This window comes from Wyeomyia smithii, chromosome 3 (assembly GCF_029784165.1).
Source record: "Wyeomyia smithii strain HCP4-BCI-WySm-NY-G18 chromosome 3, ASM2978416v1, whole genome shotgun sequence".
Lineage (NCBI taxonomy): Eukaryota > Metazoa > Arthropoda > Insecta > Diptera > Culicidae > Wyeomyia > Wyeomyia smithii.
In genome coordinates, this window is record NC_073696.1 from 192,906,969 (window position 1) to 193,051,147 (window position 144,179).

General features: G+C 37.5%; 3 protein-coding genes and 1 long non-coding RNA gene across 9 annotated transcripts in view; all 4 read left to right on the top strand.

Moving 5' to 3' along the window:
* The first annotated feature begins 3,041 nt into the window (after nucleotides 1-3,041).
* Nucleotides 3,042-113,353, top strand: LOC129727749 (organic cation transporter protein). 6 transcript variants are annotated; one of them, XM_055685880.1, is made up of 11 exons: nucleotides 3,042-3,678; nucleotides 42,402-43,434; nucleotides 107,254-107,657; nucleotides 107,948-108,091; nucleotides 108,199-108,451; nucleotides 108,521-108,788; nucleotides 109,380-109,680; nucleotides 109,825-110,005; nucleotides 110,109-110,254; nucleotides 111,214-111,338; nucleotides 111,411-113,353. In XM_055685880.1, the coding sequence occupies exons 2-11, from the start codon at nucleotides 43,053-43,055 to the stop codon at nucleotides 111,436-111,438; spliced, it is 2,232 nt and encodes a 743-aa protein (XP_055541855.1). In that variant the 5' UTR covers nucleotides 3,042-3,678; nucleotides 42,402-43,052; the 3' UTR covers nucleotides 111,439-113,353. The 6 variants fall into 6 exon arrangements, with proteins under 6 accessions (XP_055541855.1, XP_055541854.1, XP_055541856.1 ...); XM_055685879.1 differs by lacking the exon at nucleotides 3,042-3,678 and adding an exon at nucleotides 35,122-35,819; XM_055685881.1 differs by lacking the exon at nucleotides 3,042-3,678 and adding an exon at nucleotides 35,122-35,649.
* A 3,064-nt stretch (nucleotides 113,354-116,417) lies between these two features.
* LOC129727750 (uncharacterized) lies at nucleotides 116,418-118,624 on the top strand. Its single transcript, XR_008728588.1, has 2 exons — nucleotides 116,418-116,576; nucleotides 116,649-118,624. It is a non-coding gene; the product is annotated as an uncharacterized LOC129727750 (long non-coding RNA).
* Nucleotides 118,625-136,342: 17,718 nt separating this feature from the next.
* LOC129728957 (uncharacterized) lies at nucleotides 136,343-138,744 on the top strand. The gene is made up of 4 exons (XM_055687434.1): nucleotides 136,343-137,099; nucleotides 137,221-137,775; nucleotides 137,833-138,140; nucleotides 138,253-138,744. The coding sequence occupies exons 1-4, from the start codon at nucleotides 136,499-136,501 to the stop codon at nucleotides 138,742-138,744; spliced, it is 1,956 nt and encodes a 651-aa protein (XP_055543409.1). The 5' UTR covers nucleotides 136,343-136,498.
* Nucleotides 138,745-144,166: 5,422 nt separating this feature from the next.
* The window catches only part of LOC129728091 (organic cation transporter protein-like), a 16,887-nt gene continuing 16,874 nt past the window's right edge, over nucleotides 144,167-144,179 (top strand). Inside the window, exon 1 of the mRNA XM_055686476.1 lies at nucleotides 144,167-144,179. This exon is cut by the window's right edge and continues 889 nt beyond it. The gene's annotated coding sequence lies outside the window, so the exon portion shown is untranslated.

Below are 144,179 nucleotides of genomic sequence, written 5' to 3' on the forward strand. Positions count from 1 at the left end.
TGATCTAACGTCGAGAAATAGGTTATTTTGGTATTGTAGGGGAATCGGGGCAAAATTGATAGGATGCTTACATTTTACGTAGATCAGACACCAACCAATCGATTCCTGAGACTTTTTTTACTCAATATAAGACATAATTTGACTACCACTTTTAGATATAAGCGCATTACCATTTATGCTCAGACATACTCGATATTATTTTGCTTTGTGAAATATACTAAAACCATGTCAAAACCGGTTTCGTAGAATCACCGTTTTGAGATCAGTTTTTGTCCGATTTAGGATCTGTTTTTTTTTTCAAAGATGGGTAAGAAGATGCTAGTATGTGGACGAACTCTTAGAATTTCGATATTCGGTCTTAAAATGAAATTGCGTCGAAAAAAATGTCGAAAATTTCCGATTTCTAAAAAAATCAAAATGGCGCCATTGTTGCCCCTTAAGTTGCAATATGTTCAAACTCTGGGAAATCTGGTTTTGCATCAAAATACAGAAAAAAATTATATATTGAAACCAAGGCAGAAAAAAAAGTCAATTTTTGTTGCACTGTGTTACACACGATTTTGGTGATTGATTAACAACAACAAATGTTATAAACAATAAAAGTTGATTTTTTTGGCTAAAAAGAATTTTTTTTTCAAACCATTGCCATTTTGCGAAGAAAAATTCTAAAATATAATCATGTGTACTTTACAAGCGACACTTATGTAGATAATGAAAAAAATTGTTTCGGTTATAGGTGGCGTTGGGCACGACTTCTACTGCTCGCCGCGGAGAAATTCTGCAAAAAAAAAAAAACACTGACGAAAATGTTGGATACCCTATAATATATTTTTAATTTTTCTTTTAACATTAAAAAAAATTTTTTAAAGTGTATATTTTTTTTCAGAAAGAAAAAATATTATCGACAGTTTCGCCGAAGATGTAGGCCCGGATTTAAGGGGGGGGGGACAAAGGGGGCGAATGCCCCGGGCCTTTTGACACGAGGGGCCCCCTAGTCCTGGGTCAGACGTGAAGACAGATTGGAGACCTTATTTTTTGCTTGTCACCTTCCAGAGCGGAACGTTAAGTCTTTACAAAATAGAAAATTTTCTTACCTCCAAATATTTTAGGAAATGAAGGCCCCACGAAAATATCTGCCCCGGGCGCCCCAGCCCCTGAATCCGGCCCTGCGAAGACGTCACACCGATCAAATAAACCGTTTTGGCTCTGAAAGTATTTGTAATCATCAATACCGAAAAAAATTGACCGAATATCGAATATCGCTCAGAAGTAGTGCTCAAAACTTTCGTCTTCTCAGAAGAAGCCTCCATGAAAATTTCAGTTCAATCGGATTATGAGAACATTTAAACATTGTTTGTAATTAAGTGCATTTAAAACATTTCAATAATAGTAATAATTTTGTTTAAATCAAAATAAAACAAACACTAGTAAGTCAACTATATACCAAAATGTTTATTTATTTTCTAGATTCATGCTAAGTTCTAGAGTATAAGAAAATACATGGTTCATCTAGGTCTTAGATCTTAGATACTTTTCAAAATACGTAGGAAAATCATTCTAGAATTGATTTAGTATTTTATTATATTGAAAACAATCCTTCGCCGGAATATTATTGAGTTTGTTCTATTAGTTTATTTGTTTCTAAAAAAGGTATTTTCAACAAGAAATTATTTAAATTTCATACATGGTTTTTTCTTGAATAGTCTTGAGAAAATATAACACGAATAACTTAATGATGATATGTAGATATCATAACTTATAGAAAGGTTATGGAAAGTTGCAGAGTAGAAAGTTTGCAAAATAGCCAACAGTGTTGCTTCTGGAATATGTATGATTGCATTAAACGCCTGAAGTTAGTGGCGATATTTTTTATGTTAGATGTAAAGTTGCGCAGCATTACTGTGTTGCACTGCTATAGGAAACATGGAAATGAATGAGTGTGCTACGGCTATCTGTACGTGACAAACTTTCCAATGTACCACAGGGTAAAATTGTTGATAATGTGCCCTCCTGGAAACATTTGTTAAGTATAATGTTATAATTGTTTGATAAAAAATTCCTTTAAATTGCTGAATCGTGAAACCATGAAATCAGATTAGGTGGAGGCTGGTGGCCGGGCGACATCGGTATCGATGGTTGTGGGGTGACGTGATCCAATCACAACTAACTCAACTGGCCTATATTCAATGATAGCTGATACTGGGAGATTTTCTGAAGCGAAAAATCTCTGGGATCACGCCATTAATCACATGAGAAAGTAAAACCGTTTTGGCGTCATCGGGTCCGTTAATCAACAGGTTACCGGAAAGTTTCACTTCACGCACTTCCGACGAAGCAATAGTTAGTCCATTCGAAGCAATAGTTAAAAAGCCCTAATCTGACATTTTTCCAGTTTATGCTCTACTAGAACTCTAGATTTTTTTTTTTACTTTTGTCGACCAGTTGTCAACACAGGTTAGACCTAGAACTCGAACTGAAAAAAAAGGATTATAGCTTTTTAACTTGTGGTGCCCTTAGCCAGCTCGGAAATGCGTAAAATTTTCAGAGACTTTAATGAAGTTTCCATACCGAGAGGTTTGAGCTCCAGTGAGCGGAGCCAGTTGAATACAAAAATATTTTCATTTTTCAAATTATTATGCATCGTTAAAATAAATATTTTCACTGTGAATTCTTCACTACATTGTATGAATTTATCAGAAAAGCAAACGAGCAATTGTTTTGTTTTCAGCTGAATTTCCAGCCGCTAGTTTGTCTGTTTTAGTTCTCGCGTAACTGGTGTCATATGTGTGCACCGTAACCGGAAGAATAATTCACATATGTAAATCAAACAACTGATGTCCCAATCAGATTCGTAAGCCCCATCCGTTCGACCTTTCCCCGAAGTTTGTATCGTATATGCATAGAAGTCGTTTACTGCTAACTTTGCATCCCCCTTTTCGATGGGACATGCTGGCACGGCGGTATACCACTAACTAGTTATATTTATAAGCGCGCCTTTACTGCACTAGCAAGCTAGGCCCAAATCCATTCCGACTAGTTTAAGCGCAGTTTGATTCTATACCTCATCGCGATGTGACTCGGGTATTGGAAGCAGCAATTGTGTTCGATCCGTTTCGCCGAATCTCGATTGATTCTGATTGTTAGGGTACCATTTATCAGGGCCAAATATATTCGGAAATACCTATATTCAAATTGTAAAATTTGCACTTAATGTGCATGACTTCAGACTTTATGAGATGCCAAAGCTAGCAGATTGATGTGAGCTGACCATCAAACTATAAATGAATTTTAATTACCGTGAACAATTAACTCGACGGCGTAGTCTGCGGTAACGACAACGACGCCTTCGCAAATTGGCAGGCATATCGTCTTCTTTACTCGACCTGTTGTGGATGTTTGTGGTCAGCGAAGAACGGGTTAACGATGAATGGCAGCCAGCAGCATAAACGGTGTCAGAGTGCTCTCGTGTGTGCTATATTGGCGCAGTGTAATCGTTACGTCCTGTGGCGAGACATTTCAGTGGCTATCAGCGAATAGATCAAGTGTTAAATTAGTTTAATTACTGGTAATTAATAATTTCACTAAGTAAACTTAGTGACGAGCAAGTAGTGACAATTCAGTGTTCGCAGTTACAGTGTATCGAACCTGTTTGAGAGGTCTTCTTTGCTGTAAGACAAGGTAGTAAAAACGTATGTTCAATTTACTCAATAAGCTAAGATTGCGTTTTCCTAGACATTGGCTCTTGTCTAGAAGCGTTTAAAAGCTACTCCGGAAGTCGCCCCTTTTGGTCTATCAGTGCGAGTCATTGTATTGTTTGTACGAAGTGTTCAAGTCCCGCGCTACTTAGTCGAGCTGAGCAGCCGCCACTGGTTCACACCTCACCACGCAGTATTCAGGTTGTGTTTTCACTGCTCAGTGGGAATCAAGGCGATATCTAAGTGGTAATCCAATCACTCTAAACTGGCTGATAAGCCCCACCATTTCGTCTCGGTTGCGGCACCCAACGCGTAGCGGTCGATGAGGGCGGTATCGCACAACGGGTAAACCAAAGTAAATAATAGTCAAGCTGCTACAAATTTTCGATATATACATACTTTGGAATACCATAAAATAATGACGCAAAGGATAACATTTATTGATTGTCGCATTGATAACATATATAATTCTGTTGGGTGTCAGTATTTAATTTTGAAACAAGAAAATTTTTTTGTATCCTGAAGGTGTTGATTGAGTACCATGGGTGAAATCGATCAATTTCAATAATATTTTCCGATTAATTCGCTTCATGTATATTTTTCCCGAAATAGTATATGTTCGAAACAAGTGCTGGTATATGCTCACTATGCCACTATGGCTATTGATGAAATTTCTATCGTTTACTTATGAAATAAATTCGAGAATTCGATAAGGTACTAAATAGGGGTGAAATTGATCACCTTTTAAATTCCATACATTCTATTGGAAATGTACTATTATTCGATATATTCAAGATAAGTGATGACTTCTGAACTGAAAAATATCAATCACAGCTAGTTTGAAAACAAAAGCAACAATAATTCAGGGTAAACTCTATTCATTTTGATTCACTAGATAAAGTTTACTAAATTTGCTCTCATTTAATCATCGTTAGACCAATTCCAATTCGGTTTGTTGCAAAAGGTCAAAAACAAGCTCTGGAATTAAAATTTTTGTAATTTCCTGCAAAATTATCAGTATTACATTAAGGGTATGAAATAATCAAGGGTTAAATTAATTGTGAGAGAGTTTTTCTGTGATGGTTACTGAATCCAGCATCAGTTTAAATAAAGCAGCATTTAAACTGTTTTGTTTCGAGCTTACAATTTGTTAAAATTTTGGACTGAAAAATTCCCTTGACAGCAGTAAAATTTGAAATTACGTAATCAATCTATCTCAAATTTAGGAAAATAAAGTTTTTTTCATATACTTTATCTTTTAACAACAGTAACATCAGTGAAGTTTAAATTTCAATTATTTCTAGCAATCTCTTGAAAACTAATTAATTTTATAACTGCCACGCAACAGGAAACAACCTGAAGATTTTTTTCATGATCTGGTAAGACCAATTTGTTTGTTTTTATCTCAACCATGCCATGGAGTTCTTAATTTGGCCGTGTTACGTGTATGAAGATAAAAAACTGAAAGGAATAAAAATTTTTTTGAAAATAATATATCAATCTAACAAATCTTTTAAAACATTTTCAAATATCAATCGAAGCTTGAGTGAATAAATAATTTGGATAAAATTGGAACATATATAAAAAACTGGAAAATTTTGGGATTAAACTGTTTGACTGGATCATTTGAAAACGACCAGAAGAATCCACTTTGAACTGAAACATTGGCAACTTTTATTTTAGGACACGTTACCATTACGTAGTGTTGTAAGATCAATATCTTTCGATTTGTATTTTTATCACGAATTTTCAGGTGATCAATTTCACTCCATATCACGGTATGTGAGATTTTTTATGCTAGATTATGGTATTAATTCCAGCTATGTGTATGATTTACTACAATGGCAATGCTTTATTTTATGGCTATGAAACTATTTGATTTGTTTTCTTAAACTTAATTCAAACCGTTCGGCGATTTTCATCTACAGGAATAGAAATATTTTTTTTCTACGACAATCGCATACTGTATAAGACTGTGTAGTCTCGTTGTAATAGTTGAGTTGTTTACTTCAAAGATGTCTTCATCTATCAATAATTGTTATTGTTGCTTCATGTTCAAGTTTTAACACACAGAAATTAGAACCGTTTCCGATTGAATGTTTGCGAAAAAACATTCTGTTACTGTTTCGGTATGAATCAATCCAATATTTTTTCATTGCCTCAAAAGCAGTTTTACCCCTATGATGTTACACAGCTATGTAAACACTCAACACATGGGCATAAGGGCATAAGCTCTGAAATAGATTTCGGGCATAAGCACTAAGATACATTTCGGATACTGTAGTAGTAAATCGCAGTTGTAAAGCTGTGAGCAGTGCAATCAACAATAATTCTAGATAAACATTTCAAAAGGTCGTACCGTAAAACGGGGTAACAATGATCATTTTTTTCACTTTTTCGTGAGTCTTTATATATATTTCAACAACTGAAATTACAGGTTTCATATTTTTAAAACCAGTACTGGCATCCTTAGAACTTGAGAAGTGAGTTTTCAAAGCCCTTCGAAAATCCTGATCATTAAAAACATTTATTTTTCGTCGTTGTTTCAAATTTTCTTATTTGGGGTAACTTTGATCAGTTTCAATTTTAAATAGTTTTGAAACCTTTTTGAACTAGAAATGTTAGATAATGCTTTGATAACATGTTTAGAGACGCTTCCCGTTCTCCTTGACTGCTTTTACTGCGGAGGATAGTCCTGTCCTTGCATTTAGCCGCGGTATGTACTGCGAGGCATTTTTATGCCATATGTAATTTTACCTTTCGATGATGAAAAACGTAAACGTTGGTCGCGAAAGTTGCTAGAAGTATTTTGTAAGTCAACAATCGTTGTAAAATTTTTGTGTTCAGAAAACGTATGTTGATCTTATATGCAAGGCCTTTTCAACAACGGAAGTATCAATAGGCCAGCTCTAGTCTCTTACGTTCTATGCTCTAGCCAAGACAACATCCTGGCGTAGGACAGGATGTTGTCTTGGCTAGAGCATAAAACTGGACTTTCTTAACAAATATAAACTAATTAACATTGAATGTAATAAATTTAACTAAATTTTTTTCGGGTTGATTGATAAAATTTGATAACGAATTCGGAAAACATGTCAATGAATACGAAATGTTAAATATTCGACTAGTATAAAGTGCTTTTCTGGCACTTACTGAGAGTAAGAAATACAACGAACGAATTAATTTTAAAGTTTGGTCATCAAAACAATAAAAAATTTCAACCAATACAATATTGTTCAGACCTCGAATGACACAAGACTAAGATGTTATACTCAATTTTAGCAAAAGTTATCACGGAGCAGTTTTATTTCAACTATTCATGAGAAGGGTAAAACTGATCAATGTTACCCCGCTGATCAATGATACCCCGTTTTACGGTATCTGTTTTTCTCGTTTTTCCAGAGCGTCGTTTCATTTCGGTAATGATTCACCTTTAGTAATTCTTCCAAGCGTGGTTTACGTTCAGAAAGCTAGAGTGATCCCTCCGCTATCAACTTGTGTAGCTAACTTGTCATAAAAGGTGTTTAAAAAAGTTCGATCGATCGATCGATCGATCAAAGCAGATAGGACCTTTCGAAATGTTTCTCTAGTAAATATGAGTATTTTTGGCGATTTAGTATATTTAATTTAGATTAATATTTGTTATTTTTCAAATATTCCATTCTGTAGTTTTTTTGTGGATTCCTAATCCTCCCAGCTGATCTCGAGATTCGATGCTGGTCTATAACAAGCCAGCAATCGGATATTGTCGAGTTCCGATACGAAATGTAGCACCAAGGCTTTGCTTTTAGGGTTAAGCATACCAACTCCCAAATAAAAAAATCTGGATCACTTTTATTGAACTCGTCTTAATTGGATAGTTATCTATTATCTATTATCTATTTATATAAAAGACAATCTATCTATCTATCTATCTATCTATTTATATAAAAGACAAGTTTTGTATGTATGTATGTATGTATGTTCCAGCATAACTCTTGAATGCCTGAACCAGTTTCTACCAAACTTGGCACACGAATTCTTTGTATAAAGGAAGTGGTCATAGAAATATTGGATAGGGGGAGGGGTCACCCTTAAAGCAGGAGGGGGACAAAAGTAATAAATTTTCATATATGATGGAAACCTTTCAATAAAATTTGATGATTTTCGGGTTCTTGGTCATATTTGGAGGCCGGAAGTTAATGTACAGAGACTGAAACATAATGTTCGATGCCATTTTCAATCCAAGATGGCGACTTCCGGCTTCTGGGAAGCCATTTAGAACTGTGGAAAACGCTCACAAACCCCCAATGTTGTTATTTTCGGAGCAAAAATGACTCTTAAGAACCGGTTATCGGTATCTGACGATACTTTGAAACTTGCGAAAATTAATAACTGAATTATATACTTGGCAATATGGGTAATTTCGGAATTGGAATGACGAAAATCGATCATATATTTCCAAATATTGGCCTTTCTTGAAACGTAGTGAAGTCTGTTGGTAGCCGAAAATCGGCTTTTGTGCAAATGTTTCCAGAGAAGTGTTTCAAAACATCCAACCTGCTTTGATCCGTTTTAGGAACGATTTCTTGACATATCTAGATGAACATTTCAAAAGGTCCTATCTGCTTTCATCGTTTTTCCGGAGCGTCTTATTATTTTGGTAATGGTTTAGCTTTAGTAACTTTCGCAACCGTGGTTTTCGTTCAAAAGGCTAGAGTGATTTCTCCACTATCAACTCGTGCACAAGACGTGGCAGAAGAGGTGTTTAATAAATTGTGGTGATTGAATGAAAGTGATCGATCAAAAAATCGATCAAAGCAGATAGGACCTTTTGAAAAGTTTCTCTAGATATTTCTTGCATAATTTGATAACGAAGAGTCCAGTCTAGCGTTTTGGATAAAAAATATGTTTGGAAAAGTTGCAGAAGCTCAACTATTACTGAATAAAAATTTGGTTAAGAGCATCGATCAAACAAAATAAGAGCTTCCAAAATCCAGCTATTTATTTAAAAAAAACAGTTTTTCATGTATGTATGTATGTTCCAGCATAACTCTCAAATGACTATACCGATTTCAACCAAACTTGGCATACGTGTTCTTTTTACAGAGGAAGTGATCATAGAAATATTGGGAAGAGGAAGGAGCAACCCCCAAAGGAGGAGGGGATCTTAACGAATCAGAAAATCAAGTTTTTTCATGCATTATGGGAACTTTCTGAATGAAACCGTTAGTTTTTAGGCCTTTGGTCATGTCTGGAGGCCGGGAATTAATTTCCAGAGAACGGAACATGATTTTGAAAAGAAATAGGGGCAGCTATCAAAGAGGGAAGGGGTCTTAATTTATAAGAAAGTCAGGTCTTTTAATGCATTATGGGACCTTTTTGGCAGAGTACGATAACTTTCATGCCCTCGGTCGGTCATGGCCAGAAGTTGATTTCTAGGGACCGGAATATGATGTCCGATGTTTTTCTAAAACAAAGATGGCGACTTTTGGTTTCTGGGAAACCGTATACAACTGTAAAAAACGTTTACAAACCTCCAAACATTGGTATTTCCGGAACCAGGATGACCTTTAGAAACCAGAAATGAAAGTCCTACGACATTTTTTAAATTCAATCACCATGACTTCCGGTTTCAGAATTTTGTGAAAAACGAATATATGCTCTGCAATATGTATATTTTCGATATCAAGATGTCGTCCAGAATCCGAATATTCATGTCCGGCGCACATTATTAAATCGTACATGACGGATTACATTTTCTGGAAAGGTTACTAGAATATAGATTAAGGCGAGTACGTAACATTGAAACGTTGTTTTGAAATCAATTTCGCGATTTCTGCCTTCTGTCAAGCTGTGTAAAACTGGGTAAAATGGTTAAAAAATGTCAATATTTCTAGATAAAGAACTATGTTCAGAAAATGACGACACCCGTTGTCAAAGCTATTTTCAAATTCAAGAAGAAAAATATTCAAATACTCCCTGATATTAGGTTCTTAGGTCGGAGCTGACTCCCCAAGACCGAAAATTGGTGTCCGAACGTTTGGTATAGTGAGGGTTGTTTTTCTGCATTGGAAGTTATTCAAAACTTAACGAAATTTGGAGATAGTCCCCGTATCTCCAAATTGTTAATTAATTCATGAAGACTGATGTTCAACTATAAGGATGATATTGATATTGTTTACACAAAACAGTAAAACGAGAAGATATAGCAAGCAATAATTTTAACTGTCAGAGGTGAGCTTAGGCTATTGATTAGGTATTTTCAGTCTAATTTGAGTTTATTGTAAGTTAATCGATACCGTCGAAGATGCTGATGAGGCAATCCATTTTCCAACGGAATTTTTGAACTAACTCGACCCAGCTGGAATGCCTCCGCATCGATTGTTAACCAACGAAAAAGGTGGTATATAAGCAAGTTTATAACTAAAATAGAAATATTATTTGAAATGATGGGTTAGAAAAAATATATGGAAATATAGAAAATTATAGAAGAGCTGAAATTTTTACACGAGCAAGGCCGGGTACATTCAGCTAGTAGTTAATAAAACCCGGACTTATGTCAAACATTTCATATTTTCTTCAAAGCTTGATGAAAAAAAAAAATTAAAAAAAATGAACACGATTCTAGATTACAATAGACTTTTTATCTGCTTGCTAGAAAGTATACTTTTCTTGAGATGTACTTTTCTTTAATAAATTCGCGTGTGTTTTCAAAAACTTATAAAACTCTGAGTTGATAGTTAATTCTAGCATGTTTTCCGGACAGTGTGGAAAATGCGGACAGATTCAATCCGGACATCACTCCTGAAAAATCCGTTCGGTTGGTATGCTTATATATACTAATAGTTGGCTGGGTCAATGTTCTGTGTCAATAAACAGCAACGACAAATTCCGACAGCGGCAACTTAGTAACAAGTTGGTAGGTTGTTCGTCCAAATTGTTTTGAAATTTTTGCACAACAATAACAGGTCTAGTGATACCCATCCTTGGATCGAGCACTTAGTAAAAGTATCAGTACATCTTTTTAGAGAAAGGTAACTGTCCACTCCCCACTTGCCGATGTTCCACTGTGCACGGCAAAGACAGAAGCGAAAGCAGAAAATGCAAATATTTAGGTTTGAAACAATCATCCCTGATTAAGTTGTAGACATCCTGGGAACATGGTGGCATTACCTACTGAGCGAAACACTGAATTCCAACCAGTTATCCGGTGTTGACCGCAACTGGTTCATGATACTTGGCATCGCCGAACGTAGGAACTCTGTGATAACGATGTGATGTGGATGATAAAGTGTAATTCCAGTTGGGGTAATATTAGAGGAAAGCGAATTGTGGCTGGTTGCAAAACAGTAATAGGCGGCTCGAGATCAGTCACCACTCAACATATGGCAAGTTTGTATCTGTTGGATGCTGTGAATTCACTTGGTTAACAACTATGTTTTTCAGAATCCACAAGGGCATTTTTGATTCGACAGATGAATTAAATTGCAGCTTCTTTAATAGCGCTGGTTGACCATTTTCAGTTGCATATTTAATTCGATGCTTCCAGTTGCCGGCTGTATCACTAGCTGTAATGTTATTCATTGGGTAGTATCTTATCCGCCATTAGGTATCACTAAATTTACATTCTGCCACTTATGTTGATCGACTGCGCGGTTTGCTCCACCAGTGTACGTTTTTCCTTAGGTATTTTACTACGATGAAACCAAGCGCATTCGGAAAGTTGTGCACTGAACTTTTGCGAACATCACATGCAGTTTAGTTGCACGATTTCTGTCGTCGGTTCAGATGTCGTGATTAGCATGTGACGTCTATGATTAAGTAATGATCACAGTTTGTGCTCGTTCTCAATCCTGCTTCTCAATACCATCCTGCATGCAGCTTCTTACTGTTTTTCTCACCCGCCCTACTGTTGATTCGCCCCACCGCGACAGCACTAATTTTGTAGATATAATTAAATTTGATCATGTGCGCCGACACCGCCGATTTGATCGTGCTATGATTAGTTACGATGTTATGCCAAATTTGAAAACCCTAAATCACGCGACGCTTCCGAACGAGTTGAAAACAGATTTTTCGACGCTTGTTTGTAAACCGAGAAACGATCGGTTGAATCATGACCTAACCTAACTTCGTCCCGAAAGGGATATGTAGCCGGGTATATTCAGTTGTGTTGAGAATTAACGTTTAAATTTGTGCAAATATTGTCGTGAGCTGCTAGTCATTTAATAAATCGTAACTATGCTACCAAACAAGGTTTCATTTTTAAAAATTGGTGATTTTGCTCCTGAAGAATTTTGAAAAGCTAAAAGAATAACTCAGTATGAAACATGTTATGAAAATCTAATTATAAGAATGATATGCGTACTGAACCCTGCCCCATGAAAATGTTATGCCAAATTTTAGATCTTAATTAGAGGTTTCAATTGAAAATATGAGGTCGTCCGAAAAAGAGCGATTGGTTATAGTTTTTACAAAGCTGAGAATTAATCGAATTAACAGAACAACCTGGATGTTCGGCTGCACACCCCCCTGGGCAATGCCCAGCCAACAATTTGGTCCGTATATTTCAGTTGTTGTTGAGATATAAGCACCCTTGTACAATCTGATAAAGTTGTATATAACGTTCTATATGAGCTTATAAGTACCAAAGTGGAGGCAATATACGTACCAAAATAGTTCGCGCAGTTAAAGATATAGGACTTTTTATTCCATTTTTTACAATTCTATAACAATAACCTTTCATCATTCTGTGCCGAACACGCATCAGTATAGGACGTGTTTGGTGATCGCTCCGATAGAATATAAAACAAAAGACGCGCGAGCAAGTGTTGGCATTGTTTGCCTGGTCGAGTGAAGGTTCAAGGTTGCCCGCCTTTGTGCAACTGTTTCGCATCGTGGCTGTTTGCTGGTGCGTAAGCCGATTTGGCTGCTAAGTGATTTGTGCTACAGCAGTGGACGAAAATCTCAACACAAAGGAGGAAAAAGAAGAAGCCAACAGTTGACAGCGAGTTGTGTCGCTGTGCTGAGTGATCACACACCCGGCTCGCTGCTGGTGGCTGTTTGAAGCTGCTGTATTGATGCTGCTGGCTGTAACGGCTGCAGCTTCGACCGTTCGGACAACCAACCCTGCTGAAAGGAGAAGTAAAGAGGTACGTGTTCTGTCGGCGCTAGTGCGCTAGATTTAGCGCGATGGATGTAGATCCCTCGCCTCCCGTGCCACCATCCCCGAACCCCTCCGACCCTGTCCCTTCTGCCAACCCTTCCTCTGTTAATTCTCCAGTCCCCCCTCGCCCCAGGCTTTACCCGGACGGATCTCAGGGCAGCTTTACTGTTTTCTTTCGGCCAAAAGCAGGACCGAAATCGAAACCGTTAAACATCCTGCAGATTTCGAAAGACCTGACGGAGGGGTACAAGGCCGTGACCGAAATCTCCAAGGTCAGACCCGTGGTCGTGGTCAGCGACCTGGAACAGGCCAACGCTATTGCTCGCTCCGAGCTTTTCAGACGCGAGTATCGCGTTTATATACCCGCACGAGACATGGAGATCGACGGTGTCATAACCGATTCGAGTCTGTCGGTCGAGTGTATCTTGGCAAGCGGTTTTGGCTGCTTCAAAAATGCTTTGTGTCACGACGTAAAAGTAAAGATCATAGATTGCAAGCAATTGCGGTCTGTGTCTCTTGTCAACGGCACAAAAGTGTACACTCCGTCAGACTCGTTTCGTGTTACGTTTGCCGGATCTGCTCTCCCTAGCCACGTCTCGATCGATCGGGTTCGTCTGCCTGTGCGATTGTATGTACCCCGTGTTATGAATTGCACCAATTGCAAGCAGCTAGGCCACACAGCCGCCTACTGCTGCAATAAGGCACGATGTAGCAAGTGTGGAGGAACTCATGCGGACAATTCTTGCAGTGTAAATGCTGAAAAATGTATTCACTGCGGGGAAAATCAGCATGAGCTCTCCACATGCCCGGTGTACATGCAGCGCAGAGATAAAATCAAGCGGTCACTTAGGGAGCGTTCAAAGCGTTTTTATGCTGAGATGCTGAAGAAGACCGTGACCACTTCTACCATAACATCGAACCCCTTTGATCTGTTGTCCTCTGATGAAACCGATTCTGACGATTCACCAGCGGGAACATCTTATGCCAATCTTGGGGCGTCTAGAAAGAGGAAAAATATTTCCTCTCCTAAACTTCCCCGAAAAGGTCCTAAGATTTCCCAAAGTGAAATGAAAGTTACAAACAAACCAAACAGTGCTGCGGAAAACCGAAGCAAACTCCTCCTGGGCTTGCAAATTTAAAGTCCCAGAAGGAGTTCCCAGCACTGCCAGGAACATCTAAAACCCCAGTTGTTCCTTTTGCACTCCCAGTTGATGAAACAAACTCTGGATTAGTGAAATTTTCTGACATTGTGGACTGGATTTATGAAACTTTCAATGTACCCGATCCAATTAAAATTTTTCTTACAGCATTCCTTCCAACAGTTAGATCATTTTGGAAGCAGTTGACTGCCCAATGGCCCCTCCTTGCAGCGATTGTATCCTTCGATGCCTAGTTCATCTGCGTATACGAAGGATTCTATCTCTGTCTTACAGTGGAATTGTAGAAGTATTTTACCAAAAATGGATTCATTTAAAGTTTTAATAAATAGAAACAAATGCGATGCATTTTCCCTTTGTGGAACTTGGCTTACTTCAAATATTGATCTCAACTTCCATGATTTTAATATTATTCGCCTTGATCGAGACACCCCATATGGAGGAGTACTTTTAGGGATTAAAAAGTGCTATTCTTTCTATCGTATTAACCTCCCCTCGATTCCAGGCATCGAAGTTGTCGCATGTCAAATGACAATACAAGGTAAAGAGCTTTGTATTGCCTCAATATATATTCCTCCCAGAGCACAGGTTGGGCAACGGTTGCTCTTTGATTTAATAGAACTTCTTCCCTCGCCACGTTTGATTTTGAGAGACTTCAACTCTCATGGTGTGGCTTGGGGTTCCCCCTACAATGATAACCGCTCCTCTTTAATCTATAACCTTTGCGATGACTTCGACATGACTATTTTGAACAACGGTGAAATGACACGTATCCCGAAACCTCCAGCGCGCCCAAGCGCTTTGGATCTATCCTTATGTTCGACGTCGCTACGGTTGGATTGCACATGGAAGGTAATACTCGATCCTCACGGTAGCGACCATCTGCCTATTCTTATTTCAATTACTAACGGTTCAACTCGCATGCGACCAATTGACATTCCGTATGACCTCACACGGAATGTCGATTGGAAGTTATACGAGGAAATGATTTCAAAAGCGGTCGAGTCGATTCAACATCACCCACCACTTGAAGAATACAACATCCTCGCGGGCTTAATCCTCGACGCCGCGTTGCAAGCCCAAACGAAGAAATATCCCGGCTTAACGATTAAAGAGCGGCCTCCAACTCCGTGGTGGGACGAAGAGTGCTCCGATGTCTACACGCAAAGATCCGACGCGTTTTTGGCCTTCCAGAAGGGAGGTATACCCGACGACTATATACGGTATTCGGAGCTTAATACCAAGCTTAAAAGCTTTAGCCAGGCAAAGAAACGCGGATATTGGCGTCGGTTCGTGAACGAGACGTCGAGGGAGACATCGATGAGCACTCTTTGGAACACAGCCCGAAGAATGCGGAATCGCGTAACGGTCAACGAAAGCGAGGAGTCTTCAAGTCGGTGGATATTTGATTTTGCCAGGAAAGTATGTCCGGACTCTGTTCCTGAGCAAAACATTGTTCGCGATGCGTCTCCGGGCCACGACGCGATAGAATCACCTTTTACGATGGCAGAATTTTCAGTTGCCCTCCTGTCCTGTAACAATAACGCGCCTGGGTTAGATAGAATCAAATTCAACTTGTTGAAGAATCTACCCGGCAATGCCAAGAGGCGCTTGTTGAACTTGTTCAATAAGTTCCTGGAGCAAAACATTGTACCGCAGGATTGGAGGCAAGTGAAGGTGATCGCCATCCAAAAACCAGGGAAACCAGCTTCTGATCACAACTCTTATAGGCCGATTGCAATGCTATCCTGTATCCGGAAATTGATGGAAAAAATGATACTCCGTCGTTTAGACCATTGGATCGAATCAAATGGTCTACTATCAGATACTCAATTTGGCTTCCGCCGTGCCAAAGGGACGAATGATTGTCTTGCGTTGCTTTCAACAGATATTCAGCTGGCGTATGCTCGCAAAGAACAAATGGCGTCTGCGTTCTTGGACATTAAGGGGGCTTTTGATTCCGTTTCTATTGACATTCTTTCGGGTAAACTTCACCGACAAGGATTTTCTCCAATTTTGAACGATTTTTTGCACAATTTGCTGTCCGAAAAGCACATGCATTTTACGCACGGCGATTTGGCAACTTTTCGCATTAGCTACATGGGTCTTCCCCAGGGCTCATGTTTAAGCCCCCTTCTTTAAAACTTTTATGTAAATGACATCGACGAATGTCTGGCAAATTCATGCACGATAAGACAACTTGCAGACGACAGTGTAATCTCTGTTACAGGAGCCAAAGCTGCCGATTTGCAAGGACCATTGCAAGATACCTTGGACAATTTGTCTGCTTGGGCTAGGTATCGAATTCTCTCCGGAGAAGACTGAGATAGTAGTTTTTTCTAGGAAGCATGAACCTGCTCAGCTTCAAACACAATTAATGGGTAAAACGATTTCTCAGGTTTTGGTACACAAATATCTTGGTGTCTGGTTCGACACTAAAGGCACCTGGGGTTGTCACGTTAGGTATCTGATGAAAAAATGTCAACAAAGAGTGAATTTTCTTCGTACAATAACCGGACAACGGTGGGGAGCCCACCCAGGAGACCTTATAAGGCTTTACCAAACAACGATATTGTCTGTCATTGAGTACGGGTGTTTCTGCTTCCGCTCCGCAGCAAACACACATTTGATCAAACTGGAGCGAATACAATATCGTTGTTTGCGTATCGCCTTGGGTTGCATGCAGTCGACCCATACGATGAGTTTGGAGGTCTTAGCTGGAGTACTACCATTGAAAACCCGCTTCTGGAGCCTGTCTTCTCGCATTCTTATCAAATGTGAGGTCTTGAACCGTCCTGTGATTGAAAATTTTGAAAGGTTAATCGAACTTAATTCTCAAACCCGTTTTATGACTTATCAAATACTTCTGATTCTACTGTGTTTTTTGATACATCCATGATAGAAGAAACTCGTGGAATCCCGGATCATTTACGCGTGCAGCAGATCCCCAAAATTTCTTCCAATAAATATCGAAACATCAACTGCGACAATATGTTCTACACTGACGGATCACTTCTTGATGGGTCCACTGGCTTCGGTATTTTCAATAACAATTTAACCGTCTCCCATAAGCTTGATAATCCTGCTTCTGTTTACGTCGCAGAATCGGCTGCAATTCAGTACACCCTAGGGATTATCGAAAAAATGCCCACGGACCATTATTTCATCTTAACGGACAGTCTCAGTTCCATTGAGGCTCTCCGATCGATGAAAGATGTTAAGCACTCTCCGTACTTCCTGGGGAAAATACGGGGAAATCTGAGTGCTTTATCCGAAAAATCGTATCAGATTACCTTAGCGTGGGTCCCTTCTCACTGCTCGATACCGGGCAGCGAGAAAGCGGACTCTTTGGCTAAGGTGGGCGCAACAAACGGTGGAATTTATGAAAGACCAATTGCCTTTAATGAATTTTTCTCATTTGTACGTCAGAATACGATCATCAGTTGGCAAAATGCTTGGACCAGAGGGGAACTGGGAAGGTGGTTACATTCCATAATCCCCAAGGTGTCGACGAACCCGTGGTTCAAGGGGTTGGATGTAGGTCGGGATTTCATTTGCGTGATGTCCCGGCTTATGTCCAATCACTATAGATTTGACGCGCATCTCCGTCGTGTTGGGCTCGGGGAAAGTGGTATTTGTGCCTGTGGTGAAGGTTATCACGACATAGAGCACGTTGTTTGGTCATGCCCTGTACAACTCTGTTTGCTACTTAGTACAATTTTCTATTTCCATAATTCAAGCATACATACAATTCCGTTTCACTCGTATTATGTTTCTACCACGATACTCTACGAACTTAAACGCAGCAGTGTGTAACCTGAAATGCGAACAAATTTTGCATTATATACAACCTAAATTTTCCAAATAAAAAAAAAGCATAAAATTGAGTAGCAACAGTTTCAATTATTTTTTTTAATGAAAACTACGCGTACCATTAACTTATAAGTACATTCTTTGATATGTATTAATTATTGAGGTAGGATGCGGCATTTTTCTTTATTATATTTTACAAGGCTGTGTTCAGCCTCGAACCCCCAACGTTCTGATCACTGCTCTTATTCCCTATCCTCAGAGTCATTTTACGATGCTACATGTCAACGAGTTTCATCTAGTACTGTTGAACGCCTCAAATCGTATGAACCTGCAAATCGTATATAATGTCACTTATTGTCTTCAATGTTGACTCAAATCTATTTATAGACTCTGATGTCAATGTGTAACTCATTATTGCCTCATATACGAAGGAATAATAACATGCGATCTGCATCGACCTTCTTTTTAACTGTTAGGCGATTCAAGCAATTGCAATCAACAAACATTAAAAATCCTTCAAGGCGTTCCCCATGTTTATGTGAAACCCGACTGTATGTGCCATTTTTTTGGGTGATTTTTCTTTTAGTCAAAACTGGGTTCATGATTTATACCCAATTCTTTAAATCTTTCAGGAACTAGATTTTAAAAACCAGAGTTGCTGAAAGGGACATTTTAATTTTAATTAAATTTGACATAAAAATGATATCATTCTATACTATTCAACGATTTCGTGTTTCATAATACACGATTTTAACTGTCACGAAAAAGTAAATTGTAGAAAATTTATTATGCTATCCTCTTACAACTGTTATAGGAGTTTTCAAGGAATATGAATATCAACGTGGATCACATAAATTCGAAATCCTACAATTTTGCACTGCAATTAAGTTTAGCACTGTAGACGACTCTACTGCGATGAAACCTGATTTTTTGTGTGCATTTATACGAGGAACAATATGTAGTCATATATCACGGACTGTACGACCCATATATGATGAAAGATAACTTGAACTGGTTATAACATGAACTTTATACAATTTCGATTGAAACTGGATGTTTATACGATTTTGTATTGCCATTTTTATACGATTTCTGGTTATCTGGGTGTTGACGCCGGATAATAGCTTGTTCAATTTTTCGTAATTTCGTAATGTTCAGACTGCCGTACGCTTACTGTCGCTAGAAGAGCTAGCCATCACACTGGGTCCGAAGCTAAAGCAGTGTTGAATTTTCTTACCCAACACAGTATTTGAAATTGAATCGAGCTAGTTTGAATTATTATTTTATTTTGGGTGGTGAGGAAATCTGCTTACAGACACCTGAGAAGATAGCTCAAAGAGTGAGGTGGAGTTCAACCGAACGCACTAACCATCCCCCCCCTAGTCTCCAGCACTCATCTTCCTAGAACGACAGCTTGTTGTGCTCCATGCACAACTCTAAATTAGAATCTGTGATTAGGTTATTTAGTTATATGCAATACAGATTAAACTACCAATTTCATGCAATGGCATAGCCTAAGAAATTTTTTGATAGTTAAGCTTAAAGGATATCTGCCAGAAATAACACTAAAATGAGAATCATTCCGCGTCATATGCAAATGGTAATTTCCAATGACCAGAAAATCAGCGACTTGTCGGTTGCCCATTGTCACAACACCGATGGCACTTCTTATCTCTTCGAAATCATTTTTTTGTAGTAGTGGGTGGACCTGAATGGAATTGGTTAGTTTGTATATGTGCATTTTCATGTTCTTACGATTTTGAATGCGTAGAACGCGATATGGCTTTACATGTAGTATAATTACAAATGCTGTTCGCAATCTCATCCATAGATTATTGGCGTAATAAGAAAAAAATTCCAGTATAAGGTTTTCTACTAACCGGTTTTATTTTTTCGGTTTGTCTAGCTTTTGATCGATTATTGATTATGACCAATTCTTGTTTCAGGGTGACACGAGCTCACGACAATTATATCCTGATTGTGGCTAGTCTGGCACTCTGTGCATAAATTTAAGGCAATTTGGTGAAAATATATATGTTTTTTACGGCTTTGTATGCATGAAGATTCGCCAGTTTTTCTGAAATCTTATGATTTAATTTTTTCGATTTTTTTAGCTTTTGAGCAGAGGTTTTTGTATACTATGTCCCAATTATGACTAGTTTGGCATTTTGTCGACAAACTTAAGATATATATTTTGGTCAATTTGCATATCTGCATTTTTTAAACTATTGGGGCTTTGGATGCATGAAACTTTGCCAATTTTTCTATTTGATAGGCAACACTCGCATCAACAGCTAATAGAGAATCGGCGTGAAATATCGTACTCCCGAGCGTCTTCGTCGGTAGGCGTGGATTGAGCGGTCGTGCATAATGCTTCGGTGTAAACGCGTCTCCGGCCCGGGAGAGTTCTGCTCATATATATGTTTTCGAAATGTAGTGTAATATACCACACACACACACACACACACACCTGTGCGTGGCTCTAATAATACTCTATTGTTTATTTCTGCTTTAAATCGGTCTCAAAGCAAGAAATCGCTTTTCAAGAACAGACGAACAATTTACAAGAAACGTCGTTAGTCGACCTGTTAAGCTCAAAGCCAGATGTCCGGGTCACCGAATATCTAGAGACTCCGCGTCGATACCTTTCATGAGGTTGTATTTTCTACAGACTGGTTATAACCGTGTTATAGTTTTCGGTATACAGAGGGTCACTTCACGAAGAAGTGATAGGAGTAGCGAGGCGTTAACGTAGGCTCAACTCTCGTAGCTTTCGTAACATTGTGTAGTCAGCTGAGATAAGTCAATGAGAGATACGTTTCGGTAGTTGCATAATGACTTCATAAGCAGATGTTCGAATATTTGAATCTGTCTTGATTGAGTCATAGGTTCGGTATCCTCGCGTGCGCTTTATTTTTGCGGTGTTACATCATCAACCGGAATGAGTTCGGATCGCGTTATGATTTCCGTAAAAGATATAATGAACTCGTACGCGCGATATTTGATATTATGAACCCGGTTCTAGAACTCAGCGCATCGTTTACCAAAACGAAACCTGCTGCAAATCTTACCCTTTTCTCCAACATCCCAGTGATTTCTCGTGGAAGTGCAGAGGTGTTCTCGGCTTCCAATAAAGCGAGTATCACGTCAACATATTTCTATACACACTCCTTCTTTGACCTGCATTCGGATGCGGCCGGCGCTGGTATTGTCTAATATAAAGATTAAGGTCACCAGTTGTTACACATTGAGGATGACTGTTAATCCCAAGCATAATCCATTGGTTCTCTGTGTAATTACAGCTGATCTGGCAATAACGGAGTAGCAACCGCGGGCGGTCAATCATGCTCATGCTCATGCTCATGCTCAGTAGTGGGTGGACCTGAATGGAAATTGTTTCAAAAATAAATTTTTTTATCACTTTTAGCATCGTTTTGGCGAGAGGGACAAAAATAATCAAAATAATAATAATATTTCAATTGAATAATTTTAAGGCGCTGAAAAGAGGCATTGGTGTGCCATAGCAGTGACGCCGGCTAGTTTTTCAAATTTATCGTCATTGTGGATTGTCATTTGCTGATGATATGAGATGATTCTAGTTCTCTAATTAGTTTTTCACACACTTGCTAACAGTGCAAACAATACATACTACACATGAGCACACGCTACCAGTATACGTACAACTAACTACTAGCAGAATCAAAACGGCTGGAAGCGAATACTCCAGATCCGGACAGTATCACCAACATGCCCGGAAACCATCAGCAGTGGTACAGAAATGCCTGTAGGACGGTGCTTCCCACACAGACGGGAATTCCAAAAGCTAGCGCTGTGGAAGGTGATCTTCAAGCATCAGTGTGGTCCGCCGGTTTCCTTTGCTGATTCATCCACTATAGAAGGCTGTAATCAACCGAGCGGGTGTTGCGATCATACAAACTTTACAAACATATCATATTTGAAATGGCCGCAGGCTGCGATGCGAACTGCTGCAGCTCTGCTTGTTAGTGGTCGATCCAGGTTCCAGTATCTAAATAATTCGCTGGTTACAGTGATCGGATAGACAATGAAGATTTTATTTGTGCATGTTAGATTCCATACGTGACTACCGATAATTATACTTCCGGTGGGCATGTCGTTGTACATTCCAGCGAGCGAAACAATAACAAAAACAAAACGTTTGAAAAGTCAAATCGTTTGTATACTTTAGTGTCGGCTGTGCTGGAGAAAAACGGTAGTGATTGGTTGTTCAGTTTGAGAAGACTAAAACTAAGATCCTGATATTTGGTTTTGCTGGAACTTTGCACAGATGTTCTAATGGACTTAAAATGTCATTTTGTGCCATTGGTATTTTTTTTTGAACACCGACTAATTTGTGAGAAGGGTTTACGTAACAAGCGAATCGATGATTACAAAAATTTTTAGAGTCAAAACGATTTGTTTGATCGGTGTGACGTCCTATTTTGTATGATAAAAAAAAAATTTTCAGGGTGTAAATTTGCCAAACTTTGTGCCGTGTCAAACAAATACCAACAAACCGTTCTGGCTCTGAAAATATTTATAATTCATATTTATAATTTTTATATCAGAAATGATCGTTTAAAGTGATTGCCCGTTTTTTTGTGGAATTGCACAACTATACTCTACCAGACAACATAACACGTGTTATTGGTGAAAATTTGAAAAGTAAGTGGTAAGAACCAATTTGTCGATTCCCATACAGATTTTGTAGGGTATTTCTCCATAATTTTCTCATTAAGCCGACGTTCACGAAGATTGCACGGATTAAATACCAGATTTACACGAAATCGTTGAACAAATAAACAAAATATGATTACATGCTTCCATGGAATCGCTCAGCAATGAAAATTTAGTAAACTAAGCTAGATTTATCCTGAGTTTTGTAATACAAACTATTTTTCACAACGCGCCCATATTCATCCGGGATGAATCATCCCACAACTTAAATCACCGTTCTATATTCATCTCGCGACGCCCCCATACCCGATCAAACGATTATAACAAACGGGTAACAAAAATATAACTGAACTTGATAAAAATAACAAAGCCTGTAATATTCTTCATATACCAGAATGATACAGAATTATATCAAATTCTGTTATCATACACTTGAATTCTTAAAAGTGTGTTTTTTAAGCATGCGGCGTGCGACCAGACCGAGCCATGCGCCAAAAACATTATTTCGAGTAATCGGCATTCAAAGCTTATTCACCCCGTATGTTTTCCGTAAGGTGCTACAGAGAATTTTCGTTATAATATCATTATGAACTGTTCAGATGATTTCGTTTTTTTATGAAAAAAAAAAATTATTCCACCTAGCGGTCAGACTCAGCCTTTCTCATTCAAACTTATTATTTGTATAAATAGATTTACATGAATGCTTATAGGGCTATTCCCACTGCTTCCGTTCCGGGGCCGGGCCGGATCCGGGCCGTGTCCGCGTCCCGTCCGGGACTATAATGCATTCACACTGCGCCGTGTACGAACCGTGCCTGCGCTGCGCTCTGGCTGAGAAAACACAACACTTTTTTAACACAACACTTTTCCCGAACTATAATTCAACGTTTGACTGTGACGGCAATATGCATGAATGCAAATGCAAAGCAAAAGCGAAAATATGTTACTACTACATGCACGCATCTACCCGAATGCCTTCCGTGCACTCTCCCGGCAACACAAAGTATCGTCGGCAACGATAGTTTTTTTCTCGCACGGCGGCAGCACGACGGCAACTCAGCGCTGCTCCGGTCTGGGCACGTCGCGTCGGTGTGAATGCGTTCGTAAGAACGCATGCAATCAATCTCAAACGAGCCCGGATGACACACGGATCAGCCACGGCCCGGTCCCTGATCGGAAGCAGTGGGAATAGCCCTTATATCCAGGTTCATTAAGCAGACAGTATGTGAAGTAAAGAGAGCGAAAAATAAGCGAACTGGAAATATGATACAGATTTGGAAAAATATACCGCATCCCGAAGGGACTTGAACCCGCAATATCCCTGTCTCCGGCATGGTGTTTTGACCAATTAAACTACGGGGGACGGTGGTACTGTTCCACAATAATATAAGAAATTTGACGTAATGTTAGTGCTTAAGAAAAAGCGAAATAAAAGAAATGACTCTTAATTTCGAACAATTCAATCACGAGCGATACCGGGAACGTTCAAATGGTACCACATTTAAATCATGTTAAGGCCATATATATATTGATCAAAGCTGGTATAGTTTTGAATAGTCTTTGAATTTCTTTTCGTTCCAAAACTTTTGAAACACATATCAAATTGTTATGAAGTTTGTTATTGTAAGTTTTCATAACTGGATTTCACATTTTTAAACATAACAGGCAAATTAATAGTCCGATTACAAAAAAAATCAATAGGGTCTTATGGGGCAGCAAGACCTTCCATATGACACTGATTTTATGAAAATCGGTCCAGCCATCTCTGAGAAACATGAGTGAGATTAAATAGTCTCCAGAACACGTTTATTTCCATAAATTCTGAACCACAGGTTCAATCTTCATAAAATTCAAAAGTTGAGGGTTTTTTAGGTAGCCCGTTTTTTGAAATTAATTTTGTTCAAATCGGTTGTGCAGTTTCTGAGATATTGATGTTTCTTGATTTTCACATTGATACATACCCTCGAAACTAAAAATCCGATTACAATAAAATTCAATAGGGTCTTATGGGGCAACTAGACCTTTCATTTGCAATTAATTCCATTGAAATCGGTTCGGCCATCTCTGAGAAAATCGAGTGAGATTGGGAGAGCGTTACATACACACACATACACACAAACACACACATACACACACACATACAGAAAATGCTCAGCTCGTCGAACTGAGTCGAGTGATATACGACATCTGGCCCTTTTGAGCACTTTTATACCTTTAGTTTTTGCAGTGATTGCTATACCTTTCTAGGAGAAAGGCACCTTTCTAGGAGAAAGGCAAAAAGATTATTCATTTTCACATCCACTGGTGTTAAAAACTCAATTCAAAACAAAATAGCGCTTGGTTCGGTTTGGTCGCACACCGACCATTTATAACAAAATTTGTAACATTATATTTGTAACAAACATTCTAACTAATTTTGATCTTTTTCTGCCAAAAATCTTACAAAACTTGCTATAATTCGTAATAATCAGTAAGTTATTTTGATAGGAACATTGATATTTTAACTATTAACGAGACTAATTTTAGAACACAAGTTGATACAAAAAGTTCGTAACATAGTATCAAGATTTGTTATAATCCTTCATCACTTTTTTAATCACTTTCACGAATGAACGTAGCCACATACAGTCGTAGTTAGTACTGTTATAGGTTGTTTACGCACAAAACCGGCAGCCTAGGTAACCACTGCAGTGCTGTCGATTTATTTCATTCATGTCTTAATAATTCAACATTTTCAGTATGATTTTTTATATTAACCTAAACCCATTTGGCAACTTTTGATTATTTGTCTCAACGCAGTGAAAACAATACATACACATACATTTGAAATATAGGATTTGTAAAAACTCATCTTATATATTTCTGCTGATTAAAGCTTGTTTTTTTTAAAGAAGAGGTGAACATTTTTTAGATTAAAGTATTCATAGTGTAGTGAGTGATTTTGTTTAATAATTAAAATTTTTATCTCATTAAGCCGACGTTCACGGAGAATGCACGGAATAAATACCAGATTTACACGAAATCATTGAACAAATAAACAAAATATGATTACACGCTCCCATGGAATCGCTCAGCAATGAAAATTTAGTAAACTAAGCTAGATTTATCCTGAGTTTTGTAATACAAACTATTTTTCACAATGCTCCCATATTCATCCCAAAACTTAAATCACCGCTCTAAGTGGTCCGGTAATGATAGAAAAAATACTTTGGTTGCCAGCTGAACGAGTCCCGTTTTAGCCGAATAGAGTAATGCGAGGATTTTGTTTTCTTGGGTAGATGATTGAAATAAATGAGTTTTTGAGTGTAGATGTCCGACTATAAAAACAAGTTTAGAGATTTTAGGTAAGTTTTTTAAGATTCTACTTCATGTGAAAGCTAAAGTGAACTAAGAAAATCAATTCCATGGTTTAGTAGATTGGTTTAGTTAGAAAATATGCGATTTTGGGCTGAGATAAATAATGGAACAATTCCCCTACGTGTAATGAATTTGTTGCATTTGAAATTACAAGCAGATCTACAATAACGGAAGCATTACTATTTAAAACAGTCCACCATTCTCTGAATGTCGATACAAGGCGCTTGATTATCATGTAGTTTTTGACATTATCCGCATATGGCATTCGGCAACCAGATGAAAGCATTAGGTCGATTTAATGGTACGAACAGCAATGATTCAAGATTACTTCCTTGGGTTACTTCAGAAGGATTGGAACATGTCTGATATCGAGCAGAACCGATTACTACTTATAATGCTTGATCAGATGAGTAGGATCTTAAGAAGTTGACAAAAGGGAAGGATACGCCAATAAAACAGGGCATTTTGGAAGGTTTCTGTTTGCCGGTGGCTGCTTCAACTTGGTTCGTTGATATTTTAAAGATACTATAAAAATGAACTGGATCCCTCGGAGTACCTTCGAGTGCACCTACTATTTGCAAGTTAGATGCCACTGAGTCAACTAAAGTAGCTTCAAAGTGTTAAAAAAGATCAAATATGGCTAGAAGCGTGCCGGTTGGTATTGGTGTTAGTTATGCGCATCTTTGCCGCATCGCACAAGGGGCTAGGAAATATGTGCTAGGTATCCTATAAAGTTTTTTGGTACTCATAGATAAAGCTTCAATTTGGAGTCGTAGCTATGTTCACAATTTAACCACAAAGATGACGCTGTGAAATTAAGGAATTTGCAGAAGACTGGCAACCGATTGAAAGTGCTATGATGGGAAACAATTCTCACTTGATTTGTGTTTTTTGGACATCCCTGCTCTTCTCTATCTCAAAATAAATTAAATTTGACTCTCATCAGAGTGCTCTAATAATTGAATTAACTATACAACGACACTAATCTTATAACTTCTAAAAGTCTCTCAGATATTTCTGTATGGTATGCATCATTCGCTTGGAAAAAGTTTTCTGACGTAGAGTTACGTCTTACGGCAAAACATGTAGAGGAGCAAGATCGCGCGAAATGACCTATGGTCGAATATCGACCAGTTTTGATTTGAATGAATCTTTTCACACGTATTTGGCTAAGCAAACTGAGCATTTTTCACAGGTGGAGAGATTTTGCATACCCATGAGTTACATTCTAAAAGGGCGTATGCCTTTTGGCATAGGTTTTATTCGAAGCATTGTAGCCCAGAAGCCGTTGGTTGTATAGAAAAACTGTCTGAGAATGAGTTTATTTGTTCATTTCTTTATTTGTTTATTTGTTTATTTACATTCATCGGACATTATTGTCTACATGAACACTTAATTGCTAAGAACGATTAAAAATTATAATAAGTCACACGGTCGTAAAATATTCTAATACTAATATTGAAATCAAACAAATGGTAACACAGATTAAACAGTAAACACATACATCTTATCGGTTCATGGTGTGCATAGTCTGTCCGATGGCGTTGAAGCCGGAGGAAGCTTCGCTGTCGTAGTGGTCGTGGGATGATGTTTAAATCGACCTGAGCGAGAATCCAGGGCGCCTTCATGTCCCCTACAAGCACCTTAGCCAGAAACACAGTTCTTATTACCTTTCGTCTCTTCTGAAGAGTGTCCATACCCAACAAGCGACATCGGCTCTCGTAGGATGGAAGTTCGTCGGGGTTTTGCCAGGGAAGAAATCTTAAGGCAAACCTTACAAACTTCGCTTGAATTTTTTCTATTCTGTTAACCCAGACGTTGTGAGAGGGACTCCATACAACGGCTGCTGATTCCAGTATAGACCGCACTAAGCTAAAATACAGTGAACGTAGACAATAGGGGTCACGGAATTCACTGGATAGTCGAAACAAAAATCCCAAATTTCTGTTGGCTTTGCTGATGGTATAGGCGAGATGATCGCGAAAATTTAACTCGGAGTCCAACAGGACACCAAGGTCCTTCACAACGCTAACTCTTTCCAGTATCTCCGTTCCAATGTGATCGTTCCAGTGAATCATTGTTTTCCTTCTAGTAAACGAGATAACCATGCACTTATTCACGCTTATGGTCAGCCGGTTCCTCTCACACCAGTTTGCGAAAATGTCAATAGTTTGCTGTAGTATTATGCAGTCATCCGGTGTCTTCACTAGCCAATACATTTTAAAATCGTCTGCGTACACCAACCTGCACCCCTCTGGTACAGCGAAGCAAACATCGTTGAAAAATATGGAGAATAATAATGGCCCCAAGTTACTGCCTTGGGGAACACCAGAATAGTTACTGAACGGGTCAGATTCGGTAATTCCAAGCTTGACGTTTAGTTGTCGGTTGGTCAAATATGACTCCATCCATCGAACCACATTTGCTGCCACGCCTATACGATCCATTTTTGCCAAAAGAATTCGGTGATTCACTTTGTCGAATGCTGATTTCAGGTCAGTGTAAATTGTGTCGATCTGAGCTCCCTGTTCCATGGATTTGAGACAAAAAGAGGTAAATTGCACCAAGTTCGTTGCTGTTGATCTTCCCGGGAAAAAGCCGTGTTGATCTTGCGATATGTACGATTTTGCTGCGCGAAACAGTTCATTGCTTACCAGGATCTCAAACAGTTTGGATCCTGCACTTAGCGAAGTCACACCGCGGTAATTCGATACATTCCGCTTGTCACCCTTCTTGAACGCTGGGAACAAGACAGATTTCTTCCACATTTCCGGGAATACCGCTAACGAAAGCGACTTGCGAGTTGTACCGAATCGAAAATGCACCATAAAAAATTATCCACTGTACAAAAAAATTTTTTTTGACAAAAAAGATTTAAAATAAACATTAAATTTCAATTTAAAAAAAAGAGTTGAATTTTTTTTTTATTTTTTTTTAAAGAAACTTGACGTTAATACGCATCTTTTTAAAAAAAGTCCAGGATGGAGAAATGAAAAATAATTGTTTTATGGTAGATTATTTTTTTATAAAAATTCTAATTTAAACATTTTTCAAAATATTTGTTTTCTGATGATTTTAAATGATGCAGAGAGTCATTTTGAATCAAAAAGCTCTTGGTATTTTCAATTTAAGCTCGAAAAATTATTAATATTTCGGAAAATACACGTTTTTCTTAATTTGTCCATGGTTCTCCAGCAAAAACCATACGTTCATTGGAAGGCTTGATCAAAAACATACCATTCATTCTTTGACAACAAAACAATTGGATAAATAACTCAGGCGCTAAACCTTAGCCTACCTATACGTTCCCCCTTGCCGAATGTTTTATAAAAAAATATGTTTGCCGTGCAACACTACCTACTTGTTTACTAATAATAACTGTTTGTAAAGTACGCAACCAATAACAACTGGGTTACCTATAATATCTGTTTTCGTATATAAATACGATTGCACTACTCCAGATGTGTTAGTAACAGTTTGCATTTTGTGAAGATGAATAAAGTGAACATGGAATACACAAGCCCAAATGCTGTAAACCCTTTCCTGATCATCGGTGCTCATCAAGCTTACGCAAATTAAACGAAAACGTTATTGCAAAATTAAAAATATTGAACAGTCAAGCTCATTTTAATACGTCTTTATCAATTTGTGATTCGTGTAGTTATTGGAATGATAGTCAAGTCACCATTCATCCCTTCGTTGTTTACTATTCAGAATCTGGAACACTTAAGAATATCAGCTTCATCATAATATCGGAAGTATTCCATCATGATACTGTTGCGGTTCAGGTGTTCATTGCCAAATTAATGAGAATTTTGAAAACAACAATAGAGTTAAAAAAGCGATATTTATGTCTGATGAAGCTGCCTCACAATATAAAAATAGAAAAAACTTTGCAAGTCTTTGCATGTTCAAAACAAAATATAACGTCGATGCAGAGTGGCATTTTTTTGCGACTTCTCATGGTAAAGGCCCATGCGATGCAATGGGTGGCATATTAAAACGAATGGCAGGAAATGCAAGTTTAGCTAAAGAACATGAACATCCCATTACAAGCGCAAAAGAATTGTATGATTGGTCTAATCAGAAAAGTAATTCAAATTCATCAAAAATGTCATTTAGTTGGGTATCATATGAAGAATATGAACAAGGAGTAACAGAATGGGGCAATATTTTCAAAAAATCTATAATAATAGCTGCCACACAAAAGTATTACTCTTTTGTTCCGATTTCAGAAAATAAGATACAAACGAAGCTGTTTTCGAAAGATGACGAATCATTTACTTATGATGTATATAAAATATAAGGTGAAACTAGTTCTGTAAAGTATCTATGTCATAAAAAAATATGTTCCTGAGATAATAAAACTCGAAAATAAATATTTGATTCTTATATTTATATCACTTAGAACACTTAACTCTTTTTTTGAGAACCTTTCGCCCAATCGTTTTGTTGTCAAAGAATGAATTGTATATTTTCGATCAAGCATTCCAATGAACGTAAGGTTTTTGCTGGAGAACTATGGACAAATTGAGAAAAACGTGTATTTTCCTAAATAATTATAATTTTTCGAGCTTAAATTAAAAATAACTCGAAAACCAATGCCTTTAGAATGTTCGCTACCAAGAGCTTTTTGATTCAAAATGACTCTCTGCATCTTTTGAAATCATCAGAATACAAATATTTTGAAATATGTTTGAATTAGAATTTTCATAAAAAAATTAATCTACCATAAAAAAATTATTTTTCATTTCTCCATCCTGGACTTTTTTTTTAAAAGTTGCGTATCAACGTCAAGTTTCTTGAAAAAAAAAATAAAAAAAAATTCAACTCTTTTTTTTTAAATTGAAATTTAATGTTTATTTTAAACTTTTTTTTGTCAAAAAATTTTTTTGTACAGTGGATAATTTTTTTATGGTGCATTTTCGATTCGGTACAACTCATTCTCAGACAGTTTTTCTATACAACCAACGGTTTCTGGGCTACAATGCTTCGAATAAAACCTATGCCAAAAGGCATACGCCCTTTTAGAATGTAACTCATGGGTGTAAAAAATCTCTCCACCTGTGAAAAATGCTTAGTTTGCTAAGCCAAATACGCGTGCAAAGTTTCATTTAAATCAAAAATGGTCGATTAAATTTTCGCGTATTTTCAGGCGATTTGAAATGATTTTCTCAGAGGTATAAATTGAAAACTGGAAACATTGAGAGCTCCACGAAAATTGTCCACTCTCGAATGCTTGAAACTCAGTCAGTTTCAGTCTATAGGATCTATTAGATAATTAGCTATGCGTCCACCAAAATGCGGTAAATTGTGATTTTGTAATGCTAACTATTGTACTTTTGAAAATTGTAGAACCTTGTTGAGCCGGGAGAGCAGCAGCTGATTTTAGCGCAGCAAGGCTGAGCAGGCGACTCATTCGATCGCAGCGTTCCACACGGATCAACAGACGGACCGCTGCACTGCAAAGCAGTGCTGAACATGTCCGGATCGTTATGTCTTGTTTGCTTGCTGTCTGTGTGGAGCGGAGAATAACAAGAAAATAAGAACCATTCCATGTCATTGGTAAATGGCAATCCAAAATCAACGCTTCTCTTCTAGGTTACCAATCAATTAGAAAAAAGAGAGTTAAAAGAGAATTATCACTGACATTTACCGCTTCACACCATTAAACTGATTAACCCCAATCAAGTGTATTCACAAACCTATTGCAAAAAATGCATTGAACTAAGACAAGCTGTCGTAACTTTACGTTAACCTTGCGGTAGTGTTTTATAGTCAACCTCTTTAACTACTTATCCTCTATTTTATAAAATTTCCATTTTTTTTGTTCACACATCATTTTTTTGGTAGGTTGTTTCTAATTTTATTAAAAATGTTGATAAAATTTAGTTACGTTCGACTATAATTAACTTACAATCATGATCTACACCAATGAAAATTATTTTTTGCAACTCACTATGTAAATTAGAACTGCTCTAAGTACAAGAAACTAAATAGATTCTAGTTGCATACATTTATAGGCGAACGTAATTAAAATTAGTAATTTGACAAAGTCGTCTCCACTCACCCTACTTGACTTCATTCAATTTACATGAGTGTACATATAATGAATTTATTTCCGTTTTCCAAAGATAATTGCCAAATTTAACACGAAGTATGCGTTATTTCAAGATAATATGAGAGATCAAAGCTATATGGAAGTACTGTAAATATCAAATACGTTTATTGTAAAGCTAGTTATCAATTACATTATCAACAAAATTTTTCAACTTAACCCTCTAGTGCCCAAGTTATTTTTCAGACGGACTTCGAAAAAATCACTATGAATCTTTATACATTTTTTTATGTATTGATTGGAGCTTTTTGGAGGTTTCACTGAATACCGTTTAAAGGCGGCACTGGGCACTAGAGGGTTAAAGATACATGAAATCCTCAAGACAGATTTTTTGGCTATAGGTTATCTTTTTGACGCATTCAAAGATTATTAAATTTTTATATTTGATAATCGTTGTTACCGACCGCAGAAGTTTGAGGTTATTTATATTTATTTCGTTTTAAATGAAGCACTCGTGTATAAAATATATTTAGATAATCACCCTCATTGTATCCGTTTATAGTACAAATGTGCGCGATACGTCATGAATAAACACCGACATAATTTGATAGTGTAACAAAGATTCTTTTCACCATGCAGTAGATTGATTTGTTTGTTTTCGTTTCAGTACTTTTCCGCAAATTCCGTAAACTTCATTAACACCCATTAACGATTGTGTAAACACACTTGCTCCTGTCGACATGTTTTGATAGTAAATAATGATTTATTGTGATGATCGCTTGTATGATGGGGAAAGGATCAAGAAAGCGTATGGTGAAATGAAGCAATAAATAATTTGTAAGAGTTATTTTGTGTTCGCGGATTGCATCTTACTGCAAACTGCCGTCCATCGATCGCGGCTGATTAGCTTAGGGGTCGAGAATGATTAAAGTGGTGTCGGCAATTATTATTAATATTATAGTTCCAAGTGCCTTCTGGGGCTCGTTTGGAAATGAATGTTGTGTACAAATTGACTTGAGCGAAAACAAATCGCGAATGACGTGACTGTGCATTCGGGCCGATTCATTAATCAATACCGTGTTTGATCAAAGCGCGCGGTGCGCATATAAAGTCGCTCCTTGTACAGTGTACTTTAGTGACGAATTAGGTAAATATTGTTGGCAAAGTGTTGTTGAGCAGCTGGTTGGCGCTTCCGAGAGTGACGAGTGTGGAATGCACGGTGTCTTGTTCGACGTTTGTTGACACGGGATGTGCATTTAGCATTTGAATTTATTTGCGTTCGTAGAAGCTACGAAAAAATGCTGGTGAACCTTTGGATTTTGATTTGTGTGAATTTGAGTTTCACATATGTAAAAATATGTATGTTAAAAGGGAAGTTTAAAACTGTTATCCTTTGAAACTAATGCGACTTATCCTAATTATCGTTTTGTTTCATATTGAGCCGCGTTTGAAGTTCATAATATTTTACCAACTTGGGTCTCAATATTTTACAATCTAGGGTGCTACCACAGAACAGATATGCAACTTCGAACAAAACTCTGCAGCAAATCGGTGCCCAAGCTTTCGCATTCATTTTTTGCTGTTCCATCCTACATTGATTTTACAGTGCATCGTTCGAACAGTTCGCTCCAATAGTTTGAACATGCACCAAAAAATTACTTTTTTTTGCTTTAATGACCAGGCTAAAAGGTGATCTTGACTAGTTGAATCTATCAAAATCAAGTTAAGACAGGACCGCATTCAAGAGATTTTTAAAGCGGAGATTTAGTAACAATTCACAATCAACGTCAATAGAACAAATTAAACTAAAAACTTTTCAACCATTGAAACATTGTTTAACAAATTTTCTTGGATCATACACCTCGCGACTGATGAAACTATTTTAACCTGTTAGTTGATTTACTTGAATATTTTCGTTGGACTTGGAAAGTAAATTTCTCGACCAACGACAATATTTTTTTCTCGTACCGTTTATTTTAACATTGCAAGTAATGCATATCAGACGCGCTATACACAGCACTGCTTACGACATTAGGTACAATGTAAAAAAATGATTGTCGTTAGCCAAGATATTTAGTTTTCAACTCGGGCAACAATGAAATCCATCAGAAATATATTTACATAAAAACCGTTGCACGTATGCGGGTGGTACTGTACGATTATCATGAAAAGGCACCCTCGCAGTACCGGGGAGAACAAAGGATTCTCTCGGCGAAAAAGCGGCGAGAGCTCATACAGTCCTTTTGTGAATGAATGGAATATAAGCGTAATAAAATTTCGAGTGTAAAATGCGTTCTCTCCACCGCTAGATGTCGATACTTAAAATAAAGAGATTTTGTCTCATTTTTGGTTCTTCAGTTGAACAGATGTGGTGCTACTCTTGTCCTGTTTTGTTGGATTAATTTCAAATTGTGAAATATTTTTTAGACTAGTCAGCTTGTTGTAATAGCATACAAATGTAAATTCAACACCGAACTAGATCATCTGATAATTTGAATATTGACAATCAGTTGCGATTGTAATGAGATATTCCCTCCATTACCATTCCAATACTAAACTCACCCTCAACTAGTTATGTTTCGCCGGAAGAACACAACACAATTGAATTATTATGCTGATAACTTTAATTAGAGGCATTTTGCGAAGCGGTTGGATTTGAAATCATCTCGGTGAATGGCCTGATCCCGGTAACATCACGCGATAACGAGTGCCAAGCGTAACTAGATTCAGATAACCGGATCTACGAAAAGTAAGTCAGCGCATACCTTTAGGTTAGTATTATTCTGTAGTTCGTTAGTAGCAAATGAAAGTTCAATTGTTGACCATTTTATAACAACCTGCCAGTTGGTTACAGTATTGCCAGTGCAGATAATATATTATTCTGCTGTCGCGATCGCACATTCTTCTTCATCAATGGCGGGCTGCATTCGGCATCAAACGCCGTTACTTCGCTAGAACAGTGTTGCAATTTTTGTTTGGTGTATTTACGCGCACTCGGTCTATGCACCGTTTGGCTATGGCTCGACATGTGAAGCGATGCTCAATACCCCGCGCACCATCAATCCGATTAGTCAATATCTGGGGGGATGATGGGCGGGAATCGGCAGCGATCGCCACATCACACTTGCAAAATAAACCGCGCATCCCGTGTGTCGTCGCGAGACTATCACCACACCATGCCGGTAAGCATTCAGTTTCGTTGTGGTTTGCCGTCGTGATGGACGGAGTAGAAAATTTCGCGTGACGGATTCTACAGAAAAAAAAATTGAAAACCGATTTGGAAGTTCGATTGAAGAAATAAAATTCCTTAGCTTCGCTTGAGATACAACGCAAGTCGCAACTAAGCCGCGTGCCAGTGTCTGCGTGTGGGTGTGTTTACCAGCCGTGATTTGCTTCGCAGATTCTTCTACACGGTCCGCTAGATACTAATAAAGACATTATTGTTTAATGATCGTCATGTCTGGTGAGATTAATTGAAATCGGAATCTTGATAAAACCGGGGCTAGCGGTGATTGCGAATAAGCGCGGTTCGCGCATGAGCATGATTCAAACGAGGTTGCGACGACGGAGGGAGGAATTCGTCGTACACAAAGAAGATTCAGATCGATTCGATAAGATAAATCGAACTGCATTGAGAGGTGTCTGTTTTGAATAAGTGAAATATTTGTGTTGACCCCCTTGTCGCTGAGACAAACAAGTGCGCAAATGATGCTATCTAGAATATAGGTAGGTACTACTAGTCGATGATCGCTTAGCTCGGTACAATCGATCGGGAAACAGTGCAGTGGAGCCAAATTTAATGGACTTGCGCTTGAATTGCTCGTTTGAATAAATCACTGATTATTTGCGCTGGATGAAAAATTAACCAAAATTGTCATTTGGTGTGGAATAAAAAGGTACGTTATATAAGGATAATGAATTCGAGGGATTATGTCTGGTATGGAGGTATACGTTTGGCGCTTTTATTTGAGTGGCTGGCGCTAGGATAGGATTAATTCAAGGTCGAAGCATTAACACTGTAATTGTACACAAAAATGCAAGCTCTTAAGGGTTAATTGAGTATTTTGAGTATTTTAGTAAGATGAAAAATCAAGCGTGTGTAGGGTAACGGGGGTATTTTGGCCCACAGGCATATTTTGGCCCACCCGGTAGCACTTTACGCATTTTATCTGATAAATTCAATGAATATTAGAAAACTATGCATGCAACGTTGAATAACACACCTAAGAATCATACTACACTATAATTTTCGGCGAAAAACTGGCTCTAGGTAGTGTTAATTTGGAATTAGTTCAGACATATTCAAAGTCATGGCTGAGTCAACCCAAAGTCAAGAGGAAGTGGTAATATACAAGTCAACGTCCGGAAGCTATTGTAACAAATATGTATGCTTATGAAACAATTCGTTGTTGTAGTAACATTAATAAAATGTCATAGAAACAGTTTGTATACTCTAACATGTTGGAAAAAGTTGAAAAAGTGGTTAAACGCATGGCCGAAATATGTTTGCCTCTTTCTGAAGCAAACATATTTTGGTCATGCCAAGTTTCGACATCTCTTTGATTACCGTTCGGCCGTTGAACGTGCACAAAGAAGCAGCTTGTGACAATTTTCAGGTAATTACTTCTTAATTTATCACATTTAACGATATGAAATTAGATGAGAATGCCTGTCAAACCGCTATAAGCCAAATCATTTCATTTTTAGATGCCCAAAATTTACTAGAATTAACAGCAGAAGGATGTTCTCCTCAAACCCACTATTTTTGCTCTAAAAATACCGATGATGATCTTAAAAAGAATTAGTCCGAACTATTTCCATACAAGTCTGTAGATATAAAGGTAGGCCAAAGTAAAAACTTGGTGGGCCAAAATATGTTTTTGGTACTTCGTTTAAATTTTGATATTTCTAGGATATTTTTCAATATATTGCATTGTTGAACGGTGTATATGGAAATAGACACTTAGCTTTTAACAATGGTATAGTAGAGTAGGTATTTATGTTGAAAAATTGTGTTTGGTTTTAATGAACTGTGCAAACACTTCCCAAAGCTGGCCTTAATAGCCCCGTTACCCTATAGCTGCCATTTAAAAATAAATACCATACTCATTATTAATACCATATTTGAGGCAATAAATAATTAAATAATTACATAAACAAGAAAGGGATTGTTAAATAACACCAAAGCTTATAAAAGATGAGAAAGAGATTGTCTTTGGTTAACAAAAATTTTTACTAAATGCTAGTACCCTTCCAGCCGGTTTCGAGGTACGATGCTGGCCTAACAAGCCAGTCGCCGTAGGTTCGAGTCTCAACTCAGGAGAGACTGTTAGTGTCAGTAGGATCGTTGCGCTAGCCCCACAATTGTCCTGTACACTTAACAGTTGGCTGCGAAGTCTGTGTATAATATACAGAAGGTCGAGTTCCGAATCGGAATGTAGGTAGCACCAAGGCTTTGCTTTGCTTTGCTAGTAGAACTTGTAGTTCAATAATGGTCATTAGACTGGGACTCTGTTAGATGGGAAAAAAGCAATGTAATCATATTTTTCGCTCCCATGCACTTTTCGTGTTCCTTATGGGTCCTACACCAACTGTGTAAATTTTCAGATCGATCGGTGAAACTATATTTTTGCGCCCGAATTTTGAAGTTTGCATACGATTTTATATGGGATAATCCACTTTTTCAAAACTTATTCTCTAGATGTCCAGTTGGCTCCTAAAAATATATCGATACATGATATTTGTAGGAAATTTTCCTGGGAAAAAATTCTCCTGAAAACCGTAATGCGCTACGATCTTTGTTGATCAAGTTATTTCCCTCAAACTGATTGAATATCTGACGAACGACTCACCATTCAATTTTTCTAGCAATACTGCTGCAGCATGCAGCTGTTGAAAAATCCAACCATGTGATAAGAAATGATATCGCGTAAAACTTATCTTGGAGGTTTCTCCGAAGATACTGCGAGAATATTTCTCATCCTTCAGCAAGTTTGCAAATCAAATTTTATTTCTTCGAGCGGTTGTATTTCATTGAATTTTTTTTTTGGTTTAGCCATTTCATGGTTTCACGATTTTTTTAAAATCATGTTTTGACTATTTTCTGCTTGGCTTCCAATTATGTTTTGCTAGAAGTAAATTTTAGAGTAGTTTTTAGAATCTGTTGTGTTATTCTTCACGCGTTTAGAAGTGTTGTCTATCATTCAAAGCATGAATTGTGATTATATTGGTTTGTTTTATCGACGACTTTTCTGTCCATGTGGAATGTGGACGGCTCCTTACGTATAAACGACTGATAGCGATAGCTGTTCTTAGCATGAACATTCGAATCGGCTGATGGTAGCGAGTGTTTCTTAAGTGTATTTAAACTAACCACTAACTAACCACAACCATTAACTATACCTTGTCGTGCTTTCCGTAATTTCACTTCGGTTTTCAGGCTACTGAGTGTTCAGCTCCTGAATTCCAACCTTATGATTATGACTTTTCTTTTTATTACAAGTTTTGAATGACGTCTTTCTTCGGAACAAGAAAATCGCGCATTTTCCAAAAAGGCGCAAAAAAAACCTGCATAAACACGATTTTAGCAAATGCAAGTGTAACACCAACACAAAAAGAAAGAAATTTAAAAAATAATTCTCGAAAATGTCGGTGAAGCGAAATTTAGTAAACTGAATAATTGTATAATTCCCGTCTTCGAAATATATCATGCAAACAAGCGTCTTTCAGACCTTAAGGCGTTATATACCTTTTTGGTCGAGAAAAATGAGGGAAGTTTGAATTTATTTTTAACTGCATAGCACCATTTTCATTGCAACAAAGTGGTGTTTTTCTGAAAGTACAGTTTATCAACAACAACAAAATACGTTTGATTTTAAGATATATATCAATTATTACCGGAGTAATGGCCGTTTCCCCGAAACGCTATTTTTTTGCAGAGGCTTGCGGTGATCCTGATAGATACTCAGCGGATCAACCAAAATCAAAAATCTCATATTATTCCATTAGTTTAGAAGTGTGCCGGGTCCTTGAACGATCACTTTTATGAGAATTTTGTTTTCAGTGCAAACGGGAACGTTTTTCCCAAAAAATACACGTTTTGAGCGCTAAAAATTTTTTTGCGGCAAAATGTAACTGTATGTTTCAAAAAGCGATCGTTCAAGGAACGGCGAATTTTATATGACACTGATTTTGTGGAAATCGGTCCATCCATCTCTGAGAAACATGAGTGAAATTAAACAGTCTTCAGAAGACGTTTCTTTTCATAACTTTTGAACCACATGTTCAATCTATATAAAATTCAAAAGTTAAGGGTTTTTAAAATAGCCCGTTCGTTTGATACCAATTTTATTGAAATCGGTTGTGTGGTTTCTGAGATATTGATGTTTCGTGATTTTTACATTTTTAAACAAAACCTCTAAAATAAAAATCCAATTACAATGGCAACTAGAACTTTCATTTGCATTTAATTTCATTAAAATCGGTCCAGCCATCTCTGAGAAAAGTGTGTGAAAATAAAAATCTGCACATACACACACACACACACACATACAGAAAATGCTCAGCTCGTCGAAGTGAGTCGAGTGATATATGCCCTTTGGAGTACTTTCATATCTTCGGTTTTGCAAGTGATTGCTATACCTTTCTAGGAGAAAGGCAAAAAGTTAAAAAAATTATCAATTAGGAGTAAAATATTCGTACTGAAGAAATAGCGAAATGAAAGAAACGACTTTGAATTTCGTACACTTCAATCACGAGCAGTACCGGGAACGTACGAATAGCACAATACCAAATTTAAATTTTGTTGAGGCCATATGTGTTGATCAAAGCAGTTACAGTTTTAAATACACGCAAAACTTTTCCTTATTACCTTAGAAGCAATAACGCAAAATTGCTTTTTAGGTAACAAACCTATTACTAAAAAGGCAATAAAATTCTTCCCCAGTCAAGTAACAACACATACTGTCATATATTTAGCACGTGTTACGGGAGTACGACTATCTAATAATGGTCGTTTCAACCACATGCAAGATTTTTTCTGTCGAAAACTGCTCCCTTTCCATCTCAAGCAAAAAAAATCACACATCGTCGCATATGTTGCACATGTTACAAGTTTCTTCAATCTCCAATTCATCCGGTGTGCGTGTATTAGTTCGCTCGTTGTATGCATACGGAGTAGAGAAAGAATATGACAAGAGCAATATGAGAGCAATATGACGAGAGCTGCCAAGCAGCATTTTCCCCGTCATAGAGTATACAAACGTTGATGATTTCAAAGACTTGAAATGCGTCTTTAAATGACATCACGATCTGTAAACTGCGTTAGAGAAAAACAAAAACATTCGTTTTCTTGCAAGCTATCCAAAACACATACTCGTTGGTTCATGGAAACTCATTTGCACCTGTTTGAAAATACAAAACTCGTGCCCATCCAGAACAATATTCGCAACTTCGGCAACTCTGTTCAGACAGTATAACATATATTCATTTCATGTAAACACTGGGGGACAAAACGAAAGTGTTTCTAATTAGACATTTGAGGTTGACGGGTGAGATTCTCATTATGTGTGGATGAATGGAGCAAAAATGAATCTGATCGTTGCATCAATACAAATGCAGCGAGTGAAGTCTTGCTAACACATGCACTGCGGTGCTTGGCTGTATGTTCTCCTGCAGAAACACATACAAGCGTGTGCCCGTCATATTTTTTGTTACTTTTCGGTTATTACTTTTTGTGTATAATGCGCAGTCATAAGATACAATAAGTAATAAAAAATTGCCCTAAAGTAATAAAATGTTCCCCGTTTGCGTTGGGTGTAGTCTTTGAATTTCGTTTCTTTTCATAACTTTTGAACCACATATCAAATAGCTATGAAATTTCTTACTTGTGAGTTTGAGAGACAACCTGTTCAAATGACACTAGATATGTTCAAATAAGTCGTGTGATCTTTGAAATAATAGACTTTCGTTGTTTTTATAATTTAATACATAACGGTTGGAATAAAAATACGATTATAGTTAAATAAAATGGGAACCTATAGGAAGGCCAAACTTTTCATTTGACACTCAGACTGTTGAATTAAGTCCAGCCATTTTCGGGAGAACGAGTGAGTTTGAAAAGTCACCGGAACATGTTTCTTTTCACAATTTTTGAACCACGTGTTATATCAATACAAAATTCATCAATTAACCGTGAATGTGGTTCATTTGATACCAATATTATTCAAATCGGTTGTGTACTTTCTGAGATAATGAAGTTTCGTGATTTTCACATTCTGGTACTTTACAGACGAAGTTACAGTCCGATTACATTGAAATTCAATAGGGTGTTATGAGGCAGCTAGACCTTTCATTTGACACTAATTTCGTGGAAATCGGTTCAGCCATCTCTGAGAAAAGTGAGTGAGTTTGAGTAGTCTTCGGAATATGTTCCTTTTCATAGCTGGATTTCACATTTTTAAACATAACAGGCAGAGTAATAGTTCGATTGCAAAACAAATCAATAAGGTCTTATGGGGCAACAAGACCTTCCATTTGACACTGATTTTATGGAAATCGGTTCAGCCATCTCTGAGAAACATGAGTGAGATTGAACACTCTCCAGAACACGTTTCTTTGAATAACTTCTGAACCGCTCGTTCAATCTTCATGAAACTCAAAAGTTAAGGGTTTATTAAGTAGCTCGTTCATTTAAAACTAATTTTGTTCAAATCGGTTGAGTAGTTTCTGAGATAATGATGTTTCGTGATTTTCACATTTTTGAACATAACCTCTAAACTAAAAATCCGATTGCAATGAAATTCAATAGGGTTTTATGGGGCAACTAGACCTCTCATTTGCAATTAATTTCATGAAGATCGGTCCAGCCATCTCTGAGAAAATCGAGTGAGATTGGGAGAGCGTTACACACACACACACACACACACACACATACGCACACACACACATACAGAAAATGCTCAGCTCGTCAAACTAAGTCGATTGATTTAAGACATTCGACACTGTGGAGCACTTTTACACCTTTGGTTTTTCCAGTGATTGCCATACCTTTCTAGGAGAAAGGCAAAAAGTGAGCCAAGAGATTATTATCCTTAAGAAATCTTCTGGCACCGGCTAGAAATTGAACCTGTTGAATTGTGAGAGGATCCTGCTAGTCCCACAACAATCGACCTGGATCTTGGCTAAAAAATTCGAACCCAAGTCACCAGCGCGGTTCAATATAACATTATCTGGAAATATCTTATCATAAACCAAAAAGGCATGTAAGTAATGATAAGATTGCTTTGATGGTTATTCCGTTGTCATATAAACGGTTTTTATGTTCTGATCTCTTGTTTCCGTATTCATAATTCAAAATTTTGCATTAAGCTTGGCATGTACTTTTTATATGAGAGGACAATCAGTTTTTTTCATAAAATTTTCAAATCTAAATTAAATTATTTTATTATAATGCATCTTTTTCTTATCTCCCTGTTTAGGTCATCATCCGAATCGGTACTGTCTGGGCAACAATCCTGCTCAATCCGAACTATTTGAACGGAATGCCACCGATGACTGTAGCGCAAGGCAAAGCCGGGAACCAGTGTTTGTCCCAGAACCGTACCAGCTGCTATGCCTGGCTCTGTTTAATATATTCACGGCTTATCCCGACCGCATTGTAAACAATTTTGCATACAACTAGACCCGCAATTAGCTCTAATTAACCGATGTTTGATGACGGATCAGTCAGTGACTTGACTAAGACGCCACGACGATTAGTTCAAACGTGGTTGGCTCCAGAGAGACATTGTTGGCGGCGACCCGACCTCGTGTACCTGCAAAGTGGTAATTTTCAGCGCACGGCTATTATCAGCTGATTCCCGTTTACGTTCCCAGTGTATGTTACGTGATTTGCGTGCGAGCTAACGAAATACCCTTTCTGCAATACGTTAGGTCATTCGGGATTAGCGTATTGAATGAGCAGCAAGAGTGTAATAAATTGCAGCAGTGCATGTAGTGTATCGAAAAAAGCGATTTAAGTGTTTGGATTTACATGAAAACTAGAATTTTGTGATAATTGTAATGAAACTGGTGTTTATCACTCACGTGTCACTTTAAAAGCTTGCGAAGTGTCAAAAATTTAGGACACGATGTCCAACAGGTGGTCACTAACAGGTACTGGCGGCGGAAGTTCCGCTAGCAAAGAATGTGGTGATGAGTTTGAAATAACGGTTCTGCTGGATAAATCGGAAACTGCATCCTCGTCGTTGCCCGTACGAGTAGTTGCTGTGCGCCGTGATGGTGGTGATAGTGTCGGTGATTTAAAGGCCAAGATGGCCGGCGTTGATTACGATGACGTTTCGGACGGCGACGATGTTGGCACTAACTGCCGTGGCAGTGGATTCCATCGGCATCGTTCGGCTGATGATCGAGCTTCCGGTGATGACAGTGGCCGTGACAGCGACGATGTAGACCGGATTATGATACTTGACAAGTGGCCAGAGCGGTGTAAGCGAAATGGAAATGCAAAAGGTGAGCCAAGACAGGTTTATAATTTGTTTTCTTATGTTGACATTTAGATGTTACGAGCAAGTGATCCACAGCTACAATATTGTGTTTTTAATGTGAAAGTGCAGATAGTAAATAGATTATCTGCATTTGCGCGCCCCATTATTTATTTGTATATTATTTTTGGACATGTGACAGAAATTTAAAATGTCGGTAGTTAGCAGAGACAAGAATGGTATCATCGATTTACAAGCACTTAACTGTACGTATTAATAATTCCGGAATGTACGTATTGATAATTCCGAAATCTGTCTGAAATAAAACCTTGTAAATGTATGCTAAATACTTTTAGAAAATACTGAAAAGCAGAGTTAATTCCACTTGTGAATTAAACTCAAAATCAGGACAAATAATAAGGTAGGGATTTCCTCGGAACTCTGAATAAATGATTTGGAAAGGAAAAATCAATATAAACATACAAACACACCGTGTGAAATCCAATTTTTTTCGAAGATTCTGAAAAAAAAAACTGGTTTATCATTTGGACGTTTGTTGTTATAAAGTATGCTAGCTATTTTACAGAAGAACTTGCCATAATAATGGTGTAAAACAAACATGTCAAACGAGTACTTGCCACCATGATGTGTTTTTTTCTAAATGTTACCTTACCTTACCAAACAGTCCCAAGCCGTGGTGTGGCCTTTGCTGTACGTAAGAGTCGTCTCCATTCCACTCGGTCCATGGCTGCAGTTCGCCAGCTCTGCAGTCTGCGTAGGGTCCGCAGGTCGTCTTCCACCTGATCGATCCACCTTGCCCGCTGTGCACCTCTCCGTCTCGTCCCTGACGGATTGGTTTCAAGAACCATCTTTACCGGGCTGTCGTCTGACATCCTTACAACATGCCCAGCCCACCGCAACCGGCCTATCTTAGCGGTGTGGATGATAGATGGCTCCCCAAGCAGCTCCTGCAGTTCGTGGTTCATTCGCCTTCTCCACACTCCGTTTTCCATCTGCAGTCCACCGAAGATGGTACGCAACACCTTCCGCTCTAAGACCGCAAGGGCGCGTTGGTCCTCCACAAGCATAGTCCATGTCTCATGCCCGTAGAGGACTACCGGTCTGATCAGCGTCTTTTTTTTTTTTTTTTATTCTCGCTTATTTTCCGTCGGTCTATTTCCGCCACTGTTGTGGCCAATTACCGACGCCCAGGGAGGCGACTCCATACCCAGGTCCCTAACTCACGACCCGTTTATTAACGGACCGGCGCCAACGGCTTTACTTCCTCATGCGATGGAAGGCGTGATCCCAGAGATTTTTCGCCTCAGAAAATCTCCCGGTGTCGGCTAGGATTGAATCTAGACCAGTTGGGTTGGTTGTGAGTGGATCACGCCACCCCACAACCATCGACACCTATGTCGGCGGTGGGATTCGAACCCAGGCGTCGAGCGTGGTTGGCGGAGACGTTACCAACCACACTAGGCCCCCGCTCCTGATCAGCGTCTTGTAGATGGTTAACTTGGTGCGGCGACGAATTCTACTCGATCGGAGCGTCCTCCGGAGACCAAAGTATGCACGATTTCCTGCCATAATGCGCCGTTGAATTTCTCTGCTGGTATCGTTGTCGGCAGTTACCAGTGAGCCCAGATACACGAACTCATCAACCACCTCGATTTCATCACCACCAATTTGAACACGAGGTGAGAGGTTAGCACTGTCCTCTCGTGAACCCCTTCCTTTCATGTACTTCGTCTTCGATGCATTGATGACCAGTCCAATCCGTTTGGCTTCAGCCTTTAGTCCGATATACGTATCCGCCATCTTCACAAAGGTCCGAGCCACAATGTCAATATCGTCGGCGAAACCAAACAGTTGAGCCGACTTTTGGAATATCGTGCCACTCGTGTTAATCCCCGCTCTTCTAATGACACCTTCCAGGGCAATGTTAAACAGTAGGCACGAGAGACCATCACTTTGCCTTAGACCTTTTCGGGTTTCGAAGGGGCTCGAGAGTGCCCCCAAAACTCGAACTACACACATCACTCGATCCATCGTCGCTTTGACCAACCGCGTCAGTTTGTCCGGAAATCCGAAGTCGTTTTCTAAATGTATTCTTACATTTTTCATAGAAATGAGAGTCACGCACGTTGTGTGCGAAGATTTTCAATAATATTTATCAACAGAAATAGAATTAAGTGGACAGAAATAAAACAAAATAGCAGCACCAAACGAATGACAGTGTGCATCTTCTCGTTGCGCGAATGTTACTTGACCATTTGTTTTGTGTGCGAGAGCCGACGGTCGTTCTACATTTACGAGCGAAAGTCTACTGCGACGAATACTACCGAAGCGAATCGAATGAAAGTGTCGACCGTTTACAAGCCTTGTTTTAAATCTCGCCGTTTTTATAGATACATTTCATTATTGACCAGGGATTTGGTTGACCTGTTTTATTCACAACCTTCTATGTGATTAATATTAATAGTGTAATTTATTAAATTTTGTTGCACTCCTGTTCATAAATGACCTCTATTATTATATGCAGCTGGATATTCTTTTCCTATTTAACAGTGCAATGTTATCGACTGTTACTATTCGACAACGTCAGTTACCATTAGAAAAGATTTATTTCAATTAATTATTCAATTGCATGCTGCGATTGGTTAAGTAATATTGCCATACGAATCGACTAGATGGTGCTTGACGTTTTTATTATGAACAGATCCAATTAGCCTGCTTTCACTATTGTTGAGAGTTTTACCGCTGCGACTGTTTCTATCACACCATAGAAATTGTGACAGAAGTGAAAGCGAAACTAGGAAGCGTAACTATCCTTCGGATTATTTCGAGCACTTCAATCAAAAAAACGGATAGGTAAATCATGTTTATATCATTTGCAATGTTAACGGTTACTCACAGATTCACTGTTGACATTATAACTTAGAGACGAATCATAAGAATTTAATAAATTTGAATTGAATTTATTTAAAATTCCATGTGAGCTTATTTTTTACTGTCCCCAATTTACGACTCTTTTTGTACCGTCAGAACTACTTGAATGTTTGTTCAAAACTGCTTATTTGAAAATTGTTTAAAGGAAATTCCCAGGCAATATTCTATTGAATATTGTAAAACGCAAATTCACTTGAAAATGAGTAGGTATTTATGAGTAGGTATTTATTTGATTAACTCAAGTATCTACCTTAACTTTTGAAGATAAGTGTAGCATAAACTTTTAGTGACAAACTAAAACACAAATAAATGTTAAATCTTTTGTTTCTAACAAGTCAAGTCAAGTGCTTTTACGCCAAAACTATTGGCTGAAAAAACTCACATTGATTAAATCTTGTGGTGCAAACTATCAAACATAACAATAGTTGTTTTCTATACGAAGTTACATCTTTTATCGTTCACCTTCGCTCTTTGAAAAATCACATATATCGAAACGTTATCGAGCTGGACTGGAAGGCAAACAACATTGAATTGAGTTGGGGCTGCGAAAAAATATGTACATATTGAATCACTTTTATGTGGAGATTATGCTAACTCGTTGTGCATTATTCGCATATCATCAAGAAGACGAAATCAACGCTAGAGGGTGGTTTGTCTCAGTGCAGTTTTTATGTAGCAGGTACCAGTCAACCGGTCTCAGTTCCCTCTTTGCCTCTACCTAGAAGGAAACTGAAAAATCTATCAGGGGTAAAAATGTTTAACTGAAGAATAAATTTGAACACGCTGTCTGATGGAAATTCGCCTGCCGTGCCATGCTCTGATATGCCCGAGATTACATTCAATTCGTTATGTTACAATTCCAGGAAAAATCACCTCGGAATTCAACAGAAGCGCGACACCAGCCGCGATTAGATAACCTTTACTGGTACCAGGATGGTAGGGCGATCGGCGCTTCCCGCGTCGCAATTCTTAAGCACTTTTGCAACGCTGATTTACCGCACACCCATTCGCCGAATGATACGGTGACATGTACAAGCGTACATATATACTAGTGGATCACAACCACCAGTGATCAGCTGATTATTTTCTGTAATAGAATAAACACCCTTAACGTAGTTCTATTAGAAGATTGGACTCCGCCCCGCTAGTATTTCCGTACACCCATCACATTCATTATTCGTCATAACATACAGCAAATTATGCGTAATATGACACTTACGAGTTGAGCTAACAACAAGGCTAACGTCAGTGTGGAAACAAGCCGACAGTAAATTAGGGATTATTTTTGCTTTACATAAAACTTAGCTTTACATTTAAATTTCTATCCATATGGTAGTGGAAAGTAGTTATCTTTGTCTTAACTAGCTTGTTGTTTTGATTAATTTACTGTTGATCGATTGGTATGATAGCACACGAACGATTCAAAACCTGTTTGGAATATGTTAATTGATAGTTAAGTATCAGGAATGCTACTTGCAACTTTTACTACTAAACGAGCGCGTTGCACAACACAGCGCTGAATGTATCGTATTCTCGCATCGCTTAAGCTTTTTGCAACGCGACAAAACAATGAATGGTGTGTTGCAATACCCCTAGACAATTCAAACCACCCCGTTTCCTTCCCCTCTCAGATTGGTAGCTTCGATGGGTGGTAAACGAGTATCACTGACCTTCCGTCCAACTCAGTCCATTTTTTTTTCGTTACGTCCATAAATCAACTGATATTGTTTTGGTTCCGTCTCCCTCTCTCTCTCTCTCTCTCCTGTACCGCGTGTTGGCGAAAACTACATGCAAGCGAAATCGGTTCAATTTGTTCGTTATATTCGTTACAATGTTATTTCTCTCACCTCTCGTGTTACCGCTTGCTCGTGAAAACTCGTGGAGCTCTCGCGAAAGTTTTGCGCTGCATACCGAACAGTGCTGCGAGATTTATGGACGACAACGCCAACGGTACAAGGCAAGCAGATATATGTATGTTCAGATGCCCAACTTGGTAAAAAAGTAACCAACAAAGCTACTTTTAAGAACCTGTATAACATTTTTGATCTGTTTTACAATGCGTGTATGTCAGAATTTTATCGCTAAAATAGAGAAGAACCAGAATTTTTAATGCATTATTTTTAAAAGTATAAATTTCTGTATTTGTACGTATATTTAATTGATAAGACGAAACTTGTTAAAGCGATGTCTTTCAATGCCAATGGTAAATAGCCCTAGAAATGGTATGAATTAGTGACGTGGGATTAAGCACGGTTACAAAGTCTACAGACAGAATCAATTCGTTTGCTCAGTGACTTATGTGTTTTTATTTTCAGCCTTCCCTTAAGGGTTTTTTTTCCCTGTCGGGGACATATTACCACTGCGACCAGTAATTAGATCTATTGTGGTGTGTCCTCTTTTGCTGTATACCTTTTTGAAAGATATTGACCACTACATTTTTTAGTGGACAACATCTTAAATTAAGGCATTATCCCAACCTGGTATTATTTGCTTATAAACTCTAAAACTGTTTGAGGAGAACTAGACCATATTTCTGAAGGCTCTATGAGCCCTTTCCCAAGAAACTGGTGCCTCCTGTGAAATATTGCCACGCACTCACACAGCAGATGTTGAGAGCTTTCACTCTCTATACTACAAAACCTACAGCTATCATCGTCTAGTTTCCCTATTTTTTTTGAGATGATACTTTTTTTTTTTTTTTTAAGGGGGGATTTGTTAGTAGCTTAAGTATTTATGATAAATATTAGTAAATAATGAGTATGTGTGTCCAATCACAAATGGTGACTTCTCAACACTGTTAGAAATTTGTAATTTTAATTGTTAGGATTTGTTTGCTTTCGCAATTAGGACTTATCATTCGTAGGGATTTAAACCTACTTGTCAGAAAAGGGGAAGTAAACTTACAACTAACTTATTTGCTAACTTATTGGCTATAAAGAGAGCTTATCGTAGCAATTGAGGATTGCAACGATTTTTGTCGAAAATTGTTAATAATTTTATTTGACATAGCTTCTAATGGTTCAACACCAGTAAGTCTATGTAATTCGAGTGTAGGAGGACGCTTCAAAATCATTTTCAGAATTTTATTCTGAATCCTTTGAAGCGTTTTCTTCCTTGTTGAACAGCAACTTGACCAGATCGGTACAGCATAAAGCATTGCTGGTCTAAAAATTTGTTTGTAAATCAAAAGTTTGTTCTTTAAACCAAGTTTAGAATTCCTGTTAATGAGAGGATATAAACATCTCGTATATTTGATGCACTTGGCTTGTATACTCTCAATGTGCTCTTTGAAAATAAGTTTTTTATCATAAATTAGTCCCAAGTACTTAACCTTGTCGGACCAACTTAAAATAACCCCATTCATCTTGACAACGTGATTATTGTTTGGCTTGAGGAAAGAAGCCCTAGGCTTATGCGGAAAAATTATCATTTGAGTTTTAGAAGCATTGGGAGAGATTTTCCACTTTTGCAAGTAGGAAGAAAAAATATCTAAACTTTTCTGCAATCGACTGCATATGACACGAAGACTTTTTCCTTTTACGGAAATGCTTGTGTCATCGCAGAACAATGACTTTGTGCATCCTGGAGGCAAATCAGGAAGATCTGAAGTGAATATGTTGTACAGGACTGGACCCAAGACTGAACCTTGAGGTACACCTGCTCTGACAGGAAATCTATCAGATTTTGAATTCTGATAGACAACCTGCAGAGTTCGATCAGTAAGATAATTTTTTAAAATTTTGATTAGGAAAATTGGAAAATTAAAAGTTTGCAATTTCGCAATCAAACCTTTATGCCAAACACTGTCGAATGCTTTTTCTATGTCTAAAAGAGCAGCTCCAGTGGAATAACCTTCAGATTTGTTAGCTCGTATCATATTAGTAACTCTGAGCAATTGATGAGTTGTGGAATGCCCATGGCGAAATCCAAACTGTTCATTTGCAAAAATTGAATTTTCGTTGATGTGTGACATCATTCTGTTAAGAATAATTCTCTCAAACAGTTTACTTATTGAAGAAAGCAAACTGATTGGTCGATAACTTGAAACTTCAGCTGTCCGGTTTTAAAATTGGAGTAATTTTTGCATTTTTCCATAATTTGGGAAAATATGCAATTTTGAAGCAGCAATTGAAAATTTTCACTAAAAATTCCATTGTGCTCTCAGGGAGATGTTTGATTAGTATATTAAAGATTCCATCGTCACCAGGTGCTTTCATATTTTTGAAACTTTTAATAATTGATTTAATCTCATTCAAGTTAGTTTCAATTATTTCTGCAGGTAAAAAATTCTGGGAAGAAATTAAATCAAATTGACGTGTGACTTCATTTTCAATTGGACTCACAAAATTCAAGTTTGAGTTATGAACACTCTCAAACTGCTGAGCAAGTCTTTGAGCCTTTTGTTCATTGGATACAAGAAAACGTTCACCATCTTTTAAAACTGGAATAGGCTTTGAAGGTTTCTTAAGAATCTTCGACAGCTTCCAAAAAGGTTTTGAATATGGTTTCAATTTTTCAACTTTAGTCTCAAAATTTTGATTTCTCAGAAGAGTAAATCTATGTTTAATCTATTTCTGTAAATCTTTATAAATAGTTTTAAAAACAGGGTCACGAGAACGTTGATATTGACGTCTGCGGACATTTTTCAAACGAATTAGAAGTTGAAGATTTTCGTCAATTATTGGAGAATCAAATTTCATTTGAGCCTTTGGAACAGAATAATTCCTGGCATCAACAATCGCACATTTTAATGCTTCCAAAGCGGAATCAATATTCACTTCGTTTTGCAAATCAAGCTCATTATTGAAATTTCTCTCAATATGAGGTTTGTATCTTTCCCAATTAGCCTTGTTATAATTAAAAACAGAGCTCATAGGGTTTAGCACTGATTCATGTGATAAAGAAAAAGTTATTGGAAGATGGTCAGAATCAAAGTCAGCATGTGTGAATAAATCACTACATACATAACTTTGATCTGTAGGCACCAAATCAATTGTTGAAGGGTTTCTTACAGAAGAAAAGCATGTAGGACTATTCGGAGACAAAATAGAATAGTATCCTGAAGAACAATCATTGAATAAAATTTTGCTATTGGAATTACTTTGAGAATTATTCCATGAACGATGTTTAGCGTTAAAATCGCCGATTATAAAAAATTTCGAACGATTTCTGGTGAGTTTTTGTAAATCACCTTTAAAATAATTTTTGTGCTCGCGTGTGCATTGAAATGGTAAATATGCTGCGGCAATAAATAAAATCCCAAGTTCAGTTTGAACTTCAATTCCCAAAGTTTCAATAACTTTCGTCTCAAGATGGGGAAGAGCACGATGTTTGATTCGGCGATGAATAACAATTGCAACTCCACCGCCGGAACCACGTAATTGGGATCATATTTTAATTTTATGTTAGGTTTCAAAAATGTTTCAGTAATAATTGCAATATGCACATTATTTACTGTTAAAAAATTAAAAAGCTCATTCTCATTGGCCTTCAATGAGCGAGCATTCCAATTTAATATTTTTTTTTCTTCATCTATAGTTTATTTGACACGGCACAAATACAATTCAATGTTTAACGGCGCCAATTATATCTGGTAGCTTACTTTCTAAAGTATCTTAATAACTAAAAGCAAATTTTTTATCCTCGCTGCCGACTACGAGCTGAAACTAAATCTAACTTAAAGCTAGAATATTTTGCATTAAAAGCACAGGTTTGCTGTTTGATGGTTTTCATTGCCATAGGTAAGCAGCATATTTTTAATATTTTAATTGTTTTATTTAAAATCATTGCTAAATTTTAAATAAGAAACAATTTTAATAGTAAAATGTGTGCCTATTTGAATGGCTTCAAACATTGATTTTGCCTGCAACATGGCGTTCATAAGATCTAACATTGCCTGTTGCAAAAAAGAAAGTTTACCTGCCGTAATAGGCCCCAGGCAGTTGACATTAGAAAAAATATTTTCGGCAGTAATATTAGCTGGAGTAATAGGTGTACAATTATTTTCTAACGTGTTTTGCTTATCCATATTGACGGTCATTTTCGAACTACCAACATTAGGCGGTAGAATGTTCTAACTACCTGTAGCCTGTGCATATGTTAAACGGGTATGCAAAGGAGTAGGTAAACTATGCGTCACTGGTACGCTTGGAGAATTTTGTTTTGAAGTTTGTTTTGAATTTTGTTCACCTTGCCTTGCCTTAACAATTGCTAAACGGGCTGGGCATTGATAAAAATTCGACATATGGTTGCCGTTCACAGGACATGTGTCCATTTTGTGAGAAGAGTCTCCACAAATGAGGCATTTTTGGTCCATGTTACAAAACTTTGAACCATGGCCATAACGTTGGCAAACACGGCATTGGGTGATATGCTTTTCACCTCCGCCAAACTTTCGATATAATTCCCACTTTACACGCACGTTATATAAAGCATGTGCTTTTTCAAAAAAAAATAAATTATTAACCTCACTGCGGTTAAAATGAATTAAATAATTCACAAGGGAAATTCCAGTTCGCTGACTGTTTTCGCCTCGTGATTTTTGTTTCATCAGAATTACTTGGGTAGGGGCTATACCAAGTAATCTGTCAAAGTAATTTTGATCTCATCAACGGTTTGATCGTTGGTGAGACCTTTCAATACGACCTTGAACGGCTTGGCGCTCTTTGTATCATATGTAGAAAAATTATACATCTTTTCAGTTAAATACTGAATAAGACGATTCCAATCTTTCAATGTTTGGGCCAGTAAACGGCATTCGCCTCTTCGGCCAATTTGATAAGTAACTTTGACGTCGGAGAGAAACGTAGAAAGTTCTCTTTTAAAAATATTAAATTCAGAAGCAATAGTTACCACAATAGGTGGAACTTTCTCCTTTTTTACAGAAATTTCACTTTGAATAGTTTTACTTTCGTAATAGATAGATTTGATTTGATGAACCGCTTGGCTTGCCGAGCTGTCGAGGTGCCATTTTAGTTCAGCAGCACTTGCTCTCTTTCCCATTCCTTCAGTGCCATATTGAGAGAACTGTTGGAAACACCACATAACGGTTCAGGGCCAATAAATTAAATCGCTGACCCGAGTCTGGCTAACTCGTCTGCTTTTTCATTTCCTTCAACACTGCTATACCCCGAAACCCAGTAGAGATTTACCTTATTGCATTTAGCAATAAGGGTATATAACCCCTTACCCCTTTTTTACTGCATTAACTTAAAGTATAACATCCTAAGAACATTTTGACATATTTACATAAAGATCTGAACGATAGGGAGAACGTAAGAGCGCCTCACCACGACTGCATAATCTAAACTTGAAACTTTATACGTGTTTGTCTCGGAATGGTGTTTCTCAAAAAAAGACTTTGCCGTGTTTACAATTGCGGTAAAACTACTGAACCGATTTTCTTCATCTTTTTTTTAAATGTTCGTTATTAAATTTCCCGGTTTTTGAACAATCGATTTTTGATACACGTGGCTTAACTTTGCCGAAAAAAACATTTTTATAGCAATTTTCAGCGCTCAAAACAGGTTTTTTTCGGGAAAAACGTTCCAGTTTGCACTAAAAATACTTATAAAAACGATCGGCACACTTCTAAACTAATGATTCAATATGAGTTTTTCGATTTCAGTTAATCTGCTGCGTCGCTATCGTAAACACCGCAAACCTCTACTAGAAAAAAAGCGTTTCGTGGAAACGGCCATTACTTCCCAAATAATTAGTATTTCTTATAAAAAACGTGTTTTGTTAACGTTGAATAACTGAACTCTCAGAAAATTACTACTTCTGTGCGATAAAAAAGGTGCTACACGCTTAAAAGAATTCCAAACTTCGCTCATTTTTTTCGTGCAAAAAGGTATATAACCCAGGGTTGATATTTGTTGACACCCTTGAGTGAAAGTGAAAAAAGCATCCATAAACGTTATTTTTTTACAATCCTTTCAGAGTTCTCCCTTCCCGCTTTTTGCATGGAAGTGAACTGTCAAAACACCTCATTATATTGCGATGGAAGCAAGATAAAAAAATCAGTTTATCAGAAGATTGACAAGGCATCGGTCAGTGTTAGTGAAAACGTGTTTCAGTGAGGTTCATTTTGGTTGAGTGGACTGTTTGTTTTTCTTTTTCGCTTTGAAGTGAAGATCATTTGGTTGGATTTGTCGCCAAATTTTATTCCGTAACCGTGAACGATGCGCGCGATCTATTTCATCTGAGTATAACAGCACGTTACTAGGACGAAAATCTAGTGTATCTGAAAGAGTGCAGCGATCATTGGAAGTGAAAATTAAAAACGATTGGCTGTAGTTTTCGAAGAATTTTGCTGGGGAAAATGACTTTTATCAGCACTGATATAACCCCTTAAACACTTTGAGATATTGTCCCTGTAGTGTTTTTTTGTTCAAACAACATTTATTTGACACGGCTTAGGCGTATTGCTGTTGTTGAATAAGCCTAAGAATTTCTCCTAATGCGTTGTTAAAATTTTGGCTTTCGAAACGCTAACCCGCTAATTCGATTATTTTGTAGAGAAGCGACAAAAAACTTTTTACAAAAACTGTGAGTTGTTGATGGCCATGGTGTACATAAATTGCTTCGAAAGATAAACATATTTTACGGCGAAAGTTACTTTTGGAACGTATGTTTCATTAAAACAACGTTAAATTGATCTAATTGTCTAGACCTCCTCTCCTTCCGACACATGAGCGAGTCAGTCTTTTCTCTTAGGAATGGGACGTACAAGCCACAGCAGCATTCTTAACAAGCTTAAGGCGGTTTAGATTAAATTTTTTAACACAGTAAAAACTTCTGTAAACTGCAGTGCGCTTGAAATTGTGGTAACTTCGGTACTATTCTTTCAATTCAGATAATAATTGAGTATTTATAGAAACATTCCTAATGTACAATTAAGTCTTTTTCATGTGCTTTTTCGTACACGGGTTTTACGCGAATTTCGGAATTAAGGTGAAACCTCATTGAATTCAAAAATGACCGACTTCGAGTCACCACTTCGAATTTTTAAAAGCACAAGACTCGGAAATACTCATTGCGTTCCCTAGGAAAATTCTATTTTATGTTTGCCTCACCACAGCAACAATAAAATAGCATTTTCACAGGGAACGCATTAACTATTTCCGTATCTAGTGCTTTCGAAAATTCGAAGTGGCGACATTTTTCAATTTTTGGATTCAATGAGAATTCACCTTAACGCGGTTTTTTATGAGCGGATTTTTCTGAAAAGCCGTTTTTTACGTGATCTGTTTATATTGGTTTTACCTTTGTTATACTAAACAAAGGTTATAAAATCGGTCGAAAAACGCAAAATAGATTCGAAGACCAGAGGGCCGAGTGCTTTATACCATTCGACTCAGTTCGACGAACTGAGCAATGTCTGTTCGCGCGCGCGTGTGTGTGTGTGTGTGTGTGTGTGTGTGTGTGTGTGTGTGTGTATGTATGTTGTCTGTATGTATGTGACGCAAAATACTACCGCACCTTTCTTATAGAGCGCAATATCCGATTTCGATGATTTTATATGCAAATGAAAGCTACTGTGCTCCCCCAGAAAGCTACCGAGTGGATTTTTGATTATTGGCTTAGATTTTGAGATATTGATCAAAGAGTATTTTTTTACATAAGAGTATTTTTTTACAACATAAAATAAATCTGTTGAGGGCCAAGTGCCGTATATCAATCGACTCAGTTCGTCTGAATGAACATTACCTGTATACATGTGTATGTGTGTATGTACGTTAGTATTTGTAAATATGCTGTTTACATGTGTAGTATATCAAAATCAAACAAAAAAATTAAAACATATCATACCTTTCACAGAATGCATTATTCGATTCAAGTGTTAACAAGTGCACAAGGAAGCTCCAAACCATTTTGAAAGTCATACTGAGCGAGTTTTTATTGGTTGCTTGAATTTCAGAATATTTACGAAAGAATTTTTAAACATAGAGTATTTTACTTTTTGGATCATTTCTCTCTCTATCCTTTTTTTATATCACTATCTCTCTTTCTCTCGCTCTCTTTTTGCCTTTCTCCTAGAAAGGTATAGCAATCACTGAAAAAACTAAAGGTGTAAAAGTGCTCCAAAGGGCCGAATGTCGTATATCACTCGACTCAGTTCGACGAGCTAAGCATTTTCTGTATGTGTGTGTGTAACGCTCTCCCAATCTCACTCGATTTTCTCAGAGATGGCTGGACCGATTTCAATGAAATAATTGCAAATGAAAGGTCTATTTGCCCCATAAGACCCTATTCAATTTTATTGTAATCGGATTTCTAGTTTAGAGGTTATTGACCCTATTGATTTGTTTTGCAATCGGACTATTACTTTGACTATTATGTTAAAAAATGTGAAATCCAGCTATGAAAAGAAAAATATTCACAAGACTACCTAAACTCACTCACTTTTCTCAAAGATGGCTGAACCGATTTTCACTTAATTAGTGTCAAATGAGAGGCCCAGCTGCCTCATAACACCCTATTGAATTTAACTGTAATCGGACTGTTACTTCGTCTGCAATGTATCGAAATGTGAAAATCACGAAACTTCATTATCTCAGAGAGTACACAACCGATTTGAACAATATTGATATCAGATGAACGGGCTAGTTAAGGGTTAACTGATGAGTTATGTTTCAACAAGTGGTTTCATTAATCGGCTGCTCTATACGTTCCCATTTCATTTGATTATAATCGAACTTAAGCAATCGTTATGTATTCAATTGTTAAAACAACGAGAGTCTATTATCTCAAAGATTACACGACTTATTTAACATAACTAGTGTCATACGAACGAGTTATCTCTTAAACTTACGAATAACTAACTTCATAACAACTTGATGTGGTTCAAAAGTTATGGAACGAAAAGAAATTCAAACACTATTTAAAACTATACCTGCTTCGATCAATATATGTGGCCTCAACATTATTTAAATGTGGTTTCGTACTATTTGAACGTTCCCGGTATCGCTCGTGATGCAATTGTTCGAAATTAAAAGTCATTTCTTTTATTTCGCTATTTCTTAAGCACTAACATTACGTCAGATTTCATATTTTATTCTTTAATTACAACATCAATATTTTAGAACCCAAAGAGTGAATATACTTTTATTCGATTGAAGCGTCCATGTAAATCTTATTTTACAAATAATAAGTTTGAATGAGAAAGGCTGGGTCTGACCACTAGGTGGATTACTTTAGGTTTTTTTTCAACTACTATTTATCTCTCAGAACAAACTAAGAGTAAAGACTTTTGTGCATAATTTTCATACTATGGTTGTTCGTTCTAACTGGTGTAAAAAAATGAACCTTTCATTTTTAATAGTTTTTTTACTAACAATATTCAATGGATTTCAGAGGAAACTGCAATGCTCCGGTTCTCGTTTACTTGATACACTTCACTTTTGTATAATATAAATATTGTTTTCTAAATTTATTTTAAATTTATTTTAAGGTCAGTGTAAACAGAGTATCCATGTTATCCCGATTCTCGTTTTGACAGCAAGTTTTATAAAGTTCTGAAAGTGTTTCAGATGTTACCATACAGCCTAGGTCTCCAACAAGAGTTACGTTCCCGAGTACACTTTAAACAGTCAAAATCCTTAAGTCTTGCGAAAAACTTTAATTTTGAAAAAGTGCATTTGAAATAGAATTAATTTAAGAATTCTTAACAGCATCTGATGTGTACTGGGAATTGACATTTCAACAGCAGTTATAAATATTTCAATAAAATCTTTTAGCACTTGATCCTCATAGATTTTATCAAAATTTTTGTTGATTTCTTGAAATAAACACACGTATGATTCAAGCATTTTTTCTATGGTAACAAAGCATTCAATGCGCTGTAAAATTCTAAACTATAATTTCTTGAGAGCAAGTTTGTAGGACTTTGCTGCAATTCGTAGGAAATCTTCGATGCTAATCCATAATCTATAATCATTGTGTTCTTTTCTGGGTTTTGCGATTTTTGAAAACGAAGCCGTTGTGGTATTGAAAATGTATGTGAGAACCTCATCGAGGTTTGATTCAGTGATGTTATTTGGTTCACCCTCTGTAAAACTATCTCTTGAATATAATTTTAAACGATTTATGGTTTACTGGCATTACAAATTTATATGTAGTAAAAGTTAGTATAAATTTATATGTAGTCATAGTTAGTATAACGAAGGTTTCTGCACTGCTAGATGGATTAATTTAGGTTTTGTGTTCAAATCGCCTATTTAGAATGTCCGATAAGGGTTCTTAATCCAATTACTGAATATTCACTTACGTGGCCCAACTTTTTTATATAATTTTCCTTGATATTCAGCTGATTCTCCCAGATGGTATCGAGGTACGATGCTGGTCCAACAAGCCAGTCTTCGTAGGTTCGAGTCTCGGCTCGGGAAAGACTGTTAGTGTCAACAGGATCGTAGCGCTAGCCCCGCAATTGACCTGTACACTAAACAGTCGGCTGCGAAGGCTGTGTATAAATAAACAGAAGGTCAGGCTCCGAATCGAAATGTAGCACCAAGGCTTTGCTTTTTTATTCAGCTCGATTCGCAGGTGGAAATAACACTACTAATGATTCTTTTCCGAAGGAATTTAGCAGAAGTGATTAAATACCTTTAGCAAATAAAGTATTTTTTACGCGGTTTTATGATGAATGAACACCGTTTTGTGAATTTTGAACCTTTTATTGTAAATAGCACTCAAAAGTAATTATTTTCGTTTGTTTTTATGAGCAACAAATATAGCTATATGCCAATCTGCGTATTAATAAGTTAGCAATTAGCGATTGGCGAAAGTTCCGCTAATATGGGTTTAGCGCTCAGAGCAAGCGCACCGGTGGGTTGCCATTTGAGTTGCTATTCTCACAACGCTGGCCGTTGCTATTTTAGATAGTAACCGATTTTCGCACCGGTCGTTGCTATTGCGGATTACCAATTCCACTAATTTTTTTCACGCCAGCAGTTGCCAATTGTTGAAGACCGTCACTAGCTGGCGTTGGCAAAATGTTTGTGTCGTATTACCCAGATATTCTGCGGAACTAATAATAACTAACTTAATTGTCCGTCAATCGTTTCCGAAATTATCTGTGTTTTATCTGCTTCATAAAATGTTCCTTTCATTTCACGCAACTTTGTTTTGAGTTTGTTTCCGTTTTCCCAAATTATCGATAGCAGAATTCTGTTGCAGGTTTCTTCGTTTGTGCGTGCGTTTTTCATCCTTATATGTTTAATAAAAATAATTCCGTAAGACCGAGGCAAGTCCAGCAACGTTGCCTCCAATGACTATTCTACTCAAATCTGGCGAACTGTTATAATATGTATTTTGTACTGTCTCGGTTCTTACAGTTTGCTATTAATATTTGCAAATGTGAAAATTCGGAATGAAAACTTGAAAATTATTCTTTAGTAGTTATTTGGTTGATTCAAGTGATGAAGGAAATGGTTTCGGGGAGCAAATGATTTTATACGCGAATATGGAAAGGTTTTTTTGGAAAGATTTGGGGTTGCTCTCAGCCTGAAAAAACGGCCAAATAATGACCGACATGCCTAGGAAGCTGCCATCCAGTGTTTTAACAATGTTTTTTTTTCCTGAAACACCGGTTTATACCGACCATTTCCGACGCCGCTTTCGATTGCGTCGTCGGTTGTTTTTGGAGACTGAAACAGTGGTAGAGGAGATCAATGAACGCAACGGAGAACTTGGGACTAACATGCCTTCAAAAATGTAAGCAGCAATAGTCGGTAATACTTTCGAGCAGTTTCACTCAAACCTTCCAGGTTTATTAAAATAATGATATGGTTGGCCAATCATGTAAGGACTTCGGCTTTCTTCGTGTAGGTTAGAGTGCCAACCAAAATGGTCATCTCGAAATTAAAAAAAAAAAACTATACAAAATATCATTTTCATGTCTTTGCAAACAAATGCACCGACAAAAAACCTGTGCAAAATTGCAGCTTAATCATAATTAAAATGGAGTGGCTAATTGGTTCACGCTGACACTTGTGTCCTACGATGTGTTTAACCAAGGGAGGCAAAGCGCTTTGTCTTCCGGGGCCGACCAACTATGGCCGCATTCGAAACACTCATTATTTTCGTAATATAATTACAAACATTCACTGTCGAGCACAACAAAAAAAAAAACAATTTGACATTCCATCAAATAGCAACGGTTCGGCTCGTTGCTATCGCGTTGCCAAATTCAATAACTTGCTAGTACGCGAGGTGAGAATTGTTATTTCCCAAACCAAAATAACAACGCCCGGTGCGGTTACCGTGTTATGGTGGGAGTTGCCAAACTAGCTGTGCAGAAATCAAAATGGCGAAGCTGTTGTTTGATTCAGTGTCAGAGCGTAAAACCGAATTCCTCGATGGCTTGCCAATTTTCGGAAAATTTTATTAATATTGAGTTTTGAGCTCACACAGCTCCAGTTCAAAGGTAGGGGAGTTACCTGAACATAAACAGCTGGAGCGGACAGTGACTATAGCCGGTGAAAGTAGTAATATTTATCAGTTTCATTCAGGTCGACCTCCGCTACTATTTACCAGTTGTTATGTCGTTTTATGCCTTCACGAATTGACGAATTTGCATACCCGAGCGATTTATTACGCAACATATTTCGTTAATTTCTTAAAACCATTTCCTTCCTCTTGAAAATTTGAGGAACAATTGAAAATTGTATGTTGCATAAAACGTGATAGCTATCAGATACTCAAATGATTTTCATTTTACCAGTAGATGAATTCTATGTGAAACTCACATGAAATGCATACGTCTACTGAATAAGATTCAATGGATAATTCATCTAACCAGGTCATGATGAACTCAAATGACAATCACGAAGAATCTACTTGAAAATTTTAGTGGAAAATAATCACAACTTTTCCGGTAACTATAACGTGAAAAATATTTTGAGTGTGGATGGGCTTGTGGCATGATTGTTTGGCTTAAGTTCATCCAGTTTTTTTTAAGTTCGACTGGTGCACACTGAGAAACATTGAGCCCAACTTCCAACTAATTATAAGCCGCTGAGCTGGCAACCAGAAATATAGCATATCTCATGGAAAATTTATTAATAAATCGATTGGTGATAGCGTCATTCTGTGCAGAGCACGGAAAATGGTCTGTATTTACAGAAATACGTAAATACAGGGTGAAAAGGGCTCATTACTTGTTATAATTTTCTTGTAGTCCTACTTCATCAATTAGTGGTGTATTAATTAGTTGCGAGTTTTCTATTCAGTTTGTTAAGACAAAAAGCTTATTTGAGTAACTTCAAACAAAATATTATTACAACATTTGTAGCACCAATAAAAAAAAATTGAATTGTACTCAATTGTAATAGTCCCTTATGAAACATTATGATTTTTCTAATGATCGGCGCGGAAAATTTAAAAACAATCATGCGACACCTTTTCTATTTTAGTTTGAAGGAGGTGCCTTGTTTAAGGTTCATCGGCTAAGAGTTAGTATTACACTTTGAGTTGAAATACGTTGAATGGTCAAACCCAGACGAAATAGCACACACTTTTATTGTCAAAAAATCATCAACAGGTCAACACTATTCCGTTACTTTATAAATGTGTGACTGTCACATCGGCAATTTGCTTGCAGGCCAGCAACACTGTGTACCGACTTTAGAACATTTTCCACGTGAGAACGCTGATCCCTTCGTCTAAGAACGCGCTCTCTTCTACTCTCAATGTTTTCTTTCGAGATAATCCAGACGGTGGGGTTGAATATTTGGATGCTGCGGTGGTCTTCCATGAGTGTAGCAGAGGAAACAGCGCGCCTATCACGTATTGCTAAAATGTTGCAAAACAGCGGGGGCAACGTTCAGTTCACGTTGTGAATTTGCTCGGTTACGACGTGCTTTTCACCAAGTTTTACTTTGTGGAAACTATTCAGCTGATGCTATATTCTTGAGTCTAGTTAGAAAAAAAAAACAGTGCACTGGCTGTGAGTGAGTTCTTGACTTAATCGTTGCTGCCACAAGCTAATCAACCGACCCGTGCATGATAAGTAAGCGTTAGGCAAACGCGTGTTGAAAAACCAATTGAATCTGTCCAGAACGCAACGGACAGGAAAATCGTAATTTTAAATTGTTCGCGTATAGGTACTTGAGTGTTCTGATTTGATACAACCCCGTCTCTTGATGTATAGTGGAACGTTGTTTGGTGATTTGCGAAAAACAGAAATGCAACTTTATCCTCTCCATTAATCCGCTTCAGCTGAACGTATTTTCTGATTGACGTGATCGTTAGAGTTTTATGTTTGCGTTGTTTTTTGAGCCGCACGTGGGAGTGAGGCTTCCATCAGGCTTTCGCCAAGATACAGATCAGTAACATCGAGAGCATCGCAGTTGAGTACATGTACGCTATCTGTAGTTTTGCCAGTAACAAATGCAATGATTTGCGAGGGTGCTGAGGTGGAAAAGTGAGTTTGGGCAATCAAATGTCCATTGCCGTGTAGGCTGCATATTTATGATATATGCTGGGAGATGCGATAAAAAACGTGTTTACGAGTTTACGTGTTTTGTCCGCTACACGACGAAGGATCTGCATTTTTTTCGTTAAAGAACACTTTGTGGAGCTATTTCAACTAACAAAGGTAATGCTATCATATGTTGTTTGTTTGTTCGAAGTATTTAGATAAATCGTGTTTATTTTAATATAAATTACCTAAAATGCATCGCGAAGATTATAATTCGGGGAAAGGTACCAATTTTATCAAACAGAGTTCGTAGACAAATTCAATCAACCACTTTTAAAGTGTAATCTAATAACAGTTTATTACCAAATTATTCATCGCCAAGAAGTACGGTACCACTGTATTGTATGAAGAGAACGCTACTAACATGTTGTAACTTGGCCATTATCGGTCTACCATACATATTGGATGTAATCGGATTAATGCGATAGAATTACAATTTCACACGTAACATTTCACCGGTTGCTGTGGAATCAGACGATTTTGTTTGTGAACGGCGACGCTTAGCATGACTAGCTAACGGTTAGTTGTTAGTTGGTGTTAGTAGGTGTTTTTAGCAAGATTCTGTAACCTGTTAGATTGTAGTATTTTCAATGATTTTTGGAGTTTAATTGGTCCAACAATACTGTGTTTTACCTAATTTGTTCTAAATGAAGCGTGTAATTTGTGATCAAAAATATTAATGACCTACGTCAGCAATGAACAGAATGAGAAGTTTTAGGAGATATAAAACAAAAATAATAAAATCAGTTTCATATTGATATGATTTGCAGTTTATTTTTATGATTATATTTTATCAAAATCTTCTAGATTCACTCGAGGTACGATGCTGGCCTAACAAGCCAGTCGTTGTAGGTTCAGGTCTCGGCTCGGGAGAGACTGTTAGTGTCAGTAGGATCGTAGCACTAGCCCCGCAATTATCCTGTACACTAAATAGTCGGCTGCGAAGTCTGTGTATAAATAAACAGAAGGTCAAGTTCCGAATCGGAATGTAGCACCAAGGCTTTGCTTTTATATATTTTGTCAATATCGTAGATTACCTCAATGGCTCAACAATTGTAGGGCTTCTAGGTATTCGAGTATTTTCTTTTTTAGAATACCTACCGAATTGTGCGCCTTAGCAATGTGATACATCCGTATTTGGTTGAGATGCTGTGTAACTACATTTTACATTTTAATACAATACCAAGGAATATATTGTTGCTGAATGCTGATAAAGCGCCGTATCAGTAGCTTTAATTCAAATGTAACTTTTGGGAATCTGAGCACAATCCTTGAAATCATTTCATCAGCTTTTGATCGGTTTGTTACGGAAAAAACTAGTTCATTCTCTTAGATTTTGAATCGCAGAGCAATGCATTACGAAGGAATAAGTTTTCATCCTATGCAACCTCTTCACCAACTCAAACTTCTGTCCAATTCAGGAGTTCTGCTCAAGAGAGTTGTAAGTAATATTTTCTCAGTGCAGGTTTGCTTTTTCAGACTTTGTACCTAAAACTACTCTTCAATAGTGTTTTATAACAATGGGACTTATTACGAGAGACAAGCCTAGAAAGACTTTACTTGATTGATCAATTTTGGTACAACAGTTGTCGAGTCAAACGAATTTTTGTGGCTTAGCTGGCACCAGCCTAGTTTCAGTCGAAATATGAAACAGATCAAAAATTCGCCCACCTATTTTTTTATTGTTCGCAATGTAGTGTCAACTCTTAGAACCGTGTTTAATAATAAAAAAGAAACATAAAACATAGAATAAATTATTAGTTGGCAAAACACACATTATGTCACAAAAATAAGTAATTTAAAAAATAATAATAATAAAAATAAATGTAGTAGTAATGCCAGTTTTCCCTTCTTGGTGGTGCTGCAGTCCGTTTCGGAACTTGACCTTCTATTTTCTTATACATAGACTTTGTACCAACTGTTAAGTGTACAAGACAACTGCGGGGCTAGCACTACGATCCTACTGACACTAAGAGTCTCTCCCGAGTCGGCATTCGGACATACATAAACCGTACCTTAAGACCAGATGTAGAGGAAGTTTTTACTGTGTCATCACAAAGATAACCATGCCCAAGTTGACGCTGTTCACACGGATCTTAAAGCTGTGTTTGATCGAGTTGATCATGGTATTCTCTTAACGAGATTGTAGAAAATCGGCTTGTCTCCCGCTTTTGGCATCTGGTTTAGATCCTATATATATGATAGAGAGCTATATGTTGAAATCGGTTCTGCCCAATCTCAGGCATTATCCAATCTTTCTGGGGTGCCTCAAGGATGCAATCTGAGACCATTGCTGTTTGTACTTGTTATCAACGAATTCGACACAATACTTCCATCTGGCTGCGGAATGTTTAACGCAGATGATGGTAAAAATTTATGAGATAAAAAAAATAAGTCGAAGTTCAAAGGATGCTGAGCTGTTAGCATTTCCAAATGCAGCATTATATCATTGCAACGTAAAATGACACAGATTGTATTTGACTACACCATAGCAGGACAGCTTTTGCAGCTAGTAACTCAAGTTTGAGACCTGGGTGAAGTAATCTCGAAAGCGAAGAGACAGCTAGGACTTATTTTCAAAGTTTCAACTGAGTTCATGGATCCACCATGCCTGCGATCTCTGTATTGCCTGTCGGTCTGATTCATCCTAGAATCAAGTGTTGTCGCCTAGTGTCCATATCATGCTTACTGGACTGCTAGGTTCGATGCAGTTCAGAGAAAATTCGTTCGGTACGCTCTCTGTACCCTTCCATGAAACAATCTCTCCGAATTGCCAAGGCGAAATCGATGCCCCGAACATTCGAGGATCATCTTTACGCACTTAAAAGTAATGCGATATTAAGCAGGTATTAGACGAAGCAAATATTTGCTATTTTTCAATACAGATTTTATTTTGTGCAAATAAAAATCGTACCAAAAATAGCAAATATTTGCGTCGTCTAATACCTGCTTTAGCAGGGAACAGAATATAACAATAATTGTGAAACAGTATCTTAAATTACTTTTATTTCGAAGTCTCCTAGTGAAATTGCTGATATTATTCGACAAAATTATTATAAACTGTAGCCAATAAATATGCGTATTTTACTTTCAATAAAGTAACTGAATAAAGTAACTTCCCCAGTTTATTATACAGTCTAACATTTAGGTAATTCCCAAGCTATTTTTTAAAGAGCATAACTTTGTTTAAGTTTGTCCTTTTCTATAACGAATCTTGTTGCCAGCATCAGGCACAACTTACTAAAGCACATGGATAAAACAAATAGACATATTTGTATGATTTTTCTCTGCAATATCAAAATTATCAACAGCGTTCACTGATCTTGGCCACATATATTCGATTAATCCATGATTCATAATTCTGATATTGGCCAAATGTAAACAAAACCATGGTAACGTATTAACGTTTATGCAAAACATGAAATGTACGGTGTTTTTCGGGCTGTTATAAGATATCGCATGAGATATGTGAAATCACAAAACTGGTTCTGGAAGATTGTACTACTATAGCACCGCTAAGGCGATGAGAATGGTATTCTGTCCCACTCTGTCCCAAAAGAATCCGTTTTCTATTTGTTCAGAATATTTACAAAACTGTAACTTCAGTTATGCTTACAAAACTAAAGCTTAAAATTCTAGCTCTGAGTATTCTGCACTGCTAGCTATGTGTGAATATGATTTTAATATTCAATTTGATTAATAGATATACTGACTTTTAGTTAGTTCAATAACGAGGATTTTCTGCTGAGAATGAACTGGCCAAAATAGGAGCCCCAAGCGGCCAATTTAGAAATGCTGTGACCAAAATAGGAGCCTGGAGAACTTTTTTGGTTCAAAACTATGTAAACAAAATAACATAATTTAATTATTCTAACTCAATGTTTGTGCAGAATACAGGCGAATTCATCCGACTTTCTCGTTGAACTGATACAATTACATATTTTTCGAAGGAAAAAGGACAAATATTTCTTCAAAATATCAAACTATGGCCAAAACCGGTGCTTTTACCCCGTAGTACTTTCAGCGCTGTTCAGACTTTTCAAAACCGACTTTCTTCAAGACGATAATTACATGTTCCTTGTTTGAAAATTTGTATGTTAGTATTGTTATATTGATTAAGATTTTTTTATTGACATTAAGACAATTGTTTTAAGATGAATAATATCAAATAATAATAATAACAATTGAAAGTGCATTGTATATCTCTTCTGTAACATTTCTCAATAATTGAATGAACAGATAAAAAAAGTCTTGGTGCTACATTCCGATTCGGAACTCGACCTTCTGTTTATTATACACAGACTTCGCAGCCAACTGTTAAGTGTACAAGACATTTGCCGTGCTAGCCAGAGTAGTCAGTGTGACTTTGCACTCGTATCCAAGTGAGTTTTGAAACTTGCTTGCACATTTATTTTCGGTTTGCACGTGAACCCTACTAACAGTGCATTACACTTGAGTTAGATTTGAGTTTGAATCCTGCATAACAACAATTGCGGTGCAAAAAAACTCAAACTATCGAGAGGAAGCAGATTCAAGTCTGGAGAAGTGTTAGGGTAACGGGGGTATTTTGGCCAGCTTTGGGAAGTGTTCGCACAGTTCATTGAAAACAAACACAATTTTTCAACATAAATACCGACTCTATTATACCATTGTTAAAAGCTAAGTGTCTATTTTAATATACACCGTTCAACAATGCAATATATTGAAAAATATCCTAGAAATATCAAAATTTCTACGAAGTGCTAAAAACATATTTTGGTCCACCAAATTTTTACTTTGGCCCACCTTTATATCTACAGACGTGTATGGAAATATTTCGGACTAATTATATTTAAGATCATCATCGGTATTAGGTATTAGGTTTTAGGAGAACATTCTTCTGCTGTTAATTTTTGTAAATTTTAGGCATCTAAAAATGAAATGATTTGGCTCATAGTGGTTTGACAGGCATTCTCATCTAATTTCATACCGTTAAATGTGATAAATTAAGAAGTAATTACCTGTAAATTGTCACAAGCTGGTTCTTTGTTCACGTGCAACGGCCGAACGGTAATCAAAGAGATGTCAAAACTTGGCATGGTCAAAATATGTTTGCTTCAGAAAGAGGCAAACATATTTCAGCCATGCGTTTAACCACTTTTTCAACTTTTTCCAACATGTTAGAGTATACAAACTGTTCCTATGACATTTTATTGATGTTACTACAACAACGAATTGTTTCAAAAGCATACATATTTGTTACAATAGCTTCCGGACGTTGACTTGTATATTACCACTTCCTATTGATTTTGGGTTGACTCAGCCATGACTTTGAATATGCATGAAGTAATTCCAAAATAACACTACCTAGAGCCAGTTTTTCGCCGAAAATTATAGTATAGTATGATTCTTAGGTGTGTTATTCAATGTTGCATGTATAGTTTTCTAATATTCATTGATTTCTCAGATAAAATGCGTAAAATGTTACCGGGTGGGCCAAAATATGCATGTGGGCCAAAATACCCCCGTTACCCTACTCAGTTCAACTTGAAATGTCAAATGTCACAGGCGTAATACATTTTTAATGAATCAATAGCTGAAGCCAGTGCTGTGGAAACATAAATGGCTACTTTTCACAACTTTTTTGCAACAAAAATAAATTGAAGTTGAAAACGTAAACTAATTTCTCCTAACACCTCGTAATTAAAATTATCTTTATAACGAATGTAGTTTTGTATAAAATAGTTTAAGTTCAACAAGCAGCAGTAAGTTGTCGGTTTACATACAAAACAGAGATTCATTGTTATGTAAACAACTCCATTTCATGTCTCTAATATCTCAGTGCAAATAATTTAAATATCACTTGATATAACATAAACCTCCACCTTTCCGAGTCTTGTGCCTTTAGAAATTCGAAGTCGGTCATTTATGGCTTCTATAGCGTTTCACCTTAACGTACTTTGTTCTTTCTATTCGCTGAAATGTATCTTTATACTGAATAATGCATATTATTAGATAAAAGAAAGGAGTTTCTACTGTATCCAGAAAGAGTCAAGTATATCATTATTATTATTATACATTAGGTTTTTTACGCGGGAAATACGCACCTCGTAAAAAACCGCGTAATTCAAAAATCCGCGTTAATTCGAAAATTCGTGTAAAAACCACGGTAATTACAAATCCGCGTTATTTAAAAATTTGCGTGAAGGAAACCACCAGAAAAAGGAAAAAAATCCGAGACACTCTACGATCCTTTGGAGGGCGGAGGTTCTTTTGAAATCTTTTACTCGATAAACACTTTGACGTTTTTAGTTCTCGAGCCGCGTTTCGGAAATCCGCGTAAGTGTTTAATTTTAATCAACGCGGCATCGCGTAAAAAAACGCAGTAACTAAATAAAACGTGTTATTATAAAATCCGCGTGAAAAAACCGCGTAATTAAAAAAATCCGCATTAAAAACCGCTTTAACTTGAAAACCTTGAAAAACTTTGTAAAAAACGCGGAAAAAGTTGCGTAAAAATCTAACTGTAGTTCATAACGAATGTCTGGCCCTTTTTTAGAAAAGAACATGACACCCAGTAAACCACAAATTGTATCCCAGAGAAATTTAACTTCTGGACGGCCATTAAATTCAATTGAGATTCAATTTATACATACCCTGAGAATCTTGGCCTTTATATCGACTGAGTTTCCGCTCTGCTGTCAGTGTACAAGACTTTTGTGTGGCTAATAGTACGATCGTATTGACTATTCAATTGACATGGGGTTAAAACTAAACGCAGGTAGAAGATACTTGTGTGTCATTTGAAAGCAATCTCGCAGGGCGGTAATTTATGCGGGTCATGCAGTTCCAAAGCTAATATGGTTTGCATCTTTAGAACATTTCTTGTTTGTATTATTCAATCGTTAATAAAACTGGGAGTGTTGTAAACAAACTATCAAACAATTATTAAGCTAATCAAGCAGTGCGGCAGAATTTTGAATCCCTATTTAAAAAAACCAGCAGCCTAATTGACTGTGGGAATTAACAATTTTGTTCAAAATTCACTTCTTCTTGCTTTGAATCGTAGGTACCACGTCTTAGTTATGTAGCTTTTGTATGGTATCCAAACACTTAGGAATGAAAGCTTTTGGTAATGTTATGAAAAGAAACATGTGGACGATGTTTACTGGCTCATGTAGCACTGCAATTTATAGCTACCATCCCAGTTGTCGCCATTCATCAAGCGCGCGTATACGTATGTGTATTGTGTGGCTTTCTATTATCGTGCATACATAATCCAGAGCGTGCAACATTGTGCCTTTAGCACAGTAAACATCCGGGAGTCGTTTACCCTACACGGTACAGTTTTATATCCGAATGGTTATCACATTATTTCCATTATGTTTCGGCGAGTACCGTCGATATATTCTACTTTTCATGACACAGTTCCTCAGACGATCACATCGTCTTGTGGTTCGCACCGTCGTCGGATACAACATTGGCATCATCATCATCATTATTCGCAGGTGTACAAACGAGGTTGGTGAGATTTTTTCCTGCTGGGACGGAATTTCCCACTTCTTCCATGAAACGAAACAATCAACAGCGACAAATTGACTTCGTCTGAGTTTCCCGATGGGTCGGGCGCATCCCAAAATTTAGACATTCGGATAAAAATAGTCTTACATCCCGCACCAAATCATTTGTATTTCGTTTAGTTTACATCAATAAAAAGCAACAGGGATTTGTCATCTCCTCGATCAATCGCGAAAAGTAAAATGTAGGATTTGCAGATACTGTGTTAAAACTGACATAATCTTGTGCTGCATGTAGGTACTACCAGTAATTTACAGCTTTATTGAATTGCTTGTAGCTACCTTTGGTATTTGATATTCACAAGCAAACCCACTCGTTGCTGAATGCTGTATATCCTAGCACTCGGAGCTTCTTTTTAAATAAAACAGCAGACACGGAGATAACTGCAAGAGATGAAAAGAAAGTTTTTGTAGGTATTTCGCTTTGCTTTAACGATGTACACCTTTTCGAGGATTTGGTATTGCTTGCTTGAGTTCCTTATCGCCTACAGGACGTTTCCAGCGAGTGTCTCCGTGCAGTTTGACACTGTTGACAAATCCCATTAAGTAAATTGTACTCGTCGTAGCGGATAGCGGATAGTAATGACTGCCAGTCTGGTTTTTGTGGCAATTTGTAAGATTTCAGGAAACCGGGATTGGTTATCAATCCATAGTACCATAGTACGGAGATGTTGCAAACATATGCGTCAAATCGAAATGGATGTGTGAAAAGTGCAGCTATTTTCAATTAAAGAAAAACCACAGAACTAATTTTACTTTTTGTAATCTGTAATTGGAACCAGAAACTTAAAGCAAGCAGCTACCGCTGGTGGTGGATTGTCAATGGAACTTTTAAATGAAACATGTTTTGCAAAAACGCTGTTTAATCTTTTTCTTCCCTGTGCTAAGTGGATTGGAGATAGAAATGTCGTTTACATCAACATGGACCAAAGAAAAAGTTGCGCGGATATTTATCCAACGAAACAGGGCAAATATGGAGTATCACTGCGATAGGGAGAAAGGTAAATCTGTTGATATAATCAATGTGAAATAATCTGAGGTCGTTGCATTTACTTTCATGTCAATACAGAGTAGAAAAACACGCGGTTACTGGCAGAGATCAGATAGCCGGCTTAGCAGTATTTCAAAACATTTTTACATCAGAGGAAATAGTTTCTTTAATCCTATGCAAACCAGGCGATAATTGAATTGATGATAAAATTTTGAAGATTTAGAATTGAGAGAGTTTAGGTCAGATCAAAAACAATGTCTGCAAATGTAACATAATCTTTATAATCAATATAAACTGATCGAGTTAGTTTAACTTTGATTTAATTAGCTACTACATTTAATAGCATCCACCTTCAAGTTAGAATCTTTAGAAAATTGTCAAGGCTCGATAGTTTGAACATATTGAAAAGTAGATCTGTGTGCAGTTTTAGGAAAATTTGAGTTCAGCATATTTTCTTAAAACTCAGCACTGGCCAAGTTAACTCTAAACATTAAATGAAAACATTAAATAAAAAATTTATTTGAAATCCGTTCCGTCAAATTTCGCACACTACTGATTGAATCCAATTACCCTCATTGTATACAGGGTTCGAAACCCCTTCCTCGAATCACTCCGGTCAATATATCAAGGGCTCACGGGATCTATGAATTTTCGCAAACCTCTCATTTGCCGAACCCTGGAAATCATCAATAGTTTAACCCATTTCTCACCTGACATTTGAACTTTGATTACAGCTTGCACAGTGCATATGAAGTTTTGAACGATGAAACTGTTAAATACGATTCTCTATACTGCTGTCCCAATCATAGTAGTCCCATGTTCTACATAAACCTTAAGCAGGTATTGCACGAAGCAAATAGGGGAACTGCTCCATTATTCATCTCAGCCCGTATATTCACCATGTAAACACAATTGAAAACAGGAAAAAGCGCATATTTTCTTCTTAAACCAATCTGCTAATCCATGGATTGGATTCTTCTTAGTTCACTTTAGATTCCACTAAAAGTTTAATCCCTAAAATCTCACCTAAAAGCACTAAATTTGATATTATAGTCAGGCATCTGCACTCGAAAACTCATTTAATTCAATCACCTACCTCGGAAAACAAAATCCGTGCATTGTTCTATACGGCTACATCGGTACTCGTTCAGCAGCCAACCAAAGTTTTTTTCATCACTAGCGAACCACTTTTAAGTTGAATCACTAAACAAAACCACTCACTGCACAAAGAATACTTTATTCTTTGAAATGTTCACCTCAAATTTCCTAAAACAAGCTTGAATTAGCAGAAATATATGAGATGAATTTTTACAATTCCTGAATTTCAACTGTATGTATTTTCATCTGTTTTCACTGCGTTGAAGAAAATCAAAAGTTGCCAAATCAGTTTCTGTTAATATGAGAGAATCATACTGAAAATATTGAATTATTCCGACATAATTGACATAAGTTTACAGCACTGTAGTGGTTACCTAGGTTACCAGTTTTGCACGTAAACAACTGCAGCGGATATCTAGGTAACCTACTATGACGGGCTGCGGCTACGTTCATTCATGATAATGTGTTTCATTCATGATTAACAGTATGATGAATATGGGGGCGTCGTGAGATGAATAATTGAGCAGTGATTCAAGTTTTGAGATGGATATGGAAGCGTTGTGAAAAATGGTTTTGTTTTAGGAAATTAAGGATAAATCTAGCTAATTTTACTTAATATACAATGCTAAACGATTCCATTAGTGTACGTAAGCATATTTAGTTTATTTGTTCAATGATTCCGTGAAAATTTGGTGTTTAATCCGTGCATTCTTCGTGAATATCGGCTTAATGAGATGAATAATGGAGCAGTTCCCCTATTTGCTTTTTTTGATACGGATTTTATTTTGTGCAAAAAAAATTCGTACCAAAAATAGCAAATATTCGCTTCGTCTGAAGCAGGTATTAGACGAAGCCAATGTTTGCTATTTTTCAATACAGATTTTATTTTGTGCAAATAAAAATTGTACCAAAAATAGCAAATATTTGCGTTGTCTAATACCTGCTTAACCCTTAAATGCGCACGACTTTAAAAAATCATCTAAAACATAAAATCTTTGTTTAACACGTTTACTGCTCTAAAACTAACCAATATGCATAAAAAATTGAAAGATTTACTTTTTAATGTGCAAATATTACCATGTTGTTTTTAAACAACACTGTGACTTTATCGCGGAATAAAGTCTAAACAATTACTTTTGTTAACAGTAACTTTAAAATTGACCTTTTGCTAGTGTAATTTCTAATAATCAAGACATTTTCACTAACCACTAACCTCATTTTAAAATCTATTTTCAAAGACAGTCAACATCAGTCGGGAATCTCGCCATGTTTTTTTTCGTTTCCGAGATTTTGACATCAAAAATAAAAACAAAACATTTAAATATAGTACTTCCAGCTGTTAGGTTTTCTTCGTTAGAGTCTAGAGAGCTGTTCTAATGAATTATATTTCTAAAAACTACTAAGATACGTATACTTTAAAACGTTTCGTGTAGTGTAGTTTTAAAACAACATTGCGCATTTAAGGGTTAATACCTGCTTTATGCACGCTGGGACAACTATGCTTGGAACGGCAGTATAGGGGTGTACACATCATTGGAACACGATCTTCACGTGATGTTCGGAGTAAATGAGCCAACAGTAACACCCAGAAAACATATCATTTTTGGCAGGAAGTGTTGCCAGTTAGATTATTTTCGTATTTTAAAACAAAATTAGCATTTTTCGGCAAATGCAACCAATTTTTTTTTAAATTCATATTGATAGTTTCATAGTGTTTCTCGGAAAATTTCACGTAAGAAGCAATATGAGTCAATCTCAAAATATGACATTTCAACGAAAACAGTTGGAATTTCTAATTTTCATCAAACAGTCATATTCATTTGAAAATGTCTATTGACTTTTATTCCCAAGGAACAAGAAATATTTTTTAGGATTTTTATGGTTATTAGGGATAAAAAAAGTGTTGGTGATTACGCTTTTCCCCCACCGTTCAATCCACCATTAGATCTTTTAAACAATGATTTGATATTATATTGAAAATGTGTTATTTCAATTGGCAGCCCTGGGAGGAGGGGTAAGTCACGTGCCTCCCCAACTGTTTGGTAGAAGTATCTTTCTGGACTTTGCCAAGATATATAAGGCTTGTACTCGAAAAAAAAACGCATCAAACAGTATTCGCCAAAAAATTTTTTAAGTCGAATTTTCTTGAAACTTGAACTAATACGAATAGATTTTATTTCGGCATAATTACTTTACTCAATTTCCTCTCCATCGCTAAGAGCCCGCATCTCTCTCGCCCGCATGGTGGAGCCGACCAAAAGTCACTTTCAACCATTCTTTCGTCAACTCCAACTCGTTATCAAACACCTTGGACGATTTTCAAACTTTGGACTTCATTATGGCCTAAATTCTTTCCACTGGACGAATCTCTGGTGAATTTGGGGGTTTTTGGTACAAAAACAACGTTATTGTCTCTGTACCAATCCAACGTCGATCACGCGTAATGGCATGATGCCAGGTCCGGCCAAAATACTGTCTGGGACCGCAGGAAGAACAACAGATGCTTCTGGAGGCGCTCGGTGCACGCAGCTTAGCTCGTTTCGTGGTTTGCTGAACGAACCAGGCGGAACACCAGACGGCCTTCAGAGCCGCGTCGCGAATCGAAAGGTTCGGATTACGCTTGAAATAATCCAACACCTTCCGGGCCTTCACAGAGCCAGTTGTTGATTTTCTTCCACTTTCAGCTCGCCGCTCGGGACTCCCTGAACGATTTTACTACCCTAGGCACAGTTGTATGGGTGATTCCCAGTTGTCTTCCGATCCATTTCACGGTCGCAGTCGGATTTTCCATGACCAATTCTCTGGCGATTTTCTTCTTCTTTCGATCATATCTCAATAACCACTGAACCGATTGTTATACAATTTTGCACATGTGAAAAACTCCAAACTAGGTTAGAGAACAGCAGCTTGGAGAACAAGAGCATTACGCAAAAACATCGTACGAGAAGCAAAACACAAAAGGGATGACTAACAATTTGTCATGTCGTGAGCGAAGAGGTGCTGAAAACGTCCTGTTGTGGCTAACTAGGCATGCCAATGGTACAGCCCTTTTTTAACTGTCTCCTAAGGTGTGTTTGTTGTTGCAATTTGTTCGTGATACCTATTCGCGTTGGCTGTCCGATAGTCACATTGAGAACGTATTGGCAACGGAGCATCACAAAAGGAAACGATAAATGTACTCCATGTGTCAATTCGGCATTAGTTGGAGGATGACTTTGGGATTGCGAATGTAGAAAAGAGAAGAAACTGGTTTTTTATACAGACGCTCGTGTTCGCACTACATAGACAGCGCGTTTCGGTAACCGCTCGAATCCACCGGAGACATTTTCCTTCTCTTTTTTGTTTGCGTATGATGGATGTCGGGTGTCGGCTGTTAAAAAAGACTGTGGAAAGAAGAAGCGTAAGGACTGCTCGGCACCTCACCGACAGTCTTCGTGCAAAGAAAAGCAAAGTCGGCAATAGAGCGGCTGTGCTCTGAAGGATGTGTGTATCGCATACCGAATGTATTATGTAACCATACATGCTATCGTCGACATGGGAATAACGTGAACAGCAAAGAAAAAAACATTCGTGTGTGGGGAACTAGACGGCAATGTTTTAGTCGCAATATATTTTATCTGTCGGCTGTGCTCTGAAGGATGTGTGTATCGCATACCGAATGTTATATGTAACCATACATGCTATCGTCGACATGGGAATAACGTGAACAGCAAAGAAAAAAACATTCGTGTGTGGGGAACTAGACGGCAATGTTTTAGTCGCAATATATTTTATCTGTCGGCTGTCTTTATTTTGCCAATACCAACAATGTCACAGAGAGACGCTCTCGGATGTCATGAAAAAACTGTCATCGCTCAGTACATTTTTTCCCCTGGTTGTGGCTACAGAGTGCAGCAGGGACAAAAAAAGTTGAAGAGGTTGTGTGTGAGACAAGACCGCAAGATTAAGGTAGAAATACGACAGCCTATTTTATGTCAATGTATTTCTTGCAATGAGTTAGGGAATACACTCAATTGAAATTAATCAATTTGATGGTCTGTAGTGGTAAAGTTTAGTGATAATTCTCATCCAACTCTTTCTAACGCTTAGACTTCGCTAGACTATCTTGTATCAATATGTTTATAACAGGAATTCTTATCCAACACTACTAAAATAACTCTGAATATAATATGGCAGATTCAAAATGGTAACCTGGATTTTATCGTGGTTCTGAACACATATTTTGTGGTATGGATGCTTAGTAAATTTTACAATCGATTGCTGCAAGAATTAAGAAAATGCCTGAGTTATTAACATTTAAAATTAGACAATTTTTGCGATGTTCTCGATGTTTTCAGTATTACAATTTGCACCCTGTCCCTGAATGTTGCCGCAAGAGGTAATTCTACTTCAAAAAAGTTGAAATGGAGTCTTGACAAAGCTCTTTCGATTATTACAATTCAGTCCATGCATACTGCAATTCGTTCTAGAGTCCGTCCTTGTGAGAAGAGAACGACTTCTATTTTTACAACGAAAAAAAGTAAGCAAATCGTTTTTTCGCATCAAAATAGTACAGAATGAAGGAATATAAAACAAAATTTTCTTTCTACTTTTGCTTCCTTGTATGATTTTTTGATGAATATTGATGCAAAAACAAATTTCTCCGAGTTTGGCCGTATTTCACCTTAAGAGACAACAACGGTACCATTTTGAATTTTTGAAAAATCGGATTTTTTTTGACGCCATTATGTTTTGAAGCCCAATACGCATTTTCTTACCCATCTCTGAAAAATAGATATTAAATTGGACGGAAACTAACCTGAAAACGTAGATTCTACGAAAACAGTGTTGGCATAGTTTCGATATACTTCACAAAGCAAAATAATATCAAGTAGGTATGCAGAGCTTTAAAGGATCTGCTAATATCTAAATGTGATACTCAAATTATGTCTTATGTTGAGGAAACAGGTCTCAGAAATCGATTGGTAGGTGTCTGATTCACGTAAAATGTCAGCAACATGTCAATTTTGCTCCAATCCTCCGATAACACTGAAATAGATTTATCTTGACGTAAAATTCATTCATTTTAAATGTTTTAGGGGAACTGCTTCATTATTCATCTCAGCCCATATATTCATCTCATACCACATGAAAACACAATTGAAAACAGGAAAAACGCATATTTTCTTCTTAAACCAATCTGGTAATCCTCTAAATGGATACTTCTTAGTTTACTTTAGATTCCTCATGAGGTATAATCCTCTAAAACTCACTGAAAAGCACTAAATTTGATATTATAGTCGGGCACTTTTAAGTTGAATCACTTAACAAAGCCACTCACTGCACAAAGAATACTTTATTCTTTGAAATGCTCACCTCAAATTTCCTAAAACAAGCTTGAATTAGCAGAAATATATGAGATGAATTTTTACAATTCCTAAATTTCAACTGTATGTATTTTCATGTTTTCACTGCGTTGAAGAAAATCAAAAGTTGCCAAATCAGTTTCTGTTAATACGAAAAAATCATACTGAAAATGTTGAATTACTCCGACATAATTGATATAAATAATTTTGCTCGTAAACAACTACAGCGGATATCTAGGATACCTACTACGCCGGGCTGCGGCTACGTTGATTCTCGATAATGTGATTCATTCATGATTAACAGTGTGATGAAAATGGGGGCATCGTGAGATGAATAATTGAGCATTGATTCAAGTTTTGAGATGGATATGGAAGCGTTGTGAAAAATGTTTTGTTTTACAAAATTCAGGATAAATCTAGCTAATTTTATTAAATATACAATGCTAAACGACTACATAAGAGCACGTAAGCATATTTAGTTTATATGTTCAATAATTTCGTGAAAATTTGGTGTTTAATGCGTGCATTCGGCTTAATGAGATGAATAATGGAGCAGTTCCCCTACATGACGGACAAAGCTACAGTCCAATCACAATTAAATTCAATATGGTCTTAGGGGCAGCTAGACCTTCCATACAATACTAATTTTGTTCAATCATCTGTAAGCAAAATAAGTGAGTTTCAACAGCCTCCGAAACACGTTTCTTTTAATAACTTTTGAACCACATGTTTTATCATTATGAAAAGGAATAAGGATTTTCAATACAGCACGATTTGTTTGAATTGGTTGTATAGTTTCTGAGATAATGATGTGTTGTGATATTCACATTTCAAAACAAGGTGCCTAACCTAAAAATCCGATTACAATGAAATTCAATAGCATCCTATGGGGCCACTAGACCTTTCATTCGCAACTGATTTCGTGAAAATCGGTCTACCCATCTCTGAGAAAAGTGAGTGAGTTTAAGCAGACTTTGGTATATGCTTTGTTTTTGTAACGCGATTTAACATTTTTATGAATAACGGACAAAGTTACAAACCGATTACAATAGAATTCAATAGCAACCTATGGGGCAACTAGATCTTTTATTTAACACTGATTTTGTGAAAATCGGTTCAGCCATCTCTGAGAAAAATGAGTGAGTTAAAACAGCCTTTGGAATAAATAAATTTTGAACCATATGTTTAATCATTACGAAAATCATAAGTTGAGGGTCTTGGAGATACCCCGTTCATGCTAAACCAGTTTTATTCAAATCAGTTGTGTGGTTTCTAAGATATTGATGTTTCGTGATTTTTACATTTTGATACATAACTTCTAAACTGAAAATCCGATTACAATGAAATTCAATAGCAACCTATGCACCTATGCGCAACCACACCTTTCATTTGCAATTAATTTCAGGAAAATTGGACCAGCCATCTTTGAGAAAAGTGAGTGAGAAAAAAAATTGCACATACACACACATATACACACATACATACATGCCTCGAGAATAGCCGTTCAACTTCTTATGGTTCCCTCTTTGTTAATGGTAAAATTTCATGCGAAAATTGCTATCATGTTTGGTAATTCTCTTTATCACCACCATGATAAATATTATGCAACGTTTCCAAAACCGTTGGTTCCTGCTAGAAAAGATAGATGGGCAAAAAATAATTTTACCTAACCACTTCGAGGCGGATCTGAATCCCAAGACAACGGTGTGCAATTATATATAATCATAATAATGATAATATTATTGAAAAATTTAATGAATTTATTGTAATAAATTCAAATGAATAAACAAATTAATAGTTGAGTTGTAACAGTTTTTTTTTTTTCATTATTAAACTGTATTAGATATTTACACATCTTACGACAAATGACGTTTTCCTCCTTGATTGAGTTTATCGTTTCCTTTTAACATTTGATTCCCCACCTCATCTTTGGCGGTCATTTCATAGACCAAAACACCCTAATCGCCTTTCTTCATGATGGCGTGCTTATGGATTTCTGTGTATTTTGGTCTTCAAGAAGAACTTGATGCATGAAATATGTTGCTTTAAAATACAAGGTCCCTAGAAGAAGATAGATAATATTGTTGAGGAAATAAATCTCGAATAGCATACGTTAATCATTAAAATATATTTGTTCTCATCAAGCCTTTGAAGCCTTGAAATCAAAGGACCAATGTGCCGCCAATATTTACTAAGAGACCAATCATATAGGGCCTATGTGATAACGAAAACAACATAGGTCCTATGTAACAAAATCATCAATAAAACATGGAAAAATGATTCAAAACATTAAAAAGAGCATTGAAGGTAAAGACGATGTTCTTTCTTAACACTGGAGGTCATAAAAATGATTAAATTTTATTTTTGTTGAAATTGGCATTTGAAATAGATTTACGAAACTTCAAGTTCGTTTTTCTCTGATTAGCATCAATGTCAGATAGGACCTTTTGAAATGTTTCTCTAGAAATATTCATATTTATATTTGATTGCTTTCAACACTTTGACAAAAATTTAAAAAACTAATCAGTTCGACGAAAAAAATAAAAAAAAAAGTAAATTTAAATAACTCTTGGTTTAAACAAAAAAGTAAAAACTTTCGAGTGGTACAAGAACTTGTTGCAAAATCGAGTTTTCTGTAAAAATACAATGTGGCGGCTAAGTTCAATATTGCTTCAACATGGCAATTGTGATATTTGCAAAAGATGGTCTTTTTTCTAATAACATGTTGTATAAAATGAGAAAAATAAAATTTGTTTCTCACTTTTAAGTAGGATAATCACGGAATTCCAACTAATCTAAAATGGACAATAATCAATAAACCAACTTTGCTGAAGACACTACGGCTCCAAAATCAATTGTTTTTGAGTAAAAAGTGATTAGTGTAAATTTTGCATTCACTGGTTAACACAGGTGCACTCCAAAAGCTCAAACCGAAAAAAATGAAAGATTATATCTATTCAATCATCCCTGTGAATTTTGGTGTCCCTAGCCATTACCGTTTTTTTTAGAGACTTAAATGAGTTTCTTCGTGAATACAACGGTCAAGCGACGAACCCGGCGAGCAATTTCTATACGAAACTCTCACATAAGTTGACGCGTTTCGGTAATTGCTAGGGGCACCAAAAATCATAGGAATGGTTGAATAGTTATGATCTTTCATTTGTTTTCGGTTTGAGCATTTTTTCATTTTGTCGACCAGTGAATCAACAATTATGATAACAAAAGAAGTTTATGTTCATTTCTATAGTTTTAATTAGGTTCCAGTTAATCCAAAAGTAAGATGCTAATCTAACAAGCCAGTCGTCGTATGCTCGACTCCTGGCTTTGAAGAGATTGTCAGTGGCCGTATAATTCTTTAAGTACAAACCGTCAATATCCAAAAAAATTATGTGACATGAAAATAAACTTCCTCTAAAGAAATTATTTGTTTCGTTCTAGTAAATCAAATTGAAAACGATTGATTTGGGGGGTAGTCTATAGAAAACTCTACAAAAGTCCAGGTTGATAGACGAATGGTGTTTTCAACAAAGTTGTTTCTTTCAAAAAGTGCTACAACTTTACCGAACAAAAAGGAATTTTATATTTTTAAAGTAAAATTCGTCTCCCACTGTTGAGTGGATTAACCACAAAATTGCAATTTATAGCATATAGAGTATAATTAATGGAACAACTCTACCGAAGACACTATGGCTCTAAAATCATTTTTTTTGGGTTAAAATAATTTCGATCATCTTTGTGCAGCTTTGGAAACAGTGTTCAGTGGTCCGGTTTCCACGGGAATTGCTTACATATTAATATCTTGCTTCATTTTTCACTGTCAGTGCTGGGGTAAAGTTTTGAAATATCTTGGCATTAGATTTCAGTACACTCATCAGTAGTTAGAATAACTAATTGTTAAGCCTTGAAAAATGGCAAACAACCAGACAAATTGTTTAAGCGATGAGATTTTATGAGCCCAATTTCTGCACGCTTAGTTGCATATTTTGTTGAACATAATTTTTTGATCGGACGTTTGGTTTGATAGTTATTAGCAGAATTATACTATGTTGCGATTAAAATTAGTCAACATAACAATTGAACGCGTTAATACCAGAGCTGCGAGATTTCGTAACCAGAAAATGAAAACAGACACAACAGCAATTTCATTCTCTCAAGTTGAAACTGATATTGGCACCCGTGTCAATTCTCAATGAGAATCATGTCAGTGATAAAAATGATATTGGCCCAGAATATGTTGAAATTATTTGATCTGAGCCGATCCATTGCATAAAGTCGATGAACTAGATAAATATCTTCATCCTTAAACATATAAGAATCGCTAAAACAACCCAGCGCGTGCGAAATCGTTGTAATCAGTGTTACCTACCACTGTCAACTGATTGGAGCTTGAAGTAATTTCATTTTCAGCTCGTTCGTGCTGAAATTGATATTCACAGCTCTCAATTTCAGCTGATATTCTGTTGCTGATAGTGGAAATTTGCAGCCTTGCACTGGTTGAAACACCTTCTAAGGAAGGCATATAAGGAGGTCGTTCTTCATCTTTACAATAACACTTTTTTTGAAAGTTTTTACAAAAATATTATTATTAAAAATACTATCGTGTGGGGTAGCCACCAATTAAGCAATATTTTTTATTTTGAGCAGTGTCAGTTGCGTCTAACTGAGTTGCTATTTAGTATTGATGTGATCAAACTTATTTTCAATACCAATTCAAGATACCTGCATTACCAGACGTCCTCTCATAGGTATACCCAGCCGAAGGGGGAAATTCAATCAAGGCGACACTCGCTTCGCCGAAGGTCAGTTATTTCTATTCTGCACGAGTAATACTACAATCGTCGTCATTTGATAAGCTTCATCAAACTGCAACATTGAGTGCGAATTGACCCCCCTTCCTGTTCGGTTAAAATAGCACAGCAACGTCCGACAGTCATCCAACACAAACGGTCTTTAGTGTGTTCTTAGGGTTCAACCTTGTCTAGCGCATAGGCAATCCTGTGTCGTACATAGTGCTTGCTGGCCTTTGCCTGCCCGATTGTGATTCAATAACATTCACATCACATTCCCGTCTGCCATGGTGCAATTGAAGGACCCAACGTCACATCGACAGCTTTATCGTCTGCCGTCACCGGGAAACGGGAAGCACCATGTCCAGCTTGGTCGTCGTTGGGAGCAACTGGGATCAGTCGTCAGGTTCAAATGGATGGGGTGAGCTGAAAGCAGAGTAAACAACATCCCTCTGGCTGGCTGGTCACTGCAAACGGATAGGTACCGCATTTGACCTTGCTTTTAAAAATGAAGGAAATGCAATATAACGACAAACGTTTCACCTAGAAGTGTCGACGCTCGGTTTGGTAGTGCCGGGTTGGCAATGTGTTTACTTTTGCTATCATGCTGGGTGTTTCCTCTAATTCGCCAGAAAAAAAAATTATCTAGCGTCGGTATGTGTGTTGCATATCATAAACAGTGAACTGGAAAACAAACATGAATATTGAAATAAATTTGTTGCAAGTGGAAGTTGTAAACGGGCAAGTTGAATATATTGAAATACAACTTTAATCGCAATAATTATCCTAATGTCCATCAACTTGTCGTTCAGCTAGAGTCAAATGAGAGTCTACTTGCATCACCGCCATTGCAAGTACATGTACGACAGGTTTGTGATCAAATGCTAAAAATAGCAAAGCTCAGCGAAGTAAGCTAAAATGCAGTTGGATTTACTGGGAAGCTATTTATAATAAAATTTTAAAAGGCGAAAAATTAGTAAGAAGGAAAAAACGATTTATTACATTTAGTCACACTTGTTCGTTTCGACATGTACCTATAGAAAAAATAAGCAGCTTACCAGTGTTCATAACATTGGGTATACGTGGGCAATGCAAATCGATGTGGAAACTGTTTGGCTGTGTAAGATGAAAAGTAAACATTGGGGAATATATATTTTTCTCAGGTACGAGTCGTGGGCAGGAGAGTTTGTGGCGTAATTGCTATACTTTGTGGGAACGAGAAATAATCGAGAAATTTAAACGGGGAACTCGATCAATTCGCAACGATGCAAATAGACCTTGAAATAAATGAAATTTGGTTGAGTAAGGAGACTTCACTTTCTGTTTATTATACGCAGACTTCGCGGTTAACTGTTAAGAGAACAGGACAATTGCGACTGACACAAACAGTTTCTTCCGACCAGCGTCGTACCTCGAGACCAGGTGGGAGTAACATAGCAGTATGTAACCTAAAAATCAAACGAAGTGCACAAATCCCACGTATATTTTTAACTATGCAATGAGCGGAGAAAAGATATGTTATAGCATATTAGCCTTGTTTCAATTGTATTAGTATGAATTATCGTCGCTTACGAGCTGAACGACGTGATGCGACAACGGCGATGACAACGAGGGGTTCATTAAAAAGCATTAAAAACCAAATTATAAACACCACAAATCCCACTGACATCTCGAGAGGAAGCACAGCTTGTTCATATTTTACGTTCGTGCGGTTCTCCTTTCCGTCATGATGATATGCCACCAGGTGTGTCCTCTCTGCAGCCAAACCGACCGACATAGCGCCGCCCGTGCGGATTCCTAATTTAAATATCTCGCATGAGCATCAACCGTCTGACAAACGACTGCTGTGCAAGTAAAATGTAAATCTGTATCCTATTTCATCGTTTTTTTCCTCCTTCGGCGGTGGCGCTGGTGAACGCGTTTCTGATTTATGGTGTTTCCAACAAATGCAAATGACTCTTCTCCCTGAGATATTACGGATCGATTTGATAGGTTCGTTTCTGGGAAATATGGATTTGGAAAACCCCGTTACATGGTACATACTTACTTTGGCGAATAAAATGCAAGATAGCGTCGAAACTGGGTTTATTGTACATTAACGATGTTTTTTTTGTCTATGCTTTTTCTCAAGATTGTAGCTGCTTGAGTAAGGTAATTTGTTGAATTGGTATAATCTGGATCCATCGTTAAAATCTTCACAATTTTTTTTGAAAACAGGATTTGAACAGGGCATAACTGTCGTAGAAAACTACGTGACTTTGTTTGACGAACTTTGTTGTTTAGATTAGCAAATAGTTGATTGTAACTCTGAATTGAAAATAAAAAAAAAAGCATGTTGCATTTCAGTATGATATTATTACAATGTTTTATTTATAGTTGCAAATATGCCAATATGTTTCTCATCGATTGCACTCTTGTGGTTCAAAGTTCAGTGGGCAAACGACGATTTATGCTTGAAGACAGGTCTACGATAACCTGGAGTAGTAAACATCCTCCATAGGGCGAATAGAGTTTCTCCGTAGCGCGAAAATTTCCCGCTTGTCTTAATTTTGCACAAGACAGCGTTTGACGATGAGTGTGATGTGTAGATATAGTGTACACGTACTCTACTACGCTGCAGATGGCTGTATCATTTCGCCCCATCAAATCACATTTCACGTCGTTACGGCACGGGCGACGTAAACTTGCTTACCACACCGTCTAAGCGATTCCACGAGCATCTACCATGACCAGTCTTCCGCACGTTTTGCTGGCTTTCACCCACACCAGCATCATCACCGTTCCTCAATTCCTCCCGAATAACAAAATATCTGCGTGTCAGCCCTAAGACGTGATCCGTACTGCGTTGTGTCTCATCGTCCTACATTTGGCATGAAGGCCACTTGCTCCAAGGAGACAGTTTATCTTGAAATCTCCTCCACAATCTCCACCATCCTAGGCATCCATGCCACACGACCCCACATAATCTAATCGACGGTTGGCTCCCTTTCTGGTTAGAACTTTTCGTGTACGGTAAACTTCATTACCGTCTGCTGTGTGATTCGGTCGTGATATGCCTTTTGGCAGGAAAAAAATGGCCTCCACCTTTGAGCCGTGCCTCCAAATTTGCCAGTGTGGCCATTTGTGTTTCTGTTGGATTTTTCCTGCGTGTAGTCTCTTATAGATGAAAAATACGTTTCGATTTTATCGACTTGTGTTGCTTTAGGATTATCATCGTAGCATCTACTGTATTAATGAACAGTACAATTAGTGTCCGATAACAATTCAAGGACTTAAATTACCAATTTTATCAGCTGAATTTGCGTCAGTAAACGGTAGTAAAAACTGTTACAAATCGAATCGAATGTACAAAAAGATGTATAATAGTAGTAAAGAGTATAGTATCAGAGATCAGCGGTTCTCAACCCTTTTTTGTTTGCGTGATATTTTCTGAATCAATTGTGGCTTGGAATGTTCTCGCAGAATGGGAGAGAGTAGTGGTAGATCATGTTTTGGTAGTCTAGTTCAGGTTTCAAAATGAACTATGGTTTGGTGGCTTGCTACAGTCATGTTTTAAGATTGAACAACTAATGAAGTATCATAAAGAAAAATTGCTTTATTTGCCATTAGTGATTTTTCTCTCGCGTACTCCCTGAAAGCTTTCGCGTACCACTAGGGGTACGCGTACCCCAGGTTGAGAACCGCTCTCATAAATCAATTGTCGGTTATTTAAGTTGAAAATAACTTAGTTTTATTCAACTAGATATGTATTACTGACTATTTGATATAACAAAATCTAATCAGCCAGCAGCAATGAGGCTGTATGCTTTCTATCTTAAATTAAGGTTTCCTGAATTATGCTTCTCGAAAGTTTCTATTAAAACCTCTATAATCTAAAACTTCTGACAAATACATTCCGGAAATTGTCAATAAGCAACTATTTTTACAAAAAATATTTACGAGGGTTTAAACTATTTTCGTAAAAACGTTATACCTTGAGATTGGCTCATATTACCTCGGGATGATAAGTGTTTTTTACGTAAAATTTTCAAAAAAAAAACAATCCGACGAAATTATCAAATCTTCTTCTTATCTATATCTATAAATGCGAATGTTTGTCAACCCAAGATATCAAGATGACTACCTCCGGTTTCTGGAAAACATCCTAAAATGGCCCAATACCACCCAATATAAATATTTCTCAAACCAGAATAGTACTGGGACCGGAAATCAAATCTTCATTTTGAAATCTAATATGGCGATTTCCGGTTTCAGAAAATTATCAAATACCACCCATTATGGTTATTCTGGAAACCAAAATGATACCCAAAGGCCGAAAATCGAGTTTAGACACTAGTTTTGGAATTTAAAAAGACGTTTTCCGGTTTCCAGCAAACAGCCTGAAATGATCAAATACCACCAATTATGGGTATTTTTGGAATCGAGATGATGCCCAGAGACCTAAAATTAACTTTAGACACCTTTTTGAAATCCAAGACTTCCGGTTTCCGAAAATAATCAAATATCGTCCCAAGACGCCATTTTGAAATGCAAAGTAGTAACCTCCGGTTGCTGGAAAACTACCAAAAATAGTCATACCAGAACCGGGATGAAAATACAGGATGACGACTTTCAGTTACCGAAAATGACCAAATACTGAATTGTATGGTTATTTTGAAGATCAATATGATAGCCAGCGACCGAGATCCGACTTCACAGACCATTTTTAAATCCACCATGATGACTTCCGGTTTCGAGAAAAACAACCTGTAATAACCGAACACCACCCAATATGGATATTTTTGTAATCGTAATGATTCCAAGAGATCTGAATCAACTCAGTACATCGTTTCGAAATACAAAATGGTGGCTTCCGATTTCCAGAAATCATCAAATATCACCCAAAATGGCTTTTTCCGTAATCGAGATGATGCACATGCACATAGGCCAAAAATCAACCCCTGACGCCATTTTTTAATCCGAAGTGGCAACTTCTGCCAGAAGTCTCCTGGTTATGGAAAAAATACCAAGAATATTCATTTCGGAATCGAGATGATGCCCGGATACGGGAGAATGAATCCAGATGCCATTTTGAAATCCAACGTGGCGACTTTCGGCTTTCGGAAAACAGCCTTCAATGGCCAAACACCACCCAATATCGGTGAATTGGAAATCTGAATGTTGCCCAGAGACCAAAAATTAAATCCTGACGCCATTTGAAAATCCAATTTGGCGATTTCCGAAAAAGGTCAAATACCACCAAATATGGGTATTTCCGTAATCAATATGATACACGGAAGCCAAAAATCGACACCAAATGCCATTTCGAAATTCGAAGTGGCAACTTCCGGTTGCTTAAAATCAAATCCAGACCCCATTTTGAAATCCAAGATGGTGACATCCGGTTGTTGGAATACAGCAAAAAATGGCCAAATACCAAACAGTTAGGTTTTTTCTAAAATCAAAATGATGTTCAAAATCCAGAATTCAGTTCTATTCCTTAAATCCAAGGTAGCAACTTCCATTTTCTGAGGAACCGTCAGAAATGGTCAAATACCATGAATATTTCCAAACCGCAAAGATATCCAAAGGCCGGAAATCGACCCCAGATGGAATTTTAAATCTATACAAGACCGCCACACAATTTCTAGAGAGTTATTTTATTAGTTTTCGAAATGAGAAGTTGCAAGTAATGTGACAAACAGCATTATGTTGAGGTAGTTATCGAAATATATGGATACCTTTTTTAATTGCAAAACAAATACACTTCACAAACTATTTTGAATCGAAATAACAGATTTCAAATTGCTTGCGTTTGTAGAAACATAATTCAAAAAAACAGATTTTTGGGCAGAATACATACAGGGTAATATTCATATTTGTTTGATATTATGTATATTTGAGAGATATGCGGTTGTCATCGCAAAGTTAATGGCGCAGCAACGTGGGCCGGAAATCAGCTAGTTGAGAATAAAATTGGCTACATTTGCCGAAAATGCAAATTTAGTTTTGAAATTGAAAAATAATCATTCTGGCAAAACTTCTGGTTAACAACAATATTTGGTTAATTTTCTTCAAAAATCACCTGATATCATTTCTCGGGCGTCTCACGTCTGTAAGTTGTAAGAAAACTTAATTACGAAGTTTACAACTATTTTCGTACAAATGTTACATCTCGAGATTGGTTCATATCACCGCGGGGTGATAAGTGTTTCATACGTGAAATTTTTCGAAAAATACGATGAAATTATTTAATTTAAACTAAAGTTAGCTATATTTGCCGTAAAATACCAATTTAGTTTTTAAAAATATAAATAATCTATCTGGCAATATTTCCGGTCAAAAGTATTATTTTTCTGGATTCCTTGCTTTGTTTTTTTACAAAATAACCTATCTGTATTTTTCGGACGTCTTACGTTTATAAATTGTAGAAAATAGAGAAAAAATTGGAATTTTTCCAAAGTGACACTAGCTGAATAACTACCCCAACTTTGAGCAAAATAATCGTGTCCAAGTTCGTGCCCTCTCGTGGTCACTTCGTATGAAATGCCCCCTATGCATATAAGATAGATAATAGCCGGTAGTACCTCCACGCATGCTTGTCTTTTCTCCTCAGAAAACCTCTAGAGTGCAGGAGAACATCTTGCACTGCGGAAACAACTGCCGTCACACAAAAGAGCAAATCAACGCTCATGCTAGAAGAGAGCGACAAACGATTTTCATCTGTTGAGTGAAATCTGAAATCTCTCTCTCGCGAGACAATGAACTATGGTGTACTTTATCACACGTGTGGACATCACGCACAATAATTACACTGCAGAGCTATCTGCGGTGCGTTTCACAGTTGGTTTTTTGAGCATAGCAGAAGAGGAAAAAAGATTGGGAGAAAAAAAAATAGACTGCGTTGCTCGTTTCGCGGTGTAGCTACACGAGGACTACACTTTTGCCCGGTAGGTTTTTTTTTCACCTTCCGGACTACTCGCCAGTGGACACTGTGGTGTACTTCTGCGTTTTCTCTGTAGAGTGATTCACCCCTCTTGTTTCTATCAGATGTGGGGTGAGCTGGAAGTGTGTTTGTCTCTCTGTAAGCTGGTTGAGACACTTTGGAGTGGAGAAAGAAACAGTGTGGTGAAAGCATTTGCTACACGCAGGCACATACTGGAAGGGAAGTGCGCGGTGAATTTTTTCTCCTCTCCTTTCACATACTGAGGAGAATGACAAGCATGCCTCCACGAACCGAATTTACCGATAACACAGTGTTACAAAAATTTTGATGCAAAAACAAATTTCCGAGTTTGGACAAATTTCACCTTAAGGCGCAACAATGGCGCCAAGTTGGTTTTTTCTAGAAATCCGAAATTTTCGATGTTTTTCGACATCATTTTGTTTTGAGGCAAAATATCGAAATTCTAAGAGTTTGTCCACATAATAGTATTTCCTTTTTTTAGAAAATCTATACCTATTTTCTTACCTATCTTTAAAAAGCAGATCTTGAATCGGACAAATACTGAGCTCATAACGGTGATTCTACGAAAACGGGTTTGGCATGGTTTTAATATATTTCACAAAGTAATAAGTAGAAAAACTAAAATGGCGCCAATGTTGCCCCTTAAAGTGAAATTTGTCCAAACTCGACGAAATTTGTTTTTGCTTTTAAATACATAAATAAATCATTCATAAAAAATTAAAAAAAAAAATTTGCTTCGGCGGTATTTAAATTAACGAAGGCTGGAATCACTCAACCCCCCCCCCCCTTTACTACGTTTCTGAGATATAGCATAGTCTCAGATGACACAGTAATGTCGCAAAACCCCAAATTCCATGATAAACTTTTTGATAGTTTACAAATTAAAGTTTAATTCATATTGTGAGATATGCCCGGGTGTCTGCTGTATCCCGCACTTCTATTCTATTAGCAATACCGCTATTGACAAGTGGCATGCTTATTATTGTTGTTTATCAGTGCTTGTGTGTAATGTGATACTCTTCCTTTTACACGCTTACTGTGCTACTATACCGATGCTCATTCCTCTTGCCAAATACCACCAATTATAATACCCTGGAGAAGTTTCGTCGTGCGTCCTTTCGGCTAGTTTTATTAATAAGAGGGACTCATTTATGTTTTTGTTGGGAGAAAGTCTCGCAAAGGTGTTATAGATTTCGGCGTAAAGGAAGGGTAAGTGGTGGGGAACCTGAGAATGAACCCATACTTAAAGTCCAGTTTTGACATCGAATGGCCTGATTCTACTAAGATTTGAATCTACGACCATTCGCTTGACAAAGCGGACTCTGTAACCTTGCGGCTACGCAACCCCCCCCTCCCCCCCTTCTTACAACGCCAATAAGATGCAGAAAATTCTCAAATAATACAGTAACGCCATTAAAATACGCCTCATATTAAAAAAAACCTCTGTTTTCAAAGATGCATGGTTGATGTGGAAGAAGTTTTCAAGTTCACAGAGTGAGAATTGACCGAACTATGGAGCTATGGGAATATATGGACTATTTATATTACGGCTTAATGAGTACACTTGCACAACTCAGTAATAATGTTAGTAAAAGTCGGTTACCAAACATTCAAATTGATTTCAAAGTAGCCGGATGTTCATAGACGTACATAAAGTTTTTGTAAAACACCCGCAGACACCCGCTCGCTACCAGCCACCATGTACTTTGTTTTGGCAGTGTTTAGTCTAATTCTCGCAGCTTCCCTTTTTCTCCTCGACTGTTCTACGGTTAGCACCAATTCTATTAATGTCGTCCGCGAAGCCTAGAAGCATGTGTGACTTCGTGATGATGATGCCGCTCCTCTGCACACCTGCCCTTCGTATTCTAAAGCTATATTTAACAGCAAGTTCGAAGGTCCGTCACCTTGCTTCAAACCATCTAACGTCACAAACGCGTCCGAAAATTCGTCCGCTGTCCTGAAGCATGATGTGAAACCGTCAATCGTCGCACGTAAAAGTTCAATTAGTTCTGTTGAAAAATCATGTATGTATTTGCATTTTTTGCCACAGCTCGTTGCGTTTCACTGTATCGTACGCCGCCTTAATGTCAATAAACAGATGATGTGTCTGCAAGTTGTGTTTTCAAAACTTGTCGAGGATCTGTCTCAAGATAAACATCTGGTTCGTTGTCCCACTCGAAAACCGCATTGGTATTCTCCAACAAAGGCTTCCTGCAACGGCCCCAGTCGCTGGAACAGAATACGGGAGAGAATTTTATAAGCGGAATCGAGGAGGGTTATACCTCGATAGTTGCTACAATCGAGTCTATGGTGCTTATTACGGGAGTCACTTCACGGTGAAATATATTTCACTTTCACGCTCACTTCACTTTTTGAGACCTATTCCCGATTCCACCTCAAGCGAGGTGACAAAAATCACCTCCGTGAAGTGAGATTGACAGTGAAGTGAAATAGAGAATAGGACAAGTGAAATGAGCGAGTTTCCCAGCTCAAAAATTTCAAGTCCCGGAAAGTCGATTGAGCTGAAATTTTGTATGAGAACATTTTTCGACAAGAGGAAACTTTTGAGCCCTACCACTGAACGAAACTCGAAGGTAAATTTTTCCCTTACGTTCCACCGGCCGCAGCTCAAAAATTTGTATGTCCCAGAAAGTCGATTTTTTTTCAAGAAAAAAAAAAGGTTAGCCTTGTTACTGAATAGTAAATCCCATACATATTATCACTAGATTACAAATCAATCGATTTTTAAACTTCTCTATCTTCGTGAAATCATTTCACCGTTACAAATGGTCGTGAAATAATTCCACGCGAAACGTCGCTTTTTCTGTTTCCACTTCACTCATATGACACTCATAATAACCCCGATTTCACGGCAGATTTCACCTTGCGACGTTTTTCTCACTTACGTGAGTCCCGTAATAGGACTTCATTCACTTCACTCTGATTTCACCGTGAAGCGACTCCCGTAATTAGCACCTATGTCCCTTCTTGTAAATAGGGCATATGAGTCTTTCCAAAATATCGTTCCTCAAACAGGCGAACTTCCGACGTTTGAATCATGTCAGCATTAAACTCTGGACATCGAGTTTTGGGATTATTTCCTGCGCCGTGTTGCTATTATGTATATTTTTTTTTAGCATCTAAACGGTTTGTTCAATCGGTATAGTGTCTTCGGTAAAGTTGCAAATGATAATTTTGTCTATCCTAAAAAAATATACACTGTAAAAATATGGAAAATGAATTGTATTTTTTATAAGCTTGTAATGTATAGTTTTTGTAGCAAAATAATAAGAGTAAATTTATTGTAGCAAAATAATAAGTAAGTTTTTTTTTTGATAGATATTTTATTTGTAATTATATTATTATGTTTTTTTCCAGAAAAAAAAATCTTTTTATCTCACGATGTATATTTTTTTCTGGAAGGACAAAATTAATGTTTACCCCTTTGCTGAAGACGTTATACTAGTCAAACCAAACGTTCTGGCTTTATTTTTATTCTTTTCTTCTTTAGGGAAATTTTTTCTTTTTTTATTTCTCATTTCTCCATGATAAAACAGTCATCAATAATTAGTTAATCTTTTGTAATTTTTATATTGAACAAGATAGATTTTTCTAAAATAAGTTTTATTTAGATAATAAGTTTTTATTTCTTTTCTCAAAAAAAAAAAAAAAAAATCGGGATGCTAAAAAAAATGTTTGTATTTGTGAAGTTTGGGCTTTAGTGTGTACCTCAAAAAATCCGTTCACCGTGAGATAAATCTGCCATTTTGAATTAATTGTTTATGAAAAACTGGTTTGCATTTCAAATACGTATCTAAATAAACTCATGTACATTTTTAAAATTTACTGCCCGGTCTCGGTAATTTTTGCCGAAAACGGCACCACTGAGTGCTCGGTCAAAAAGATAATGAAGGCTGTTATATTTTTTCGTGAATCTCGGTTCACCTAAACCGGCAAAAAATTGTAAGTGTGTATAATTTTATTTTCGAGTGAAAAAACATTGTCAAATACGACCGGTTTTGGACGTGTAACACCTTCTTCAATGCGTTAAAAAATATAGGATACCGAAACATCAATAAATATATTTTTCTGTTCATTTCATAACCGTATTTTAAATTCAATGTTTTTCGAACCTATTTGATCGATAAGTAGAATTTTTGGACTAACAGTTTCTTTTTACATAATTTGTTTACTAACTGACATCCCAGCCTCCCAGCTGGTTTTTGGGATGTCGTTCTATAAAGCCGGTCGTCGTATGTTCGAATTTTGTGCGTTTGTGACCGCGAACTCTCTGTAAAATAAACAGAATGTCGAATTCCGATAGCGGAATGCAGCTCCAAGCCTTTACTTACTGACTGACGTTAAGGATCCTTGGTTGTTTTACAGATCACATTGGCTTACACCTGGAACACGTATGTTATGTAATAAAAAAGGTCTACTATTTTGGTAGTTTCCAAAAATATACAAAACCAACCTATCAGCAAGAAGATCACGAATAAGGAGATATTTCTAGTGTTTGTTTCAACAGCTGGTGCATACTTATTCTGCTAACTTTATAAATACCCTACTTTAATATCTCCGAGAAATTTTCGGTAGTATTTACTAAATTCGGTAAAAACAAAAGGCTGGCTTATGTGAGATTCTAACCTTTTTTCCTTTTTTCGGTTTACCCATCTAGCTGGGCATTTCTGGAAGCATTTCAGCATAATAAATTTAATCTAAATTTTATTCACCTTGCGCCGTACCTTCGTAAATCTTTGTTCTTATTTTCGTTTTTAATTACTAATCAGCTTGGAAACATGTCCAGTTAAATTCGCGTAAAACGTCTCAACCGTGCACTAAGCAAACTTGACCCAAAAAATGCAAATTATCCATTCATATTAGATTTGTAAAGCCAAATTATCCAAGGCTGCAAGTCAAGATGATGACTGGGGAGGGCTCGTCCCTGTCACGTGCTTGACTCGCTGTAGCTCAAAGTCTATCTATGCAGGAACGTCGTGGATAATTTTATCTGTATGGGGCGTTTACAACAAATTTACATGGGTACATTTCCACTCTCCGTCGAGCTCTCAGGGGGAGGAAGTTCCAGACGGGAGGTGTTACCAAATGTAATTTTAATAAAATTTGAAAGCATAAATAAAACGCTCCACCAGTGCTTGGCTAATACCGTCAACACTCGACGGATGCTGCATCCTGCGAGAGAAGACGGAACCCGACGAAGGTCGTTGGTGTGGTTTACCCTTTGCTGCGGGTGAACAGAACAGGTGGTGTAACTTTTCGCTGGAAGGTCAAGCACATGAGGTGAAAAAAGATAACATTAATGTTATGATGAAGGTTGATTTCTTCCTTACTGACTGTGTGGTTTTGGTCGTATACCGATAAGAGCAAAAATGAGGTTCTTTAAGATACAACAACCGATATTGTCAATGGTAAATTCTGAATCACACGGCAATATTCAAATTTGTTTTTCATCCTTTTCGTTGTCATATTGCAATTCGTTAGCCAATAGATGGAAGGAGGAGCTTTTGTGAATACGGCAGAGTTTACCGTGTAAAAGATGATTAAAATTTAACCGGGATTGATGTGGTTTGCCACAGTTTTGATATGCAAATAGGTACACACGAGCTTGATAAAAGAATATTTGGAGCTACGTGGTATGAAATTCCGAACTTCCGATGCTTCTATGGGAAACTTAGACCACGATGTACAAACTGTCACATGATTCTGTGTCCTTGACTGCATATGGTTAGCTTGTTTGCTGCTTTCTATAAAAAAATGTTGCTGATATGTGAAATCTAGCTGTACGGCTCAATTCAAACAAACGAGCGGACGTCCAGAAAGGTTACATACAGCAGGAACATTTCCTGGTCTAGTGTTTGACGAGCTTCGCCATTCATCATCGTGGCATGTCAGCTGTTTGGATTGTGACTTTGATCTTCCCAGTTTGAGATTGCGGTTGCCGAGCCAGAGTTTGATGAGAACCTTAATTATTTTCTCAAAAAAAAAAAAAAAAAAAAAAAAAAATCGAGGTGATATTTACTTTTTCAGTTTAACATGGTTACTACAGCTTGTCAAATATTACTCCGAAGTTGAATCATTACAGTTCTAACAGTGCTGGAAGTTGGCTGGAGAAGAGTAGAAAAAAGAACCAAATTACATAATACCTTCCGCATGTTTATTTATTCACCAAAATAGCTACCACCGCACAATCTGACTTCTTATTTACTTGATAGTGATACCTATAACAGTCAGTGTAATTCCTTATCACACATCGGCGGACACAAGCCGGTTTAGTCTTTTTTTGTTGGTGAACTTTGATGGAGCCAATTAAAATAAATTTTTGTGCGGTTATCTTACTTGACGCAGATCAATGTCCATGTCATGTGGTGTCAGTGCCAATACAGTTTTTTCGCACGGATTGTCTGGGGTCATACGATGCTCTGATTCACGTAACTTTTTACTCCGTCGTCCACAGAATTATTTTAACATATCAATTTGCCCTGACAAACGGTTAAACCTCGAAATTTTATTGCTTCTGAGGCTGATGCATTGTTTTATATTAGAGTCATAAGAGAGCGTGTCACGTTACTGATTTATGAATGTTGTTCTGGCCTGCAGCATAATAGAATTTATTAAAGTAAAACATTTATAAAAACATGTCATGGATGGTATGAGTAGGAAAGCTTGACATGGCATTAATAATAAATGCAATCTAATTGAAAATATTTCTAATACGATATAGACAAAATGAATAGTACAAATATTTGATACTTTAGAGAAAATAATAAGAATTTGTTCTGAATAATTTCCTGAGCATCTTTTTAGATGTTACCTTTGATAACTACTTCTAGTTGGGATCTACAAAGAAATTATTGCTTCAGTATTGAACGAAGAAGTATTGAAATAAAAGCATTTCGTTCATCGCGAATCTACGTAGAATTTGTTAGCTTACGCAAATGTTGTATGTGAACGGGTTGTAGAAAATTGATTTCTAGACTTGGAAAAATATACTCTGTAAAAGGGATTTTTATTCAACAGTGAGTGAGAATTTTACCCTTGATTTGCAGCAAAGATAATTTTGATGATATCATTTAGACACTTTTCGAAATTGTCGCAAGACCGCGTAAAGAACGCGGTAATTCGAAAATCCACTTGAAAAATCGCGTTAATTTAAAAATTACGCGATAATTAGAAAATCCGCGTGAAGTAAACCATCAAGAAAGGCTTCAGAAAAAACCCGAGACGCTCTACGGCCAGTATTCAAAATCGTCCTCTTTGTCGGTCATTTCGGATCTTTCGGAGGGCGGAGGGTTTATTTTACTATGTCTTTTACTCAATGAACTTTTAGACGTTTTTGGTTCGCAACCCGCGTTAATTCTAAAATTCGCGAAAACATTTTTGAATTAGCGCGGTAACGCGTGAAAAAAAAACGCGTTCATTCCAGAATCCGCGCGAGAAAACGGCGTTTATTAAAAAACCAGGTTATTTATTAAATCCGCGTAAAACCTCGCAAAAAAATCCGCGTAAAAACTGACTGTTTTTTAGAGAATAACAATTTTTTTATACCTATATTTGGAAGTCATATTTTTAGTGAAAATGTTGTGTATGATTAACGACTGGTATTAGTAATGCGGGTGGGATTAATTTGGCTGTATGAGAATCTGTGTAAATTGTTTGACGTTTCGGCCATTTTTGGTGGTCTTTTTCAAGGTATGCTGTATATGCTGTATACCGTAACAAGTACGAAGAGAACGAGAGAGTCAAATTACTCCCACCCGCATATTATTTTATGTTATATACGTTTTAACTGCAAATGACCTTTTTGATGTAATTTAAATCAGGAATGCTCTTAGCAAACACATCTCCAAGTTTAGTCGATTTTATGTATGCGCGTAATCAGTAATGAACAGTTTATGTACCATGGAACGGGGTGAAATTGATCAATTTTTATAACAATAATTCTATAAGGTGCTATGAGGTAAAATGGGGTGAAATCGATCACCATTATTTCGGCAATGTGCTTTTTTCGATATGCTAATAGACAAATAGATTCTTTCGATAAACGTATTTTTAATCTTTATAAGGCCGTGGAAATCGCACTAGGAACCGACACATCTATACATATAAAAATGCAGCTCTGTCTGTCTGTTTATCTGTCTGTCTGTTTCGTATTAGCTTGGAAACTACTGAACCGATCGGCGTGAAATTTTGTATATAGGGGTTTTAGGGGCCGAGAAAGGTGACTAAGGTAATTCGAGACCCCTCCCTTTCCTGGAAGGGAGGGGTTCCATACAAATGAAACACAAATTTCGCACAGCTCGAGAACCAATCCATCAAATAGAACCAAATTTGGCATGTAAATGTTTTTAGAGGTAACAAATATGTTCATAATGTTTCGACACCCCTCCTTCTTCTGAAAGGAGGGGTTCCACACAAATTTCTGCACATCTCGAGAAATAATCAAGCAAATGGAAACAAATTTGATGTGTTGAGGTTTCTGAGAGCAAGAAAAATTTTTGACTCCAGACGCCATTGTTAAATTTAAGATGGAAACTTCTGGTTTCTATCCGTAAAGTGTCTCCAAATATCATTTTCAAATCCAAGATGGTGACTTTCGGTTTCTGAAAAACAGGGATATAACCAAATACCACCCAATATGGGTATTTCCGAAATTGTGATGATACACTGAAACCACAAATCGACCTCCGACAACATTTTGAGTTGTGAAATGGCGACTTCCGGTGACTGGAAAACTGCCGAAAATGACCAAATACCACCTAATATGGGTGTTTTTTAATGACGTTCAGAGGCCAGAAATTGTCTCCAAATGCCATTTTGAAATCCAAGATGGCGACTTACGGTTTCTGAAAAACAGCGAGATGTGGCCAAATACCACCCAATATGGGTATTTGCGAAATCGTGATGAGGCATTGAAACCACAAATCGACCTCAGAAAACATTTTGAGTTGTGAAATGGTAACTTTTGGTGACTGGAAAACTGCCGAAAATGACCCAAAAATAACCAAGTTTGGGTGTTTCTTTAACCAGAATGGTGATGATCAGGGGCCAGAAATTGTCATAAAATGTCATTTTGAAATACAAGATGGCGACTTACGGTTTCTGGAAAATAGCCGAGAATGACCAAATACTTGTTAAAATGCATAGTTTTCCATCACATAGAAAAATGCCAATATCTCTGCTCCCCGATAAGATATAAAGTATCTTTTTTTCATGTAAATTTTCGTCGTAAGTCCCGCTTTGCAATAAAAACTTCAGTTCTTGATCAATTTTTTTTTATTTGTATTTTGAAGGGTTTTATCTTGAAATTCTGAAAAAAGAATGTTTTTTGTGCTGTTCAATGGGCTCTGGGAGTCACAAAACTGAATGCAATGCTGAACTGAACCATGCGAAACATTCAAAAACAACCCCACAAAAATAAAAAAATATATGGGAAAATTTAGGAATCGAACAGAATTGAAAAATGTGCAAAAGAGTGGGTTTGTAGCTTAAAAAAGTAATTTTTTCATAAATCACGTTAGGGGCAACCTAAAAACAATTTTTTAAAAAGTCGAAATGTTCTACAAAAATGCTATAAATAACATTATCTTCCAATTCAGGGCTGAGCACCTTGACTTTTTCAACATCGATTTTTTGGGACACCCTAGTGCACATTGAATCCTTTAACTTGACTTAGAATCAAATAACGGATGGTTATTCAAAGCACCAGAGGTCAAATTTGTCCTGAACGTGGATTATGCTATTTATAATTTTTTGGACAAAACGTAGGTGTTGCTTTTCGACATGTTTTATTGTTCGCCAAGTGATAATCATCGAACGGAATGTGTTCAATTGAGCTAATAAATAACCACCTTAAGCCGTTATACAAATACCCCTCGTGGGTTTTTTGTGCTCTAGTTAGAACCCTGAACTTCACACAAAGCGTCTGCTGGGGTGTGCAATTTTCTGTTCAAATAGTAGCGATTAGAAGCAATTCAGTCGATCGTTGTACCTTATACGAGCAACCAAATTGAATTAAACTGGCACGATACCTCTCTTCACAACGCAATTTCGCATTCAATTGAAGAGCAAATCATCGTCGTTCGAGCAAAAGCATATGCTCAATTAAGCATACAGAATTGGTCGGTCGGTTTGGTCGGACCAGTCGTGGGAGAGAGTGAGATATGCGGGAAAGACAGCTGCAAATTACCATAATATAATCAGATTACTTAATAAAGCATGTAGATTGAAAATATTTACATCGGAATAAGATTTATTGGCATTGTGCAGGTTCGTTTGCACCGCACCAACGACGTCAGTAGTTCCGATAGGATGTACATACTGGCGGCATTGGCACTGGGGTACATACAGATTTTATACAATCAATACAACACGTACGGTTAGTGCACACATACAGGACATCGAATGCAGTTAGCAAGCTTTCACTCCTTCGGCAACGAAGGGGTTGTTGAATTTTTAAAGGTCGCGTTCATAGTCGTTAGATTATAGAGCCAAACTAGTTGACCCAGAACAAGTTCTATTTACATTCCGCTACATTGGCTAAGGCGTTAGATTAGCTTCGGCACGAGAAGCTTAGCATCACTGCAATGAGGAACGTGGACATTTCAATCTTTTCAAATGGTTGTTAGATTTTATGCTCAAGGTCTTTCATATTAAAATCTAGTTGAAAATAGTAAAACCCTTATAACAATTATTAGAAACGGAACAAAATAAATAACTGAAATTATTATTCTTTATTATTTATAAGCATTTTGGATAATTATAACGATAATTGCTAGAACTACTATAGCCGTGGTTACCGGTGATGTTAATGCACAAACTGTTAGTGTACAGAACAATTATAGGTCTACTGCCACTGGCAATCTCTTCAAAGCAAGGATTCGAACATACGACGAAAGGCTTGTTAGATTAGCATCTTACCTCGGAACTAACTGGGAGCTAATTAAACTCATAATACTGGATACAATAGCATCTTTTATTACCACAACACAACTGTTATTTAATGTGCTACTAACGCAAGCTGGTCTGGAAGCATGGATATAGTTTAAAGTCCATTCCATTAAGTCCGCGCTGCCGGCGGAGATGAGTTTAATACACGTGTTGTTTTGTGATTCGATTTTCTTCGACGATAAATTCGTAACGCACGCATACGACGCTTTGAACTATGAATCTTCCCTAACGCCGGAATTAATTTCCATTTGTAATTAATCATGGCTCATCAATGACGCCCATTGAGCATTTCTGCATATGTATGTGATTCCAATGAGTTACCACGCAACTGCCCTTGGCGGTCACCAGTTAAGGATCAGTGCTATTGGTACACAAAGCGTGCATTCACTGTTATTATAGTGGACAGTATTTCAACCAACTGTCGTTGAGGTTAAATTGCACCGCATTTGGATCGCTGGCAATAAACGATGTCCAGCATCAATCATCGCCAGTTGCACGCAGAAGATCATCGCTGTACTCAGTGATTTGTCACAGTTATTTTGCAGTCCTTCTACACAAAATGCATAATTGTTTTTAGTTTGGTTTTCTTTCAAAGCTTTGTGAATGTCTGATAGGAGGCGAAATAAAGCTTGAAAAAAATCTTTTTTTTTTAATATTATTATATTGGCCCCATGCTGCGAAATGTGTACTTTTCGCAGTCGTTTTCGCACCAGCGAAACTTTTCCGTGCACGTAGAGTCGCACTTGGCGGGGCGTAACGTGGGTGGACAGATTCGCGCCTGGTGATGGGTCGCTACCGGTTCATCGAGGCGGATTGTTTATTCTCACGATTCAATTAGTTTTATCCAACTGAAAACATGATGACAAGTGTGATGGGTGATTTTTTGCAGCCCTCGTGAAAGAGTGAATAACCCAGTTCTAGACGAAGCGGGGAATTTGTGTTGAATGCAGTTCGGTATCGTGATTCAACGTCTGCTCAGAAACAGAGCTTGAGAATCGTCGAACAATGACGACGAAATTCGTTAAAATTATTTGAAAAGCTGTCTTATTGTTCCTTCATTTTCGACTTTCTTTTAGAAAAAACTGTGCATTTCTTTCTTTTAGAAAAACTGTGCATTCATTGAACCGTGAGCTAATTGACATGTGTTTTAAAGCTGCACGATTCAAACAAGCACTAGAAAAAGATATTACTTTTTTCGTCTCGGTGTTATTAATTATTCGCCCTCCCTCTTGGACCTTGTACATAAAAAAGAGTTTGAAATTTGTATCACCCTAATTGGAAATGAATCTGAGAAACAGAAAACAAACACGAAAAAGTTAGTAGCTGTCGCTAAAACGAAACGCTTAATATACAAATTTCAAAGGCACTTTATTTTCCGTATAAACTGCATAGATTAAACAGGACTGAAATGAAAGCGAAGTGTGTTTAACCTTATTACGGAAGACACTTGAGTGAGAAAAATCATGAAAATAATATCTACCGAGAAATCAGGGTTATCACTTTACTTTAAGAAACGAATTTTTTATACGGGACTGGCACGATGGAAAATTAAGGTGTAGTTCATGCTTATCGCGAGAGCCACTCAAGTGAAAAATTACGAACCCATCACGAAAGTAGATGTATTTTAAGTAATATTGGAACATGATGAAAACTTTTGCAATTTATTCATGATCATTTTGCTCGATGAGACAACGACACAGGAAAGACACTTCCTGAACCTTTACTTCCATTTGAAATTTTCTTGATTTTTATGTATCAGGTGAAAGAGTGTATTTTTCTGAGCAAAACGTGATTTTTTAAAAATGTTTATCATTATCTTTTGATTTTTAAATGAAGTATAAAAAATGCTCGAAATACCTAAAATGACAGTTTGCCCATATACCGTACATAAGCGTACTGTCATTTAAGACAATTCGAGCAGTTTTTTATTCCTTATTTAAAAATCAAAGGATACTGATAAACATTTTTGGATAATCTCGTTTTGCAAAGCATCTACAGGCTCATGTGCCTGAGGGTCGCGTGCGCGTATAGAACCGTGTCGTACGAGGCAATATGTGTCCTGGCTGGCATGATGCCTATCAGCATCATGTCAAAAAGGATGTAGAGTGCTTCGACCAACGTGACACAAGAAGTATACGGACCACCAGAAGGTCAACTTCGATGGCCAGGTGGCAGCGAGAATTGTCCAATTCTACCAAGGGTTGATGGACGCACCGATTCATCCTGGAGATATGCGTATGGATGGAGAACCGCCATGGGGAAGTTAACTTTCAACTGACACAGATACTGTCAGGCCATGGTTGCTTTAGGCAGTACCTGCACAAGTTTAGGCACGCAGAGTCACCTATGTGTCCACAATGTACGGACGCGGAAGGACAGGTAAGGAGCGAAATGTTGACGGTGAGCGGGCCGGATACTACTCCGGAAAACATAGTGAGGAGGGTGTGCGACGACGAGAGCGACGGGTTGCTTCCCAGATCGTCCTCACGCTGCAAGGAACCAATCGACGAAACACCCACCGAAATGTCAGTGAGGGCTAATCCTACTTTTACGAAGTCAGCGAAGTCACCTAATAATAAGGGGGTGCACTAAGCACACTCACCCTTCTCCCTGAAGCAATGCCTAACGGCGGTCCCAGGAAGACTCGGGTTTGAGAAAAATGGAGAAACGTAGGCTATAGTGGGCCGGCCACGCGGCTGGAATGCCGGAGAAGCGACCAGTGAAGATAGTATTTAGCAGAGAGCCTGGCAGAGGTCGGTGACACCGTGGTAGACCCCGTACTCGTTAGATGTGTGGTGTGGATGAGGACACCCGATCAGGATCTCCTTTTGGCTTTGCGTACCTCTGCGTTGTATTCAGTAAGGAATGCTCTATGGCATCGCAATTAAACGTTATTTCAGCCCTGTTAAACGAAGGTTTAGCTTCCAGACGAGGGTTGCTGAGTGTTTCGTTCCACCAGGGCACATCACGGCAGACTGTCCGTTTTGTTACCGAGCAGTTTGAAGTGAGAGTTTCCGTAATCCTGTGCTATAGGTCACTTGTTGCGATGTCAGTTTAACTGGAGTTCAGAAATTTTTATGGCAGAATGTACTTCAGTTGACTAAATGTTCGTTAGAAGAGTTACAATTGGTTTTCTTTGGATTTTTAAGTGTTCTCCTTTAAGAGGAGTAGTCCCGATCCGAACTACCTCAGACTGTATGGTGTGCGTTGGCATCACAGCCGATAATGAGTGGATTGTTGATGGCTCGGCAAAGCCACACAAGCGCTGTAACTTCGGATGGCATTATTTCGTACACGATCCCGGTAAATAGGCGGAGACGACGACCATCTCTTGTTTGCAATTAGTCTTAGAAACTTGTACCGCTATCAAAGGATCGAGGATATTGGCGTCGTGAGCCCATGGTTTTGGATCAGCGCGACGGATAGCTGATGCCCCTTTTGCATGAATGAGATTCACCTGAACGCAGCGTAAAGCTCCGATTGGTGGACGGTTATCAGCAGCAGTCACGCTGAATGGGGCTGTCTGTGCACCTTTAGCAACAAGCGCCCATTGCAGCAGACGTCAGGCGACAGACGTGCGACTCTCACGTTTTGACGGATTGCGGCTTTGAGGGTGGGACTGGTCAGATGCCCCTAGTGACGTTTCGCATATTCGCTATGCACGTGTGGAGAAATCGTTATTCTGGTTTTGGAGTAGTACTGCCCTGGAAGTACCTTATGATTTTTACGGTCTTTGGCAGGTCCTTCGTGTGAAAGACAAGAGCTCCCTCTCACGGTTTGAGAGAAGTCGTTATCGACACAGCCAAGTTGTAGGAGACCGTTTTATTTGGAAGCTCCTAAACTTGGGCCTAATGGTGAGTGATTCCTGGTGGCTTCCTTCACAGCAGCACGAGATGACCGAGGTATCTCCTTGTAATTCGACTGCTTTTCCAGATCGGGAAGACAGTTCGTAAAGCTTTCCTCTTTGCCGCAAGGGCAACCAAGGATTAGTGTGGAAACCGAAGGTCCCTCGTCCGGCGAATTGCTGTCTCTCCAACCCCTGGGACACCGTGTGCAGCTCGCCAGATCTCTCTTCCTCCGCTTCGAAATACCGTTCTCCTGTACGGCGCCAAAAATCGTCCTTAGTACCCGTCGTCCGAGAACTGGCAGGTCCTTCTCGAGCATTGTCCATGTTTCATGACCGTAGAGAACAACCGGTCTTATGAGTCCTCAGTCACCAGTGAGCCACTGGTGAGTGAACTCATCGCCTTCGATCGTAATGCTACTGCCTCGGCGTTGTCGGTCGACTTCGGTTCCACCAGCTAGCATTCATTCCGTTTTGGACGTATTTATCTGCAACCGAATCCTCGTTGCTTCTCGTTTTAGTAAAAGCCTTTGGGACTACAAAATTGCATCGCAGAAACTGTGAAGGTGTGAAATTGTAATGCGTATTGTTATGTGTAAATTTATACACTTTCACCACAATCAATCATTTTGTTAGCCATACATAAGGAACTCTAGTTGGCTCACAACATTATCTCCGCATATCTCTTTCTCTGAGTATTGCTAACATTGTCAATGTCATCAGCAAAGCAAACGAATCGACTGGATTTGTTTTTTTTTTTTTAGGGGGGATTTGTTAGTAGCTTAAGTATTTATGATAAATATTAGTAAATAATGAGTATGTGTATCCAATCACAAATGGTGACTTCTCAACACTGTTAGAAATTTGTAATTTTAATTGTTAGGATTTGTTTGCTTTCGCAATTAGGACTTATCATTCGTAGGGATTTAAACCTACTTGTCAGGAAAGGGGAAGTAAACTTACAACTAACTTAATTGCTAACTTATTGGCTATGAAGAGAGCTTATCGTAGCAATTAAGGATTGCAACGATTTTTGTCGAAAATTGTTAATAATTTTATTTGACATAGCTTCTAATGGTTCAACACCAGTAAGTCTATGTAATTCAAGTGTACCAAACCAAGGAGGATGCTTCAAAATCATTTTCAGAATTTTATTCTGAATCCTTTGGAGCGTTTTCTTCCTTGTTGAACAGCAACTTGACCAGATCGGTACAGCATAAAGCATTGCTGGTCTAAAAATTTGTTTGTAAATCAAAAGTTTGTTCTTTAAACAAAGTTTAGAATTCCTGTTAATGAGAGGATATAAACATCTCGTATATTTGATGCACTTGGCTTGTATACTCTCAATGTGCTCTTTGAAAATAAGTTTTTTATCATAAATTAGTCCCAAGTACTTAACCTTGTCGGACCAACTTAAAATAACCCCATTCATCTTGACAACGTGATTATTGTTTGGCTTGAGAAAAAAGGCCCTAGTCTTATGCGGAAAAATTATCATTTGGGTTTTAGAAGCTGTGGGAGAGATTTTCCACTTTTGCAAGTAGGAAGAAAAAATATCTAAACTTTTCTGCAATCGACTGCATATGACACGAAGACTTTTTCCTTTTGCGGAAATGCTTGTGTCATCGCAGAACAATGACTTTGTGCATCCTGGAGGCAAATCAGGAAGATCTGAAGTGAATATGTTGTACAGGACTGGACCCAAGACTGAACCTTGAGGTACACCTGCTCTGACAGGAAATCTATCAGATTTTGAATTCTGATAGACAACCTGCAGAGTTCGATCACTAAGATAATTTTTTAAAATTTTGATTAGGAAAATTGGAAAATTAAAAGTTTGCAATTTCGCAATCAAACCTCTATGCCAAACACTGTCGAATGCTTTTTCTATGTCTAAAGACTGGATTTGTTTGAAATCGTACCCCACGTGTTAACGTAAACTCGACTCATTACACCCTGTTGCGTAATGTTGAATAGCAGACAGAAGAGACCCTCATTCTGTCGAAACTCTGCGGGAATTTAAAAATCCGCATATAGCACTGCGTGTCATCCACCGAAGCCTTTATCACTCAAATCAGCTTCCCCGAAAAGCCGTTTTCGTCCATGTTAAAGGTCAGCTCTTTTCGGTCGATAGTATCATACGCGGCTTTGAAGTCGATGATGGTGGTGCGTGGGGGTTCTGTATTCACAGCATTTCTCGATCTGACGTATGGTAAAGATTTGGTCCATCGTAGACCGTCCTTCCAGGAAGCCGACCTGATACCTTCGATCGAATCTGTTAACTAGCGGTAAGAGTAGGCGGAAAATGATTTGGAAGAAGCACTTTGTAGGCGGCATTCAGGACGGTGATCGCACGATAGTACCCACAATCAAATTTGTCGCCTTTCTTATAGATGCGGCGTGCGCCCTATTTGCACTGAGCTCTACACCATGGAGTGTTTTAGCTCCATTAGTTCCAGGTAGAGTAATGCGGGAGGGGTTCGGGTTTGAAATATTTTGTTGTTGATTAGAGAACATTGTTGAACCCACGAATTGCCACGCAAGAAGGTTGGTGATAAGTAGCGGATGGTGTTGAGCAGCGAAAATTTGATCTGGGTTCGACAAAATTATTCAGACATCAAGGCATTCACCTGAGGTAATAACAATTTCTCGTAGAATAAATTATTAAAATTTTAACAACTTTTAGGTTATTCCTAAAAGACATTCTATGGTTCTACTATAATTTATTATAATGATGCAGAAGTGCTATCATTAGGTAAATGTTGTAAGCCCAGCCTACGCTGCGAAGGTCTGTTACTAACATTTGTTACACTATTATATAATCACATTTTACACAAGCAACTAATATTTGATTGTTTGAATCTCCCCTCTTTTCAGTGAAGATGTCCAGCCCTCGAAACATATCGGATAGTTCACCCAACGAAGATCTGGCAGCAGTCGCTTCGAATTCCCATTCCGCCTCGTCCCGCTTGACGGGCACCGCCAGCAGTCACAACAACAGCAGAAACAGTCCGTCTCCGTTGGCCACAACTCCAACCTCGGTTAGCAACAACAGCAGCAGTAAAAGGATGCCGAACGCCACAAACAGTAGCAACAACAATAATCATAGCACTAGTAAGACAACTCCATCGCCCCCGAAGAAACACAAAAATCCGGACGAGGAATGCGACGTAATCGGCAATCTAATAGGCGACTACGGAAAGTGGCAGTTCGTGATGACATTTCTCCTGTCCCTGTTTCAGGTCCCGAATACGTTCCACATCTACTCACCAACGTTTCAGGTGCGTTTTATCAAACTTGAGAAATAATCTAAATTGAATTTAAATTTGAGTTAATGTCTGATGGAACCGAACTTTAAAATTATCAAACATGGTTAATGTTTCGAAAGTTCAAAACAAAAATAATACGATACGCTAAGCACCCCTAACCATTGCCTTTCGATTCGCCAACGGTAGTAACGGCCCTAGTTTCCTTCCTCCTTTTTTGTATCATTTTCGGTTTCCTTTTGTCGGTCGAACGATGGAACGTGGCAATGGACCAACCGCAAACCCTACCTTTGGTTTCGTACCAGGCAGCAGAAAAAGGTCACTGGTGCCAACGGCCGCCGCATTTAAATAATACCCCCGTTGAGCTCTGGCGGAACGTGACCCGGGCGGAGGAAAACTGCCGAATACTAAACTACGACTGGAGCTCAATTCAGTCGGAGCAGATGCTGGTAGGTGTTGATTTCGGTTGCTATGGATAGGTACGCGATTCGCTAATTAGCAGTGTCCTCATTTGTTGTGAATTTCTTTTTCTTCCGGTTGATTCGGCACCGAGCAGACGAATTTGAGCTTACCCACGAACTTGTCTCATGTGACTTGCAGTGCGTGGGAGTTCGACGTCAACGATAACCTCGGGAACACGTGGGGTTCGGAATGGAACCTGGTGTGTGACAAAGGCTATCTTAAAGATGTTGCGGAGATGTTTTTTCTAGTCGGTGTGGCCACCGGCGGCATCACGAGTGGTGTTCTGTCGGACAAATTTGGTCGTAAGAAAATGCTCTTCATATCTGCTGTTCTACAGTCAATTTTTGGTGAGTACGCGAAAATCTTCGGTAAATGGATCCAACTTTAATAGATATTGTGATTTATTCCGTTTACAGGTATTGCATTGGCTTTTGTGAACTCGTTGGAGATACTTTTAATTCTTCGAGCATTGCTTGGACTGGTTTCGGTTTCGGTAACCTATGCTGGCCTAATTTTAGCCATCGAGTATGTAGATGGGAAGTGGAGAACTATAGCGGGAATGTACAATCTGTTCCCGTTACCGGTGTCATATATTATGATCTCGGGAATTGCTTATCTGACGCAGGACCATCGCAAGCTACAGCTTTGCATTGGGTTACCAGGAGTTTTACTCTGCCTGTTGTGGTAAGGCGTTGGTTTTAGTATTTTTATTTTATTTTGAAGCTACCAAACATCAAAATTGTTATACTAATGATATTAGCTGGTATTTAAACTCGACTCATAAGACGTCGAGATGATCTCGTTCACAGATGCAGTTTTTACTGCGTCTCTGTTCTCTTTTCGAAATAGTTTAGCATTCAGTTGTTTCCAAATTTCTGACTACTGAAGATATGTAAAAATTTTCTGCCTTTACATATGTCTACCTCACCAACTGGTTATAATGAACATCATTATAAATAAAACTTAACTCGATTTTATTACATATTGTCACAACATAAATATCGTACCTAATCAAAACACTTGTCAAGTTAGTTGATCACTTATACGACATTGTAAAAACCGTGCTCCCTCATTGTCCAACAATCCATTAGTGAAAATCAGCTGTCAGTGGGCCAATTAGTGTCGACAAACAATTTTAAAAAAGAAACGATCGCTTGTCTCTTAGATACCACCTACGTTTATTTTTACATTAGTCACTTGCTTGGAGCTACTCGGAACCATACTTGTAATCTATTTTTAAATCCCCTTGCCCCTGTCTCTTCCTTTGGATCTTAGGTTCGTGCTTCCGGAATCGCCTCGATGGTTGCTGTGCAAAGGCCGTGTAGCCGAGGTCAAGGATATCGTGCGAAAGGCAGCTGCTTTTAACAATAGACCCCTACCGGACAATTTGGACAAAATGCTGAAACCGCCAGTGAACGAAGATGACGCAATGGCGGGAGCTTGCGATCTATTCCGAACACGATACCTCCGTCGAGTAACGTTCTGCTTCCTATGCATCTGGTTCACTATGAATCTCGTGTACTACGGATTGGTGCTAAACATGAACAGTTTCGGTGGCAACATCTATCTTAACTCGGTAAGTGCACAGCACGTTCAATGTTGCACAGTGAAGCTATAAGCCTCAATTTATACCATGCAACACAGTAACAAATGTTGCAGGGGCCGTATTCACCACGCTATATTAATACGATGATTTTTTTCGATTTCATCTATCGCACAGGCTCTTGCGGGATTAGTAGAGATTCCGGCTATTGCACTCGCAATGTACATTATTAACAAGACTGGTAAAAAGTGGCTCTTCTGTGCGACGTTTTTTGCCGCGTCGCTTGCTTGCCTCTGTGCCGCCGTTGTTGAAGGAAAAATAGCATATCTTTCACTGAAAATTACATTTGTTATGGTCGGTAAGTACTGCAAAGAATTGTTTTCAACTAGTAGATTTATTGATATTGTAATAATGGTTTCGAAAACTCATTGACAATATAAAAAATTTTATTACTCTTGCAGGCAAATTTACCATTAGTGCAGGTAACACTATCATGCCGGTGTACACGGCGGAACTTTACCCCACGTCGATCCGTAACGTTGGTGTGGGCGCCTGCAACGTTGCCGCTGGATTCGCGTTAGTCCTTACACCATATCTCTCTTTATTGGTAAGTTGACTCGTCCTGCAGGTTGTTTTTTTTTTTTCAAAATCCAATCAGTAAATCGCCCCTGCGATAAAGTACTTATTAGCACTGGTGAGTATGAAAAAAATACACAAAGCTCACAAAAACAGTACAGGTTGGACTCGATTATCCGGAAACTTGATTATCCGGAAACTCGATTATCCGGAATTTTAGACTCGACTTTAGACTAGTTTTTTTGTGTTCGTTTTCAAATTTTATTACAAAATTTTGCCTTTACCATCCCTTCTGGCATATTTGTTACCATTTAAGTTACTTCTGGCATGTTTGGGACATGTTAGAATTAAGTGAAAATAATGAATGTCCAATTTATTTTTTTGCTTCTCAAGATTTTACCGCTTTTCGCCTCAAAAATAACTTCTGGTTACGCCACTGCATCATACAAGTGAAAAGAAATATTTATTTTATGTTCGTTAATCGCAAAATTTCAGTATTTTTTGTGTGATTCGATTATCCGGAAAACTTGATTATCCGGAATGAAAAAATTTTTGATGTTCCGGATAATCAAGTCCGACCTGTATTATATCGTTGCAAAAACAGCGACTCTACTATTTGTGAGAATTTTCATGCGTCTGGCAGCTTTGACTTTAATCCAGCGCTGCCATCACTAAAGTGGTTGAATTCGCAACGCAAGTTGCAGAAAGATGTCGTTAGCATTCCAAGCGAGTAAGAATTTGAAATCTTACACGCGATTTCTGGAGTTTTTTGTTCTAGCTTGGATATCTGTTATCTGTGATAATACGGATCAACGTAAAGTTTTTACAGGTTTCAAAGAATACACTGATAAAACATTCAACGATCGCCTACTATGACCCGTGCTATAAAATGAACATTGATTCCAGATTTTTAATGAATTAAAACTACATTTTACTACGTCCAGTTTGTAAAAATATGTTCTAACTGTTTTTGTTTTGAACTTTTAACAGAACAAAATTGAGGATCATCTGCTAATGACTCTGTTAACAGCTTGGTGCATTTTTGGTGCTATTGTAATCGTGTTCCTACCAGAGACTATGCAACATCCGGATCACCAGGAAAGAGATGAAGAAAAGTGAGTGTTGAAATCTGTCTTGAGTGATTAGATATCTCACAATGCTATTTTTTATTTCTCTCTTTTTAACAGGGAAGTGGATACTCAAGCGATGACCTAAACTAGCTAATCCAATGGAATCAATAACTTAAGATACGCTACTACTGCCATATCTAGAGTTTGTTAATTGTATTCTCTCCAGAAAAAAAAATCTCATAACTAGTGAGCCCGAACGATTGTTTGGAAAGTGTCATCCACGACCAGAAATGAATGTTTCGGTATAATATTATTTAGGTAACTGAGTAAAATGGTGTAAAAGCATTAGAATCTGTCAATTTTTACATAAGTATTCAAAACTCATACATCGTGAACGTTAGATTGCTGTTCCTCTTTGTGACACATATACGATATACGGCAAATTGATGTTTTGTGAAACTAACTTTATCTATAGGAGCATTTATTGCATATATCCGGGAAAAGGCAAACAGCGATTGGTGCGTCAAATCCATATTGCCATATTTAACAAAACCAATAGTCATTACCAATTTTAACTGATAAAACAGGAATAACATTTTAAACAATAACTAAAAATAAATAGCTGACGAATTTTAGATCGTTCATCTGGCTGGTCCAGAGAACAGTTTTTTATATAAACTATTTGACCACTACTGTATACACGACAATTATTTACACACATTCACACAGCTCTCACCAGTATAATAAAAACTGTATACGTTGAACGACATACAAACACATAATAATAGACAGCATACATATTTATAAACGAAAACCTGTACTGGAATATGTTTGTGTCATTTAAATAAGTTTTTAGCTAATCTACGGTAAAACATGAGTGCTTGTCACATGCTGCTGGATTTTCGTTTCTGCTACCAGCGAGTGCTTATTTCGTGTCAATATCATTTTAAATTCAAGTTCTATTTGTTATTTGGGAACAAACTCACCAGGACTGAAACCCATAAATTATACAGTAGACACCAGTTGAACAATGCCAAAACAAATGGAATTTATTAAGTCAGTAAGCTAAAAATTCAAAAGAGATATAACTATAACTACTGTCATACTTGAGATAGTATCAATAATTATGAAATCGTCCCATGTGACAAGCACAGCGTTACAAATTCCGAAGCCACTAAATGTCATACACGACGTTACACAAAAACAATGCATTTAGGCGAGTCGCCACCCCCTCCCCGAGCGACGGCTTAACGTCACAGAGAAAAGCGTTGCACAAAAAAAAGCAACCGAAAAAAGCAAATCACCAACTATATTGCAAAGTTAAAATTTATCGAATAGATGTCGCATTGTGATAAATTAACAAACAAACAAAAACATATATAAATATGCTTTCGTCGTTTTATAATAGTGAAAATGTATATCCAATGACGGATTTAATCCCAGCTAAACTATTTAAATGTACTTAAAGTGGCTCTATATAACTAGGTTGTAAACTGATTTAATAGATATTCAAAATGCACCCCTTGAATTAGAAACATTTCTATCAACGAACTACAATCAAAACAAAGCATGTATTTGGAGTTGAGAGAGAGAGAGAAAGAGTTACAATTTTATGCTTGAGCTAGTTTGAAATCATAATATTTTTAGAATTCCTGTTTGGACGCAATTGAAAATCGTTGCATGTTTTGACCTTCACAAGAAGGTATTTGTTTTCGTGTCGAAACACAAACAATTACTATCGATGTTGGGCTTGATAGAGAGCATTTATTGAATCGCTAAACACGAGTGATAGGGTAAGTTAATGAATGAGCACACATGTTATCTTTTGTACATTTTCATGCGTTAGTACTTAACAATAGGACTACTGTAGTTGATAGTGTTATGATATGATATCGTACTCGGATAACATGAATGTAATCGGGAAAACAATTCACGAGAATTGCCGTTTCGTCAAATCATTCAAATTACTCCAATACTGCTGTGTACATACAACCCCATTTTTATTGATTGTAACGGCAATAGGCGACTAAAATATTGTTAATAAATGTGCTATAATGGAAGTTGTTGCTTTTTTGTGTTTTGTTGAACTCCCCCTATTCTAAAGGATTCTTCGATCTGGTTTCAATGGGTATGAGAAACACTTGAATTGATGCTGAAGCTGGGCTAGGTAGGTATACCACGGCATCATAACTGGTTCGTATATTTTTCCTTAGAGCTGCAATTCAACTATTTTTAACACGAGAACGACACGAAGGTTGGCTGCGAAGTGGCTATGTATAGAATAAACAGAAAATCGAATCCCAAAACGGAATGTAGCACCTGGGCTTTGGTTTTTGAAAGGCCATCGTGATTTCAAATGATAAACTAATATCACAAAATAACAGCTCTATTGAAACCAAACAAAATGTAATCAAAATCAAATATGAAAATTTCGGCATTATAGACTAATTCCGAAAGACATTCGCTATGTACAGGGTGTCGCCGTGAAAGTGATACACTTCATTTATGCCATAAAAGCATGACAGATTAATATTTCTTCTCTGATACTTTTTATCAACATAGTGGAATAGTAAAGTTATAGTAGTATAAATTTAGTTGAAATCATTCGGCTTTGCACCTGATCACAGCCTGCAAACGCTTTTCACAATTATCACAAGTCGCACGTTCGTCTTCCATCGGCATTTCATTCCAGGTCTTTACTAAAAGGCTCTTAAAAGTATCCAAAGTCACATGTTTCACTCCACCCAGCCTTTCTAGCATGTTCATTTGATACAAATCGGATAATTTTCCTTTCACCACTTTTGAACAACCAGTGCCTTTTGCGCTAGCGCTGAATCCTCTTGAAAGCAGAAGTTTTCCTTTCATAATTCCTGGGAACGAGTTGTAAATCTTCTTTTTTTCAGTTTGAGCTTTAGGGCCACAGTCGATTGGTTTTGTCTCCGCTTGGCGCATTGCATTTCAAATTTGTATGAAGATTTGAATGGGGAAACATACTTTTTTGCACTTTTCATTCTAGAAAGCTCAAAATGGCCTAAACCATACGTGAGCAAGATCGCGCCAAATGACCTATAGTCGAATATCGACCATTTTTGATTTGAATGAAACTTTGCACACGTATTTGGCTTAGCAAACTGGGCATTTTTCACAGATGGAGCGATTTTTTACACCCATGAGTTACATTTTAAAAGGGCGTATGCCTTTTGGAATAGGTTTTATTCGAAGCATTGTAGCCCAGAAACCGTTGGTTGTATAGAAAAACTGTCTGAATGAGTTGTAGGGAATTAAAAATGCACCATAAAAAAAATATACACTGTACAAAAAAAATTTTTTTTTGACCAAACAAAATTAAAAATAAACATTAAATTTCAATTTAAAAAAAAAGAGTTGAATTTTTTTCTTATTTTTTTTAAAGAAACTTGACGTTAATACGCAACTTTTAAAAAAAAGTCCAGGATGGAAAAATGAAAAATATTTTTTTTATGGTAGATTAATTTTTTCATAAAAATTCTAATTTAAACATTTTTCAAAATATTTGTATTCTGATGATTTTAAAAGATGCAGAGAGTCATTTTGAATCAAAAAGCTCTTGGTAGTTAAAATTCTAAAGGCATCGGTTTTCGAGTTATTTATAATTTAAGCTCGAAAAATTATTAATCTTTAATACACGTTTTTCTTAATTTGTCCATGGTTCTCCAGCAAAAACCATACGTTCATTGGAATGCTTGATCCAAAATATACAATTCATCCTTTGACAACAAAATGATTGGATAAATAACTCAAGCGCTAAACCTTAGTCTACCTACACGTTCCCCTTTGCCGAATGTTTTCTAAAAAAATATGTTTGTCGTGCAACACTACCTACTTGTTTACTAATAATAACTGTTTGTAAAGTACGCAACCAATAACTACTGGGTTCCCTATAATATCTGTTTTCGTATATAAAAACGATTGCACTACTCCAGATGTGTTAGTAACAGTTTGCATTTTGTGAAGATGAATAAAGTTAAAATGGAATACACCAAGCCCAAATGCTGTAAACTCTTTCCTGATCATCGGTGATCATCAAGCTTACGCAAATTAAACGAAAACTTTATTGCAAAATTAAAAATATTGAACAGTCAAGCTCATTTTAATACGTCTTTATCAATTTGTGATTCGTGTAGTTATTGGAATGATAGTCAAGCCACCATTCATCCCTTCGTTGTTTACTATTCAGAATCTGGAACATCTAAGAATATCAGCTTCATCATAATATCGGAAGTACTCCATCATGATACTGTTGCGGTTCAGGTGTTTATTGCCAAATTAATGAGTTTTTTGAAAACAACAATAGAGTTGAAAAAAAGCGATATTAATGTCTGATGGAGCTGCTTCACAACATAAAAATAGAAAAAACTTTGCAAGTCTTCGCAAGTTTAAAACAAAATATAACGTCGATACAGAGTGGCATTTTTTTGCGACTTCTCATATTAAAGGCCCATGCGATGCAATTGGTGACATATTAAAACGAATGGCAGGAAATGAAAGTTTAGCTAAAGAACATGAACATCCCATTACAAGCGCAAAAGAATTGTATGATTGGTCTAATCAGAAAAATAATAAAAATTCAAATTAGTTGGGTATCATAAGAAGAATATGAACAAGGAGTAACAGAATGGAGCAATATTTTCAAAAAATCTATAATAATAGCTGCCACACAAAAGTATTACTCTTTTGTTCTGATTTCAGAAAATAAGATACAAACGAAGCTGTTTTCGGAAGATGACGATTCATTTACTTATGATGTATATAAAATATAAGGTGAAACTAGTTCTGTAAAGTATCTATGTCAAAAAAAAATATGTTCCTAAGATAATAAAACTCGAAAATATTCTTATTTATTATTCTTATATATATTTCTTATATCACTTATATATATATATATATATATATATATATATATATATATATATATATATATATATATATATATATATATATATATATATATATATATATATATATATATATATATATATATATATATATATATATATATCGCTTATCCGTGCTATAAAATGAACATTGATTCCAGATTTTTAATGAATTAAAACTACATTTTACTACGTCCAGTTTGTTAAAATATGTTCTAACTGTTTTTGTTTTGAACTTTTAACAGAACAAAATTGAGGATCATCTGCTAATGACTCTGTTAACAGCTTGGTGCATTTTTGGTGCTATTGTAATCGTGTTCCTACCAGAGACTATGCAACATCCGGATCACCAGGAAAGAGATGAAGAAAAGTGAGTGTTGAAATCTGTCTTGAGTGATTAGATATCTCACAATGCTATTTTTTATTTCTCTCTTTTTAACAGGGAAGTGGATACTCAAGCGATGACCTAAACTAGCTAATCCAATGGAATCAATAACTTAAGATACGCTACTACTGCCATATCTAGAGTTTGTTAATTGTATTCTCTCCAGAAAAAAATCTCATAACTAGTGAGCCCGAACGATTGTTTGGAAAGTGTCATCCACGACCAGAAATGAATGTTTCGGTATAAAATCATTTAGGTAACTGAGTAAAATGGTGTAAAAGCATTAGAATCTGTCAATTTTTACATAAGTATTCAAAACTCATACATCGTGAACGTTAGATTGCTGTTCCTCTTTGTGACACATATACGATATACGGCAAATTGATGTTTTGTGAAACTAACTTTATCTATAGGAGCATTTATTGCATATATCCGGGAAAAGGCAAACAGCGATTGGTGCGTCAAATCCATATTGCCATATTTAACAAAACCAATAGTCATTACCAATTTTAACTGATAAAACAGGAATAACATTTTAAACAATAACTAAAAATAAATAGCTGACGAATTTTAGATCGTTCATCTGGCTGGTCCAGAGAACAGTTTTTTATATAAACTATTTGACCACTACTGTATACACGACAATTATTTACACACATTCACACAGCTCTCACCAGTATAATAAAAACTGTATACGTTGAACGACATACAAACACATAATAATAGACATCATACATATTTATAAACGAAAACCTGTACTGGAATATGTTTGTGTCATTTAAATAAGTTTTTAGCTAATCTACGGTAAAACATGAGTGCTTGTCACATGCTGCTGGATTTTCGTTTCTGCTACCAGCGAGTGCTTATTTCGTGTCAATATCATTTTAAATTCAAGTTCTATTTGTTATTTGGGAACAAACTCACCAGGACTGAAACCCATAAATTATACAGTAGACACCAGTTGAACAATGCCAAAACAAATGGAATTTATTAAGTCAGTAAGCTAAAAATTCAAAAGAGATATAACTATAACTACTGTCATACTTGAGATAGTATTAATAATTATGAAATCGTCCCATGTGACAAGCACCGCGTTACAAATTCCGAAGCCACTAAATGTCATACACGACGTTACACAAAAACAATGCATTTAGGCGAGTCGCCACCCCCTCCCCGAGCGACGGCTTAACGTCACAGAGAAAAGCGTTGCACAAAAAAAAGCAACCGAAAAAAGCAAATCACCAACTATATTGCAAAGTTAAAATTTATCGAATAGATGTCGCATTGTGATAAATTAACAAACAAACAAAAACATATATAAATATGCTTTAGTCGTTTTATAATAGTGAAAATGTATATCCAATGACGGATTTAATCCCAGCTAAACTATTTAAATGTACTTAAAGTGGCTCTATATAACTAGGTTGTAAACTGATTTAATAGATATTCAAAATGCACCCCTTGAATTAGAAACATTTCTATCAACGAACTACAATCAAAACAAAGCATGTATTTGGAGTTGAGAGAGAGAGAGAAAGAGTTACAATTTTATGCTTGAGCTAGTTTGAAATCATAATATTTTTAGAATTCCTGTTTGGACGCAATTGAAAATCGTTGCATGTTTTGACCTTCACAAGAAGGTATTTGTTTTCGTGTCGAAACACAAACAATTACTATCGATGTTGGGCTTGATAGAGAGCATTTATTGAATCGCTAAACACGAGTGATAGGGTAAGTTAATGAATGAGTACACATGTTATCTTTTGTACATTTTCATGCGTTAGTACTTAACAATAGGACTACTGTAGTTGATAGTGTTATGATAGTAGATGTAATATAAAAGAGCGTACAGATTCGTACAGATATCGTACTCGGATAACATGAATGAAATCGGGAAAACAATTCACGAGAATTGCCGTTTCGTCAAATCATTCAAATTACTCCAATACTGCTGTGTACATACAACCCCATTTTTATTGATTGTAACGGCAATAGGCGACTAAAATATTGTTAATAAATGTGCTATAATGGAAGTTGTTGCTTTTTTGTGTTTTGTTGAACTCCCCCTATTCTAAAGGATTCTTCGATCTGGTTTCAATGGGTATGAGAAACACTTGAATTGATGCTGAAGCTGGGCTAGGTAGGTATACCACGGCATCATAACTGGTTCGTATATTTTTCCTTAGAGCTGCAATTCAACTATTTTTAACACGAGAACGACACGAAGGTTGGCTGCGAAGTGGCTATGTATAGAATAAACAGAAAATCGAATCCCAAAACGGAATGTAGCACCTGGGCTTTGGTTTTTGAAAGGCCATCGTGATTTCAAATGATGACCTAATATCACAAAATAACAGCTCTATTGAAACCAAACAAAATGTAATCAAAATCAAATATGAAAATTTCGGCATTATAGACTAATTCCGAAAGACATTCGCTATGTACAGGGTGTCGCCGTGAAAGTGATGCACTTCATTTATGCCATAAAAGCATGACAGATTAATATTTCTTCTCTGATACTTTTTATCAACATAGTGGAATAGTAAAGTTATAGTAGTATAAATTTAGTTGAAATCATTCGGCTTTGCACCTGATCACAGCCTGCAAACGCTTTTCACAATTATCACAAGTCGCACGTTCGTCTTCCATCGGCATTTCATTCCAGGTCTTTACTAAAAGGCTCTTAAAAGTATCCAAAGTCACATGTTTCACTCCACCCAGCCTTTCTAGCATGTTCATTTGATACAAATCGGATAATTTTCCTTTCACCACTTTTGAACAACCAGTGCCTTTTGCGCTAGCGCTGAATCCTCTTGAAAGCAGAAGTTTTCCTTTCATAATTCCTGGGAACGAGTTGTAAATCTTCTTTTTTTCAGTTTGAGCTTTAGGGCCACAGTCGATTGGTTTTGTCTCCGCTTGGCGCATTGCATTTCAAATTTGTATGAAGATGAATGGGGAAACATACTTTTTTGCACTCTTCATTCTAGAAAGCTCAAAATGGCCTAAACCATACGTGAGCAAGATCGCGCCAAATGACCTATAGTCGAATATCGACCATTTTTGATTTGAATGAAACTTTGCACACGTATTTGGCTTAGCAAACTGAGCATTTTTCACAGATGGAGCGATTTTTTACACCCATGAGTTACATTTTAAAAGGGCGTATGCCTTTTGGAATAGGTTTTATTCGAAGCATTGTAGCCCAGAAACCGTTGGTTGTATAGAAAAACTGTCTGAATGAGTTGTAGGGAATTAAAAATGCACCATAAAAAAAATATACACTGTACAAAAAAAATTTTTTTTTGACCAAACAAAATTAAAAATAAACATTAAATTTCAATTTAAAAAAAAAGAGTTGAATTTTTTTCTTATTTTTTTTTAAAAAAACTTGACGTTAATACGCAACTTTTAAAAAAAAGTCCAGGATGGAAAAATGAAAAATATTTTTTTTATGGTAGATTAATTTTTTCATAAAAATTCTAATTTAAACATTTTTCAAAATATTTGTATTCTGATGATTTTAAAAGATGCAGAGAGTCATTTTGAATCAAAAAGCTCTTGGTAGTTAAAATTCTAAAGGCATCGGTTTTCGAGTTATTTATAATTTAAGCTCGAAAAATTATTAATCTTTAATACACGTTTTTCTTAATTTGTCCATGGTTCTCCAGCAAAAACCATACGTTCATTGGAATGCTTGATCCAAAATATACAATTCATCCTTTGACAACAAAATGATTGGATAAATAACTCAAGCGCTAAACCTTAGTCTACCTACACGTTCCCCTTTGCCGAATGTTTTCTAAAAAAATATGTTTGTCGTGCAACACTACCTACTTGTTTACTAATAATAACTGTTTGTAAAGTACGCAACCAATAACTACTGGGTTCCCTATAATATCTGTTTTCGTATATAAAAACGATTGCACTACTCCAGATGTGTTAGTAACAGTTTGCATTTTGTGAAGATGAATAAAGTGAAAATGGAATACACCAAGCCCAAATGCTGTAAACTCTTTCCTGATCATCGGTGATCATCAAGCTTACGCAAATTAAACGAAAACTTTATTGCAAAATTAAAAATATTGAACAGTCAAGCTCATTTTAATACGTCTTTATCAATTTGTGATTCGTGTAGTTATTGGAATGATAGTCAAGCCACCATTCATCCCTTCGTTGTTAACTATTCAGAATCTGGAACATCTAAGAATATCAGCTTCATCATAATATCGGAAGTACTCCATCATGATACTGTTGCGGTTCAGGTGTTTATTGCCAAATTAATGAGTTTTTTGAACAACAATAGAGTTGAAAAAAAGCGATATTAATGTCTGATGGAGCTGCTCCACAACATAAAAATAGAAAAAACTTTGCAAGTCTTCGCAAGTTTAAAACAAAATATAACGTCGATACAGAGTGGCATTTTTTTGCGACTTCTCATATTAAAGGCCCATGCGATGCAATTGGTGACATATTAAAACGAATGGCAGGAAATGAAAGTTTAGCTAAAGAACATGAACATCCCATTACAAGCGCAAAAGAATTGTATGATTGGTCTAATCAGAAAAATAATAAAAATTCAAATTAGTTGGGTATCATAAGAAGAATATGAACAAGGAGTAACAGAATGGAGCAATATTTTCAAAAAATCTATAATAATAGCTGCCACACAAAAGTATTACTCTTTTGTTCTGATTTCAGAAAATAAGATACAAACGAAGCTGTTTTCGGAAGATGACGATTCATTTACTTATGATGTATATAAAATATAAGGTGAAACTAGTTCTGTAAAGTATCTATGTCAAAAAAAAATATGTTCCTAAGATAATAAAACTCGAAAATATTCTTATTTATTATTCTTATATATATTTCTTATATCACTTATATATATATATATATATATATATATATATATATATATATATATATATATATATATATATATATATATATATATATATATATATATATATATATATATATATATATATATATATATATATATATATATCGCTTATATATATATATATATATATATATATATATATATATATATATATATATATATATATATATATATATATATATATATATATATATATATATATTTATATCACTTAGAACATTTAGCTCTTTTCTTGAGAACCGTTCGCCCAATCGTTTTGTTGTCAAAGAATGAATTGTATATTTTTGATCAAGCATTCCAATGAACGTATGGTTCATTGGGATTTTTTTTGAATAACGTCCTGAAATTTGTCACATGGATGATCGAGATTTTGACTAACAATCATCATGATCTTCACATTCAATCGCGACTTTCACGTCGTTCATCGTCAGTTCACGAAAGGAGATGTCTTTTCCAGTGATGCGGTGCTGTCAGGAAGGCACAAAATGTACTCAGTAGTATTAAAAAACCCTGGCTGCTTGAAAACTTATTTTCCATTTAAAAAAATTTCAATGCGAAGCTTTATTTAGGAATTTTTCAAGGAGTATCCGAAAACGGTACAAAATGGTAAAAAGACGGGACGGTTAAAAATAGTCGAAAAAACGGTACTGTCCCGTTCAAAACGGTACGTCTGGTCAGCCTACACATACACATACAGAAAATGCTCAGCTCGTCGAACTGAGTGGAGTGGTATAAGACATTCGGACCTCTGGACCACTTTTTTACCTTCAGTTTTGCTAGTGATTGCTATACACTAAGGTCGCTTTTTACGCGGGTTTCTTTTTACGTGGCTTTTTTTACGCGGATTCCGGAATTTACGCGTTTTTTTTACGCGGATTTCGGAATTCACGCGGTTTTTTTTACGCGGTATTTTTTTTGCGCGGATTTCGGTTTCCCTTCACTCGGAATGCAGAGTTAACGCTGTTTTTTTTTACGCGGATTCCGGAATTTACGCGTTTTTTTTGCGGATTCCGGAATTTACGCGGTTTTTTTACGCGGATTCCGGAATTTACGCGTTTTTTTACGCGGCATATATCCCCCGCGTAAAAAGCGACTTTAGTGTACCTTTCTAGGAGAGAGGCAAAAATTGTTACAAATTTTCAGAATGTCTTTTTATGAGATTTCTCCGCTGAAAACTTATCAATTATATAATCACTATTCATTTCCTTCACTGCCCCTGTTTACATAGTTGACGTAAGAGCCAAAATGACCAAAATACACTTTTTTGACGATTCAGCTTCCAGGTTTCAAGTGACATACACTACAAACGAAAAAAAATGAGCGCGTCCTTTTTGCTTTGAATGCTTTGAAATGATAACTTATGCCAAAACGCATAGGGGTAAACAGGGTAAGACCGCCCAGCTGGGTATGACCGATAATAATTGAAATTTTTTTTTAACGTGTATATTACAGTTTAATTACATAATATTTTGCACCCCTTTCTTTTTGGATAGTGCGCGAACGGTCACAGAAATAATCAAAAACAACCTTTCAGCTGGCAACCAGTCAATGCGCTATTGTTTTGCGGCAACGGGACTTAAGGTTTTTCTGTCTAAAAATCTAGTGTTTTGTTCGTAAATATATACGTTAAATCGCTTGCCTGAATCTGTCTTCTTTCGGAAATATCGAAGGCCGTGAGTAATCTTGTAATTTTGACTACTTTTTCGGTGAGTATGAAAATGTTCCACATGGGGTAAAACCGCCACGTATACAACTGTTTGTTGTTTTACTTCAAGACCCAAATGCCTCGACACTACAAAGGGACTATATACAGGATCAGTAAAACAATTTCAAGCCACATAAGACATCGATGTTAATCGACCATTCTCGATTTGGTTGAAGCTTTTCTAGTAATATCTTTTTAACAAGACTAATTTTTGAAAAAAGTAAACTTGTGTATAAAAGGTATTAATGAACAAAAATAATTTTAGAGCCAGGACGGTTGTTGAAAGTAGTAGTTTTTCACTTCCGAAAAAAGTATACACTGTAAAAAAAAATTAAAGAGAAGATATAAAAATAGAATTAAATACTACAAGGTATACAGCCCTAGGATTGTATGAAATGGTGACGTGGGACTAAACACTGTAATTAGGGGATTTTTTGTTACAAAATAAACAGAGTCTGCAGACAGAATCAATGTGTTTGCTTAGCGACTGTACTTTTTTTTTTTATTTTCAGCCTCACCTGGAAATCCATTTTTGATATATATTCAAAAACACTTGCAAGATTATCGTTTATATTTGACGATATTATGCCCGTAGTATTTTTTCGTGCAAACAACATGTATTTGACATAGTGTATAGATAGAAAAAAAAAAAGTTGCGGCTGCAATTTTATTTTTTCTTCGCTAAGAGGTTCCTGTATTCAATACTCGCATTTAAAAAATAAGAACTTTTTTTTTTTTAATTTTAAAAATTCATTGAAAATGTGCAGATCTTTTTCATGCGGGGTAAGCCCGCCCACCAGCGGGGTAAGATCGCCCACCATTTTTTGAGGATAAACAATATTTTTAGGGCCAAAACGTTTGATTCTATCGGTATAGTGTCTCTGACAAAGTTGTAGATGGTATTTTTTTTCTTTTTAAATAAAATATACACTGTGAAAAATCAGAAAAACAAATTTTTTTTCTAAGTTTTAACTTATTTTGTTTTCTGCTTATTCAAGTTCAAATCAATGTTTAGGTAACTTTTTTGGTTTTCAAAATAAATAGATTTTTCAGAATTGGGGTTTTTCAAGATATTGAATTCATAATATACCTATCTTTAAGCTAAAAATTAAAACTCATTAAACCTATCTGTATCATTCTGTGCCGAACACGCATCAGTACTGGACGTGTTTGGTGATCGGTCCGATAGAGTATAAAACAAAAGACGTGTGAACAAGTGTTGGCATTGTTTGCCTGGTCGAGTGAAATAAATCCGGGTTCAAGGTCGTTCCTTTGTGCAACTGTTTCGCATCGTGACTGCCAGCTGGTGCGTAAGCCGATTTGGCTGCTGGCTGGATTGTGCTACAGCAGTGGACGAGACACAAACGAGGAAAAAGAAGAAGCCATCAGTGTCAGCGAGTCGTATCGCTGTGTGGAGTGATCTCACACCTGGCTCGCTGCTGGTGGCTGTTTGGTGCTGCTGTATTGGTGCTGCTGGCTGTAACGGCTGCTACTTCGAACGATCGGACAACCAACCTTACTGGAAGGGAGAAATAAAAAGGTACGTGTTCTTGTCAGCGCTAGTGCGCTAGACTTAAGATGGATGTAGATCCCTCGCCTCCCGCGCCACCATCCCCGAACCCCTCTGACCCTGACCCTTCTGTTACCCCCTCCCCTGTTCATTCTTCAGTCCCCCCTCGCCCCAGGCTTTACCCAGACGGAGCCCAGGGCAGCTATACTGTTTATTTTCGGCCAAAGGCAGGACCGAAATCGAAAAAGTTGAACCTCTTGCAGATTTCTAAAGACCTGACGAAGGAGTACAAGGGCGTGACCGAAATTTCCAAGGTCCGGCCTAACAAGCTCCGTGTCGTGGTCGGTAACCTGAAAGAGGCCAACGATATAGCTTGCTCTGAGCTCTTCACACGCGAGTATCGCGTTTACATACCCGCACGAGACGTGGAGATCGACGGTGTCATAACCGATTCGAGTCTGTCCGTCGAGTGTATACTGCAAAGTGCCAAAGGGTGCTTTAAGAACAAAACGTGTCCCGAAGTAAAGGTGCTCGACTGCAAGCAATTGCGGTCAGCATCGATCATCGGTGGCAAAACAGTATACACTCCGTCAGACTCGTTTCGAGTTACGTTCGCCGGGTCTGCACTACCAAGCCACGTCTCGATCCACCGGGTTCGTCTCCCTGTGAGGCTCTACGTGCCCCGCGTCATGAACTGCCTGAATTGCAAGCAGTTAGGCCATACAGCCGCCTACTGCTGCAATAAGGCACGTTGTGGCAAGTGTGGGGAGTCTCATGCGGAAGATTCTTGCAGTGTTAACGCTGAAAAGTGTATTCACTGCGGAGAAAATCTGCATGAGCTCTCGACATGTGCGGTGTACATGCAGCGCAGGGATAAAATAAAACGGTCTCTCAAAGAGCGTTCAAAGCGTTCCTACGCTGACATGCTGAAGAAGACCGTTACCACTTCTCCCGTTACTTCGAACCCCTTCGATCTGTTGCCCTCTGAGGAAACCGATTCTGACGATTCACCAGCGGGAGCATCTTACGCCAATCCTGGGGAGTCTAGAAAGAGGAAAAGTGTTTCCTCTCCTAAACTTCCCAGAAAAGGTCCTAAGATTTCTCAAAGTGAAATGAAGGTTACAAACAAACCAAACAGTGCTGCGGAAAAACCGAAGCAAACTCCTCCTGGGCTGGCAAATTTAAAGTCCCAGAAGGAGTTCCCAGCACTGCCAGGAACATCTAAAACCCCAGTTGCTCCTTTTACACTCCCAGTTGATGAAACAAACTCTGGATTAGTGAAATTTTCTGACATTGTGGACTGGATTTTTGAAACTTTCAATGTACCCGATCCAATTAAAATTTTTCTTACAGCATTCCTCCCAACAGTTAGATCATTTTTGAAGCAGTTGACTGCCCAATGGCCTCTCCTTGCAGCGATTGTATCCTTCGATGCCTAATTCAACTGCGTATATGAAGGATTCTATCTCTGTCTTACAGTGGAATTGTAGAAGTATTTTACCAAAAATTGATTCGTTTAAAGTTTTGATAAATAAAAACAAATGCGATGCATTTTCCCTTTGTGAAACTTGGCTTACTTCAAATATTGATCTCAACTTCCATGATTTTAATATTATTCGCCTTGATCGAGACACCCCATATGGAGGAGTACTTTTAGGGATTAAAAAGTGCTATTCTTTCTATCGTATTAACCTCCCCTCGATTCCAGGCATCGAAGTTGTCGCATGTCAAATGACAATACAAGGTAAAGAGCTTTGTATTGCCTCAATATATATTCCCCCCAGAGCACAGGTTGGGCAACGGCTGCTCTTTGATTTAATAGAACTTCTTCCCTCGCCACGTTTGATTTTGGGAGACTTCAACTCTCATGGCGTGGCTTGGGGTTCCCCATACAATGATAACCGCTCCTCTTTAATCTATAACCTTTGCGATGACTTCGACATGACTATTTTAAACAACGGTGAAATGACACGTATCCCGAAACCTCCAGCGCGCCCAAGCGCTTTGGATTTATCCTTATGTTCGACGTCGCTACGGTTGGATTGCACATGGAAGGTAATCCTCGATCCTCACGGTAGCGACCATCTGCCTATTCTTATTTCAATTACTAACGGGTCAACTCGCATGCGACCAATTGACATTCCGTATGACCTCACACGAAATGTCGATTGGAAGTTATACGAGGAAATGATTTCAAAAGCGGTCGAGTCGATTCAACATCATTCACCACTTGAAGAATACAACCTCCTCGCGGGCTTGATTCTCGACGCCGCGTTGCAAGCCCAAACGAAGAAATATCCCGGCGTAACGATCAAAGAACGGCCTCCCACTCCGTGGTGGGACCAAGAGTGCTCCGATGTCTACACGCAAAGATCCGACGCGTTTAAGGCCTACCAGACGGGAGGTATACCTGGCGACTATTTACGGTATTCGGAGCTTGATACCAAGCTTAAAAGCTTGGCTAAAGCAAAGAAACGTGGATATTGGCGTCGGTTCGTGAACGAGACGTCGAGGGAGACATCGATGAGCACTCTTTGGAACACAGCCCGAAGAATGCGGAATCGCGTAACGGTCAACGAAAGCGAGGAGTCTTCAAGTAGGTGGATATTTGATTTTGCCAGGAAAGTATGTCCGGACTCTGTTCCTGAGCAAAATATTGTTCGCGATGCGTCTCCGGGCCACGACGCGATAGAATCACCTTTTACGATGGCAGAACTTTCAGTTGCCCTCCTGTCCTGTAACAATAACGCGCCTGGATTAGATAGAATCAAATTCAACTTGTTGAAGAATCTACCCGGCAATGCCAAGAGGCGCTTGTTGAACTTGTTCAATAAGTTCCTGGAGCAAAACATTGTACCGCAGGATTGGAGGCAAGTGAAGGTGATCGCCATCCAAAAACCAGGGAAACCAGCTTCTAATCACAACTCTTATAGGCCGATTGCAATGCTATCCTGTATCCGGAAATTGATGGAAAAAATGATACTCCGTCGTTTAGACCACTGGGTCGAATCAAATGGTCTACTATCAGAAACTCAATTTGGCTTCCGCCGTGCCAAAGGGACGAATGATTGTCTTGCGTTGCTTTCAACAGATATTCAGCTGGCGTATGCTCGTAAAGAACAAATGGCGTCTGCGTTCTTGGACATTAAGGGGGCTTTTGATTCCGTTTCTATTGACATTCTTTCGGGTAAACTTCACCGACAAGGATTTTCTCCAATTTTGAACAATTTTTTGCACAACTTGTTGTCCGAAAAGCACATGCATTTTACGCATGGCGATTTGGCAACTTTTCGCATTAGCTACATGGGTCTTCCCCAGGGCTCATGTTTAAGCCCCCTTCTTTACAACTTTTATGTAAATGACATCGACGAATGTCTGGCAAATTCATGCACGATAAGACAACTTGCAGACGACAGTGTAATCTCTGTTACAGGAGCCAAAGCTGCCGATTTGCAAGGACCATTGCAAGATACCTTGGACAATTTGTCTGCTTGGGCTTTACAGCTAGGTATCGAATTCTCTCCGGAGAAGACTGAGATAGTAGTTTTTTCTAGGAAGCATGAACCTGCTCAGCTTCAAACACAATTAATGGGTAAAACGATTTCTCAGGTTTTGGTACACAAATATCTTGGTGTCTGGTTCGACTCTAAAGGCACCTGGGGTTGTCACGTGAGGTATCTGATGAAAAAATGTCAACAAAGAGTGAATTTTCTTCGTACAATAACCGGACAATGGTGGGGAGCCCATCCAGGAGACCTTATAAGGCTTTACCAAACAACGATATTGTCTGTTATTGAATACGGGTGTTTCTGCTTCCGCTCCGCAGCAAACACACATTTGATCAAACTGGAGCGAATACAATATCGTTGTTTGCGTATCGCCTTAGGTTGCATGCAGTCGACCCATACGATGAGTTTGGAGGTTTTAGCTGGAGTACTACCATTGAAAAACCGCTTCTGGAGCCTGTCTTCTCGTATTCTAATCAAATGTGAGGTCTTGAACCGTCCCGTGATTGAAAATTTTGAAAGGTTAATCGAACTTAATTCTCAAACCCGTTTTATGACATTGTATTTCAATCACATGTCCCAAAATATTAACCCTTCTTCGAATATTCCAAATCGTGTCGACTTATCAAATACTTCTGATTCTACTGTGTTTTTCGATACATCCATGATAGAAAAAACTCGTGGAATCCCGGATCATTTACGCGTGCAGCAGATCCCTAAAATTTTTTCCAATAAATATCGAAACATCAACTGCGACAATATGTACTACACTGACGGATCACTTCTTGATGGGTCCACTGGCTTCGGTATCTTCAATAACAATTTAACCGTCTCCCATAAGCTCGATAATCCTGCTTCTGTTTACGTCGCAGAATTAGCTGCAATTCAGTACACCCTAGGGATTATCGAAAAAATGCCCACGGACCATTATTTCATCTTTACGGACAGTCTCAGTTCCATTGAGGCTCTCCGATCGATGAAAGATGTTAAGCACTCTCCGTATTTCCTGGGGAAAATACGGGAACATCTGAGTGCTTTATCCGAAAAATCTACTCAGATTACCTTAGCGTGGGTCCCTTCTCACTGCTCGATACCGGGTAATGAGAAAGCGGACTCTTTGGCTAAGGTGGGCGCAACAAACGGTGATATTTATGAAAGACCAATTGCCTTTAATGAATTTTTCGCACTTGTACGTCAGAATACGATCATCAGTTGGCAAAATGCTTGGACCAGAGGGGAATTGGGAAGGTGGTTACATTCCATAATCCCCAAAGTATCGACGAACCCGTGGTTCAAGGGGTTGGATGTAGGTCGGGATTTCATTTGCGTGATGTCCCGGCTTATGTCCAATCACTATAGATTTGACGCGCTCCTCCGTCGTGTTGGGCTCGGGGAAAGTGGTATCTGTGCCTGTGGTGAAGGTTATCACGACATAGAGCATGTGGTTTGGTCATGCCCTGTACACCGTGACGCCAGGTCTAAATTAATAGCTTCCCTGCAGGCCGAGGGTAGACAGCCGGCTGTTCCTGTTCGTGATGTCTTGGCGAGCCGTGACCTATCCTACATGTCCCTTATATACGTTTTCCTGAAATCCATCCACGCCCCAGTCTAGTCCCGTTCCCCTCCGTCTACACCCAACAAAACGACAAGAACACGTTTGAACCTTAAGCACAAAACCAGCAACCAGACCCCGCACAACAGAACCAGGACCCAAGGACTACGAGCCTCTGTCCCAACTCACGACATCGTGGCTCAGCAGAACGAATCCATACATGCCATTCGACGATTATCAGACGACCATTGAACAACAAAACACTGATTGGAAATCCCATGCTAGTTTTAAGTTAGACTTAATTTCAGCTCGTAGTCGGCAGCGAGGATAAAAAATTTGCTTTAGTTTTTAAGTCATCAGATATAATTGGCGCCGTTAAACATTAAATTGTATTTGTGCCGTGTCAAATAAATGTTATGTGAAGAAAAAAATAAACCTATCTGTATGATTCTTTATGAAAAAAAAAAAAAAAAAACTTAGAAAATTGAAAATATAAATAAAAAAAATAATAATTATTAGTATTTTTCTATACATAATAAGGCTTCAATTATTATGTATAGAAAAATACTAATAATTATTATTTTTTTTATTTATATTTTCAATTTTCTAAGTTTTTTTTTTTTTTTTTTAAGAACAAAATTACCAACGACTCTATACACCAAATAAACCGTCAAAAAAAAAATTCTTCACAAAAATTGAGCTATTAATATTTCTATTACTCCATGATCCAACAACCATAAAATTTTAGCTTACCTTTTGTAGATTTTACAGGCAAAACATGTTTTTTTCAAAAAAATTTGAAAAAAAAATATATTTTTAATTCTATTTCTATATTTTTTCTTTAAATTTTTTTAGAGTGTGTACTTTTTTCGAAAGTAAAAATCTACTATTTTCAATTCTGTCGGAGACGTCATACCTATCAAACACACCGTCCTGGCTCTAAAATAGTTTTGGTTCATTAACACCATGAACACAGGTTTACTTTTTTCAAAAATATGTCTTGTAAAATATATTACTAGAAAAGCTTAAACCAAATCGAAAATGGTCGATTAACATCGATGTCTTATGTGGCTTGAAGTTGCTTTACTGATCCTGTAAATATTCCCTTTGTAGAGTCGAAGCATTTGGGTCTTGAAGTAAAACAACAAGCAGTTGGATTCGTGGCGGTTTTACCCCTTGTATAGTGGGCGACTTTACCCCCAGTGGAACATTTTCATATTTGACCGAAAAAGTAGTCAAAATCACAAGATCACTCACGGCCTTCGATATTTCCGAAAGAAGATATTATCCGAAAGAAGAGATTAAACGTATATTCACGAACAAAACAATAGATTTTTAGACTGAAAAACCTTAAGTCCCGTTGCCGGAAAACAATAGCGCATTGACTGGTTGCCAGCTGAAAGGTTGTTTTTGATTATTTCTGCGACCGTTCGTGCACTATCGAAACAGAAAAACGTGCAAAATGTTATGTAATTATACTGTAATAGACACGTTTAAGAAATTTTTCAATTATTTTATAACTTGGTAGTAAAACTACGGTGGGCGGTCTTACCCCGCAGGGCGGTCTTACCCTGTTTACCCCTAAAAAGAAATTCGGAATGAATCTTTGTAAATAAGCCAAAAATTCACAAGCACTCGCAGGCTCTTACTCTTCTTTAAATGTGTGTATTTGGGAATTTACTTGTTCGATATTATTTGGTCACGATTATTTAGTGAATATCGAAGATAAAATCAAATAAATAACCGTTGCAAAAATTTACAACTCTTGTTGAGTAATCATATTTATGAGATAAACTTTCAATCACCATCAACAGCAGCATTGCAGTTTTTCCTCGATTGCACACGAATAGAAATGTACGAACAAAAGTGTACCACTGCAATACGAATAGTACCGCTGCAGTACGAAAAGAAGTGTACCGCTGAAATGTACGAATAGAAGAGTACCGCTGTATTCATAGACGACGAGAGACCTGCGGCTCTTTACTCCACTGGTACTGTTGCTTTTACCGGCATGTTTTCTTCCGAGACATCAATTTTTATTAGGTTCTGAAAGCAAAATTGTTCAAGAATGGGGATCGTTTCAAACTTTTTGGAAAACTTTTACCCTCGAGACATCATATTAGTCTAAGATCATGAAAGCAAGAATAAATTGACCTGTTGGGACGGAGAGACTGTCAATTTTTATTTCGATATTGATACAGAGAATATCACAGGGAACGGATGGTGTCCATTCACGTCGTCTGTGCTAGGAATGCTCGCATGTAATTGGTTCATTATTCGCGTAAATTTGTTATTGAAACTTTTTATCAATTTTACCGCTTAGCAATGAAATGAGAGTGATAACTAGCATATTGAAAATTTTTTTTCACCTATCCAACAACATATTGGTTATTGTTATCCATCATGTGGTTATGCTGTTACTAACGTTTGAAATCTGACACATTGATTTGAACTGGGATAATCAAAAAACAAAAAAAGTTAAAACTTAAAATTTTTTTTCAGATTTTTGACAGTGTTTTTTTATTTATAAAGAAAAAAAAAATATCTACAACTTTGTCAAAGACACTATACCGAAAAAATTAACCGTTTTGGCCCTAAAAATATTTCTTATTCTCAAAAAATGGTGGGTGACCTTACCCCGCTGATGGGCGGGCTTACCCCGCATGAAAAAGATCTGCACATTTCCAACGAATTTTTAAAATTGAAGAAAAAAGCTGGCAAAACAAAAATTATTTCAGTTCTTATTTTTTTAATGCGGGTGTTGAATAGAGGAACCACTTAGCGAAGAAAAAATGAAATTGCAGCCGCAACTTTTTATATTTTTTATTTTTTTAATGCGGGTATTGAATAGAAGAACCACTTAGCGAAGAAAAAATGAAATTGCAGCCGCTACTTTTTTTTCTAATAATAGAATTGCTCAAAGGGGGTGGTCTTACCTCGCTTACCCCTACCCCCTTTTAGAAAACTACTCTACGCAGTTTGCTAACCCAAAAACGTGTGCAAAGTTTCATTCAAATTAAAAATGGTCGATTGAATGTTTGCGAATTTTCAAATCTCTTGGCATGGAGACGCTCGGGTCCCATTTGGGCACCCGAAAAACTTGAACTTACCGAAAGTCGATTGATCGATGGCTCTCTAGCAAGAAACGTGCGAAAAAAGAAGGTTTTGCTATACTAAATTTCATATAATCAAATTTATGTCACATTTGTAATCACTCACTTTAGTGTATATTTTAGTGTTTATTTATGGGTATGTGTTTGTGTGTGTATTCGTGTGTATTTTTAAGAGTGAACTGATGTTCGATCGATACACGATTATTGATACAGAGAATTAACTGCAGTAACTTTTGCGTTGAAAAAAAAATGACAAAAATTGTCGAAATTTCATGGGTTTACCTTCACACGCACTGACGGAACTACTCATGCAGCATCAATCATAGTAACCCATGAGTCAGCAGAAAAAATTGACAACTCTATCAATCGAACACTAACCGTGATGTCGAAAACAGTGAAGCTGCTCCGTTCAGAAATGTGCGCGTTAAAAGAACGGTACCCCGCGGCGCTAAAAACGGCCGTCGTGCGGCACTTTGTGGACGCCGGATACGTCTGTTACGGCATCTACAACAACTTGACACTATTGGACAATAATCAGAGCGTCAAAAGAAACCCCGGTCCCAGACGGCCGACGACCCTGAATGACAAGAAGCTCCAAAAGATGCTGAAGAGGAATACAGAGGGAAAAGTGGCTACATCGCCGAGAGGTCGGAACAACCGGCCAAACAGTGAAAAAGTACCTAGCGAACATGAACACACGAATCGTGACGTGGCGAGGCAGGTAATGGATGACCTATCTCACCCTGAATGATAACGACTGGCAGGGCACTTCGTATTTAATTTTTCCCACGAAAGAAGTAAGCTCCGAAGTGAAGTTCATTTCACATCTTCTTCATGTTCTCCAACAAGGTGCTGCTGTGGCTGACAATCAGCAAAAATGGGTTATCAAAGCCACTTTTCTTTCGGTCTAGACTGGCCGTGAACGGAAAATTTGCGGCTGAATATCGGTGTGTTACCCAAGTCGGCCAACGCCCGAACCTCTGGGAAAAACTTTACGTAACCTTTTTGCCTTTCTCCTAAAAAGGTATAGCAATCACTGAAAAAACCAAAGGTATAAAAGTGCTCCAAAGGGTCGAATCTCGTATATCAATCGACTTAGTTCGACGAGCTGAGCATTTTCTGTATGTGTGTGTGTATGTATGTAACGGTCTCCCAATCTCACTCAATTTTCTCAGAGATGGCTGAACCGATTTTCACGAAACTAATTGCTAATGAAAGGTCTAGTTGCCCCATAAGACCCTATTGAATTTCATTATAATCGGATTTTTAGTTTCGAGGTTATGTATCAAAATGTGAAAATCACCAAACTTCATTATCTCAGAAACTACACAACCGATTTGAACAAAATTAGTATCAAAAGAACAGGCTTGTTTTTTGAACCACTTGTAAAATAATTTTATAATGATTGGATATGTAGTTCAAAAGTTATGTAATGAAACGTGTTTCAAAGACTGTTTAAACTCACTCACTTTTCTCAGAGATGGCTGGACCGATTTTCACAAAATTAGTGTCATATGGAAGGTCTTGTTTCCCCATAAGACCTTATTAAATTTTATTGTTGTTGGACTCTAACTTTGTCCGTTATGTATAATAATTGGAAATCAGGCTTGGACAAGAAACTTTTTTTCTAAGACTGCTCGAACTCACCCACTTTTCTTAGAGATGGATGGACCGATTTTCACAAAATAAGTTGCAATAGAAAGGTCTAGTTACCTGATAGGACCCTATTGAATTTTATTACAATCGGACTGTAACTTTCTCTGTTATGTATCAAAATGTAAAAGTTATGAAACTCCATTATCTCAGAAACTACACAACCGATTTGAACAAAATAGGTATCAAATGAATGGACTGTCTTCAAAACCCCTAAATAATGAATTTCATAATGATTCAACATGGAGTTCGAAGGTTATGAAAAGAAACGTGTTTGAAAAACATTGACAAAATCGAAAAAAATGCTGCTCTAAAGCTCACAATAGTTGCCCTAGAAAGAAAAAAAAATCACAGGAAAAGCTATAATTTTTCATTTTTTCTTAGTTTGACCTTCGGGGCAACACAACACAAGACCAGTGTAATCGGACTTTTATTTTAACCATTATGTGTTAAATTGTAGAAATATTGAAAGTCTATTCTCTTAAAGATTATACGACGACGAACAGGTTGTTCCTTTAATAATCGCGAACGCAGACGGAACACGACGAGTGATCAGACAAGACACTTATTGCTCTTACAGATATAAAAGGATAATATAATAATTACCTTTCGTCTACCGGTTTCGGGCTACATATTGCCCATCGACAGGACGAGATCCCATGTCCAACTGGTTAAAATTCTCGTACGTTATATCGCACGCGTCGAAGAGAGTGAGCTGGAGATTACTTTCTCCCCGTTGTCAAGTTGAAGAGAATTGAGTTGATCGGTGCATCGTCGTCGTTCATCAAAGGTTGTTTGGCCGTCGCAATGTACATTGACTCGCAAGCATTGAGGAGACCAATTTTATTGATGCTTTTGATCAGACCCGCCTTATCCCAATCGATCTCGTGTTGGTTACTCACTGTATGTGTTGCTTCACTGGATTCACTCGTTTTGTTCATTTCTACTGCTCTTCTATGCTCTTTGAGCCGCACTTTAACTTTTCTTCGTGTTTGCCCGATATATACCGCGTCGCAGTCTTTGCACGGTATTTTATAAATTCCTGCTTGTTCGTCTTGTGGAACTTTGTCCTTCAGGTTAACCAGAAGTTCACGTAAAGTGTTAACGCTTTTATGTGCAATATATAAATATCCATATCTGCGGAGGGTATGCTTCAGTGGATTCGTGATGGTAGGGTAAAACAGGAGGCTGACTCTTCGAATCTCCTCATTTTCCGGTACTAAAGTGGTAGCGTCTCGTCTGTGTTTCTTCCTTTCGTGCTTACGGAGGATTTTGTCGACGAACTGTTTGTCGTACCCGTTCAATTCGGCTGCTTTATATATTGTTTCTTTTTCTGCTAAAAACTCTTGTTCTTCCATCGGTATGTTGAAGATGCGATGGGCCATGGAATGCAAAGCGGCCTGTTTTGACCACCGAAATGGTTCGAGTCAGCTGTGATGTAACGATCTGTTGAAGTTGGCTTTCGATAGATTCCAAATTTTAGCTTATTGTTATCCTTCCGTGTAATAAGCAAATCAAGGAAAGGAAGTTTTCCTTCGACTTCTTTTTCAACCGTGAACTAGATTGTGGTGTGCCGTGAGCAGGGCTACACATTTTCGACTCAATCGTAATGAAATGACTGAACAAGCCTCTCCCTCTTACTTCATGCAATGTCATAGTCAACTATTTTTTTCGTCTCATATTGTCGAAACGGAAACTAATTTATCCTGTTTCCAAGTTTGCTTTGATTGTTCAATAGTTTCAGTCGCCTCATAAACACCTTGAGCCAGACTGACTACCGACAGGCTATCACTGACTATTTGAATTGCTTGAAACCAGGCCCAGTCGTTTCATCTGTCAAATATTTTCACTTCATGGCATGATATGATTGAAAATTCTGTCGCTGATATCAGTTCTCCTAGTGGTTCGCGACGTGGCGCAGCATAAAGTGGAACAGAAAATAAAAGTAGTGTTTTTATTGCAAACATGAATCTTCCCCCCGGCCCTTGCAAGGAAAATGCTACCGCCAAACGAGCATATCGCTTCTCGGAAGTTGCAGGAAAACACGTGCTAACCACTGACGCTGGATGGTCCTGCAACATTGAACCGGACGTCGAATGTAGCTACATGCAAAGGACTAAACTGGATCTACAGAATTTTATTCGGCATTTTCGATCCCTGCACACCGAGAGGGCGAAGGCCCTCGGTTTGTTGTTGGAGCAAGAGCCCTCGGCTAAGAAACCAAGAGTCGTCCCAAAGCGGCCTATTCCGATCGATCAACAAATGTTGGTCGAAGCAGCAACGAAGCTCGTAGCCCTTCATAACCTCCCAGTTTCGTGTGTCGAATGGGAGGGAATGAATGTGTTACTCGATCCGATAAAGGCAGCTCTTGGGGTCACTTTGGATACCAGAGCCCTGAAGTGCTACCTAGCAAAGGCAGCAGAATTGGTGAGGCAAGAGATTGCCACTGAAATGAAAGAAAAACTTGTATCTCTCAAAATCGATTCGGCAAGCCGTCATAATCGCCACGTACTGGCCATATTAGCCCAGTATGATCTAAATGGCGAGGTGGTCATCCGGACCCTAGGTAAGTGTTTACTGAGAAAACGATCAACAACTCTACGCGACACACGTCAAAGCGTAGTTACTACCATTACCATTAGTGTGTATAATTAAATTGAAAGAGTTACGTATTTCACGATTTCTAGGAATAATTGAAGTCAAAGTGCGTCAAACTGCTGCGTTCCTAAAAACCAAAATTTTGCAAGTTATACAGGAGTATAATTTAACACTCACGCACGTGTGGAGCGTCACCTGTGACAATGGGGCGAACATGCTCGCCGCTGTGAAACAGCTTAAGTTGGAGCTGGAGAAACAACACCAGAGCAATCTGCACGCCGATGATGATGATAATTCCGATTACACAGATCAGGACGCGGAACATGATATGGCGGAGCATCAACTTACTGCTGCTTTAGGAGAGGAGTTGCGCGAGAGCCTAAACCTTATCCGCTGCGCAGTCCATACACTACAGCTAGCGATTCTAGACGTAGTGAGCAAGTCACACGAAGCAGTTAAGCTACTAACTGAGACTGCCAAGAAATGCAGATCGGTTAAGTACACCAGCGCCTTTGAGCTGCAGAAGGCACGATATCCTCCCGTTTGGGGACAAACCCGTTGGTGCGGTATTTATTCGATGGTGTCTTGTTTCCTCGACCAAAAATCGTTTTTCGAGAAACTGGCAGAGCAGTTCCCTGAGATGGGTAGTTACATAGTTTTTACGAGACTTCATTCACAATTTTAATTTCCTACCTTTTCAGATCTTTCGGGAAGCTGGGACTTTACGAGACAATATGCAGAGGCATTCAAACCTCTTTTTATATGCACCAAAAACATGCAATCGAAGCATATTTCGCTGAGTGAATTTTATCTTCAAAGGATGATTACTATCCAAAAAGTAAAGAAGATGGAAACAAACCCATTCTCAGCACCACTTGTCGAATCACTGAATAAACGATTGACAAGTCTGCGAACATCTCGCGCATTTAAGATCGCACTCTATCTTGACCCCAGACTTAATTTCGCGGGTTCCAAGTTGTTCACCAGTGAAGAGAAAGAAGAAATTCAGGTATGAAACTCGACTGTATGCATAACTGTTTTATATATCCCATTAATGTTTATGATAACAACACTGTTTGAAAATAGAAATTTTAATAAAAACCTATTCAAAACTGTTTCAGTCGTACATCGTTGAAACCTGGAACAGAATTCATCAACTTCAATCTCCGGTGGCGAAACCATCAGACGTTCAGCAGCTAATCAACCAAGACAAAGGTGAAGATGAGAATGACGTGTTACTTACAGAGCTTTTCGGGGGCACCGCGGAATCCTCTTTTTTGGAAGACAATAACTTCAACCAGCAGCTCAAGGCGATAGAAGTTGAGCCAAGGCGAACATATAACTTTGACGTGTGGAATATTTGGGTTGACCGCAAGTGTACACATCCTGAATTGAGTGCTGTAGCTGCGGTGGTGTTAGCTACACCGTCTAACCAAGTGTCGGTTGAGAGGGCATTCAGTGCTTTAGCATTGGTGCTCACCAACAACCGATCAACTCTTGGTGAGGATACACTATCAAATATCCTGATTATTAAGTTAAACAAACCGTTATTTGACAAAATTATTCCCAAGCTATGCGACGCAGCCAAGGAGCAAATACTTGAATTAAAATGATTTTTTTCTCTTAGTAGGGTAGTACGATAAAAGAAACGGAGAGTTTCTCTGGTATCGCAAATAAAAAAAAATAAAACAAAAATTGAACGAAAAACATCTTACTCACTTCCATATCACTACCATATCGGACAGTTCCAAAAATAAAATGGCCATACATTAATAACGTGGGTGGAAACGGGTATTTTCAACGGGTGAAATATATTTAAGACTCAAGAGTAATTTTCCAGAAGAGAGTTTTGACATAGATTTTATTCAAAGCATTGTACTTCAGAAACCTTTGCATGCAAACAAAAAATGTCTGACTTTGAATAGTAGGGAGCTGATCATGTTTCCTAAAACTTACATCACATATGGTGTACATCTTTTAACCGGGTATTATCAATTCCTAACATTTTTTTCTCAGAAAGAATTTCTGTACAGTCGAAGGCTTCTGAGCTGCAATACTTCGGATAAATAACAAACACATGCCCCTTCATGACATTTGGCGAACATATGAAATTAAAAAATTGAAAATATCTTAAATTAACAATCCTTCTTATTGTATTTCTTTACTGCTACTGTTGAATGACTAAGGTGATTGTCTTTCATTGACTTAGCATTGAGTGCTTTCATGAGATTTAAGTGTGACAAACTACTGCTCCAACTAGCAACCTTTCGTTTTCATTCGGACTGATGACGTTTACAATCTCGCATCAATATGATTAACAGAGAAGGCGTGAACGTAATAGTAAAAAAGGAGTGAAGCTTGATGAAATGTTCGTTCGAAACCGAAAGTGTGAAGAGTATGGTAGTACGTTGAAACTGTACGTATTCGATTGACAGTGACGTTTGGGTGGTTCATTTTCAGGATGAATTACACCCATTGAACTGAAAATGTTGGGCCCTGGCCGTGAGTTAAGGAAGTCGAGAGTTTGTGTTAGCGTGCGTTCCTTCACCAAAGCAAAAATGTCATCCACATACCGTTTCCATATCCGAGGGAAGAGTTTATTTCCTTCAGCTTCAACCTCGAAATTGGACATGAAAATTTCGGCTAACAGTGGGGACAATTTGCTACCCATACTTAGACCGAAGACCTGTTTATAAATTTTTCCTCTGAACATAAACAAATTTTGTTTCATACATAATTCGGCCACTGACATATAGGCCTCAATGTGATTTGGGGGGGGGGGGGGGGGGGTGCGCGGCAACGTTCTAGGTGTGTGCGCAAGTATTTTATGGCTTCATTCACAGGCACGCTTGGGAACAGGGCAGTCACATCGAAGGATACTAGGATTTTCCCCCTACGAATTTCCAGATTCTCCACCTGCTTAACCAATTCTACGGAGTTTTTTACGCTTTTCCCCTGTGTCACCGGGTACTTTCTCAGCTCATCTACCAGCCATGCAGCCATTTTTTCAGTGGGTGTGCAGATATTGGACGAAATAGGACGCATAGCTAACGGGTTTTTATGGACTTTTGGTAGGCAGTAGAGGGATGCTACTTTAGGATTCGGAACATGTAGTTTCCTATCCAACTTCTCCTCTCCCATCAGGTGTGCTACTTGTCGCCTAATAATATTTGCCTGTTCTACCATAGTGTTTAGTGGATCTCTTGGTTTTCCGTTTTTATACTTACATTCCTCGTACGGACCCGAATTTATCATGTCGGAGACACGTGAATCGTAGTCTGAGTTGTCCATAATCACGATCGCGTTTCCTTTGTCCGCACGGGAGTAAACCACTTTACGGGACTTCAACCTTCGTACCACGCACCACGTATCAAAATCAATATTTCTAGATTTGTTTTGACTATTTATTGAGCGGGAAATGCATTTTTCTACGTCAAGGCGAACCGCGGATTTTATCGAGTAACTCTGGTACTGAATGGCACTTTCAATATTATTCACTACATCGGCTATTGGTGCACTAACGGGTAAAATTGCGAAATTTAGCCCCTTGTTAAGCAAATGTAGCTCTTCGCGAGTGAATTGTATGGACGAGAGATTAATCACAAAATTATCGATCATCTGCGGGGATCGGGTTGTTTTTTCTCCTTCCTTTTGTTCCTTTAACTTGAAAAGAATCAAACCCAAAGGCTGTTTAGGAGTCATTATGATAAAAAAACTATTTATTCAGTACAAATATTACATCAAATTTCAAATACTATGCTCCAATTATTCCTTTAAATACAACATCAATATTCTAGAATCCAAAGAGTTGATATACCTTTATTGGATTGTATTTAGCAATTGAAGGATGTTTTCCATGAACCGGAAGTCGCAAATTCGGATTTCAAAATGAAGTATGAAGTTGATTGCTGGCCTCTGAGCATCATCCCGGGTACTGAAAATTCACATTGGGTAATGTTTGTCCCTTTTAGACTAGTTTCCAGAAACCGGAAGCTACTGTCTAGAAAGTTAAAATGGCGTCTGAAAATGATTTCTAGCGCCAGGCTATAATACCGCTTGCCCAAATCGTGTTTGATGATATTCGTTACTTTAGGCTATTGATTAGGGTCGCCATCTTCGCCAAGAAATACCCAGATTAGGCAGTTCGGCAATTTTATGATGGATTTTATGATTTTGTGATTATCAGGCAACCAGAAGTGGCCATCTGGATTAAAAATGGGGTTTGAGGTCGGATTCTGGCCACTCGGTATAATCCAGGTTTCAAGAACCCATATTGATTGGTATTTGGCCATTCATTGGATGCCCCTCGGAAACGATCAGTAATATCAACTGCGTTAAAGAATATTCATTTTCACTGATAAGATCATTCAAATTATTGTATAAGGAACAACATTTAATTATACATTATTTGAAATCTACTGACTAAAGTTGACATCAACAATCTAAATATTTATACGCAGTATATGAGAAGAAATCGATTATACCACGATCAAAAACAAAATCGCGTCATATATTTGAAAGAATTTAATGTAATTTGCATGTATATGTGTTAATGTATGTTCATATGTTATATTTTAAATGTTCGGTATAGTTGTGCTGTTGGCTACCAAAAATTTGTTGTTTAGAATGAATAACAAATCCAGCAGAAATTGGAGTATTTTTTCAAGTGTGGGTGTAAATCTATTATAACAAATAATAAGTTCGAATGAGAAAGGCTGGGTCTCACCGCTAGGTGGATTAATTTAGGTTTTTAATCAATTTTCTCATTGAAAAAGACGTTTCTCCAGTTGCGTTCGACACCATTAAACTGATATTAATACGCAATGCAAGACGCATGCAGTGTTTAGGATACGTTTTGCATAAATTGTTCGAAATCAAATTGTACAAATGTAATTCGAAGGATGACTCTCAAACTGCTTAATAAGCGTTTTCGGAGCCCACGCGAAATCCGGCTCTATCAACGACACATGATATACAATAATTTGTTTGCATTTGTGATGATTGTGTTGTTTCGATTGGTTTGTCCGTTCTAAGAACTATGGTTCATTTTCATGGGCAGTTAGCTCGTTCGTTTTTATATGAAGCGGTTTAAATTAATGGCTCGTGAGTTTCCGGAAACTTAATAATTTAATTGGATATTTTAGTTACTAATCTTTATCATCCCAGTACATTATTCTGCAGACAGCCAGGCTGAGATAAATTTTAATGTAACCTTTGATTGGATAAATAATCTTGTTCATGAATGGATTCCCCTTCGTTACTCGATACCCACTAGTTTACACAATCTTTCTGATGAAAACTTTTAATTGGTATAATTTTGTATCAGGTGATTTTTATACAGATTAGCTTATTATTATAATCATTGTGTGCAAGTTTTTTCGTTGAAAAGCAGTTCAGTTAACCCTGAAGTGCATATGCGCGCTTTCGGCGGGCTTCAGTAAAATCATTATAAGGCTTTACTAAATATTAAAAAAATGTTTATAAACATTTATCGGGATTTCACAGAAACGGAAGACTAGCTTCGGTATTAGAGAGTTAAGCGTTGCCGGTTTTGATTTGAATTGAACTCTTCGGATTTATTGGATACCACTAAAAGCATTAATACAAATAACAAATTTCCTCACGAATACTACCATAGAATTGGGTGCAATTAACGACTTCTTATTGTATTTCCTAAATAACTCGTTCATGTTCATGTTGATTTTTTCCCGAAACAGTATTCATTCAAAATAAGTACTGTTATGTACCTAAAATCCCAAGGGTTATGAGTAAAATCTATTTGGGGTTTCGGTCACCATATTATTTTATCCTATGTGGATGGTTGACCTTCTACATAAGACTATGAGTAAAATGTAAAATGTCTATCATTTACTTTATGAAATGAATCCAAGAGTTCTCCAAGGTTCTATGAGAATAATATGCTATTATTCGATATGTACACGGCACATGATGATTTTTGCATTGAAAAATATCAATCACAGCTTCTTTGGAACCGAAAACAACGTGCCAGTAATGGAAAGATATAAATATTTTTTCACATCCTTAAAATTCAGCTTTTGGGGCTTATTACGGGAGTCACTTCACGGTGAGATGACAACCGTAATAGGCACGGTGAAAGTGATTCCCATTTGATTTCCACGCGTCTTTTTTCACCGTGGGATTTTTTCACTTCGTTCTCACCGTGAGGTGACATCCGTTATAAGCCCCATTATCCTAAAAAATATATTATTTAACTGAAAAAATTATGTCTGTCTCTGAGCACGGTTGAAAATCAAAAAAAATCCTTACTGATTAAGATCGCCCTATCGCACATACCTTATTAAACAAAAATAATTTAATATTTCCACCAATCATGAGATGAGTCCATTGGAAATTGAAAAACTTACCTAAGTCTTCTGATAGCGGTACCAGCTTCATCGATTTCGTTAACAATCTGAAAAAAAAAGATCGTTTTAGCAAACACTTGTCACTCGGCAGCAAAAGTCTGCTAACGGTGTAATGGCATGTTTGAATTTTAAATTTATTGTTTCATATTCATTCCACAACGATTTCATTCTCTAACGCAGGTATGTCGGTTGCTGTTGTCACCAAGGAAAGGCAATGATTTCGTTCCTAAAATCTTCAGGTTTAAACAACTCTCGTCGTGCAAATAAAAAAATGTTGTTGAACCTGACTTAAAAGGTACGTGTGTCTGTATATATTAGTGATTTGATTTTTTGCATTTGCATTTGAATGAATTTTCGTAGAATATAAAATCACTGTTAGGTGAGATGAAATTGGTTTTAATTGCAGCACATCGTTGTGCTAGTGTCTCACAGCTTTCCTTGACTAGCAAACTAACGAATGTTTAACGGCAACTAGCACAACACTATTAGATATAAGTACATATGACTTGATCGATAGCCGTTGATGTGGTAGACTAATAGTTAACCCGATGACAAGTTGAGAGCGATAACAACTTTGACAGAAACCGGTGCCAAGCTTCCTTACTTACAGCCCCGGTTGACAATTACAACGCTATCGTGTTGACGCTAGTTGTCTAGAATTG

What these genes read in the sequence shown, in the direction of transcription:
- LOC129727749 (XM_055685880.1), top strand. Translation starts at nt 43,053, where the DNA reads ATGTCCAACAGGTGGTCACTAACAGGTACTGGCGGCGGAAGTTCCGCT. An exon ending in TCTACTCACCAACGTTTCAG is followed by an intron (nt 107,658 to 107,947) that starts GTGCGTTTTATC and finishes GTTTCGTACCAG; the next exon opens with GCAGCAGAAAAAGGTCACTG. An exon ending in GTTTTACTCTGCCTGTTGTG is followed by an intron (nt 108,789 to 109,379) that starts GTAAGGCGTTGG and finishes TTTGGATCTTAG; the next exon opens with GTTCGTGCTTCCGGAATCGC.
- LOC129728957 (XM_055687434.1), top strand. Translation starts at nt 136,499, where the DNA reads ATGAATCTTCCCCCCGGCCCTTGCAAGGAAAATGCTACCGCCAAACGA. An exon ending in AGAGCAGTTCCCTGAGATGG is followed by an intron (nt 137,776 to 137,832) that starts GTAGTTACATAG and finishes CTACCTTTTCAG; the next exon opens with ATCTTTCGGGAAGCTGGGAC. An exon ending in AAGAGAAAGAAGAAATTCAG is followed by an intron (nt 138,141 to 138,252) that starts GTATGAAACTCG and finishes AAACTGTTTCAG; the next exon opens with TCGTACATCGTTGAAACCTG.